Genomic DNA, 143,642 nt, shown 5'->3' on the forward strand with positions numbered 1-143,642 from the left:
AGGGACCAGAAGCTGCTGCAACATGGGATGTGGGGACAGGAGTCAGCACACCGTGGTGCCCCACCCTGCTCTCCTCTCCCAGCTCAGTCTCCTGGCTCCTCCTGCCCAGATCTCCTTCTCACAGGGCTTCCTAAGTGCCAAACTGTCTCCCAGGTGTTCCTAGGCCCTCTTCTCCAGAAACAGCTAGGCTAGAGCCCATTTGGCAAAAGGATAAGCTGGTAGACAGTTCTAGAAATAAAACCTTTGCCATGGAACAGAGAGGACCCTTCTTTGCCTACAAAGTTGGCAAAGTTAACCAGCCACAAACTAGGAAAGGGGGGGTGAGGGGGGAACATGAGCTTCTGGGTTCCAGGAGGCGTGAGAGGGAGGAGACATGGTTCTGAGCATCACTGTATGCTGAGACGAGAGGGAGACAGTGGCAATGGATGAGCGCTGTAGCAATAGCTTAGTGAGCACCACATGGAGTGGGGTGGCATACGCTTGTAATCCAGCACCCAGGAGGCTAAAGGAGGGAGGATCATGACTTCAAGGCCAGCTTGGGCTGTGTAGTGAGACACACACACACACACACACACACACACACTCCCATCTGTGGTGATATATTGTGTACCCACAATAAAGCTTACCTGGGGATCAGAGGACAAAGCCAGCCACTGTATTAAACCTAGAGGTCCGTCAGTGGTGGCACACGCCTGTAATACTAGTGTTCAGGAGGCAGAGATCCATTTGGGTCTCTGTGAGTTCAAGGCCACAGTGGGAACAGAGCCAGGCGTGGTGGCACACACCTTTAATCCCAGCACTAGGAAGGAAGGAAGACGGTAGGGTACAGAAAGGTATATTAGGCGTGAATAAACAGGAAGTCTCTCTCTTGAGGCTGAGGGTTTTGTAGAGGTAAGGACGTGGCTGGCTTGTTCTGTTTCTCTGATTTTTCAGCTCTCACCCCAATATCTGGCTCCAAGTGTTTTTTTTTTTATTAATAAGACCTTTTAAGATTCATGTTACACCCATCTCAATAGAACAAAATGAAAAATAGTAAATAAACAAAATAAAGATTTGGGGTTTAAATTAAAATGAACAATTATTAAAAGATCTTTATATGTGATGTGTATTTAATAATTTATATAATACATGTAAATTTATATGTGACAACATATAGTTTATAAAAGCACATAGCTTATATCATGATTCTTTAAAATATTTAAAGCATATATAAATTTATAAATGAGAATACGGTAACAACAGGAACTGTCTAGGTATGTCGCTGGCTACCTTGGAAAGTCGTGAGCTCCCCATTGTGGGCAGGGCTGCAGGGCTGCTGTAGGAGCAGCTATGAAAAGCAGAGTGTATGTACCAAGGGCGCAGGGCTCTCATACTCTCTGGCTGCCATTGGGATTCACTGGGAGGGAGCCAGCTCAGGCTTCACTTTGCAGGGTGGGTGGGTGGACAGAGGTCAGAGGCAATGTCAAGAGCAGGCCCCCCTTCCTAGTTTTATTCCGGGGTTGTCAGGTGGTCCAGGACACGGTCAGTATGTGGTGCTCAGTGGGGAAAGGAGAGGGCTGAGTGGGGAGCGGGGCTTGGGGAACCAGCCCTGGCAGAAGGGCTCCCCTGGAGTCTCAGCAACGAGGAAGATCTTGCAGACTGTGGGTTCTCCCTCTCTACCACACAACCCCTGAAGTCTGAACCAGAGAGACATGGTTCTAAATCCCAGCACTGGACCCTGGTAGCCATCTGGCCTGTCCTTAATTTCTCCTCTACAGAATGGGCTAACATTAAGTGGCTAGTGATGTGGTTGACCGTGAGAGGAAATGGCATCCCCAGCAGGGCCAGCTCTGAGCCCTGCCCATGTGCCTGGGCAGGCCAGCAGGACTGTTCGAACTCTATAAACGCATGGGTCTTGCTGGCAAAAATGAACCAGGAGACCCTCTGACCCCAGGTCCACCTCTGCCTGCCTCACAAGGTCCCTTCTTTGCTTTTTCTTCTTTGAGAAATGTGGGTCTTTGACCCAAGGCTGACCCAAGACTGTCGCATCAGGACAAGCCTGTGGCAAAGGAGATGTGCTGGGTGTCGGCTCTACATGTGACAGAACCGCAGGGGCCCGTGACAGACAGAGACTAAGGAAGTGCTGCTTAGATGGTGGCTCCAGAATGCCTTCACTTTCATTTGGACAGCAACCCCGGAAGCCGGGAGCCCTGTGCTTATCCCCGAGCTGGGGAAACAGAGGCCGTGTGCACATCGCTCGGGGTAGCAGACTGCCTCATTCTCTGGGCTTTTAAACTCGAAGCACTCCTCACCTCCACTTCTTTTTCCTGGAAAGAGAGAAAGGAAATAATCATAACAAGGCCATGGTTCAGGCAGCTCTCTCCACACTACAGGACACACGGACGGACACACACACACACACACACACACACACACACACACACACACACGGCAGTCTTGTGTTTACATTTTTCCCCTTCTTTCTGAGAATGGCAGAGGACGGAGCCCTGAAGCATTCATGACTCTCTCCCTTGCCCCAGTCAGAGTTGGAAATCTCTAGAAAGAACCAAAGGAAGGAGCTACAATCGGAAGGGACTGGGAGTCAGGGGCTGCAGGTTTAGAAGGGGGGGGTCATCAAATGATGAAGCGGCCCTCTGTTTCTTCCCAAAGTGGTTCCACGTCTAGAAGCCTCTGCCTTGATTCTGACTGGATCTGCATTAGATGTCCTTGGGAGAGAAAGGGGGCTTGTCACATTTCTGCCATGAGAGCATGTTCATGCCCAGAACAAGGTAAGATCCAGCGCTAGTCTTGCCATCACCACAAATGGCAGCTGAGCTGAAGACTCTTTTCCCCTGGGCACGCATTCCCGGTCTCCGACGAAGCGGCTTCTCTCTAGGGAAAAGCAGATCTCCCTGTCAGCACACAGCCTCCCAGCCGGCCCTCTGCCCTGTCTCTGCTGTAGGTTCACAGGGCCCTGTGTCAGGAATGACAGTCTCCTCTCTGAGTGAAGACAGGAGAGCCAGGGCCAACTTCTTACAGAACAGACTTCTTGGAAGGAAGCCGGAGGGGGTGGCAAGGGGGGGTCCAGAGTCAAACCAGGACAGCGGTCCCCAGGAGGAGTCCAGCAAGACTCCCCATGATCTCAATCAGGGAAGGAGACCCAGATGTCAGGGCTCTACCTCCTAACCAGAGCCAGGCACAGCTTCATGTTTACAAAGCATCCTACCTTCCAGGTGTCCTTCATATTCCCTCCCAGGAGCCTCCCCTTCCCCCTGGGAGCCCACCCAACACAGTCTCCAGTACTCACGGCTCTGTTCTCCAAGGCCAGTTATTGCCCAGAACATTCACGCCCGGGTACAGTTCACAGAGTGTCTGTTAGCTCTCCCAGTGTTGAATGAGGGGTAATCAAACGCATAGGCCCTAAGCTACACCTGGGCTGCTGTTCCTGGGGGAACATTTCAAAGAGTTACACAGAAAGTGACGCGGCCCTGTTTGTACTCAGTGGGATCATGTTTCCTACTAGAATTCCCAGCAAGAAATCAAAGAAAGGAATCCTTCCGTCAAGGGGAGGGTTTATACACGTCTGACATGAGACTGCAGACAGCGAGCCTCCATACGGAAGGGCTAGAGCCTGCTGGGGTGTGAGGCAGGGGCTGTAGCCGCACTCCGCCCTGTAGCCTCCATCTGCTTGTGCAACAAGACAAAGATACGAGTCCTTAGTAAGGGCTTCGGGGCACAAAGCTAAGGTGTAGGCACAGACCCAGGCCAGTGGTTCGAGCCACAGCAGCAGGTGCTGACCGGACAGGGCTGGAGCAATCCTCCTAAGCCTCTTTAGCTCCTTAGTAGGGTTGGCCAGCCAGATTTTCTACCCATGTATGTCTGGAGCCAGTAAGGTCTCCATAACCCTGGTTGTGATCCACACCACAGTGAGCAAGGCCAGATGGACAGAGCACCTGGAGAGGCCCACCTGAGCAACCTTTACAACACACCATCATCACGCCTGGTCCACAAACACCTGAATGCTGCTGCGCACAGAACATCCTCGCATAGGCTCAGAGTAGGGAACTCGGGCCGTGTTCTTGGGTCCCGTTTGTCCACCTGTCTTCAAAAGCAGCTTGGCCAAACGGCATCAGAGGATCCCTTCCACCATGAGACCTGAGGGACTCTGTTCTGTAGATTCAGCACCCAGTGGGGTTCCCAGAAACCAGTGAGGTGCAGGGTCAGAGCAGAGCATGAAGAAGATGAAGAGTTCTCCCTGTACCACCAGGCAGAGGGGAGGCCCAGCTCTTCCACCAGGCAGAGGTGAGGCCTGGCTTTCCAGGTAAGCCTGGATGTGGTGCTTCCCCTCTACCACCAGAGACTTTGGCGCTGGGATTCCTCAGACCTGCTTGCCAACCCCTGCCAGTTCCCTTCCATACTGGGGCCTCCCTCTGCAGGGCCACAGCACAGTAGGGTCCCTTCTGCTCTTAACAGAAGTCTTTCAGCAGTGCCTGAAAGATCAAGAAACGTCAGTGGAACCAAAAGGAACCTTGGCATTTAGATCAAGGCCCTTAATCTTAACCCAAGATCTGGGGGTAGGGGGTTGTTAAAAGGGACGAGGGGCCACTTTCCTAGAGGGCATCGATCAAGCTCTCAGACTGTTCCACCCACTGCCCAAGACTAGAGAGGCGAGAGTAAGGGGGAGTTGGAAGTACTTGCTCCTTGGTTAGTTGGCTCATCCCAGAGTGCTAGTGTTGGAGATCCTGGTTGTAGGAAACTCGGGGCAGTGTGCTGGGTATACGGTGGAGACTAAAACCTGTCCTGTGGTGTTTACAGTCAATTATTGTGGGATGTGGAGCTGTCAATTATTAATCAGACAGGTAAACATAAGCCAGCAGTTCTGCCTATTAGGGTGATACAGGTAAAGGTCCCGGGCCCTGAATATGGGCCCATGACCGAATGAAGTCACGTCCAAGAGCCCTGAGTGGCTCTTCACATGTGATTCCAGATAGGTTGGTGTAAAGAGAGGTGTGTGGTCTATGGGAAGGTGAATGACCTATGGAGCCTGGCTGAGTCATTCCACTGAGAAAATGAAAATGAATACTCAGGGTGGTTCCCTCTGTGGTACAGAACCTCCGACTCCCAGGTATCTCCTGGAGGGGTTTTGAAGGGAACCCTCTATAAACCAGAAACCCCAACTTCCCTGAAGACCTGCTTCCTCCTGCCGCCACAGGGAAGTTGTTAGCTCTCGGGTGGAGTTTCATCACCAGAAGGCCAGACACATGGTGGCCCATGGCAGAAGCCAAGATAAAGAGGCTCATGGGCAGCTGCCAAGGTAAAGAGGCCCATTTTGAGGGAGGATGGCTGCAGTCCCATCAAAGTCCCCTACTTACCTGGGGACTGGCAGAAACATGGGAGCCAAGGGGCCAGGCTGTGCTTTTAGCACCAAACATTGTTCTAGAACCATAGCCCATAAACTCGCCCATCAACAGTCCACAGGTAGAGAACTGCAAATCTCAGATGAGTTCCTGTGGCTGCTTCCGGTGGATAGAGCCAGGGCACAGCTCTGAGTTCAGAAACCACCACTCTCATTGGCCACCTGAGTCTGGACCCCTTGGGGGAACATTCCACCAGTTCACTGCTTTTGGCCTGAGAAAGCGAGCATCGGATGACATTGGCCCAGAGTCCCATGTGCAGGGACCGGCTGAGCTCCAGGGATCAGCGAAAGCTGGTGGGTGGTCCAGCCAGCTGGGATCAGGCCCTCCCACCCAAGCAGCTCTCTGCCCCCTCTGCCACTGCGCCCAAGGCTATAAAGGCCTGAGCTCTCACTCACACAGCATGGCCTGCCCACTGCCTGGAATTCCACAGGCATGGCTACATCCACGCCTTGCAGAAGAGAGGCCACACACAGGCTGTCTGGGGAGCATCAGGGCTGCCACAAAGGCCCAGGGATAGGGCTGGACTTGACCTACATAGCAAGTGAGAAAACGCGTAGCAAAGACAACCAACAGGGTATGGCCCGGGGAAGGACAGGAATGGACTGAACACAGATAGGGTATGATGAGAAGGCCAGGGCAGGAAGCTAGAGCTAGACACAGAGGAGGTGTCCATGGCCATGCTGAATCAGGAAGGTCCCCTCTCTAGTCAGTGGCAGGGCTCTGACCAGAGCTATGACAAGGTCACACTAGACTTTGCAAAGGAAAGCAAGGCGGCACGCAGCTGGCCCCCACAGCTCCCCGTCCGCCTGGCGCCAATCAATTCCCAAACCCCTCCCCCTCAGGAAGCAGGCCTAGGCTAGCTTGGAACAATCCCAAATCAATAATACATCTTAATCAAATAGTAGCAAATCTTTAATTGAAACCAATCACGAAATTGCCTTCTCCTCCCTTCCCCAGAGCGTGCTTTTGATTAGGCAGACAGAAAGTGGCATAATTTCCCACCCAGGGGCTCGGGGTCCTACCCAGGCCCCCTTCGCTGCTCACAGCTGGGAAAGATAAGCTCCACAGGGGTGGGGAAGTGGGGGTTGTGGGATCCCAGATAGGCCTGGGTCCGGGGCTGGTCTGCAAGTGTGGGTTTCCTTGTGTGGTCCCCGGAGTGTAGGAACCATTCGGGGACACCCTCTGTGATACCAGAGAAGATTCTAGAGCCTACAGGATAGGCTATTCTCACTGGACCTCTAAGGGCTCCACTTAGTAGAGTCCGAAGGATGGCAGGATTCATGGGTAGCTGAGGAATGGAGGTGCTATGAGTGATTTGCGTGCCAGTGGAGACTGAGGACTCAGACACAGTGCCAGCTGCCAGACCCTGTTTCTGAACTTCCAGGCCACTGTGCAAACGCAGCCAGTCCAGTCGCCTCCTGCCCTGTCACATATACCCAGCTTTGAACACATAATAAACTTCACTTTGTCATCAGGTGAGTGGGCTAGACCTCAGTCCACCGCTCTTAACCAGAGCACATTGAGAGCATCCGTGCCTTTGAGCCTGACTCTGCAGGGTGACCACACCTACGGTCCTGATCCCGTCTGGCTGCGTGCTGTGTTTGCACACCCAGATCCCCCAGGGGCTTCCTCAAGACCTGGCCTTGTGCCTGTCTACACCCCACCACTCTGCCCAGTGTCACGCCCCCGTCATGATCCCTGAATCTTGCCTCTAACCATCAGTGGGGTTCACCCAGGCCTCTGGAGTAGGCAGTGATAGTTGTAAGCTGGCACCATGTGAACCTCACATTCCCTTTCTACCCACTCCTCTGGTTCCTTGGAGGATGTTCCAGCTCCATATGGTACTGGTAAGACAGTCAGATCCTGTCTCCCACCCATCACAGTAGCCAAGCTGTCGATCAGAGTACCCCACCCTAGCCACAGCAGCTTGTCAGAGATGGACAGAGGGGCCAGACAGGGACAGTCAGAGGCTCCTGCTGACATCGAGATGCCAGAATCATCTTACCTTCCAGATGAAGCCAAGCAGAGGCCAATAGGACCATGCGGCGGTTCAAGACGCAACTGCTGTTCCAGAGCATCATCCGAGGCTCCGAGTCCAGCTGACTTGAAGGCTTACTAGAAACAATAAAGTCTCCCTTTCAGCCCAGACCCATTTGAGTTTGATTCTGACACTGTCATCAAATAGTCCCTACCCAGCCTGCCATGTGGGGATACACATGGTGCTGATGGAAATCTCACAAGACCTATGAGCATCCCCGTGTCTGAAGGTCCACTGGCTACAGATGGACAGGCCTCACTGTACTGACAAGGATGTCTGGGATCAGCGGGCCTCAGCCCTGCTCTTTATGATGACCTCAAATCTCACAAGTCCCAGCAAAATGACCCCTGGCCCTCTGGTGTCTGTTGACCGAGAAAATACACAAATCACTAAACTTTGTAAATGAATGTATTGGTTTCTGCAGCAGCAGCATTTGCACAACAGGAAAAGCAAAACGCCCTGGTTTGCTTTCTGTTTTCTGTGATAAACAGCATGAGCAAATCCAACGGGAAGTGTCCTGGCTAGGTTTACCTCAACGTGACACAAGCTAAAGCCATCTGAGAAGAGAGAGCCCCCATAAAGAAAATGCTTCCATAAGGTTGGGCTATATAGGCAGGCAAGCCTACAGGGCACTTGCTTAATCTGTGATTGATGGAGGAGGGGCCAGCCTATTGTAGATGGGGACATCCCTGGGCTGGTGATCCTGGGTGCTGCAAGAAAGCGGGCCAATCAAGCCATGAGGAACAAGCCAGCAAGCAGCAGCCCTCCAAGGCCTCTGTATCAACTCCTGCCTCCAGGTTCCTGCTCTGTTTGAGCTTCTGCTCTGACTGCCTTTGATGATGAACTGTGGTGTGGAAATGTAAGCAGAACAAACCCTTTCCTCCCCAAGTTGCTTTGGGTCATGGTGTTTCATCACAGTAATAGTTGCCCTGACTAGGTAAAGGAGGAAAGCGTTCATTTGGATTACCTGTCCCAGTTACAATCCATCACTGAGGGAAGCCACAGCAGGAACCTGGGGGCAGGAACTGAAGCAGAGGTCATGGAGAATTACTGATTTCTCTCCCCCATTACCTTGCTTAGCTACCTTTCTTATACAGCCCAGAACTTTCTAGGTACCATCACTGCCTAGGTGATGGCACCGCCCACAGTGAGCTGGGCTTTCCCACATCAATCATTAACCATGAAAATGTCCCACAGACATGCCCATAGGCCAATCCAATAGAGGCAATTCCTCCTCTGAGGTTCCCTCTTCCCAGGTGTGCCATGATGACAGTTAAAGCTAACCAAGACACAAAGAGCCCTCCAAACATGCTGAAGAATTAATAATTCAGTCCCCCAAAAAATGTAGGGGAGGGCAGACATTAGAAGAACTCTGGGCAGTACTGGCTAAGGCTTAGCTTTCATCACTGTGACAGAGTACTTGAGGAAAACACTTAGAGGGAGGAGGATTTCTTTGGGCTCAGAGCTTTGAAGGCTTTGGGCATGGTTTCTTGGTCCCATGGCTTCATGGCTTCTGGGCTCATGTGTGGTGGGACAGTGTCTCACCGTCCAGAAATGCAAATAGTCTATCTCCAGCTGGGCTCATCCTCTGAATGGTCCCACCACTTCTTAAAGGCACCATCGTATTAGGTCAGAGCCCTTTGGACCCAATGGCCTCTCAATTCCCAGTGGCTGGGAACCAAACATTCAGTACATGAGCTTGTGTTGTGGGTGGGCTTGGGAAGTCATTTCATATGCCCATAATGATACTTAACAAGGTAGAGTCTTTGTCTCCAAACCTGGAGCGAGGCGGCCACCCTGAAACTCCAGGCCCTGCCCTGAGGAACTACTAGTCACTCCAGCTGCATAGCCAGGAGGCCATTTTTCTCTCATTCTACTTCATTCTCTTTCCAGACCTCTTCATTTTCTCCAAGAGGTCTATGCCGCCCTTGAACCCTGGGTCTGGCCCAACCACCACCAACCAGCCTCAGGGATGCTACCTCCAGTTATAGTAGGGACATGGGTCTGAGACACGCCTTCATGAGTCCTGCCCTCTGTTGGACTGCAGCCTGGCTGCCTTCTTTCACTTGGGGCTGCTGGGGCTTGCACATCAAAGAAAGTGCTACAGTCAAGATGCAAATCTGAGTCTTTGTCTAGCAAGCCAAGGCTTTCCCCCACTGTCCTGGGCTATCCTCAGGAAATGATGTTTATGAAAGTAGAATTTTTGTAATGGGCTCTTGGGCAACAGTCTGACTTTAGATTTTCTTCCTGAAGACGCTATAAACAAGGCGAGGGGTGACTTATTTCTCTCCTTGCTTTGGGGACTAGGAAGCTCGAAGCCGGACTTCTAGCAAGAATAAAAGAATATGTTGTTGTATGAAGGGTTTTTTTTTTTTCCTTTTTCTTCTCTTCTTCCCCTGATGACCTCGCCCAATAGTCTTTCCTCTTACGCTGCCTATAGAATTCCTCTAGAGTTCAAAGAGAAAGAAACATAACCAAACAGTGGCATGAAGACTTCACTGGAACCAGGATTAGAGGCTGCTTCTCCCACCCCAACTTCAGTGCCCTTCCCAGATGCCCCCAGCCCCTCCACAGCCCTCCCTCCAAGGAGCTAAAAGTCTTAGGGATCTTGGTTGGTTGGTTGGTTGGTTGGTTGGTTGGTTGGTTGGTTGGTTGGTTGGTTGGTTGGTTGGTTTGAAACAAGTCTCACTATCTCAGGCTCGCCTTGAACTCAAGGCAATCCCTCTGCCTCAGCCTCCCGTGCGCTAAGATTACAGGCATGAACAGATGTGCCCAGCTGCATACCGCTTTGGAAGATGATCTCACCAGCTTCGTTTTCCCCAGACTTTGGAAACCTCTCCAAGGACCTGACTACATGTTTTCCCAGCATGCAACGAGCACGGATGCTCCAGTCCCCACACTGGCTCTCGGGTGAACAAGCTCAACAGGAGGCAGCAGCAACACACTTGTTACCGTGAAGACAACGGTGCGGGGGTGCAGCTGGGGTAACACAAGGAGGGGACCAGCTGCAGAAGTCACTGCTTCCGATCTATTTGTGTCCCGTTGTAAGTGACAGCATCTCTCATAGATACCCAAATGTTATATAGGATCAAACTGTCCCTCAGGACCGTTCTCTGTCACTTTCCAACTCGGTGATGAACTCTGTGCAGAGGAATTGTCTGTCCTTTGGTACCTTGTATATTTGTATTTCGGTCTTCTCAGTCCCCCCTCCCTCCACAGCAGCTTAGGAGGCCACAGACTCAAGGCCTTATCCAGAGGATTCCCCTACCTTACCCAGCACCCAGCAATGCTAGTATGGGCAGGAAAAGGCTGCTGTTGTTTAACTAGCCCCCACCAGCTACGTCATCTGCCCATGAGGTGCCAACCCAGGAGTATACATGGAAACCCCATTCCCAACGGAACACCGAACACTGGACTCTAGCTATCAAGACCCAGGCCGTGGCTCCCTGGAAGAGCACTGTCCTAACAGATGTGAGCTGCCGGCCACCTCATTTCCATCCTTCCCTGTGCACACCTCCACTTCAGCCACCCACCTACTCCGGCAGGTCCCAGAAGGTGCCACATCTGGGGTCCGCATGCCTCCCCTCCCCTGTCGCTTCTCCTCACACACTCCCACCCCTCCTTCAGGAAGCCGTGCTGCCCTCCACTTGCCTCAGTGTCCCACTTGAACTGTCCTCAGCAGAAATGAAGTGTCTTCCTCTGACCTCCCCCCGGCACGAGAGCAGCTCCAGCCATGGTGGCTCACCCCAAGGCAGCCAAGAGCAGACCCAGTCTCAGAGCTGGGTAGGAGGCCTCTGGATGCAGTGGGGTCAGGTTTGATGTTAGAGCTGGCTAGGAGGCCCCTCTGCAGCCTTCCCATACCAGCACAGCTAGCGCTAAGTCATCTGGAAATGCCACCAATATGCTCTCAGAAAACAAAAGTCCAGGGATATGTCCTATTTTTATACTAGCTGTTTGGATTCCCTGTCCGAGTTTTATTTAACACACACACACACACACACACACACACACACACACACACACACACACACACACACACACACATTTAACATTAGATCTCCGGAGTGGATGGAGTTACAAAGACCTCCCAGGGGAAACCATGGTGTAGGGCAGACAACACAGAGGTGACATTCCCAGCAGGGGGTGAACCTGTGGAAGGACCTCCCTGGCCCATCGGTCCCCTACAGTGGCAGGAGCTCCTGTCCTGCAGCCCCTGACTCTGCCACCCTCCCTCAATCCCAGGAACCAGCCGCACATTCAGGCCTGGAGACAAGGCTGCTCACCACTGCTGCTGGGACACCTCACCGGCCTCCTGTGTTTCCGTTCGTCCTGCCCTTAAACCCTGACCAACCCCCTCCTTTGGAGCTTGTCTTCTGTGCCCAGATCTCTGAGCTATAACCTTGAGGCATCTCCCAGGCCGGGGAGAGAAGAATTCAGGTTTGTAGACCGCTGTCTCCAAGCCAGGTGGCGTGCCCGTGTCCTGACCTTTCACCCATCCTTCGCTGTTTGGGGTTTTGTTGTTGTTCAATTTCTCCATCACGACTGCAGATTTACAGGTGAGATGCTCGCTGCCACTGTTACCCCCTGTCAGCCCACCGAGCCCGCACGGCGTATTAAAACAGGCAAGTGGGCTGAAAGCATTTGTCTTCATCTTGCTCATAAAGCTTGTAAACGAACAATTATACAGGGTGAGAACCTGCTTGCACTCTAGGCCAGGGTCACCTGTCTTCCTAATAAAGGTGCCTCTGAGGCAAACAGCAGAAACTGAGAGGTTTCTATGTCCCGTGGTGGATCCCAAAGAGCCCGATGACATCCAAGTGGGATTCTCCTCTGATCATGGATATACTTAAGACCCACTGCGGGGGGGGGGGGGGGGGGGTCACAGGGGTCAGGGGTCACAGATGCACCTCCTATGCAGGGTCAGAAGTCTACACATTGGTTCAATGGCCAAAGTTTCACAGGTGACTCCATCGGTCCAGCAAAGTGGGCGTGGCTGCAGAAATTAGTGGGGAAGAGCTTTGAAACGATGGCTGGGTAGGTGGGAGAAGGCAATGGCCAGTGAATGAAGCTGACGCTCATGTTGATGAAGCCCGGGATGGCAGGAATGCTGGGGATTGCTCCCAGGTTCCAAGGGCTTCCAGCAGAATTGTGGTCAGAATGTAGCGTGAATTCTAGCATGTATGCTAGAGTGTATGAATGTAGCATGAAGCCGCCTGGACGGTACCAAGTTCATTTTAGGAGTTCTACTAATCAACTGCCTCCAGGGAAGCATATTCAGTGAAATTCACCGATTTCAAGCACACAAGTTAGAAAATTTTGTGACGTGTATTCAATCCTGTAGCCACCATTATATTCACCACAGAGATCATTTTCGTCACCTCCAGAAGCTCCCTAGTGCCCTTTTTAAGTCAGCCCCACCCCATCTATTGGTCTGCTTTCCAGTACTCGGCTTTGCCCTCATCTGAGTTCTACATGAATCCAATAATGTCGTCAGCATCTTTCATGTAACGTCGGTACCACTGAGAGCTATCCATGTTCCTGCATGAGTAAAGGGTCCCTTGCTTTTCATTGCTGGCTAGTATTCCATCCTGTTTATACATTAACTACAGGTGACCATTTGGGATGTTCTCAGGATTGAGGTTCTGTTCTGTATTGTTGGCTATTTTTGAATAAAACTTTATGTTTTTATTACCCTTCAACAAATGCTTAGAAGTGCCATTGCTGGTTCCTATGGTAAGGGTATGCTTAACTTCCTAAGACTCTGCCAAGCCATTTTCTAGAACTCTGCCATTTTGCATTGCCCAACAATCCTTGGGTGTTCCTGTTGCATCCCGCCCTCCTCAGAACCTGTTACTGTCAGTCAGTAATCAGTGGCTAGTGATTTCTCTTTCTTTTCACAATTTGCATTTTGCTAATGCCTCGTGGTAATGAACATCTTTTCATCATATGTTTCATCCATGGAACATCTTTACTATCATGATTTTTCACATCTTTGACCTATTCTTTATACCATTGTCTTTTTATCGTTGAGTGGTCAGGGTTCTTTTTCGTAGACTGCATCTCCCAGCTTGTGCCAGCCTTCCTAGCACAAAGGTACCCAGGTCCACAGATGACATCAGGCTTGTGGAGGCAAGGATGGTTGAGGCTGAGAAGCCACTCTGGCCACACTGCATCTCCAAGGAGCGTGGCTGCTGGGGGATGCTTTGTGAATTCTACTAGAATGATTCTCAGGGTCTGGAGTCACGGCAAACATGACATTGTAATCTCAGTTATGTTTTATTTATGGGGAGTGTTGCTGCAGCCAGGGTGTGTTAACAAACAAAGATGATTGCATCTGAGCCACTCTCCTTCCTGAGGTAATTAACACAAAGTAATGCACCAGTTGTGGGGTGCAAAAGACGGCAGCTTTTTTTTTCTTCCACAAGAAAATGTGATCCTCGGAACCCAGGCCAAAAGGGTGGGGGCAAGGGAAGCGGGGACACGTTTTATCTTTGGGTAAAGGTGCGTCATTAAAAGGCACCGGCATAAATTATTCTTCCTCTTTTTTAAAAAAAATCCATACAACATTAAGAAAACTACAGAGTATAAAATGTCAGGGGCAGAGATGTGTGGATTCGCAGCTGTTAGCAGAGTGGGCCGGGGGCTCCCTGTGTATCTCGAACAGCATAAATTAAAAATATTGACTGCAACCCAAATAGCATTTGCAATCAGCTCAATGTTGCAATGTGTTATACACACCATTTGCTTTTAAAAAAATTAAAATATGAATCAAACCTAGATGACAAAGAAGTTCAGCTTCTGGGGGAAAATCAAATATATCATCCAAAGGCCACAATTCATGGACAAATTGCTGTTAAAATTTATTACTTGTTTGCAAAATGTACTCTTGATCATTGGTAACTGCTAAATGCTTGGGCGCCTCTGACTAAATAAATAAATAAATAGTACACCCTGCATTTGTTATGGGGGAAGCGTATGGGGAAAAAAAAATACCTGGAATGTCTCAGCCCAGGTGGAGGAGGGCAGAACTGAGTGCCGTCAGGCTGGATGCAGCAGAGGCAGAAGGACCAGGGACTCAGAATGAATAAGAAGGAAATAACCGTGGGGTAGGGCAGGATCCTTCCTACCCCTTTGGACAATCCGAGCTTCCAGCACTAGGAAAAGCACCAGCGTCCTAGCAGCATCCTCACTTTAACCAGGAGAGCTGTAAGGCCCCTGGGACAGTCTTGTAGACTGTGCATGTCAGTGGAGTGTCCTGCCTGCCTGTCTAGACCTTATGTGATGAGCCGGGTACTCACACTCATTTGTTTGCAGGTGGGATGGCATACAGGTCTCTGAATTCCCACACCGAGGTCATACCTACTCATCTCATCCCTAGCAGAGTACCACACATGGGGCAAGGCACTGTGGTGTGCAATGTGGTCTGCACCCAGGACTCTTCCAACCCTTTGCACTTGAGCAGCAGGCGTGGACAACTGGTTTGTGGCCTTCTTCCAGCCAAGGGACTGGTTTGGGAATGGCCAATGAGACATGAAAAGAGGTTGTCTGGAAGCTTCAGAAGGTCTCCCCAACTTCTGAGAAGTTTGGGGGAATTCCAGCCACTGGTGCCCCGACATATTCAATATGGAGAGAGGTGGAGCATGGAGGGGTAAAAGTAGGCTGAGTGGAGCTGTGGGGCGGGACTAGGCACACTGAGTCCAGTAGAAAGAACACAGTCCCAAGATGAAGTCCTCTACAGAGTCTCTGAAATGAAGGCCATGCCACTGCCTCCTGGTCAACCAGGCAGGGACAGAAGTGATAGTCATGTCTCCCAGGCCTGGCCCCCCGAGGACTCCTGAAGAACAGCATGTTGTCTTCCACTAGGAATGGCTCAAGGCAGAGGACTCTCAGTCGGTACTATCCGAGAGCTTACTGTGACGTCAGAAGCGCTGCCCATTGACAGTCAGCGGCCATACTGTGGAGCTCTTGACCGGCAGCAGGAGTGGCTGAGGAAGGGGAGGTTTAACTGTATTGACTTTTAACTAATTTAAATACAAATTGTTGCTGATAGCTTCCACACTGGACAAGGTAGAAGGAGCCACTGACCCACCCCAGGAAGGGCTGTCTGTCCCCTAACCACTGGATTGGACTGCGAGTTAGCAAGAGAGAAACCTGTACTGGGCGCAGCGGTGGAGACGTGAGGACGGTCCGTGTCCACAGCCGGCTGGTGTGTCCCCATTTCTACAGACTCAGGAACGCTTGTTGTGTACAACAGGCTCATCGCGTCACCCACCGCGTCTGATTTAGGTACCTCGACAGCCAAAGCAGGCAGGTCCTATTATTAACCACCGGGCGCTGATGAGGGAACTGAGGCACAGAACGCTCACAGAGATTGGGAGGGGCTTCCAACTCAGGTTGCTCTGCCTCTGTGACCCAAGCTCTTGAAGACATCCAGAGTGGAAGCAGTAGGCATTAGGCCCCAGAGTACTGTCCCCTGAGGGCCTCCCAGAGGTGGGTGCCGCAGGAAGGAGCCAGGCACCCAGCACAGGTTCGGGGGCTCTAACTCCTCGCTGTTTCGGACCCTGTGCTGTTTCCCGAGCAGAAAATGTGCTTGTCCAAGTGGTGTCACCCCTCGGGCAGGTGTTCCCACCACTAGGCATAGGAGAGCACCTGAGACATCCAGGCCCTGCAGGGAAAGGTTCCCTGATGGAGAAGCACGACACAGCCTGGGTATGGGGGTCCAGGAGCCAGGGCAAAGCCAGTAACTAGACAACCGGAGCAGGAGGTGCATGGGCATTTCCAGAGGGCGGGGTCAGCGAGGGAAAGCCTGTGGGGTTCCCGGAGCAGCGGGGCTCATCTGAGGAGTGGCTGGTGGCAAATGCAGAGGAGCGGGGTGGAAACCCACCATCGCCTGGGTGGTGATTTAGTACATCATCGTTTTCTAATGTTCGTGTAAAGGCACGGACTCTTCAGCACGTTCCATCATGGGTGATGTCATTGGCCCCACCCACTGTGTTGTGCAGACAGCTTGTGCCCCCTGTGAATTTGAAGAAAAGGGGACAGACTCGCCAAAAGGTGAGTGGACATGTCCAGGTCACTCAGTAGACAGGAGCAACAGAGCTGGGACTCTGTGATGGGCTGGGGATCCCAAGTTCCAAGTTTCATTCACTACATTACAGCTGCCCTTGACCTGAGCCCCAGGTCCACCCAGTGCCTCCCATTCCCTCCAGTCTCTGTCCTCAGAGCCTCAGAGAGAGCTGTAGATAAGAGTGAGGGGATCCATGCTAACCAGGTCATAGGCAAGGACAGGCGGGCCCCAAAGACTGGTGTGTATTAGACTCACACCATGCTTCTTGCTCGTGGCGCTAAAAAAATCCCCTGCCTCAGAACCTTGCTGATTCATGTTTAAGGATACAAATACTTCACCCTGGGCTCTTCCATTCTGAGCAGGGAAACCAGAAGTCTGCATTTCCACAGCCTTCACAGAAGATCCCTCTGGTTCAAATGTGAGAGCTGTAGGGTGAATTCTGTGTCCTGGTCTTGCACATTTAGGACACCTGTGAGCTTTTCCTAGCGGTAACAGGGCCTCTGGACAGGGGCATGACCTGTCCTGAGGTTCTAAAAATGACTGAGGTTGAGATGGAGGGGGGATCAGCCTGCTGCCAGAGAGAAGCTCATGATGGGGTGCAAGAATCTGAGAATCAGCCGGGCAGTGGGGGCACACACCTTTAATCCCAGCACTCAGGAGACAGAGGCAGGTGGATCTCTGTGAGTTTGAGGCCAGCCTGCTCTACAGAGCAAGATCCAGGACAGGTACCAAAGCTACACAGAGAAACCCTGTCTTGAAAAACCAAAAAAAAAAAAAAAAAAGAAAGAAAGAAAAAGAAAGAAAGAAAGGGAGGGAGGAAAGGAGGAAGGAAGGAGGGAAGGAAGGAAGGGAGGGAGGGAGGGAGGGAGGGAGGGAGGGACGGAGGAAAGGAGGAAGGAAGGAGGGAAGGAAGGAAGGAAGGAAGGAAGGAAGGAAGGAAGGAAGGAAGGAAGGAAGGAAGGAAGGAAGGAAGGATCAGAGAATCAGGCAATCCGGAGGGTGGAGGCAGAGAGAATCTGGAAGAGATGGGGCCAGACCTTCAGGAGAGGCCCAGGAAGAGCCAGGGCGACCAGGCCAGAGCAGACTGTGGAGTTCTTGAAGAGACATAACCAGGCTGAGTGGAGTAAAGAGTAAAGGGAGAAAGGGCAGGGAATTTAAGGGAGTCACCTCACGGTGTGGCTCCAAACTCCAGGTCTTCCGACCTTCGGAGACTAGGAACAGGTGGACAGACTAGCAGTGACCTCTAGAGGTGTCCCCTTTGTCCCCTCCCCACATCCCCCCCCCCCCCGGCCTGGCTGCCAGGGATCAGAGAGGCTCCTTGAGGTATACATGGAGGTGGGGCAGAGATGTCTACAGATGGTGTCCTTCAGAAGGACACCCCTGGTCCTCTAAGTGGGCCAGACAGTGTGTGTGTGTGTGTGTGTGTGTGTGTGTGTGTGTGTGTGTGTGTGTGTGTGTGTGTAAGAGAGAGAGAGAGAAACAAGGAGAAAAGAGACTGCCTGGGGGCAACAACAACAAAAAAGAAAAGCCAGTGGAGAGTTTGGGGGCGCTCTCCATGTATTGCCTGCTCTGTCTCTGCTTGTCAGAGAACTCCTCACAGGAGTTCTCTAGGTATCCTTGTTCTCACATTGCACATAGGGAAACAGAGGCAGAGATTCCAGCCCTCAGGCACTTAGCAAGCAGACAAGAAGCAGAGATAAAACTCCTACAAAAGTCAGAGCTGATCTATTCTAAACGCCTTATTCTTGGGGCTGGAGTGACGTCTCAGTGGGTAGCAGCACTTGTCCCACAAGCATGAAGACATGGATCCTAGAGCCAAGAGAAAAAAGTAGGCATGACCCCACACATGCACCTGTAACTCGGCACTGTGGGGAAAGAAGTCTGGAAGGTTGCTGGCCACCAGCCTAGCTCCGGGTTCAGTGAGAGACCCTGCCTTGAGGGGATAAGGTGGAGCATGACAGAGCAGGACACTCAGGTCCTCTGGCCTCTGTGAGCATACATAAACATGCACACCCACATACATGTGTGTGCTTGCAGCACACATAGCCCACATCACACACACACAAAATCAATAAAATCCAGTTCCTTCCCCACAGATGTATCTAATATTTGATATTAATGTTCACACTTGAGAACCACATAATCACGTTACAAAAAGCTTGCAAAAATAAATCTCATAAAATTTTAAGTCAGTTTATGATTTTGTGCTGAGCTGAATTCATAGCTTTCCTCAGCCGCATGTGGCCTATGGACCACAGCGTTCCCCAGCCGCGTGTGGCCTATGGACCTCAGCTTTCCTCAGCCACATGTGGCCTATGGACCTCAGCTTTCCTCAGCCACATGTGCCCTATGGACCACAGTTTGGACATGTCTGCTATCACATTCCTCAGGTCTTCAGAGCACAAAGAACAAAGCACAGAGTTTGGAAGCACCAAATGGAAGTGCCATTTAGCAATATCAGAGCTGTGACCCGCTACAGCCACACAGGTTTAGATGGTAAATGTAGCAGAAGCCTGGAAGGGAGCAGACAGTGTGGACAGCATCCTGGACAGCTCTGTGGGGCACTGGGCATCATCTCTTTATTTATTAATAGTTCTTTATAAGAGCATTTTCAATATTTATGAGGTTGCAATAAAATTACATAAAGAACAATCTTATTGAAAGGCTGCATCAAAAAGAATATAAGAAGGACATTTTTTTTAAAACCTGAAATGAATATTTCTGATCTTTTGATTGAACATTAAATTTAGCACTGAGCTTCCTGACAATGGTGGAAAATGTAAACTGCAGTTAGTTATGTGAATTTGAATACAAAATGAAACATTAAGGTATTAGGGGAGTATTTATTTCCCATTGCTAAATTCTCCTGGTCCCTGATAGAGACTTGCAGAAGGATAAAATATCCCCAGTACTTACTACCCCATCTTACTTATATAAGTGGGCATTTATAAAAAAATATAATGCATATATATGTATGTGGTATATCATACATACATACATACATATAATAATACATCTGTATGCATATATTCAATCCATGAACTCTAGAATCCATGAAAGCCAGATAAATGAAAGCCAGCCTGCTAAGAATTGACTCCACAACTTAAGGGTTTCAGACCCAGAAAGGGGAATAGGGACATTGAGTTCTAATGTCCATGTGTGGCTGTACATATGAAACTCCACGCACATAGCTCGGTTGGCTTTTTTGGAGTTACTCTATCATCAAAACCAGGGCAGGAGAAGTCACCTTCATCAGAAGGCAGTTAAGGAAGTATGTTGCCCCTCAGTCCTATTTGGGAACTAAAGCTTTGGGACCATGAGTGCATGGGGTCCACACAGACAGTTTCTTCCTGGATCTGTTACTCTTTTGTTACTGTGAGTGAAGACTTGGCAAGAAACAGCTTCAGGGAAAAGGTTTTATTTTTGGCCCTTAGGAATACAGCCCATCATAGCTAAGAAGGCGTGGCAGCTGGTTGCATTGCCTTTGCACCCTAGCGACCCACTTCTCCCAGCAAGAGTCACCGCAAGACCCTCCCGGGGGTAAGAAGCAAGTGTTCCAGCCGTGAACCCACTGGGGACATTTCTCATCTAAATCACAATGCTTCGCTACCAGCTGACGTCCCCAGGCAGCCCCAGACACAGCTCAGCAAAGCACTGAAGCTCCAAAGGCTGTTTTCATAGCCAGGACACTGCAGGTACACTTGGGAGGAATCTGAAGAGAGGCGCTCACAGTCTGAGATTACAAACTGAGGAGTCAGACTGATGAGAGTCCTCGGAGGAGAAAACCCTCTGAGGGCATGTAGGTGATGGAAGGAGCTGAGCAAGACTGTAGAACTCCTATGTTCCCTGCGCGGCCAGCAACGTGGTAGGGAGCTCCTGCAAGCTTTCTTCTTGTCCACACAGTCAAAAGAACTGCTGGATGGCGAGAATCCTTCTGGAATGACCTGTCAGCAGCAGATAAAAACCCTAACACTACAGGGAACCTTGTTTTAGATGCTGGTATGGGCAGAGCAAAGATCACACAATCTGGATCCTCCTCGGATCCCTCAGATTGTCATTTCCCTCTTGTACAAATGAGGAGACGGAGGCATAACCAGGTTGCACAATTGGATTCTGAGCCCTGCAAAAAAAAGGGCACAGCTATAAGCTAGGATAGCCAGCTCCCAGCATGCCTCTCGCTCCCAGCATGCCTCTCGCTCCCAGCATTCCTCTCGCTCCCAGCATGCCTCTCGCTCCCAGCATGCCAGTGTTAGCAGCCCCCATGCACTGTTGGTTGGCAGATAGAGGCCCTGAATTCCCCCAAGCAAGACTGGTGAGGATGTTTTTGTCAGCCTTGAACTATGCAGCCTCTCCAGATTCCTGAATCAGAGGGGGCTCTGGATCTCCTTCTCTGACTTCCTGTCATCTCCAGGCTTCTCCTGGGTCTGTGACCAGCTATTTACCCTGCTGCTTCTATCCTTCACTCCCACACTGTCTCAGTTTGCTTCTCTGTTGCTGTGATAGATGCCATGACCAAAAGCAACTTTGGGAGGAAAGGGCTTACTTTCTCTTAGAGCTTCCGGTCCATCATGAAGGGGAGGCAAGGCAGGAACCTGGAGGCAGGAACTGAAGCAGAGGCCATGGAGAAACGCTGCTTATTAGCTTGTTTCTCATGGCTTGCTCAGTCTTTGTCCTAGGGTTTCTACTGCTGCAAAGAGACACCATGACCACAACAATTCTTATAAAGGAAAATATTCCACTGAGTATCTCACAGTTTCAGAGGTTGCCAGGTGGTGGTGGCGCACGCCTTTAATCCCAGCAATCCGGAGGCAGAGCCAGGTGGATCTCTGTGAGTTCAAGGTCAGCCTGGTCTACAAAGCTAGTTCCAGGACAGTCAGGGCTACACAGAGAAACAATCTCAGAGAGAGAGAGAGAGAGAGAGAGAGAGAGAGAGAGAGAGAGAGAGAGAGAGAGAGAGAGAGAGAGGTGGGACATGGCAGCATGCAGGCAGACATGGTAATAAAGAAGCTGAGATTTTTATATATCACAGGCAACAGGAAGTGAACTGAGACATTAGGTGGTATCAAGGTCATACCTACTCCAACAAAGCCATACTTCCTGATAGTGCTGCTCCCTTTGGGGGCTATTTTCTTTCAAACCACCACATTCCACTGCCTGGCCCCCAAAGGCTTGTAGCCATATTGTAATGCAAAAGTGCATTCATTCCAACTTCAAAAGCCCTCATAGTCTATAACAGTCTCAAACGTATTTAAAAGTCTGAAGTTCAAAGTCTCTTCTGAGATTCATGTAATCTCTTAACCATAATCCCCTGTAAAATCAAAATCCAAAAACAGATCACATACTTCCAATATATAATGGCATAGAATATGCATTACCATTCCAAGAATTGAGGAAGGGAGAATAGTAAGGAAATATTGGACCAAAGCAAGACCAAAACCAGCCAGGCAAACTCTAAACTCTGCATCTCCATGTCTAATGTCAAAACACTCTTCCGATTTCCAACTCCTTTCAGCTTTGTTGACTGCAGCACACTTCTTTCCCTTGGGCTGGTTCCACTCCCTGTTAGCAGCTTTCCTCAGCAGGTATCCCATGGCTCTGGCATCTCCAACATCTTGGGGTCTCTAAGGTGATTCAGGCTTCAACTTCATAGCTTCACGAAATGGCCACCCTAGGCCTCCATTGAGGGACATCCCTGACACATGCCTGGCCTCTGGGTCTTCTCTTAGTCACAGAGGCAAACTCTCTAACCCCTTTCTTCTATCCTTAATTTTAAACCCAGAACCACATGACTGAAGCTGCCAAGTTCTGCTGCTTGCTGGGGCTGGAACATGGCCCCCTTGTTCTACTACATCTTCACCAGCTTGCTGTTTTCTGTGGTTTCCTTCACCACCTAAGCTTGGCTGTCCTGGAACTTACTTGCTCTTTAGATCAGGCTGGCCTCAAACTCAGGGATCTGCCAGCCTCTGACTTCCCAGTACTGGCATTAAAGGTGTGTACCATCACACCCAGCTCCAAGGTTTTCTTTAATTCCTTTTCACAAGTTGGAAATTTAGCTGGGTGGGATCTTGCCCTGAGGCCACCACTCCTTTTAGTCCATTCCTTAATCTGTTTATCTCCCTGAACACAGGACTAAGCTCCATTCCACTTCCTTGTAGTCAGAGGTTTTCCTGTCCTGACCACCCACTCCCCATCTGGTGAGCTGTTTCCAAATTACCACACAGAGACAATATTATTTATAAATGCTCAGCCAATAGCTCAGGCTTGTTACTGGCTAACTCTTACATTTAAATTAATCCACATTTCTAGATATGCTTTGCCACACTCCCAACACAGGCAAAGGGCAGGGCTGTGCCCAGTGTGGAAGGTGTTTGCAAGGCATGACACCTGCCTACTACCTCTTGGCTTCCTAGGTTCACTTTGAACCCAACAGTTGGGCATCCTCCTCCATGCTGCACAGAGCATGGAGCAGGCACTTGGCAGAGTCTCGTTGACAGGCGGGAAGAGGCGGGTGGGTGGTGCTGTCCCTAGGCCCAGGTCTCATTTTGGGGTGAGATGCTAGCCAAGCCTTTGGAGACTTCAGTCTCCAGTGCATTTTGAACCAGAAAAAAAAGTCTTCCGTGGTCTGGCCCAAGAGGTACACAACAGCATCCCTTGGGATTTGAACAGATGAATATCCCCCTACTTGTTCTAGACAGGACCCTAGGATCACAACTGTACTGTGTCCTAAACCAGACATTTCCTATTTTAATTTTTTTTAATTATAAGAGATCACAAAAACACAATTACCCTTTCACTGTGGTCTGAAAAATAAACTCTAGTAAAAGGAGACATAGGTATGGGGAACACCTGCTCCAGCTTTCCACTGAAGTCTATCAGTCCCACATGGCATTCCCAGCTAAGAAGTGACTCCATGGCAGGCTGCCTGGCCTGGCCTGGAAGTGTGGGCCACCGGGTGGGAACTCAAGAGAGGGAAAGAAATAAATGAGTAGGTAGATGGACCGGTAGTTGGATGAGTGGATCTATGGACAACCTGTTCTGCCCACTGAAATATAAATTCCTGAAAGACAAGAACTGTATTCACCTCCAGCTTCCACCAGTCAATGTGGCACGGCACGGGTCTTTGATGTTCATGAAGTAAACAAACCCGTGGGTTGGTGGGCGGCTGAGTAGACGTTTGAGTGAGTGAGTGTGTGCGTGAGTGGGGTGGTGGGGAGACAGATGGATGGGTGATTAGATTGGTGAGTGGGCAGCAGATGAATGTTTGGATGGGTGGTTATGTGGATGAATGCATGCATATGTGGATGTATTCATGAATCAATGATTGAACGTGAGGTACTTTGGGGTTTGCGAGGTGGTGGTTCCTATTCCTATGTTAGCTACAAATACACTAAAATGACTTTCCAGGGTGCCAGTCAACTCTAGCTTCTCTATGAACTTGACAGTGCTCTCCCAGCCGCCATGAAGTTTCTCCCTCTGCAGATATACCTTCTCTCCCTCACATGTCTTCCCCTTCCTGAAGAATCCTCGACTGTCCTTGAAGGAACAGCCCAGTTTCCCTCCTGCCACCGGCTCATCTGTCTCTCCCTCTTTTTCGCCCCTTCGTTTGTTGCCCACACTACCTAGTCCTAAAAATTCTCCTTATCCTGCTTCTCTTCTTAAGAGCAAAAGACAAGCCAGAGACCTCCTTGAGCTCCCACTTGTGACATCCAGCTCAGTCCTGGCTTGGGAATTAAATTGGTTTCCGGGTTCAGCCTGTTTTGACGTCTTTTAAGCGTCCTCGATGGTTTGCAATCAGAATCCGATGAAGCCGTTTTGAAGAATATTCAGGGCAGGCAATTAGTGGCTCAGGCTTCACCTGCACAGAGAGTCAGCGTTTTCATCCTCCCTGGCTTGAAAGTTACATGAGATTCATTATGTATTTCCATCACATTAACATAAAAAGTCCCATTCATCTAGTTTTATCTCCAAAGCAGACAAGGAAAATTTCTCATTTTAATTGCTGGACCTTGCAGCTCAGAATGGGGTGACTAGAGGTGTCCAGAAACTTCACAGATGCCCCAAACCACAACGGGATGATTGGAAATTGCAGAGACCCCATGATTTATGTCATGGAGGAAAGTTTCAAATCACAACTAGCAAGTGGGGGTGTTCTGTTCTTGAGGCTTTTTCTCACTCTCAGTGTTTGAAGCCCAGGCAGCCCACATCACCCTTTAGGGGCTTTCTGTCTGAAAACAAAAATGGTTCCTTCCTGTTGTCTTAACCCTTTGTTGTACAGATAAGGAAACAGAGGCCTGGAAAGGGGAAGGGACTGACCCAAGATTGTAAAACCAGTTATCAAGGAAACTGGTAGGAAACGGGTCAAACCTTTCCATTGCTCCCCTTGATCCTCAATTTGCCCCATGGCCCTCAGTCCGTCCATGTAAGTCAGCTATTGGTGAGCATTAGTCCACTTACTCATCTGAGCAATTTCCGTGGCTCAGTCTAACCATTTGTTTCCGTGGCTTAAAGAAGAGGGTGTCTCCTTCCCCAAAAAGAGCTCACTCCGTTGAGTTCTTATCGGAAGACGCTGGGGCATTTCAGCTCTATATCCGCAGAGGTCTCTGGGTAGGAAACACCAAGGCTTGGAGGAAGCCTGTTTCTAAGCCGACTGGCAGAAAGGCTATGGAAAAGGAAAACTTCTTCCCTGAGAATTCTCATCCCTTAAGCTCTAGACCTCACTTTCCATGCCACTTCCAACGCAGCAGTTCAAACTATTCTTCTGGTTCAGTCACGTGACAGGTTTGGGGGAGGCTGTTGACTTGCTTGGGGTGAAGATAGGTGGAGAGAAGCGCACCACCACCCTTGTTCTCTTGTAATCTCCGCAGGTGGGACCCACAGAGCACCTTGGCAATAACGCGCCCCTACTTCCTTTCATTGCCCGCTCCCCATGAACACTATAGCACAGTACTCAGCTCATGATGAGAGCCTGAGGGCTGGCGGGGTGATTTCAGGTGAAAGCCCCTTGTCCCTTTGAGATCAGGAAAGTCAGGAAGAGAACAGGTCAAGAACCCAGGGGACCTTCCTTCTTCCCATGTAGCTCAAGTGGACTCTGGTCCTTGCTTATGGAGAAAATCGTAAGTACACCCATGCAGATATATCTAGACGCCTGCCTTCCTCCATCCAGCTGCTCTTCACTCAACCTGGGAGAGCCAAGCTAAAGGCTCATTCACTGTGCAAGGCTTAACTTTGGTGAACCCCAAAACGAGTTTCTTCCACTGTGTTAACAACTAGCATAAGAGAAGGGAAGGGAATCCTCCTGTGCAACGGTCAGAGAGGGTGTTTGGCCCAGAATCCTCATTCTGCACTTGGAAAGCCAAAAGCACCTGTACAGAGCCGCTGGCAAGGTCCTGTACACTGGTTTCCAGTTCCTGAGAGCACCTGCCTGCCTACCTTCCTCCTTGCCTTCCTTCTCTCTTTCCTTCCTTCTCCTCCTCTCCTCTTTCTCTTTATTTCTCTCTCATACTTGATCTTGCTATGTACCCCAAGCTGGCCTAGAACTCATAGTGGAAACCAGGTTGGCCTCGAACTCGATACCCTGCTGCTGCTTTCAGAATGCTGAGCTTACAAAGCACACCAGCAACGCTGCCATTTGCTTGCTTGTTTGTTTGTTTGTTTTTTCAATCAAAATAACTATAAGTCATTTCATGTGGTTCAACCTGGAACTGGCCTGAGCTCGGGAGTCTGTCTGTGACCGGAAATTCTCCGAATCAAAGCTTCATCTATTAAATCCACCACAGAATGCTTGACCATGCCTGAATAGAGGTTGTGGCATGGGATGTCCGTCAAGATCAACATTATCTTTGGCTGTCTTAAACTACTTTTGATAGTCATTTTTTTTTTCTGTTTTTGTTTTATTACTTGTTTTTTCATTTTGTTTTTTGTTTTTTCATTTCACTTTGTTTTGTTTTTAAAGACAAGGTCTCACTATGTGCACACATAGCACATAGCCCGGGCCAAGAACTTTTCCAAACCTCGCTGCCTCCTGGAGGTATTGTCTCTCCTCCTGGTCACGGGCTTAAGGTGTAGGTCAGAAGGGAAATGGAGAAAGACCTTCAATGCCCCCCGTAGAAATAAGCTGTCCATTCCCCACCTTTGAAAGACACAGAAAAAGACAAGGTTTGGAGATCAAGTTAAATGTCCCAATTTATTTTCATAACTTGAAACCAGAACAAACTTGGTTTTGAACAAGCGTACAAATGAAATGGCAGACACATGCTGAACTCAACATTGTGACATTAAGGGAAAAAAAAAGAGGCCCAATTCCTTGTACAGAGAAGAAAAGAAACAATAAATATTTCACTAAGCCGTATTGAAATGACCTCCTGTCATCTCAACATTTTATCCATAATTAAAAAAAACTAGTGCCTGTTTTTAAAACAGAGCACAAATACCAAGCAATAATAAATAGCTCCAAACTTGTTGTAAGAGACAAACCCTCTAGGCAAACAACAAAAGCTCATACGATAAGTAATAGAAAAGGTAATAAAAATATTTTGCCTCGCCAGTACAAAAGCAAACAGCTGAAGTCAATGTGCCTTTGCTATGCAGGGCCGACACAGAGAGAGCACCAAAGTCACGGATTGGCCTGCGTTCCACAAAACCTCGGACGGAAGGGCCAGGTGGAAGGCTGGTCACCTCGGGGTTCACATTTTGATTAGAGTAATCCAGTCTCCTCTCCCCTCCCCTTCCCATGATGACCCTCCAATGGCAAGTGGCAGGTTCCAATGTGGGGGCAACTTTGGGTCAAGTTGTGGCAGTGTGGAACCCGACCTGAGGTTGGTTGGGTCACCCACGCTAGAGCCCTTTGGCTGGGTCACCTGCTTCGGGGAGGTTGGTTGGTTGGTTGGTTGGTTTTCGCTTTGATAAGCGAAGCAAAAATCTCTTCTCTCTGCAGTGGACAGAGACATACAATCCTTGTGCTTTAGGATGGCTTAGTCCTGGCATTCTGGTGACAGGTGAGCTGGTGAGCGCTGGCTAGCTTTTACGAGCACAGGAGAACCACACAGAGGCTCCCAGATAGCTAACAGGGCAGCGGAGGGACAGGGCAGCAGAAGGGCAGGGCCATCCTGGGCCTTGGGGCAAGGCTGTGGGACACTGAGGCCGAGGCACGTGGCATCCCACTTGGCCCCCATCCTTTAACTGTGCAAAGGCAAGTCAAATGGGAAACAGTGAGGCAGACTCTGCATTTAGTAAGGACCTGCCTGGAAAGATGCACGGCCATGCTTTCATAACCTGAAATGATGATTTCTTACATTTCCTGAAATTAAAAAAAAAATGGCTTCCTGATATAGATATGTGTGAAAAGTGTATTATTCCCTCATCCAATAAACAACCACTTTATTATCTTAAAGCTACTCGGCTTTACAAAAAAAAAAGGGGGGGGTGTTGGGGGAGAGGGGACAAAGAGGGGGTAGGAAATTAAAGATGGGATGAACAGCGAGAGGGTTGGCAGAGACTGGAGGAGGGCGGGGAGGGAACACAGGAGGAGAGAACGATGGAAAGGCACAGAATTCCTTCATCCTAGGCCCCTCACCATTCTGAAACCAATGGAACTGCAGAGGAAAGCAGTGAAGCCGAGAAGGAAAGCGAGCAGACACTGTCCATGGAACAGAAGGATCTGCCTTCAGGGCCCTCCTCAGTCCCGCCTGCACCAGCCTCGGTGGCAGAGGCTCCCCCGGGGCCAGCTGCTCCTTCGAGGAGCTTTGATCCATCCAGGTTTGCTCAAGGAGGAAGGCAGCTGTGGATTCTCTCTCTGCTCGGGAGGGTGGTCAGGGGGCCGAGGGAGCAGCCACAGTAGCCAGAGCAGAGTAAGGAGGTGACCTTGCTCCCTCACCCTACACCTACCATCTTATAGAGGGATGGCTCTTTTCACCACTGACACAAATAAAGCACTTCCCATGGGATCTGCTGTGGCTGCACCCAGGAGGCCTGATACAAAGTTCGGGCCTTCAGTCAAAGCCCAAAGCCAACAGTTCTTTGAGTACGCCAATTCTGACAGACTATATACAACTAAGATGACTTGTGAACCAAAGCATTGGACTCTGTCCTTTTGTGTCTTTTTTTTTTCTTGAAGGTTGTCAAACAACCCTTTTTTTTCTCCTGTACAAGAGGACTTAACATACAAATGTGAGTGAGGTTTTTGTTTGTTTTTTGTTTTGTTTTGTTTGCAATATTTTATCCTGCCAAATTAAAAAAATATATTATGGCAGCCTGTTTGTTTTTGTTTTTTTTTCTTTTTATTTCCAAATTCACTAACAAAAAGGTACATTAAATCCCTTTAAAAGGACAAGCTTACAGTTAAAAAATTACAAGCTCCAGTAAAAATACAGCGAGAGCCTACATCATATGAACCGACCAATATATCCATTCCAGAGGGAGGGGGGGAGAGAAAAATAAGTACAGGTCAGAAATGTGATTTTTTTTTTCTGCAAAGCAGTAACAATATTAAGCACTTTTTTCTACATACTTTTTCTACACGGTGTAGCAATCCCCTTTTAATCCCCAAATACAAGTTTCTATACATTTGTTTTCGAAATAAAAATTCAACACCCAAGGCAGAAAAAAATGTACTAAAACTCCGACTTTACAGTTACTGTGACAGAACAGATTTCATAGACCCACCATTTAAAACTTACTGTAACGGTTTCAAGGAAAAGAAAAAGGACTTTTTTTTTTCTTGTTTTGTAAAATGCCCAGGCATTCTCAATTATTACAAATACTGGTCCACTTTGACAGTAATCAAGAAATTTCAATATATATAATGTATACTAAAACCCCGTCACCAAAAGAAAACAATATACACGTAGCCATTGTGGCATTTCTGTATAACCTATTAAGCAAACTTTGAAAATAAAATAAAATAAAAAAGATCGCTCCAACACACATACACACGATTTATTTTACCCTTGTATGTATCCAATACTGTAAACGTATTTTTAAGACAGAGTGCACTAAATTTAAATTTAGAAAAAAAAATTAGCCATTGTTCCTGAATTATTTTGTTGTTTTTTTTTTTTGTTGTTTTGTTTTGTTCTTTTTTCTCATTCAACGATATCAGCTTGCGTCACTTGAGTTTTAATTCAGCAGTAAATCGCCTCCACTCCACATCTAAGCAGCGTTGTCCCAAAAACAAAAGGGGCTGAAAACAATTCTGCTAATGGGTGTCCAGGGCTGTGCTGGGCTTACTTCTTCATTTGATTGGGTCTTATGGCATTTTCACATCCTCTATCTTCAACCAGGATTTTTTTTTTTTTTAATTTAAAGTAAATGTGGCTTTGTTTTTAAAGAATGTACTTTTCTTGTTTACTTTTTAAAGTCTTTTCATCTCAAAAAAACATAACCAAAAAAAAAAAAAAGAAAAGAGTTTTGCATTTGTCTCAAGAGACTCAAATAGGAAGATCAGTTTTCAAGGCACGCACATCAAATTGAACGGCAGTAGAGAGACTGTCCAATAAATTATTTAACTTTGTTCTTTATAGTGCCAGTATTGTGAATGCCACGCTTAGCAATACTGACACTCAATCTCAACTGTCCCTTACAGTTTAACCCACCTCTGGGCCAAAGATAAGAATATGCTGCAATTTCTTGTTTAGAAGCCATTTAATTTAAATGCAAACAAAAGCTTTAAAGTGCGGGTCAACAGAATTCAAACATCAAATCTGAACAAGTCCAATGTATGGTATGTCCCAACTAATTGGAGGAAGGAAAAACAAAAACAAAAAAAACAAAAACAAAAACAAAAAACAAAAAAACAAACATGGAAGCAGCGTGGGGCACCTTGGATGGTACTCTTCCCAGCTCCTCCAGCAAGAAAGAACAGGCAAGATTCCCCTGCCCTACAGTACTGCCAGCATTAGATGAGAGACCCCGGAGCTAACTTCCCTAGTCCACCGGTCGGGGCCAGCTGTCTGCTTGGGACACAGTCAATTACCAACCGCTGTAGCAATGGACACCCGGGGTTTATCTGTAGGCTGTGGGGGGTGTGAGAGAGAGAAGCATCACATTGAGAGAAGCCTGAAAGAACATTGTTAGTTTCTTCCTCCCTGCCCACCGCTGCCTACCCAGTAGGTACCCTCAGCCAAATCTACAGCGAAGCAAGGACAGAGGCAGCTTCCCAGGACACACCAAGCTCCTCAGAAAAGGACAGTATCTCCTGGGGATGCCCAAGTGCTGAGGCTGTTCCTAGAGTCACCTAGAAACGTTTCTCAGGGTCCCGAATAGGGGAGGAGCTTGCTTGCCACATACCCCTTCCTCCAAGTTTTCCTTCCATGACAGGAAAGTTGAATTCCACACAGAGAAGGTCTCTGGGACCTCAGGACATCAGTGCTATGTCTCCAATCCGATGCTAAAACAAAGTGCTACAATTTTCAAGATTGTAATCCGCTGTACATCCACCTCCCAGGGAAAAAAAAAATGTTTTTGAAAGCCACCTCCCCACCCCCCCCAAAAAAACCCACATGCCACTTTTTTTTTTATTTCAGGACAAAAGTAAATGATGAAAAGGCAAACAACTTTAAAAGTCATTTAAGTGTTGGCTTCTTGACAAGAAATTACACATGCTTAGCTTAAATTTCAAAAAAGCAGCACCCCCCCACACACACACAAAAATTATAATTTAAAAGATAGCTTCCCTCTACATCACTTGCGAGTCATTGCTCAAACTACTACTGGGTTATTAAAAAATGAAGGGATGGATACCCAACAAAATCTTTTAAAGGAATTTAAACAGAAATAATAATAATAATAAGTACCTGCACATACATGCCAAAAAATTACAAAACCCAATAAATACAGAAATTATTGCACAGTTAAAAGGCTCCACAATTTTTTTTTTAAATCTTTACTGCCTTAATCAACCCTCAGGTTTCCATAGGACTTCGCAGACACAGGTTAGGTTGGACTGCCGCCTCCCTTGGGCCCCGGGGACACAGAGGCCAGTCCGGTCACCGGGTCCCGTTGGTGATGGTTGGCGATGGTCACACTGTACAGATGCACGTGCTGCTCCCCGCACACGCGCTTAGCTCCTCTCGGCCTGCTCGATTTTGACATCATTAGTCAGCAAGTGTTCACCGTGCCACTTTTTCATGTGTTTCTCCAGGGTGCTGTAGACGCTGAAGGGCATCTGGCAGATGTCGCAGCGGTACACCTCCTTGCCGATCTGCCCGTGCGTCTTCATGTGGCGCGTGAGCTTGCTGCTCTGCGCACACGCGTAGTTGCACAGCTCGCACTTGTAAGGCCGCTCTCCAGTGTGGCTCCTCCGGTGCACCGTCAGGTTGCTACAGTTCTTGAAGACCTTGCCGCAGTACTCGCATGTGTCGCTGCGGCGGCCTTCCTTGGAGCTTGGCCGCCCAGGACCCGGGCCACCCAGGTGAGGCGTGCTGCCCCCGCTCGCTGTGCCGCTGCGCCCAGACAGCCCACCATCCAGCAGGTCCCCCGGCGGCGTGGAGAAGCGGAGGCTGCCATTCTCAGACGAGTGCTCGGACGACGTGGCGAAAGGCGACTGGCGCGCGTCCGTGAAGCCCAGGAACGGGTCCTTCATGAAGTGGCGTGAAGCAGCATAGCCCACCAGCCACTGCGAGTATACGTTCTCGGACGGGATGAGCGCAGCAGGCGGCAACTCCAGGTCCTTCTCCACCTTGATGCGTTTGGCCGCGTGCAGTGCTGGGCCACCAAGCCCGGGGCTGGGCAGCGGTGCAGGCTTGCGTGGGAAGAGTGCTGGGAAGGGCTCTGTGCCCGGTGCGAAGGCCCCACCACGCCCGTTCACCGCGCCCGGTGCACCTGCATCCCCGCAGCCACCAGCACCGGTGTCACCCGCATCACCTGCACGCTTCAGGAAGGCGCCACGCTTCTCCCCATACTGTGGCATTGGGCCAAGCCCCGCATCCTCCATCACCTTGCCCAGTGTCAGCGCTTTCTCATCTGCCAGCGCCGCGGCTGCAGCACCCGCACCAGCCACACCTGGCACACCGCCTCCATTCTCTCGACCACGACCCAGCTCCGAGTCCATGCTGAAGCTCGACTCAGGCCGGCTCTCATTCTCCAGCAGCAGTTCCTCTTCTTCCTCCTCCTCGTCCTCGTCGTCCTCGGGTTCGGGGCCCAGCGATGGGTCGCTCTCATGGTGTCGGAAGTCACCATCGGCCGCTTTGAGGTCGCCAGGCAGCTCGCTGGTGCCTGGCTCTGGGGAGCTGGCAGCCGACAGCCCGTCATCCGAGCGGCCAGCCAGCGAGCCCGCCTTGTGCATGTGCGTCTTCATGTGGCGCTTGAGCTTGCTCGCCTGCGAGCACGCGTGGTCGCACAGCTGGCACTTGTAGGGCTTCTCGCCCGTGTGGCTGCGCCGGTGCACGATGAGATTGCTCTGGAATTTGAAGGTCTTGCCGCAGAACTCACACGACTTGCTCTTGGCGGGAGGCTGCGGTGGCGGCGTGCCCGCAGGCATGGGTGGCAGCGGTGGCGTGCTGAGAAACGGGGACTTGGGGCTGGGCTGGAAAGGGTTCAGCAGCCGGTGCATAGGGTTGCCACGGCCTGGGGACACGGGCGGCGGCGTGGAGCTGTTGCCAGCCAGTTCTCGCAGCCGCCGCGAGAAGTCCATGGCGGGAGAGTCTATGGCCATGGGGTTCAGGCGCATGACTCGGTCGAAGGCACTGGGGTGCTGGGCCACGAGCCCCATCTCCTCTGCACTGAGGCGGTGTGGGTCCAGGTGATGGCGCGGCGGTGGGCTGAAGAGCGGCGGCGTACCTGGCAGGCGGCCCTCGCCGAAGCCGGGGTGGTCCCGTAGAATGGGGCCCGTCATGCGCAGCAGGTTGAAGGGGTTGCTGTCCCCCAGGAAATTCATGAGTGGGGACTGGGCCACGGCCTCGGGGCCAAGCGGAGGCGGGATGGTGAGCCTGGGCGTGAGCGAGCTGCTGGCTGGCCCGGGCTCCAGGTAGATGCGGAAGCCGTGCGTGTTCTGCGCATGCTGCAGCAGGAACCAAGCGCTGTTGAAGGGCTGCTTGCATGTTGTGCAAATGTAGCTGGAAGGCTCATCTTTACCTGGGGAAACACGAAGGAGAAAGGCAGAGTGTGAGCAGCTGCATGGAGCCGGGGTGGCCACGGGGTGGACAGGCCTCAACTGGGTCTGCCCACAAGGCAGAGGACAAGATCTATGAGCACTCCCTGGGAGTCCTTGGAGTCAACTTGTGCAGCCGAAGGGTAGACAGGCCTCATTGCAACCACCCAGATGGCAGGGAACAATGGTATCTATGAAAAGGCCCCGGGACACCAGAGAGTCGCTTTTGCGGCCTAATAGTGGACAGGCCTCACTGCGTCGACCCGGATGCAGTGGACAACAGGATCTATGAGAAAGCCCCAGGTCACCAGGGAGTAGCTTGCATTCAATGGGCCTGACTTTGCTCCCCCTAAAAGCGTTCTTACTTTAATCATTTTGGGGACCAGAGGAGAGACAGTGACAACGGCTACATTATGTAAAAGAGCCAGGATAATAAGCCTCACCCCCACACCATCTAGACCAGGATTTTTGACTCAGTCACTGTTGACATGTAGACCCCACCCTCATAACTCATTGCTGGGGTGAAAAGGAGGTATAGGGATTCCACATAGTAGATGCCAATATCCCCACCCTCCAGTGGTGCAAACAGAAAGGAATACATGTCATCAAATATCTCCTCTGGGATAAAAATTAGTCCACCTCAGCCTCCCCTTGCGGACTACTAACGCCATTGCTTTACAAACTTAACTTTTTTTTTTTTTTTTTTTTTAAACAGAAATCGCTATGAAGCTCTGCGGTAGAATGCCTGCCCTTACATTCCGTTCCCAGCTGCTAGCGATAGACATCCAGGTACCTTGCCTACATTTGAGATTTTAGCCACAGGAAATTTCTGTTTCACGGGCCAGCATCTGTGCAGAAAATACTGTCCAATAGAAACCCAGATATGTGAAGCAAGACTAACACAGTTCCAAAGTCTGCTGTTCTGTGAAAGCCACCCTCACCTGTGGCCTCCCACACTCCCACAGTGTGGAAATCAGCTCCACAGTCCCCTAGAAGGGCAGGAGGTGGGGGATGGGACTCCAGCCTAAAAGAGTAGTCCGATGTCTTCTGCCAGAAGACAAAGGAATGGAAGGAGACCGCCAAATGTGACAGCAGTCAGGACGAACAGCCACACGTGCTGATTTGTTACCACTGGCTCGGGTGACATCAGTCACAAATGGTTGTGGACACTCGTGGCCCTGAGCCAAAACACCACGTACTTGTCATTCACTAGTGCAGTCTCAAGATGGAGGCTGAACCTTTTGTCTGGAGCTGTTGACCTCAGTGTGAGGCCACATTCTGCCTGCCAGAACCTTCCTAATGCCTTAGATGAGTAAGACAGGCGTGGACAGGCCTGTCTGCCTTCATCGGATGCAGCGGCTCAGAGGGGTAAGAACAGGCCTCTCATTCCAGACCTGGCACAAAGTATGGCAACCTCAGTCTTGAAAAGACCCTCTCCTCTGTTTAAACTTGCCTGTATCAAAAAAGATACTAATGCTGACACTAAGTCAGAAGTTTCAAACTCCCCAGCAAAGCCAAACATGAACAGTTACCATACCTCACAGCAGACAGGCCCTCGTCTTTGCTTACCCCAGCCTGTCCTGGAACATCCATAATCCTGGGTAGACAGCATCTCACTCTCCACCAGCTAATGCCACATCCTAGGAGGCTGCATCCCTCGCTGTGTACGTATGTTCTGAAGTCCGCCTTGGCCTCAGTTTCCAGGGTGCACCTCTCCAAGACAGGCTTGCTAGTGGGCCATGGTCCACAGAAAAGTACTATGCCAAGCCGGGTGTTGGTGGCGCACGCCTTTAATCCCAGCACTCGGGAGGCAGAGCCAGGCGGATCTCTGTGAGTTCGAGGCCAGCCTGGGCTACCAAGTGAGCTCCAGGAAAGGCGCAAAGCTACACAGAGAAACCCTGTGAAAAACCAAAAAAAAAAAAGAAAAAGAAAAAGAAAAAGTACTATGCCATCCTGGGGTAGGATTGAGATTCCTTTGGACCATGGCACCAGCAGGCCCAGGGCAAGCAGCACTGGAATCCGAGACATGCTTTTGCAAGGTAGGGATTATCCCACTATCCCCTGATAGTGTGTCTGTGGGTCTGGTGTGGTAGGTAGTAAAGCAGAGAAATTAAAAAAAAACAAAAACAAAATCCTGAAGTTCGGCCTCATTGCGCTGCACATCTGTATTCCTGTGTGCAGATAGGTAAGCATGTATGCACACACGCAATGTGGGGGCAAGGGGACAACGTCAGGTATCATTCCTTATCAGGGGCCATCTTATCTCTTTTGAGAACTGGGGCTCACAGGTTAGGCTTGAGCCTCCGGCCAGTATGCCCCAGAGATCCTCCTCTGCCCACCTCCCAGCACCGAGACTGTAATGGCTCCACCCCTCGGTTTTTATGTGTATTCTAGAGATTGGGCTTGGGTCCTCACACCTACATGGCATACCTTTACGGAAAGCCATCTCTCCAGGCCTCCCTCCATATTTTTAAACTGCTGCAGGAGCACTGAGGATACAGCTCAATGGTAGAGTGCTTGCCTAGCATACATGAGGTCCTAGGTACAATCTTCAGCACCAGCCCCTCCAGCAAAACGAACAACAAACAGAAAAACGAAAACACCAACCCCGGAGAGCAGAGCCTATTTGCTCTCTCCAGGTGTCCCAGCATGTCTGCATGGGTCTGTACTCTACACAGGACTCCTAACGGGGGTCTTCTGTCTTAGCCTGGTTTCACAAGGCCTGGCCAGCCATGATGCCCACGATCAGGGCCTAACAGAGGAATAGTGCCTCCCGAAGTCCTGACCCCACCCCACTCCCCATCTAGGCTTATTAGCTAATGTGCTTGAAGGACAGGAAGCCTTGCCTCAGACAGTTCACATGGAGCTGGCCAGAAGACAGGTTTAGACTCCTCCTCACATCGTGTGTGTGTGTGTGTGTGTGTGTGTGTGTGTGTGTGTATTTCATAAGAAGGTAAATACAAGTCCCTTTCAGACACTTTGGAGCTACTAACACAAATGAAGTACCATGTCCTAGGAGGTCCCGTATCAAATCAACGGTTGTTTCTGTACCCTTCTCTGGGCCCCATCCACTCTAAGTAATGGATTTATGGCACAAGGCTGCTGAGGCCTGGGGTGTTCTTAAGCTGGGCCCCATCTCTTCTCAGCGTCTCCATTTCCTCAAGTAGCTCTGAAGCACTTCCTGCCTCTTTATCTGGTGACCACACATTTTCTAGATTGTTCTACAGCCAGCAATCAAGAAATTCAGCTAGCCAACAAATACATAAGTCCAAAACTGATTAGGTAGCCAAAATAACTGATTACATTAATTAAAAAAAAAAAAAAAAAAAAGCAAGGCAGTACATGCCCGAAAAACTCGGATACTTCTTGAAGGTGTGTGCGGGTGGATGTCACCTCCATAGTTAACTGTAAGGAGAAGGAGGGCCGCTTACTCCTCAAGTCATACAGATTTCAGGGCCATTTGTCACCCCGGGGTGAGAGCTATCTTTATTGGAGCCCCTAAATGTCCCTCCACAGAACCCCAAGGTTCACTGTAGGCAGCAGCCTCCCCAGCACCCGAAGGAGAAAATAAAAATCTCCCCGCTTGAAGGCCCCCCACTAGACAACCCTCTTTCCAGCCACCCCCTTCTTTTTTAAAATAAAATGTTCATTTCCATATGATGACCTCATGGCTCTCTCTTGCCTCGAAATAGTCCTGAGCATGGGGTTGCTCACTTTTAAGAACTGAACAATGTCAGAGAGTCTTTGACGAGCCACTTGGAACATCTTTCTATTCAAGAACGGAGTGTTTTATAGACGCGGCACACTCACAGATGGCTGGTTTTTCAACATGGCAGGACAGCCTTAGCAGTTGGCTTCTGACTCAGGGCTGGCCTCGGCTCATCCCAAACTTTTCCTCACTGCCACCTCCTCCTCCAGCTCACAGCCACCTCACATAGGTGTCCTGGCAGATGTCCTGCAGGAGGACGTGGCTGTGTTGCTCACGGACCGGAAAGGATCCCCTGGTGCGGCTGCTTGCTAAAGATCCCACCTGCTGGGTCCAGGTTACTTCAGAAGCACCAGCCCTGGCCTACAGACCTAGACATGCCAGCTGCGCTTGTCTCACCGAATCACACGGAGCAACTCAGAACCCAGGGCTCCGCCACGTCTCCGTGCTTCCCGCCTCCTTGCTTTCCTAGATCTCTAGAGCACACACTAAGCTTCTCTGTTCCTGCAGCTACCAAGAGACTGTCTTCGCATTTTCAGATGCAGAATGCTACCCCAGGTCTGTACAAGAGGCCCCCACACAGAGGAGCATCACTTAACACATGTGCTTTGCTCACTCAAGGGTGTAACCAAGCAAGTGGCGTCACTTCTCTGAGCCTTCATTCCCAGTCACTAAAACAGAAAGACTACACCTGCCTCCTGGGGGGGAGGGGGTGGTTGGAGGCAGTGAGGTCCTGCCTGCTTCTGTGAACTGTGCTCTGCTGTGCAGATGTGGCAGTAGACCTGACACCTTCTGGGTTTAGTCACCCATCCTTGTACACAGCTATGGGTGTTTCCGGGATGCCTTTTGGTGTAACTGTTGGTAATAAGGCCAGGATGAATTGTAATGCATCTTGCCAGAAAAACAGCAACTCCAGAGAGCAATCTACAAATGTTGAAGGACACTTCTGTCCAAGCAGGGGAACCAGTCCGGGCCTCCTGGACCCCTCAGCGGGCCACAAAGCACGGCACAGCAGCTGGGCGTCTTCGCTGCCTCAGAACATGCCATCGTCGTTCACCGCGGCCTCTGAGGGAAGCCAGGTGAGGATCCTAATCATGCTAGCATGCAGTTCAGAGAATCAAGTCATAGCCAGGAAGTGGCAGGGCCGCACCCTCACCGTCTTCCCAAGCCCTGTACTGGACCCCAACGGCCCTCCCAGCAACACCTGCCAACCACAGGGTCTGTCACCCTTCCTGAATGTGTAGAGGTCAGTTTCACAATAACAGTGCTCTCTCAGGGAAGGGCACTGATTGTCCTTGAACAGCCTCCACTGGACCTTCACCCTAAGCTGGAACAAGGGAGCCATTTGACAGAGCCAGAGAGCCTACAGCATGTGCTACTTGGAGGACCTATTGAAGGGGCCACATGACACTGAAATGGCTGAACTTTGGACAGGAAGTTTTATCCCTGGATGCCTCTCAGGGATCCTTCTCATCCAGCACCCAAGCTGAAGGCTGGTTTTGCCTCATCACTTACCAACCCCCCCAGCCCCACCACCACCACCCTCCACCCTGGCCAGTCAGCAACTGCTAAGATTCTGTCTCCACAGCTCCCCAGTGGCAATAAGTAGAACTATTACTCAGGTGACATCTAGGTCCCATGTGCACTTAAACATTGCCTCCTGAGCTGGAGGTGTATTCCAATGCTAGAGCACTTGCCTAGCATGCATGGAGCCCTGGATCCAATCCTCAAATCTCCCAGCACCAAAATAAATTTAAAAAAAAACCATTTCCTCTTTCATGACGTCAGAGAGAAAAATGTCAGCTGGGCTCCTGGAGTGTTTATGGTCATCTATAAATCCACAAGCATCCTGCCGGTTCCCAATTCACTCAATCAGACCTCAGCCCCGGGAGGCGGAAAGTCGAGCGGTGGGATGACGGAGGTCACAACAGACAGTAGGAAACCTGTACCATGAGCCAGGGATGAGTTCAGTACACCAGGGGCCTCACGCAACCTTCCCGGGGCTCAGAAAGCACAACCTGCCCAACAGCGCTGTTTCACAGGCGAGGAAACTGAGGGCTGGAAGAGATAAGGCCATCTGCCTGGTGTCCCACAGCGGGCAAGTGGCAGTGCCTATGTGGTACACTGTCAAGATAAAAGCTACTCAAGAGAGAAGGGTCCAGAGCTCATTAACCTAGGGAAAGGGTAGGGAGGGACCTGTGTCTTGATATTTTACCTTCCATTCCAGCTTATGTGCGAACGGAAGTCAAGATGTGTTGCTTTAGGTTATCCTGGTGGTAAATGAATCCGTGCAGATTAGCTCATGAGAATGGAGTAGATCCACAAGTGAGCCACAGAAGGGTGTGACACCGTGGTGGCTGTGGGGGACTATGGATGCTCGCTGGTACTTCGTGATGGCCTCAGTCTAACACACAGGTCCATCTATGCGTTTGCTCTCCCTGCAAACCTTGGAATCCTCTTTGGTCTGTGCTTCAGACAGCCATGGGCAAATACACAGAGCCTGGGCCTCTTCGCTGTCTGTCAGTCCCAGCACACAAGAGCTCAAACAGTGGGAACTGGAATAGACAGGTCAGAATAAACCTGTAAGTTCTTCCTGTCGGCTGAGGACAATCACAGCATAGACTTTTCATTCAGGGACTGGATCCCCTGGATGTGCTTGGTACTCCTCCAGCAGCTAGATGCACACAGCTCACAGTCCAGGGGAGCTGAGGGTAACCTTGTGAAATGTGTGAGTGATGGAACTGGGGAGGCAAGAGCTTGCCTCGAAAGATCTGAGTTCAATTCCCAGAACTCACGTTTGACGAAATATCCAGACATAAGGATGCTCATTAGGAATCCAGCGTGAGGAAGCAGAGTCAGGAGACTCCCAGAAGCCCAGAAGCCCATACACCAGTTAGCCTAGCCTACTTGGCAATTTGCTTGTCGAGAAAAGTTTGAGAAGGAGATAATATCTGAGGTTGTCCTCTGGCCTCTAACACATATGCACACACACACACACACATACACACGCGCACGCAAACAGAAACACAGGGCTGTATGAGCGGTGCTGGGGGAACATTTAGGGTCCTAATAGAAGATCCATGCCCTTGCCCGCATTGGGGGTTAGAACCTGCGTCACACTGGCTCTGTCCCACACGCCCATAAGAACTGCACACGTGACCACGTACAGAAGAAAATAACGACAATGCAGGCACGTGATGACTGGCCTCGGACTGTCTACGTAGACTCCATCTTGTGGCTGGATTCCAAGCTGGGAACACGACACACACACACACACACACACACACACACACACACACACACACACACACACACACGGTGTTTACAGTCCTAATGAGAGCTTTAATGTCTGTGCGCTGTGGTCCTGCCGTTCGCTGCAGCCTGGGACACGTCCTTGGCCTTTGCAAACAGAGCTCCTGTGGCCTTCAGACTTGACACTGCAGTCAAGCTGACGGACATCAAGGAAGCTCGGGGTTCTCGTAAGAAAAGGAGACGCCTTGCGGGGGTTGTTTTTGGTGGTAAACGGCCCAAGACCGGGGGGGGGGGGGGGGGGGGGGGGGGGGGGGAGTCCCTTATCCTGTACTTCCTGGGAACACAGCAGGCAACTCAGGAAACATAGAAAATGCATGCCCTGCACCCATCACCATAGTCTGTGTGTTTTGCCGTGGTCTGTGCCGCAGAGAGTGTCACCACCAGGTTTCACGGAATGTCGGTCCTCCGTTTCCCCAACTGTGTGTTTCCTCGCGTTGTCAGCCCTACTTTATGCTGGTCACTGAGCTGAAGCCTCATTCTTTGACCTCGGCCTGGTTAGCTCTGAGTCATGCGAAGAAGAGTTTGGGCCCAAACCCCTTAGGAAAAAGAAAGCAAATCCTGTCACGGGGCGAGTGGGCCCCGTAGTCTCACAGCCTGTTAACTGGAAAAGTCAGAATTCACACTCAGATCTGCCTGCCCTGGGTTCACTTTGTGTCCTTATTCACAGCTAGCTGCCCCCCCCCCTCACCACAACAGAAGTGCCAGTCCTTCTGTCACCGGCCCGGAAAGGGGCCTGGACCACTCAATGCAGTCAGTCTACCTACGCCAGCGAACACCAGACAGCTGGACAGGCAGGGAAGCCCAGTGGTAAGGGTTCAAGTGCAGAAAAGAGCCAAGAAGAAAGAGGTGGGATGGTGAGAAAATCTTACTCTCTTCCCCCCGCATGGGACCAGTGCAGCAAAGATGACCATGTGGCTTCATCTACCAGGTGTTAACTCACCCCGGGAGGAAAAGCTCTGTACTTACCACCGCCACCACAGTGGCAAACCAACCGCCACACAGTCCTCTCAACAGCCAAGTCTTACTGGAAATGTGAGTGAGTCTTGTTTCCCTCCCCTCCAGGAGGCCACGGGTTGGGGTATGGGCATGATGGTCGGTTAAGTATTAGACCCAGAATATTGTCAGGCTGAGCCAAAGCTGTTAAAGGACTTCAGAGATATGGGAGGGAAGAGGCAGGAAGATGGGGGGGAGGGTGTCTAGGGGTGATATTCAAGCCAGACCTGAGAGAACCAGGGGTGCTGAGATGAGGGAGAGACGGGCCTGCAAGATAAACTTCGTGAGCGCACCTAGGTGTAGGACAGGCAGCCATGATGGAAGACACAGCTCTGCCTGCTGGAGGAGAGGGAAGTGGGAGAAGCCACAGACACCCTCATGGAATCCAGAAGTTTTGCATTCCAAAGCCTGGGATGGAGGGCTGGCCCCACCCACCCACTCAGCCTCCCAAACCAAACCACACTAAATGCTGAATGTTAGGATTAGTCTGTCCCCAGGAGTTCCATCTCCCAGGTCACACTATGTCTGGAAACCCAGAAACTGTAGCTTTATGCAAATGTTGCCAGCAACTCCCAGGCACCCTTTATCCTTGAGTTGGGCCAACCCTCTGGCTCTCTACACCCCACAGAAGTGTAAAGCACTGTGAGCCAGGATCTCTGAGCATCCAGACATGGGGTGAAGGGCTGCCTTCATGGAGCTACAGTCCAGCAAGACGCTGGTGGTTATGGGATTTCCAGCAAGGGTTCAAGCCACTGGTCCCTAATGAAGAGTGAGTCCTGGCAACTTGGGAGCCCTGGGGGAGACCCTCGGAGGACACCCTAACGTTGACTTTAGAAATGAGAGAAAGGACAGGCCAGCGGAGGAAAGTAAGTGCACAAAGCATGGAGATGATACCCTCTATGCAAAGAGAGGAAATACTGGAGGTGGACCTCTAGATGAGGTTTGGAGCCCATCTGAGGAGAGACTGAAAAATGTGTGGAAGAAAAAAAAAAAAAAAAAAAGCCTTAGCCAGAGATAAATTCCAACTTCTAAACATCTCAGTGAAAACGGTCATAGTAAAAACACAAGTGTCTTCAAGCCTATACTCAAGGCCTTTACAAGTCAAGAGCTGTTTTGTCAGGCAAAAATCTCACTACAGCAAAGAACGCAGGCAAAGCCCTTGGACAGTTTCCAACTGGATGCCCCCTCCACCCTCCCAAATGTGGGGACGACAATAAAAATGGAACTTCAGACCAATCTGTGAAGGCCTCTAACGTAGGAGGTGGCTCTCTCTCAGTCTCTCCGGCAGGTCGATTATCCCCAGCAAATGTCTCATTGGAGAGCTGAGAACCAGGAATGCACACCTTCGGGACCAGGGTGGTCTAGGCTAAATGGAACAGGGGCTTCAGCTGCAGGCACCATGCACCCGTCCTGTCCCCACACAGCCTTTATTTCAACCGTTCGAATTTGTGGTCAGACCAGGTGTGCAGTGTCAGGCTCGGGGAAACAGCCACCCAGCTCCAAAACAAAGAGAAATCGCTGACCGAGAGGTATATCCTCCGAGTAGGGTGAAAACACCGGTGTCTGTGACAGACATGAAGAGTGGGGAGGGCAGGATGCAGAAGACGCGGGATGCAGATCCCTTGATATCTGCACATCGTGGGCTTCTCTGAACCATGCCAGCACTTCTCCAGGGGGTTTTTCTTCATGTGTGTGAGGATATGTGCCCGTGTGTGCTTGTGTAGGCCGGTGCAAGGGTGCAGGGAGAGGTGGTCGAAGTGTGTGTGTGCGGAAGCCACCTACGATGCTATTTCTCAGGAGCCATCCCTCTTGGATTTGCTCTGTTTTGTTTTGAGATGAGGTCTCTCACTGGTCTGGAGTTTACTAAACAGGCTGGACTGGCTGGCTGGGTAGAGAGCTCTAGGGAACGGCCTGTTTTGGCCTCCCCGGTCCTGAGATCACAGGCTCACGCCACCATGCTTGGCTTTTTTTCCCACACAGATTCTCGGGATCAAAGGCGGGTCCCCGGGCTTGCAAGCAAGAGCTTCGCCAACTGTGCGATCCTCAGCCCCCTCCTGTGAGACCTGAGGTGCTGATGGACACATTCATCTGAGTGGCTGTGTCACCTCCATGCCACCCCCACTCAGTGTGGGTTTTTCAAGAGCTCTGGAACAGGAGTTGGGTAGAGAATGTGCCAGAAACTGGCAAACCATACTTAGCACTTAATGGCCAAAAGGCAGTGAATTTAGGCAACAAATCGTGAAGGCAGGGAGCCACTGGAGGTGTGTGGGAACGGCCACATGTGCACCTCGTACTCTCTCGTGGCAGCGGGACTGCACCCCAGGGGACTCCCTTCCCTCCTAGGTGACACAGGACCTCATGTGTCATGGCTTCCTTCCCAGGAAACTCTCTATCCGTCCTTCCTTTCCTTAAATCCACAAAAATTTCCACTTTCTACCCCAAGAAGTATGGCCAGGGCAGTAAATCTCGTTTTAATGGACTGTACGTTTAGCTCTGAGGAGATAATTGACGTTATGGAGAGCCTCAACGCCGAGTTATATAGGTTAGCTAATGCAGAGGGGACTCATTACCGACACACTACAAACAAGTCGTAATATATGTATATTGTTCTGAGTGGTGTTATAGCGAAAGTGTGCCGGTCCACGGGGATTGATAAAGCGCGAGAAAACAGCAGATCCGCACTTGTAAATTTGTCTCATTTGTCTCTGAAGTTAAAGGTTATTCCCTTGTTCTGAATTTGTAATAAAAACATGCTAGCCCAGGGTTTGTGGAGAATGTTTGAATATTTAAATTGTGTATAATGATAGGCAATTATAGGGTAAAAACTGGACCTTATGAATGGGGGGAACGCCATGTGGATCACAGAGTGCTTACCCCCGACGACTCCTTTATCTTTAATGCATTTTGTAAGCATCACCACCCCAGCTCTCCCCCCCACCCCCGCTCCTCCCCCAAGGGTTAAGGTACACATTATATTCCACAGCCACTGAGTAGGGACCAGCAAGACTCGGGTTGGTCTGGGCAGGTGCCCCCCCTTTCTCCATTCTGCTTCCTTCGGTATGCAGCGTGTCTCTCTAACCCCAGAGAGAAGCTTGAGGCAAACGGCTCCTCTTGCTCAGAGGTGGTGTCAGTGCTGCTGTGTGGCTAAGGAGATGACAGGCTGGGTGCAGGGGGGTGGGGCTCACACAGGACATGTATGAATTCCCTCTGCCCCTCTTCCTCCATATTCCCACCCCCCCCCCACAGCTGTGCCCACAGCCCGGGGCAGGGACAGGAGTGGTCTTAGGGCTCTTTGCTGCAGCCCAGGTGCCCACCTGGGCCCGGGCGCCAATCTCCCCAGGTTAACCAACTACAGTGTAAGAGTAACTCCAGCCAGCTTGTCACCAAGCACAAAAGTCATCAGCCGGTGACTGCTCTTTTTTGCACCACAATTAAGACGAATCAATACGACGTGCCACAAATGGTATTTTACTCTCAATAAGAACCGGAGCTGAGTTTATTCAGAATATTTTAGCGCTTCCCCGGGGGATTTTGGGCCGACGCAGATGGCAAATAAAGTACTCAGCCTAAGGCTACAGCACATTATGGTAATTCTGATGTCAGATGTACTTTAATATACAGCTCTATTTAATCACCCCATTATTTCACATTTCCATATGAAAAACCTGCGGCTCTTCTGCACAGCTTTCCCTCTGCCACCGTGCCAAGCTTCCTCCAGCCCTCTGCCGGCAGCCGGGCTGTGGTCATCCTCACCAGGCACAGCCCTACAGCACTGGAGTTTCCGGGTGCCCAGATGAACGATTAGAAAATCAGAGGACTCGGACGCAGGCCAACATCGCCACCATGGAAGACAGAAGTTAAGCACATATTCTCACACACACACACACACACACACACACACACACACACACACACACACACAAAAACTGAGGAATATAGGGGTGACAAAACACATATACACAGACACACACACATGGACACAGACATGGGCATAGACACACACACACACACACACACACACACACACACAGGGACACACATACACAGACATGGACACACAGACACTGACAAGGAAAGAAATTATTGCCAGACAGTGGTTACTGCTATACTTGTAACATGCCATCCCCCAAATACTGACAGCCCTAGCAAGGTGGCTGGGTAGCCTAGCATCTAGGTCCAGCCACAGCCTATAACCCATACCAGCTGTACCAACTGGTCCTTCCAGCATCCTATCCACCACCCTAGGACAGGAGGAAGTGTGCACAGGCAGCCAGGAGGGCTAGCCCAGTGGCAACAACGGTGGAGGTCGGAAGGGGTCCGGCTGGGGAACCGCAGCCCAGGACTGTAAGGTCTGGGGCCGGAAGGTTCCTGGGCCTGGACACCATACCAGAGAACCGGAAACTGTAAAGCTCAGACCCCCAGGGAGGTGGGGTCCTGAGAATTCACATATCTGCAGAGCCTTAAGGCTGGCTGGCTGGCCATTTGGCGGAGAGCTGTCCGTGGAAGCCAGAGTTTTGGCTGGGCCCAGGAAACCACTCCTGTGTGGTCACATGGCGTTCCAAAGGAGCTGGGCACAAAACCCACTGACCACCCAACTCTAGATTTCTTGAAGATGAGTCTCCTGAGGGAGGCCATGACACCTGACACCTGGCCCTACAGAGTGTCACAGTGATGAGTTAATTTCAAGCCATAGAACACCATTCTTGGAAATAGTTACAACATGGGTCATTAGAACAGGCATTTGCCTGAGAGCAGCCTGGGTCCTGACTCCTAAGAATGGGGGCAAAAGGGGGGCTCCAAGGAGAGAGGGAAGTGGAGAGGGAAGAGATGAGTAGGGAAGGAGGCGGGGAAGAGAGGAAAGATGTCACCACCAAGCAAGCCCAGAGAACATTCCAGAGTCACCAGGAAATTCCTAGAGACTCCACTCACCAAGACAAGTGTCAGAGCCAGGTATGGTGGCTCCTAACTGTAATCCCAGCACTTGGGAGGCAGGAGAGCCACTGTGAGTTAGAGGCCAGCTTGGGCTACATAGTAAGTTCTGGGGTAGCCTGGGTTAAAGAGACTTTGTCTCAGAATGGGGAAGACTGTAGAGAAAACCAGTTTGATTACTTGAAAGTACAGGTGTCTGGCCCACCTGACCACACAAGTTCTTCGGGGGATGCCTGTGACAGCCAGCTTGCCACCTGAGACCCCTGCTGCCTGCATGGGACACATCAAAGTCACCCTTAAATCCGAGCCAATCATGTAACACTAAAATATGCTTTGGGGTAAAATTTGACAGTGGAATTCAATCTCAATTTCTAGGGCCTTAGATTCCTTCCTGTTGATCTTCTGCAACATAAAAATGGATCTTCACATTCCTGGGCCATTTTCTAGTCTTGGAAAACAGGCTAGACCACTGGGTCTCAATTTCACCCCTCTAGGGGCCTTTGTCTGGAGACATTTTGATTGTCGTGTCTGGCAGGAATAGAGGGGAGCTTCTGGCATCTCTTGGGCAAAGACCTGGGAGGCCATGATGATGAGCAGGCCATTCCTCCCACACTCACAGTGTGACCCGGCCCCAACTGTACAGCCCAGAGGGTGAGCAGTCCCGGGCTGGACTCTTCAGCTTCTATACGGCCCCCTCCCGCCCACCTACCAGAAGAAAATACAGGAGCAAAGTGAGACCAGGGTGAAGAGGAGAGAGAGAAGGGAAGGAGAGGTTAGAAGGGACAGCAGGCAGAAGACAGAGTGGAGGAAACCACATCATCTCCCTCTTGTTGACAAATCTCAGAGCTGGAGGCAGCCTTGAAGCCTCCATGCCTTGGACCAGGGATGGCAGCTTGAAAAGCCAAAGCAGGCAGAGACCCTGCCCCACCCTCGGCACCCCTGCCCCGCAGCCCGCCACCAAGCATCCCCATGTGTGGGTCACACCCCCCTCCAGAGCTCGGCGGCCACGAGGGCAGGGCAGCAGAGGCTGTCCTAGATTAGGCGGCTCAGCTGCGAGCTCTGCAGCCGCTGCTGCATGAGACGAAAACCCAAATACACTTCCTGAAGTCGGAGAGATAAAAATACAATTTCTGCTGCGTAGACCACTCTCGAGTCTCTGTGTTACATATGGGGAGGTGGGGGATGACCGTGCAAACATAAGTGATTTAAAAAAAAAAAATGATCTAGAGAGATTACATAAAAAGCACAATTAAGGGACGCTCACCATCCTGGGGCCTTCCAGAGTGTGCCGCTTCTGGGCTATTTTTAGAACAATCACTGAAGTGATTCTTCTTAGTTGTAAAAACACTCCAAATCAGAAAGTCAATTTTTCCTCTATTTGCAGAAGTGAGCTGGCTCCTCTGGACGGAGCGCGCGTGTTTTGCTTGGCGCCTGTTCATAAGACTGTCTTGGCAGCGTTTCCTTGGAGCGCGCACGGTGAACCTGGCTCGCACACACAGTAGCACTTTCATTTGAAGCGCCCCAGCCACGCTTCCCTAATAACAGCCTGGGAACTGCAGAACGCCCGCCCGTGAGCCCAGCCCTTTAAATGGGGAACAGAGCAGGGCTCTGGGGCCGGCTCACCACAACAGGGACTTAGGCTCAGGCCTTCTGTCCAGAAACAAGGCTCCCATTAAAAGCGGAAAACAAAACAATACCAGCAAACTACTTTCTGGCAACAGCCACACGCTAACTCTCATCTACACACACACACACACACACACACACACACACACACACACACGGGCCCACCCTTGCTGGCTCCTTACAGCATCAGGCTACCCCCGACAGATGCCAGTGTTTCCAGTCACACTGACTGGGTGGACAGACTGACTGTCCAGCTTCCTCGCCGTAGCTGCAACTGAATGAGTGAGCTCTAGTCTCCTCAACCATGATGTGACTAACACCAGTACGAAGACGTAAGAAAGAAGGGCACGGAAGGGGGCTATGTCTGGTCAGTGCTCTGTAGACACAGCGCCCTTACCTGAGTGGTAAGACTACAAGGAGTAAATGAATAAGTGATTTAAGTGAATGAATGAGTGGCTACGTGAATAAGTAGTAAGTCAGTGACTGAGTGAACGACTAAATGGTGAGTAAATAATGAATGAGTGAGTGAACGAATGAATGAATGAATGAATGCAAACCAGCAAGAGGGGGCTACAAGGTCCCATCTCACAACTACTTGTGAGCACATTCCTCTGTTAGTCCCACTTGGCCCTGCAATGGGGTCTGCCACTCAAAGGGGGAGTTGCAGGTACAATTTCCATCCCTCCACAGCATCAAGAAATGTAGCTATTTGGGCCTCTCAGAGCTGGCTCGTCACTACCGGCTCTGTTTCACACATTCCCTTTTCTTTCTCTCTCTGTGTTGTTTACAAAGGTTTCATTATGTTTTCAACTAATCAGAAAGGCCCCGCTAATACACAATTAACATGTGATTATAAAAAAAAAAATTAAAATAGCTTCCAGAAGAAGGAAACGTAATTAAGTAGAGAATGCTTTTCAATAAGAGCTTGCTTTAACCCATTGTCAGAACACAGTCTCCGTTCGTCCACAATGCCTGGAACAGATGCCAAGGGCAGAATGTTAAAAGCAAGTGAAAAAAAAAAGGACATTATTCTGGGGGAATAATAACCACCGCTTGGCACAATGCGCCAGGGAACTCAGATTCCGGCAGCAGAGGGGCAACCTCCCCCAATCCACTTACATGCTGCAAAAACACTTCCCTTCCACAGATGTAAAGCGAATGCCTGTGGCCAAGCCCAGGACAATTGGAACAAGTGTCCAAGGTATAAGGGGCAATAGGGTACACACAGGTCTTCAAAGCCCTCTGCTAGCAGAAATTCTAGTCTTCATTGAGGAATCCCATGCTCATTGCTGGTGATTATTTTCTTTTAAATAATCTGGGTGTGAATTCTAGAAGGCTCTGTCTTCCAAGCCTTAGCTTGGATTTGAACCGGCTGTTCAAGAAGCCTTAGTGGGCAAGTCATGTCACTCTCTTTCCCTACATCACTAGAAATACTTCTTTATGCCCCCCAGATGCAGCCATTTCACTGGTCCTGATGCAGGTTGATGCAGCTTGAGGCACTGGCTTATCTCTGCCCATCAGCATGGCCCAAAAGCAAACTGGAAATCTGACAGTTCCCAAAAGGATGGGGGTTTCATGAGAGCCAAGCACATGCCTGGCCCACGATGCATCTGGGGCTTATGGTGGTACTCCCAAACATAGTGGAAAAGAAGCATGTCCAGGACCTGTCTTCCCTCTACGAATGCTTAGCCTAGGGCTAGATCCAGGCTTGACCATCGAGTTCCCCTGTACTGGTCTAGCAGTGCAGACTGGTGACATTATCACCAGGAAGAGGCCTAGGGTGTGGTCAAGACACCGTCACCCTATTTCTGCGCTTTGAGCCAGTTCATGTGACCTATACTATGCTCAGGCAAAGAATTTAACACCACAGCTAAGTAACTGGGCAAAGCACCTAACTGCTCTCAGTCTGTCCCTGGTTGTGAAATTCCCTGTCTATAAAAGAGCTTTGGAGGAGAGAGAGAGAGAGGGAGAGAGAGAGAGAGACAGAGAGACAGAGAGACAGAGAGACAGAGAGACAGAGAGACAGAGAGACAGAGAGACAGAGATTGTTCCTGGGTGATAGTCCTAGAAGAAGAAGAGGAGGCAGCCAAGTTTGGAGAGTGTGTTCAAGAGCCAGCCTTTAACCAAAGGGCATACTGCCTTCCATGGCAACAGCCCAAGGAGGAGGCTAATAGCCAGACATGAGGATGGGCATCTCATCATGCTCACATGGCAATCCCATCTTACCATGACTCCCAAGGGGGGGCAGCAGCGCCAGAGCACCAGAGTGCAGCTTATTTTCCCACAGAACCGCATTGACAGAGGGAAGGCATTGAGCAGGACAGAGCCCCAGCCTTCCCACTCCAGCTGGCCTTGGCTCAGAGCCTCTGATGTCCAAGATGGCCAATCCAGGTCTCAGCTCTTAGACTACTGTCCCACTAAGGTGAAGGAAGGACCTTTGTCTCCTGAAGCAAATCGAAGTGATGCTCTCTGAAGTGTGCTGAGTGAGCCAGGCTGCGCTCCCTCATCTACGCTTACAAGTCTTGCACAGCAAACCCACCCTAGGCACGCACAGCAGTCCACTCTGACCCACAGCTCAGTTCATATCCAATGGCTCCCCAACATCCCCCTGGCTTCCTCTGTGGTACACTCCATCATACTTCCGCCTCCCTCAGCTGACTAGAGCTCGCTCCAAGGAAGAAGGCACTCCTGGCATCCTAACCTGGTCCCACTCTATCCAAGGACACTTCTCTGGGCGCAACACCCTCAACATTATCATGCCCTCCTGGGGCTTGCTGAGCAGTTCAGAACGCCTTTAGCAATCCCAGGTGAGGTTTGGCCCCTTTGGATTACCGTCTGAGAATCCAAAGCCCCCAAGACATAACAGCAACCTTCCAGAGGCCAGACTATCCCAGGGCTTCTGGCATAGAAGCACTCGAAACATGACACAAATGCCATCCCTTTGTCTACACCCTGAAAAGACTGGTCTCTCATGGGCAGGAGCCTGCCCCCACTCACCCCTGCAATCCTATCACCATATAGCACATAGTAGGTAATCAAGCAATTCCTGCCGGATTCATCTGAGATGCTCTCCTACCCACTACCCAGAAGAGCTGTTAAAATTCTGCAGTCGGCGCCCGCCCTGCGCGCCTGCACCATGCAGCAAGAACTGACAACTCTTCCTAGATAAATATCTGGAAAGAAGTCGAGAAACAATTAAAACTAGAAGCTAATAAATGATGAAGAAACCCAGGAGCCAAGTCCTGGCCCACTTCCCAGTCTTCATTCATGCATCAAAAAAGCCCCAGCGGTCCGAGGCTTTGAGAGGGCAGCTGGGCAGTGGGGCTGTCCAGTGTAATATAAATGGGATGCGATATGATCGAAGGCCCTCATTGATTCCCACAGCAGACACTATCTCCCGGTGCCCCCCACCTCCTGCCACAGCTCCCCAGCCAAGCCCCCTTCTCCGGGAACACGTGACAGATGATCTTGTAACCAGGCAACCAGGGGGAAGAAAGGTTCCCAAGTTCCTCTACATGAGCGAGCAGGGATGGCTGCGTTCTTTGCATGGTGGCTACTGGCTGCAAATATCTTTTCTGGGTCTTAAAGAGCGGGGCAGGGGCAACATTTCAACACCGCAGCCTCCCTGTCCGCACCAGGTGGGCTGACCCGTTCGTTGGGCATGTGGCAGCTCCTTGTCCTCTCCAGACACCGTCACTCAAAGCTGGCTCCCAGCAGTTGGCAGTGACAGGCCCAGGACACTGTCTTCCCAGAGCAGCCCTCGCTCTGCAGCAGCCCCCCACCTTTCCTGACCATGCTGGGCCCCAGCTGTGACAACAGGCGAGTGCCCGCCACCCTCAAGGTAGCTGGAAGGATGATGGCACTGTGAAGAAACGCCTGCCTAGTCAGAGTGTGTGTGGGTGTCTGGGAAGATGGCAGGATATGAAGGGGTCTCGGGGGCCTTACGAGTGAAATGGAGTCCTATGGATGGTCATGGTGTGCACCTGCAACCTCAAAAACCATGATGGTCCTCAGGGTGGAGGAGGCATTCCAGAAGCCCAACACCTTATGTTTACTTTGGTACCTCACCTGCTGGGTGTTTTTTTTTTTGGGGGGGGGGTGTTCAGGTTCCTAACCTCAGAGAAGAAAGCCCACCATACTAACCATGGTGCTATCAAGGCTCAGGCTGGAAGTTGTAGAAAGAAAAAGAACCTACTATGTGCTGGGAACGTCACTCAAATGCTACTCCTATACTTAAGGATTTCCTCTCATACATGGCAGTTTACTCATCATTTTTGTTGTTGTTGTTGTTGTTCACAGTTAGAAGAACTGAGGCCCCACACCAGAGCCAGGACCCACAACGGGCCTACCCTTCTGCATCCCTGGTCCCTGAGTCCTTGGGTGCACAACCCAACCTCTGCTCACAGTCACTTAGCTTTAGAGCACATTCTAGATGGAAGGCTGGTGACACAGAGCCAGAAGCAAGGAGCGGGTATGTGGGAAGAAAAGGGTCCCTGGGCAGAGGACATACAGCATCAGGGACCCGGCAAGTACCACGCACCACCCTGGAGGCTAGAGACCCAGTGGCCTCTCCTGCCAATCAGCAGAAGCTACAATGCAAAGCAGGGTCCTACGCTTTGAATTCACGGCAGAAATGTCATTTTTTTTCTCTCTCTCTCTAATATCCATAGCTCACCTAATAAAGAAAATGAGTGAAGATGAGAAATTGAAAATTGGAAAGAGAATAATTTTTTCTTTATGTGACAAGACTCCAGCCCCTCTGGGTGTCAGGAGGTGTCGAGGGGCATTCAAGAAGGAAATGAAGACCTTGCTGGAGGGGTGGGGAGTGGGGGGGATCACCTGCATATCTAGCGAACCCCTTCTGATAACACAGAGAGGCCCATCCGTTCTGGCCCCCACCCAGCCGCATGCACAGAATAGGCTTATTATGACATCTATCTGAATGTCAGTGACCAAAGCCTAGGGCTGGTGAACAGTTCGGATGGAGGAGGCTTGGAAGCCATCCTTCAATTTACCAGCAGCATGAAGGAACCCATCCCTAGACAGTCATCTCCCACACATCTCTGCCCTGGGATATGGGGCTCTGAGGGTCCCTGGACTCCTGCCTCCCCATTTGGAGCCCCCAGTGGGGTATGGAAATAACACCAATAAGCAGAAGGTACCTCCCAGGACACAAGGGCGTGGAGCGGTGTTGGGAATCGATCAATCACAGCCCGTTGACACTAGCATCTCCAATGCATCCCCATTACATCTAAGGGCGGAATGGTTTTCTGGGAAGAGAAAGGCAGAGCTAATGAAACCACAGGCTTGGCACAGGCTGCTGGCACAGGGTGCCCAGCCAGAAGCTTTCTTCTCCCATCAGCAAAGTCACTGAAACTTTGGGAGTTGAGGTCACTGAGTTCTCTGCTTTTTTTTTCCCCAAAGGTCAAGTTCGTCTTGAAGGAAACGTACAAGATACAGACAAGGATGCGGGAGAGAACGTAAACGCTAGCTTATGTTACACTCTGTTAGACTCAGGAGCTGCCATTCGCTCTGGTGTCAGAAGCTGCAGTTGGAATTTATTCTTGCCCCTCTCGGCATTTCCCCCACCCCTGAAAATGCCTGTGATGTTGCCATTTTTAATTGCTCTGTGATGTTCCTTCCTGTGTCAGCTTTCATGGCTCTCTTCCTATGGGAATCGACTCCCTTCTAGTTTCCCACCTATCACAAGGATGCCACAGGTGTTTGCACACCCCCGATGCACCGCTGTGGTCAGTCTTCGTGGTGTCCGTGGAGTAGCATCCCTAAGACAATGACACTGAGTGCTCTTATCACATGCTTCCAGCTCCCATATGCAGACAGCTCCATCTGGACACCCACCCTCAGGCCCCAAGGATACTGGCCTCCCCTACCAGGGACCAGTACATCAGGAAAAAATTCCCTCTATGCCACGAATTACCATGGGAAAACATTGCTCGTCGAAGGCCAGGAGGAGGTGGCCTCTTGTTGTGCCTGCCAGGCACATCGCCGTCTCCCAGGGTGCACTCCTGAAGCAGGCTAGCCCGGGTGACATGCCTATGTACCTCACTCAGGCTCCCAAGTCACAGAACAATGCTCTGTCCACAAACAATCATGTTTTGAAAAACAAACAGAGAGAGCGTGGCTGGTACTTTCCCAATCCTTTCCACTTCCTGGAAATGTGAGATAATGAATAAAAATGTTCATTACTGAATTATTCACTTTTCCTCCCGATTCACATCCTGGTAATTACCGTGACCAGCCTAATAAAAACTGCTACAAACCGAGGGTCAACTGGCAGTTAGAAGTGTTCATTTTCATTTCAATGTATTCATCTCTGGCTCCTAATGGCCTCATTTTCTCCCATGCTCCTTAATAAATACCACTGAATTACAGGTTAAATAGCTAAATTAAATTATTGCAATTATAGCGTGCAGAGCCCTGAATCCGGGTTTACCTTTCCTAGTTCAATTAGAGGCGAAGTTTCCGCAGCCGCAGAATCCTGATTGCTGTCAATAATCTCAACGCTGAGAGTCTCGCCCAGATATTTGGTGGGGTTTTATTCTCCCTTCTCATGTCTAAGGGGTTGATTGGAGCGCTCTCCAATGCAACCGAATCACACAATCAAAAGTGGTTTTTGGAAATCGACCACAAGACATAATTGGTTCTTTTCTACTGAAAAGAGAGAAGACTTAGCAGGGTTCTGGCTTAGATGCGTGTGTGTGTGTGTGTGTGTGTGTGTGTGTGTGTGTGTGTGTGTGTGTGTGTGTGTGTGTGTACATAAGCCCCATTTTCTGAAGGGAAAAGGACATTTTAACACATACACAGACCCTCTTTCTCATGCCACCAGCCCAGAGCCATTTTCCTGGTCCACACTAAAGAACTTGTTCAATATTTAAATATATTCTTCGAATGCTGGTTACTTTTACCTCTCCACAGGATTAATTATCCAGCATCCCCTATAAGACAGAGTATCTTAATAATACAAAGTGCCTGAGAAGGAAAAGAAAAAAAAAATCTGCCAGTTCTGTTTCCCCAAACTGCAAGCTATGACAGTCTATTTCTTGTGTAACAGCTCCCCCTGACTTCTCCATCCCTCGGCTTCGAAGGCAACGAAGTCTACCACGGACAGGGACTCCTGTGTTTTTTTTAAACAACACTGCTCTTAACACAAAGCACAGGTAGGTGGCAAAACCCCAAGAGCCCACCAAGAGTACATAGAGATCCAGATGTGGTAGGAGTCTGTGGCGGGGAGAAGAGCCCTCGGTCCAGGCACTGAAGGCCAGGTCTGGCTAGTGCTAAAGAGACAAACAGCAGACTCCCTGGCAACCAGAGGAGGGGATCCGGTGGAAGAAGCCCCATGCCCCTACCATTGCTACGTGCCAAAAAACCAGGACCCACTACCCAAGCCAAGGGATGTGAGCAGTCCCCAAGATCCTAAGCACAGATGTAGACAGCTATGTAAGTCTTCATGCTTGCTGAAGGCATGAGCCTATAACCCCCACCCCCAAGCAGAAAAGGATGCCTCCACTTTAGGCCCAGAACAACCAAGGCAAGTTGTCCACGTGTTTACAGTCACAGCCACAGTCCCAGATCTCTGCAAATCTGCTCCAAGACCTAAACTGCAACCCCCTCCACATCCCCAGGGCTATATGTCCCTGGCCTAAGGCAAGGGGCTGGTACAGTTGTTGCTGGCCTACCATAAAGCAGACCAGAAGCTGCCAGTGAGCCTGGAGCTTCCAGAAGGTTAAGTCTGCACCTCAGTGACCTCCAAGCAGGGGCCTCCCAGGCCAGCACAGAGCATACCAGGTCAACAAGCTGGTGGTGAAGCACTGGCTATATAGAAGGCGTGGCTCTCAGGCCTCTCCTGCACCCCACAGGGCTACACAGGGCCATGGGCTCAGCCATCTCCAGCAGGCAGGGAGAAGGCAGAACACTGTGGTAAGGCAGGCCAAAAGGAACACACAACACCCCAGGTTCCCAAAGGGTAAGGCAAGTGGTCTGTGCCAATATGCCTACAAGGAAAGAAGCGATTCTGGCCAGGGATTTCTACCCTAAAGCAAGATCTGGGCTATCTCTGAAGAAGGCCGGGAGATCACACTGGCCAGTAGCTAAAGAGCTGTTACATACAACACATATACTGCTGGAAATGAGGAGGAGAGCATGAAAACACACACACATACACATACACATACACACACACACACACACACCAGGTACACTCACATCTTGATTCAATCCTGGCAACAAGCTGAGGAACGCACCAGCACCAGCACCACTGTCCATCTCATGGTCCATCTGAGATGTTTCTTCCCCATTTAGAGATGAGGAACCTCTAGGGCTCAGAGAAGTGAAGTCCCGAACCTAGGGTCACACAGCTGGAAACCACTGAGTCGTTTCTAAATAGGTTGTTCCCTGAGAAATGAGCAACCCACTCTTGCTCTAGAGCAGTGGTTCTCAACCTTCCTAATGCTGCGACCCTTTAGTACAGTTCCTCATGATGTGGTGTCGTCGTCCCCCCCCCACACACCGTAGAATTATTTCATTGCTACTTCATAACTAATTTTGCTACTGTGATGAACTGTAATGTATAAATGTCTATGTTTTCTGTGAAAAGGTCAGTCAACCCCAAAGAGGTTGAGACCCACTGCCCTTGAGTTACAGTTAGAATCTTCTCATGTCTTAGCTATAACATATTAAGTACTAGATTCAGATTCTTCAGGATAGGACAGCTTTTGGAATAATCTCTGTAACATGCCATTTACCTATGTTCTGGGCATCTCTGGATTTGAGTATGTGTCTCTTGTTGGATGTTGTTCTTGTTGGTTGTAGTTCCGTTTTGTTTGGGTCAGTACCCTTTATTTCTGCTGGACAATATTTGATAGTCATTCCTATTGCATATAGTTTTGTGTTAGGTTAGAACTTTCTTGTTAGACACTCGAGCAATGTGTTTGCCTTCAGACGCTGCCAGCGGCCAGTTCAACCTCCCCTTTGCATTACGTCTTAGGCACTCCAAGGATGAGCGTTGCTGGCTGATTATAGGTCTCAGGAGAGTCTCTCTTCCCTCGAACCCTGTGCTCTGGTATCTCCTCCACCTGCTTGGCAGGGCATGAGATGTCTCTGTCCCCACGAATGTGGGCTCTGACTCTCAGCAGACCTCTTGACATCCAGGCTGTGGCTTGGCACAGCACACTGCTCACTGTTGAGACCCACACCAAGGTCTCCAAACAGATGACAGGGAGAGGTGGCACCTCAACCATGCACACACCACAGCTCCTTGCTTGGCCTTGCCAATTAGACCCTTTTCTTATATGGATAAAGTGCCTGGCACCGAAGTGAATAAAGCAATAAGAGTTCATTTCGGCTCCGTGTCAAAGGAAGTCAGCCACCGCCGCCGCGGTAGAAAGGCATGGTGAGGACACATTCACGGTCAGGAAGCAGAGATGGACGTGACTCTCAGCTCCCTTCCAGAAGCCCAGCCGACAGGACAGTGTTGCCACATTCTAGGTATGTCTTCCCTCCTCACTCAACCCTCTCCGAAAACACTCTGTGGCACACCCTGAGATGCATCTCCCCTAGGCGATTAAAGTCAGTCTGACAGGGATAAACCATCACATCTGGTGATCCTTTTGACCAAGTATGGAGCTCAGGGGGATTCTTACTATAATGTTGCCCTCTGCGGTAAACTCATCCAAGAATGGGGGACGGTGATCTTCTCTTTCTGCCGACCACCTGCTGGAGTTTCCATCAGAGAAGGTGACGAGTGGTGATTTGGTGATCTACCCAAAGCATACCTCAGAGCAGAGAAGAAGACAGCCCAGGCCTGCAGAGGGAAGACCCCAACACAAGAGTTCCCTTCAGGAGGGGACATAAAGGACACCAGAGGAAGGCCAGGGGCTCACGAGACAGAAGACCAAGGGCCAGTCTCACGTAGACACACACAGCTCAAGGGGCCTGAGGAGAAGGAAGAGGTTATCTCTTAGCTACAGGAGCCAAAATCCAACAGCACTTATGGGTACCGGGCGAATGAGCCTCCCTGACCCAGTGTAACTCAAGGATGGAGACGATGAGATGGGTCTAGAGCTGGGCAGAACAAGCCTAAGTCTCTCATAGCTTTGACTCTGGCTCTGGTCGCGGAGAAGGTAGACCAGAAGCCTCTACAGCCCCACCAAGACGGCACCTACCACTCAAGCGCTCCGGGAAAAGGCCAGATGCTGAGAGACCACCTCCATGCAGGGCCAGGTCCACCCTCGGTGGCCAATGCCCACCCCTGTCTGGCAGGATAAATGGCAGCCTTCTCAAGCCCCTCCTATACCAGGGGAAGTACGAGGCTGAGCCCAGTCACGTGGCATCTCAGTGAACCCCAGAAGAGAATACAGAGGCTGGAGATGGGACACAGCTTCCAGCAACGACCAGTCCCCTCTCCCCATAGGCTCTGTTCTTGTCCTCTGTGACCTTAGAGGGCATCGCGAAAGGCAGAAAGGGCACCAGCTCAGCCAGACTAGAGAAACTTCTAGAATGAGATATCCCTGAATCATGGAGGCCTTTCTAGCAGCTGGTAATGTGGGCTCCAGGACGAGAGACTGCAGAATCCACATCTCCTTTCTTAAAGCTTGGGTCATTGAGGTCAATGGAAGAGAGTGTATACACTGGAACCCTAAGGGCCAAGGTGGGGAAGTAGGGTTCTTTGCTGGCCCATTCACTGGACAGGCATTTCCTGTGCACCTACTCTGTGCTGAGCACAGGGGAATCCACAGCGGTTCATTCACTCATTCAGTGCCCATTCGTTATTCGCTCACCACACGGATGGGTCTGCTAAGCGCATCTTTGGGTCAGGCAATATACTGGGGCGTGGAGGGGCATTAGGAAAGGGAAACCCCCCATCCAAGGCACATACAGGATGCTAACATAGGGAAGGATAGAAAGCTGTGGGTCAAGGAAGGAAGCAGGCACAGCTTGCTGTGTAACTAATCCTACTTCAGCATGCCAAGCCCTTGGGTCCATACCTCAGCTGCTGAGCTTCACCAGGCTGTCAGCAGACTCCAGAAATCCTTACTGCCTCCTATCCTTAGCCTCTACAGATGGAAATCCTTCCTTCCTTCCTAGGGGCTCCCAGACACTGCCAGCCCCAAAGCACGGATATTCTTAGACTTCCCTAGTTAGGGACCTACCTGCCTTAGAATGTAAGAGGCTGCCTCTCCTACAATGACTCAGGGTTTGAGCCAAGGGGGCAGAGTCCTAGACCCAGACAGTAGGTGTCCAAGGTGACTAGCCATTCCCAGGAGGTCTGAAGGAAGGCCGGGAGGCAGCAGGGAGGCTGGAAGGCCACCACCGCCTCCGTTGGCTAGCCGCATCTGAGCTCACTGTGTCTGCAGAAGCCAGCAGCTGTGAGTGAGGCGGGCTAGCCAGAGGGAGGAGGCAAGAAGGGGACCTCAGAACCTCACCCCTCCACACAGAATCTGTGCTCCTCAGCCAGTACTCCTGTGACACTCTGCCAGTGTAACACAGTGACTGACCAGCATCCTCCACCGGCTACCTCCTCAACTGCCAGGGCCAGTGCCAGGCAGCCCAGGACGTGACAAGGGTCTAGGAACTTCTCTTTTTCTGCCATACACGGGCAGAGACCAACGAGGAAAGGAACACTTTAGACAGAGCTGAGGCCCAGAGTGCTCTTCATTCTTGGGTCCCTGACGATGGCCAGGAAGGACTGTGGGCATTTCATGTACGAAATACCAAAGCCATAAGGAAAACTCCTGAACCTTGCCGCATAAAGCCACCGGCTTCCTGGTTCAGAGCCCAGATGAAGCCCACTGTGTGTGACCTGTGTGGTGCAATCTGTAGCACTGCCCTTATCAAGGGCATACTTGGACAGGTGTGCTAGGCCCCAGATCACCTGGCCATGGGTCTGGTCACATGACTTCTGCAGGCAGAATATCTTCTGGCTGCTCCCCAGCTACACCTCTCAGGGCAGGGACAGAGAGGGTCCCAGGTGATCTAGAAAGCCGCTAAGGGCCTTGCTGGTGGCCAAGGGAACCCTGAAGCAAGTCACGACAGTGCTTTGATCCTGGGCTATTTCTTCAAAGCAGGGTGTCTAGAGGGTCTGAACCCCTAACAACAAACACCCAGGGATACCCTGACGGAGCTGTCTTCACTCTGGGGATCCCCATGTTCTGGAAGGCACATTCAACCCAAGGCCCTCAAGCAGCATTGAACCAAGGGCAGTTAGTCAGGAATGAGGCCCAACCCAAATTCTAAATTCTAAACTTAAAATAGTATGAAATTTTTTTTAGGACCATGGTGGCACATGCCTTTAATCCCAACACTTAGGAGCCGGAGGCAGACAAATCTCTGAGTTCAAGGCCAGCCTGGTCTATATAGTGAGATCCAGGACAGCTAGGGCTACATAGTGAGATCCTGGAGACAGAGACAGAGACAGAGAGACAGAGAGAAAGAGAAAGAGAGTGCAACTCCCAGGAAAGCTCTTTGCCCACGGGAATCTCATGTTGCAATGGCCAGACGTTGGACAGGTCTGTCCGTTCTGTGCTCCACCCAATGGTTGTACCTCTTCCCCCCTTCTGGTGTCAGTCACACACAGTTGACAGCCAGGCTGGCTACAGCAGCACCTAGGGAGAGGGGACAGTGGCATGAAGGCCCTCCTGCTTGTCTGGCTTGTCCTGGGTCGGCTCCAGGAGCCTCCAGGCTGCCTGGGATGAGCCTCCTGTCCTGAGGAGGGCTGGCTCCCACTCCACAGCGGTACCTCTTCCGGTCGGCAAGTGAGGGCAGGAAGCTTGGGAACTGAGTGAGAACACAGAACCAGCCACTTCCCACCCTCTACCAAAGCAAAGGAAACAGCGGCCCGCATGTCTACTCCCAGAGCAGCTCAGGTCCCCACACCAGATCACACCCCACACACTACTGACAAACCCCACAGCAGCGCTGTGTAGAGAAGGGCCTGGGGGAAGGCAGAGAGGGCCTCCTGGAATTCACCAGAGAGAAGGAGACGCAGGGAAGGGACACGGAGCCAATGGCGCTCGCCTAGTGATGCCCAGGATCAGTTGCCCCGTGGACCACCAGACCCACTCTCTGGGACAGACACGGAAGGAGGGGCCGGGGTGCAGGTCAAGAGAGCTAAGCCCTCTGCTTCAGCTTGTGTCTCAACTACTGTCAAGGTATCACAGTGCTCGTCTCCCTCAGGCTTTGACCTGCTAAGCCTCAGTTTACCCATCGCTAAGATAGAAGTAGCCATCACCTCTGCAGGGCCCAAACAGAAGGAGGAAAAGGAAATGACCAAGCCACCGGTGGTAGGCGGGTGTTCCCACCTCTCTCTCTCTCTCAGCGCACATTCCTAGTGGACCCTAAGACTCCTTGTTGACACGCAGTGTCTGCTGACATCAGCAGAGAATTCTTGGGTGACTGGAGAACAGGCCATGGCCCTGGGGTGGAAACCCACAGAGACCACAGAGGCCATGTGACAGAACAAGGCGCAGCCAGGGGTAGGGCAGTCTGAGGAGAGGCCCTACCCTGGATGTGATTCCAACAGAATCACCCGGGGAACACGTGGGACCCCAAGGGAAAAGTAAGCCATGTGCCAGACCACCATCTCAGCAAGATGCCTGGGCGCCTGGCCCCGGGCTGGGGAGACTCAGCCTCAGTGAGCCAGTGCCTACTTTCCAAGCTGCCAAGAGCCACCTGGAGGGACCCTGGCATCCCTAGCATTGGTGAAATATGAGAGCCCTGGGGTGGTCCTGGTTCATCTGCCATGCTATTTGCCTCTAAGTCTGGATCCTTTGGTCAAAGCCTTCCCTTCTCTGAGCTCTAAAGGCAAAACCAAGAAACTACAATGTATGCAAGTCGGAGGGTCTGACTTTGACACACACCAGCTCTCACCAGGGAAGCTATTATCCATTGTGCCCCTCCCTCCACTCAGGAAAGCTCTGCCAGAACAGAAGTGAAGCTTCAACTCCTGGCCAGCATGATCAATTATTACTGCCTGCCTGCCTATCAGCTTGAGCTATCCAGGTCAGGGAAGGTGGTGATCACCTAGTAATGTCTGCCATGGGGCAGGAGGGATCCACTCAGACACGAATGCCGTGTGCATGCCTGGCCCGAATGCATCCTCAACATCCTGCCCCTTATTTTAGGAAAAATAAAGAGATGAGACCAGGACTTAAAAAAAAAAGAAAAGAAAAGAAAAAGAAAGGCTGTTGAGCTGTTCCCAAAGAATGCCTGAAACCACTGGAAAAGGGAGGGCTGACAAGCTACCCAAACCCCTGGGCTCCAGGAGCCCAGGGCAAGCATGCAGCTTTTAGCCATCTTGTCTGCAAAGATCCTTACTGTCCACGTCTTCTCTGCAGAGAAACCATTTCAAGATCTCACTGTCCAGCTAGCCACCGTCTAGTGCCTTGCCTAGCTTTGTCGGCGTCAAAGAGGCTCCCAAATGACCCCGAGCTTGCACGAGGATGGAGAAGCCCTGCTGCCTGATGTCAGCCATGATGAGGATTCTCCCCGCTCTGGTTTGGACACAGCCTGACAAAACAGAGAAGCAGCTTAGGGAGGGCCTCACCCCGGCTGGATGGGGGGGGGGGGGGGACAGGCCTTCCCACTGGAGCCCAGGGATGTCATTGATGAAAGGGTTTCCAAACCTAGACAAGCCTAGGGTCCCAAGGTGGGGCCCAGCCTTCCCATCATCCCTCAGCTTTGGGGTTGCTGCAGACGCATCGGATTATTACGGACAAGACACTTTCATTCCACATACGTGGGCATTTACCACACAGCGAGGTCAATCACAGCCTGCCTGGCTGGAGCCTACCATGTAGCAGCCTTGCCCTGAGCACTGCACACACATGGACCGGCGTAACACCATTATCTTCTAGGAGCAGGGAAGGAAACTGAGGCTGGAACACGAAGGTGAAGAGTCACCCAGCATATAAAGGGGCAGAGCTGGGTCAGGCCAGGGCCCATCTTGTACCCCACAGGGCGCTGCATGCCACCTCAGGCAGTACCATGAGAGCGTCAAGGGGTACAGACACCCACCCTGAGCCAGCACCTGAACCCCACTGAGCCGGAGCAGGGCTGCGCACTTGGGTGCTGCTTCCACACCCCACTTCTTCCTGCTGCTGTGCATTTATGGCCCCCCTCGAAGTACCACAGCAGCTAGTCACAAGCAGGCCCTCAGAGAGGAACAGAGACATTCCTCATCTGGAGCATATTGTGCATGGATACATATGAAGACGTGTAAACACACAGACCACCTACACTTGCATCTGAATGCACATGAACACACTCTGTGCATGTGTGAACAAGCACATATAAATACACATGTGCATGTGTGCATGTGAGCACATGCGTGCATTTACACCTGTCCACCCATCACCCATGCATCTGCATGTTTCCATACGTGTGCTCATGTGTACATGCTTGCTTGTATGTGTACATACATAAAGGTATGTCTATGCATGTTCACATGTTGCAGAACTACTAGTGTGCATGCTTACATGAATGTATATGTGCACACATGTCCCTCCTGGATCATCGGGCCCACTGTTCTTACATCCTGGGCCAACACATGATCCTGGCCTGCCGGTCCATTTCCCACTCTGAGTTCGTATCAAACTTGTCCCCTCCCACCAGAGCGCCCTGCAGCTGGGCCCTCCATTCCAAATCTTTGTTTATTTTATGGAAAATTTAATGAGTAAACGAACTGCCTTTCCAGACTGCGTCTCTCATCACTTTCTTGGGCTTCTTCTTCTAACTCGTGAAAAGAGGAAACTTCAGCTTAATACAAGTAAATGAAGTTGAACCCCTGCCCACCCCCGCTCCCCACATCCCAAAGAGAAGTGTTATTCCAAACTCAGAAACCACACTCTATATCCCATTCCAAACCCAAAGCCTTTCTCGTTGCAGTCACCGGCTTCCACTCACTGATTCCCCACCCCACCCCCATCACCCGAGGTCCCAGAACCTCTTCCTAGCCAAGGATTCAGCATCAGGTGAGCTGCAGCAACTCTCTGAAGGAAGAGAAATAAAAGCAAAGTGCCCCTCCCAACCTCTGAACTTCAGAGGCTGCCCCCAAAGCTGCAGAGACACAATTCAGGTCCATTTGACAGCTGCACTTCCAGAGACCAGTGTTCTTCAACTGTGCCAACCTGCCCTTGTTCCGGACTAGAGCCAACAGCCGACACCATATGAAACAGGCTCCTGACTGGGCTTCTGCTTTGACCAGGGCTCCAGGAGCCCCCAGAGACAGCCTAGGGCAGCCAGACACTGGGCAAGGCATGCGGGGTCCACAGGCAGATGAAACAGAACACAGTTGGCATCAACAGGGACCCACAACGAAGGGGTAGAGGTGACACCAACCTAGTCCCAGGACCAGTAGGAACTTCCCTATCATGTCTGTAGCAATAGGTGAGCTTGGACCCGAGAAGTCACAGAAAGAGGAACACACAGCGCGGGAAACTTGATATCATGGCCACAGTATTCTCCACTTCCTCACCAGCCTGGCTACTTTTTCCCAAAGCAGGTCCAACCACCACCATCCCAGTGACACTTCTCTGCCTAGGTCTCTTCTCTGATCATCAGGGATGTCTGGGTCCACCCCCCACCTGAGCAGAAAGCCCCCTGGGGGGAGCAAACACCCCCTCCCAGTTCTGAGACAGAGCTGGACTCCCATCTCCTTAGAATTCACATGAGCAGCCAGACATGGTACCTTATCAACCAGACATTAATCATCCACGGCAATTAGATACCCAAGACCACGCACGGGGAATCTGATGAGCCCAGAACAGAGGAAGCCCAACACACCAAACAGAAACCCTGGGTAAGCAGCAGAGGGAGAGGAAGGCACAGAACATCCATGGCGGAGGGCTAGGCTACCAAGCGTCTGGTGGATTACCCCGCAGTGAGGTATAATTGCAAGGATTAGCATGAATGTGATGCTTCCCTTCCAAAAAAAAATTCGAGGAACGTCAAAACTATTCTCATCTGGGCTGGTGTGACTCATGTTTTTAATAGAAGAACTTAATTTTACTCGGGAGGAAAAATTGGGCTCAGGAAAACATTGTCTAAGAAACATTCATTTTCTACTCCGGACAACAGGAAACACCACCACCACCGCCCTGGAAGTAAAAATAAAGAACCTGAGCCAGTCTCCTAGACCTTGTCGTGAGCCATGAGGAGGTTCCCCCAAACGCCGGAACGGAGTGCGGTATTCAAAGGGAAAGTGGGGAGTTAAGTCAGACAGGTCCTAGCTCAGCCCAGTGGCCCCGGGCAAGGCCTGTCCCCTCTCTCTAGGACACATTCGGGTGGTACCTGTGGAAGAAACCTGGCAGTGTCACGCTGGAAACACTCCCCAGAGGAGCAGCCTGGATGACCAAGCACACAGACACACGGCTAAGGTGGATCTTTTTCCCGATCTCCAAGGATAGGATGACACCGCTCCCCACCTCTACAGAAGAGAGACAAGCCGCACACTGTGGCCATCTGGAATTGTTCCAGCTAGGAGGGCAGGGTGAAGCCACAGGGAGGCCGAGCCCAGGATACCGGCCCTTCCTACTCTGCTTCTCAGATTCCAAACATAGCATGGGGAACCTGGGACCGTGGGTCACCACACATTAGCTGCCTCTTCAGCAGAGGCCATGCAACAACCCCGTGTGTTCCCAGCTGGCATCTGCAGAGACCCCACAATGCACACCCTTCTAGTCTACCTCCCTTTGCTGGGGCTTCAATGAGTGACTAGGTTTCCATAAAATCTGAAGCTAGAGTGTGTGGGCAACAAGCTTCCCACAGCCTCTGCCCCTTTTCCTTCCCATTGGACCTTGTTACTCACATAGGCCCAGCAGGTCCCAGTTGGTGCTACCTGTCATCTTGAAGGAGAGAGATCATGGGAGCTGAGGGGACCTGCAGGACCCCAGGCACCCCACCTCCACATGTGAGAGGACTCTGCAGGTGAGTTTCCCGTCCGATGGTGCTGGGAAGGAGGATGCTATCAGATGCCTGTGTCACACATGCTGGGACTGAGGGATGCTGACCAAGGTCTCTGTCCTGCCCCACTGTCTCCAACCCAGTGAGGTTTCCCTCCCAGCCCCCACCCTGCAATTAAGAACAGATATGCAAATGTCCCTCCCCAAATCTTCCCCAGCCCTGCCCCAGCCAAGGGAGAGGCACTAATTTATAAGTTGCAGATAATGTCACCGACCATTCATCCAAATGTGTCACTAACATCCCATTAGACTGTAATTATTTTTTAATTAAAACTAAGAAAACTGGCATGCCTGCGCCGACTTTATGCATCTGTTATGGGTTAAAATAGCTTTTAAAAAATGTTTCAGAGACCACAGTCTATTGTGGCCGCGGCCTCTGCCAAAGAAAACGCAAGCTCGCTTATTTTCTCCATGGGGCGCAACAGTGCCTGTGTGTGCCGGCACAGAATCGGCTGGCCGTGAAAAGAATTCTAAATAAAACACAAACATGGAATTTGGCAACGCCACAGAAGCAAGCTTAAGACTAATTCCAGCATGCGGACGACGCTCACATAGTAAGTCTGGCTCCAGCATAAATGAAACCAGGCTCTGTAAAATACCACGGCAAGTCGGAGCCTCAGCTTAAAGAGACAGGACGCTGACTGCAGGTATCCGAGCTTGTGAAGCCAGCTCGAGCTGCTTCCATAAATCCATAGGTTATTAGCCGTTTGCATCCAGCCAATCCCTTCTTGAAGAGATGTGTATTAAAAAGAGAAAGGAAGGGGAGGTCGGCGAATGAAAACCATCACTTTGCACTTGACTTTCAGTGAGGAGGTTCTGGGGGTGGGGGTGGAGGGGGACTGCGTTCGTTATCTCAATTAGAGCAGAGAGGCTCCGAGACCTCAGACACACAAACTCAAAATGGAAGAGGGGCCAGCACGAAGCGGGTAGATGGAAGATGAGATGCCCAGAAAGGACGAACAAGGCTAGGAGTCGGGGCTGGCTGGAGCGGCACCAGAGGAACATCTCCACCCAGGAAACGGCCGCTGTGATGATCTCGGGGATGATAATTATAGTTATAACCACAATAAAATGTAACAGTGACACCCGGCCAGCTGCTGCTTGAGGCAGTGAGTGTGTCACAGCCGGGGAAGACTCAAAAGGAACGTTTCTGAAGTCCCCACGCCTCAGTTTCCCCATCTGTAAAGTGGGATTGATGGTCACGTCTTCTTCACAGAGGAGGGTGAGGGGTGCTGCCGTGAAGCTTGTGGTAAGCACGTGTGCTGTTGTCGTGGCTGACTGGGACACTCAGTTGGCACCATTCCCATTTTTCAGATGAGGAGACAGGCTCGCTCACCCCCCCCAAATCACAACTTGTCACAGCAGAAGGACCCACCATCCACTTCAGAGCCTTTGGTCTCCCTGCACACGCTCATGCGTAGCCACGCTCTGGACTGGTCACGATGTCTTGGCCCTAGGTACAGTGAACTTCCCAGCAGGCACTGGGAAGAGAAACTGTCTTCAGAGACACATTCACACCAAGGCCACAGCAGGCTGCAATGCTTAGCCATGTCAGCATGCACCGCAACCCAGGAAGAACATGCCTGTTCAGGAGACACTCCAGACAGACAGTACTGTCACATTCACATACAGATTCCCAGGACACCTACAAACAACACCAATATAAACACACATTGATATGCTCACACATATACAAACACACACATACTCACAGCTACACACCTACCTACAGACAGGCACACACACACACACACACACACACACACACACACACACACACAGGGCTTTTTATTACAGAGACTATGCCAGGCCCAATGACCCTGGCAGAGGCAATGGGAAAAATGGGGAGATGACATGAGGCCAAGTTTGGCTCCCAACAAGAAGGCTTAGAACCCTTACCCTCAAGCCCCAGTCTCCCTCAAGAGGCCTGCAGGTGTGCTGAGGTAGCAGGCTGGACTGATCTAACCACAAGCCCACCTTACCCACCCACCCACCCAGAGCTAAGCCAGCCGTCAATTGGTCAATGCAACAGCTACCTGTCCACGTGTGCTACCTGTCCCAGCTGCATCACCCACAGAAGCCACAGTCTGACTCTCCAGAACTATTCCTCCAGCAAACACACACTCAGCAAAGTAGGGCTGAGGACAGGACTCCCGTAACTCCAGACCCTGCTCCCCCAGGGGCTGTCACCCAACTTGTGACATCACTACATTCTGGTGGGCTCTGAGATGTTCTTCCTGAGATGATGCCCAGTGTCCTAGAAGACACAGGCTAAAAATACTCCAAGCTTCTCAGAGCTGGTTCACAAAAATAATTATGTTTTCTTTATAAAAAAAAAAAAAAAAAAAAAAAAAAAAAAAAAAAAAAAGATTATAGGCAAATGTGTGTCCGGCTATTTTAAGCTTCTATTCAACTCCATTAAATTTTTTTCTCATAATCATTACAGGCTTTTTGAACCCCCCCCCCAATTCCAAACACACCCACACTCTCTCTATACTCTTGACATGGGTTGGACTGGTGGGGACAGATGTGGCCACACAGCTTGCCACTGAGCCTGAGAAGAGCTGGCCAGAGGTGCCAGGCAGCTGAGAAGCATGACATTCCGGTGGCCATCTCATCAGGGACCAACTCGAGTTCAGCAGGGAAACATCACACAGTGCATAGAAGTGCCCCCAAAGTAACCAAAGTGGGGTTCCTGACCTGGAAGGGCCTAGAGTCCAACAGCGTGGGGCCATGCAGGGGTTTGGCTAGTGAGACCCAAAATGTCTGTGACTTAATCAGTAGAAGCCATGTGTGACCTTATTTAGAAAAGGGGTCTTTGTGGATAAAATTAAGGATTATGAAAGGAGACCACCCTGGATGGTCTAGGTGTACCCTTAGTTCATTGTCTAAAAGATGCGGCAGACGACCAAGGACACTATGCGGCCACACAGGTAGGGATTAAGGTAATGTGACCAGAGGCCAAGGGACTCCTGGAGTTACCTAAAGGTAGAGGAAGCGAGGAAGCACCCTCAGCCATAGCCTCTAAAGGAAGCCAACGCCTTGGCTTTGAACCTGTAGCTTCCTCAACACCCAGTTTGTGTTCATTTGCCACAGCCTGGCTCGAGACACTCACGAAGGGCATCAGAGAGAAGGCACAGCCCTGAGCAATCATCTTTGCAGACGTCTCATAACTAATGTGCCAGTCTACAAAGGACCCAAGGCCACTCACTGGACACCCTTCCTCCAGTCAAGGGAATGAGGCCAGCAAGAGGATCCCTTGAAACAGAGAAAACCCTGGGGCTCAGAGAAGGCAATGTGTTACCCTTTGCTGTCTGTGAAATCAGACAGTGAAAATCATCTGATTCACCTAAGAGTCTTCCCTGAATCTTCATGCTGGGTGAATGTTTAGCTGCCTGCTTACAACCAGCTAACTGAGAAGACAAAGTTATCATGAGGGGAGTTAAGGGGCTGAGACCCTCACAAAATATTAAAGCAGGTAACTCAAAGCAATGCTAGGCCTGAGTCAGTGGGGCCTGGTTCAAATCATACCCAGGGTGCACTATGTCCCTTCAGCTGGTTCCCATTTCTCCGAAGAACGACTTCCTTGGCTTTAACCCCCAACAACTAGAGCCTTGTGCAGCGTGAGCAGGGAATAGAGAACGGGGCAGCCTCTGTGGAAAAGTCGGGCGACTGCCTTCAAACCAAACACAGAGTCATCTACGATCCAGCTATCCTGCTTCTAGGTGCACACCCGAGAGAACCTGAGGAGCACGTGCGCACCCAGGGTCACAATTGTAGCGTTCACATCAGGCGAGGATGGAGGCTGCCCAGTGCCCATCAATGGGTGAACGCGAGAGCAAATGTAACCCATACACACAAGGGAATGGTACACAGCCCTAGAATGGAAAGAAACTATGACACCTGCTACACCATGGATGAGCCAAGTAAAGACACACACACACACACACACACACACACACACACACACACACACACAGTCCAATTCATGCCACCTTGGAGCTGTGGCTTTCATACAAACCGGAAGTAGAACGGTGGTTGCCAAGATGGAGTTATTGTTTAATGGGAGACTGAATTCTGTTGGAGACAAGACAATTCCAAAGATGGAAGGAGGTGATGGCCACATCGTGGCGATGTACTCAGTACAACTGGAGCGCACACTTAAAAACAGTCAAAAAAAAAATGAGGGTAGGGTTGCCGCTGAGTGGTAGAGCTCGCCTCAGCAAGTCCAAGGCTCTGGATTTAGCCATCAGCAGCGGCAGTGATAGCCACCTACCAAAACTGTAAATCTTATATATATGTCATCCACAATAAAAAATACTTCGGGTGGGATAACTACCCGACGGGAGGCAGGTGGATCTCTGAGTTTGAGGCCAGCCTGGTCTACAGAGCAAGTTCCAGGACAGCCAGGGCTACCCAGAGAACCCATTTTTTCTCAGGGTGGCGTGGGGATATTTCATGGCCCTCCCTACCTTTGAACCATTGTGACACTCAATTCGTCAGGCGCTGAGAAGGTCATTCAGTGGATACGGTGCTTGTCTAACGTGCACAAGACCCGGAGTTTGCTCTCCAGCACCACGGACACTGGGTGTGGTGGCTCACGACTGTAGTGCTGGCACTGAGATAGAGGCAGCAAGTTCAAGGCTAACCTAGACTACATGAGACCCTCTCTCAAACACGAAATAAAACAAAAGTCTGAGGCCACCAATCGAAGGTTTCTTTTATGATTCAATACAGAATAAATGAGCTGGTTAATAAAAACACAAAGAAATTCCGGGTGACAGCACCAAGTCTGAATTTCACCAAGGCCAGGTTAATATCAGCTGGAGTCACAGACACATACACCCACCCGGCAGGGCAGGCCTTACCCCATCAGCCAGTCGCAACCTTATTAAGAAAGGCAATAATTAATGTCCCGCTTTACGAACCGATCCCATCTGCCTGTTTCTGCAGACAGTGACTTCGGTTTCGCATTAACCTCCTCGGAGAAGACCCGAGCCCTCCGACCCCTTCTACAGAAACCATAAAATATAGATGGTCCTATTATCCTGGGCCCCCTAGGAGGGCCATGATTCATGTTTGTGTCTCTTCCTACTTGTACCTGCCAGGTAGAAGCTTGCCGGGAAGCCAGCGGCACCCAGACTCCGAAAAGCCCTCATCCAACACATCGTTCCATACCAGCCATGCTACACCTTAGATGCCAGTGTCTCCTTCACCTGTGCGTTCTGGGAGAGGTCTGAACACAAAACTCAGAGGGCCCCCACCAAGGACCTCGTGTGCACTGGGACTGTGGAGACGACCGTCTGACCGCCACCTGGTGGGCCCGCTGCAAGACCAGTGAGAAGGGGAGGTAAAGGGTGCTGCCTCCACCGCCTGTGACCATATTCCGAGGTGACGTGCCACCTCCTGTCACTTCTTAAATAATGTCCAGAGAGGGGACCACAGAGCTGGCCAGGACACGGGTCCTCTACGTTCTAATAAGGACTGGAAAGCATACGGAGGGACCCCACCCCCACCCCCACCCCCATGGCTTCTTCCCAACACTGGATTGAACTGGCCGGTCTCGACTGTGTTTGGATAAACTGTATTTCATGGTTTCAACTACTCGGAGTTCACGGTAACCCACCGACAGGGGACAGCCTTTCTCCTTCTGCCCCTGCCGCAGATTTGGAAAACATGGGCCATTTTATTCACCTCAGCAAGCTCAAGACTCTGGGTTCAGTCTCTAGCAATAGACGAGGGAGAAAACAAAAGAAGTCAAAACCATAATTCTTATGTGTACTTATAATTACATATTAAAAAAAAACACGATCATGTCCTTGTACCAATGCAATACTTAATGTGTCGTGTCCCCCCCCAAGCCATCTCACAACAGCACACTCAGTTTCTCCCGGAGTGTGGGGTCTGATTCTGCAGAGAACGAAGAAAGCAAGCAATTCTCCCCTCCCCTACCTGACTACGGACCTGCCCTGCAGCTGCTCACCTTTCTGGGGCCCCAGAATGTCCACCGGTGTCCTGTGGCCATGCACATGCAGGACCTGCCACAATCACAGGAGAGGCAGGCCGGATTCCCACCCAGACACCAGAAGCCCAGGCTTAGGGCAATTTGCCAAAACAGTCTGGGGGGGGGGGGCTCCACCTCTCTTCCTCAACACTCTCCTTCCTTCTATCCCTCTAAGTCCAGTCACACATGAGGGGCCAAGTCAAAGCGGCCACTGTCTGAGCAGGATGGAGGGGCAGCCATCCCCACCCCCACCCTCAGGAATCTCTAGCACATTCTGGTTCTCACACACCCAAGGGTCCCATTTCTAGGCCAGGGTCAGACACACATGTGGTCAGCAAAATGGAGAACCCAGGGGACACTCTCAGGGACTACATCCAAGTATCAGCTGGTTTCTTACCAGCATGCTCCATGTATGTTAGGCAGGTCCAGGCAGCTGCCGCGGCCCAACAGAAATGGAGAGGGGATGGACAGAAGCACAGCTTCAAGGCCGAGCAGCCATCGGCCCCCCATCAGCCCGCCCCTCTGCGGGTTTGGTGCTGTGTGATCTCAAATGGGTAGCCTGTGCTCCCTAAGAGCACACTCAAGTGGGATGAAGGGGTACCTCTTCTTGGAGGATGAGGACAAGATGTCAGGCAAGGGCCAGGGCCGATGCACAGTAGGTTTTGTAGGTAACAGCAGCAAGTCCTAAAAGCACTGAGAGTGATAGAGTGGTGGTCCTTGCTCCCCGTTTCATTCACGCTAAGAAACTGGCAGGCAAGGATTGCCAGAGCCAGTAGACCAGCCATCACAGGGTCTCTGTACCCGAGGTCACCCAGCCTGCTAGCCCATGCCCCAGCAACACCCTGACAGAAGTTTCTCAGCGCCCTCCCAAAGCGAGTATTTTTACCCCGTTTGACAAGCGGGGAAGCTGAGGCTCAGAGAAGGGGAGCAGGCAGCCCTAGGGTCCTGCACTCATGCCCATTAGCACCAAGACTGGGACCAAGGATGTCCTAGGTCCGGGGCTTCCTTTGTTAACACATGTGGGTCATGTAAGCTTAATTCAAACAAGTCTACGCTGCAGTTCCCAGAGACTGGACAGCAGCCATAGAGGCCGAACAGAGACATGCATGAGAGTGCCTCACAGCAGAGGCAAAAAAAAAAAAGTCCCAGGACAACATATATGGTTTATTGCTGTCAACATGCTACCTGCTGCCAAGTCCACTGCACAGGGCATCCAGCCTGGCGGCAACACAGAAACTAGTTTTTTAGCATCTCCCTTGGATAACAGGTGTCCTTCACTAGTTCTCAGTGTGAACTCAAGGGGGTTCAGAATGCTGGCTGGGGATGTGGCACCATCAGAAGAGTGCTTGCCTAGCATGCAGGAAGTCCTGGGTTCAGTCCTTAGCACAGTATAAAACAGGGCCTGGTGTTACGGACCTGAAATCCCAGCACTCCAAGTTAAGACAGTAGAATCGAAGGTCAAGGTCATCCTCTGTTTCAAAGTGAACTCAAGGTCAGCCTGGGATACAAGAGCTGCTGTCTCAACATAAAGAGAGAGGCGGTGTGGCCTAGTGGCCAGAGCTCCAGAGACATAGAGCCAAGTCAGCTCTGCCAGTCGTTTGTGTCGCTTACGGCGTCCTCCTCACTGCCTGGCTCGGTTTCCCCATCTAGATATTGAAGGGGGTCAGATGAGATGTCCGATGAGGACCCCAATCCTGCCTCATCAGGGGTTGATCTGAACCCCTCGGGTCATGTGTGGCAAACTCCTTTCGGGATGGGATCCCCTCCACATGGAGGGTGGTGCCCAGCCTCTCCCACCACTGTCAGACCCCCTCTCAAGGAGCCTATGGCTGCCTGAGCTCTGAGGTCTCTGATGTCCACAGCCAGCGCGGGGTCTTCACATCCACTAACTGCTGGAAAGTGCTGCATCCAGCGCTGCATTAAAAATTAATTACACATGCTATTTTATTGCCAGTCCATAATGTAATGAGCACCAGCTGTGCTAAACAGCCAAACTCCTTTTTAAGACAGCTATAAAAAAAAAAAAAAAAAAGGAAGAAAGAAAGAAAAAGAAACTGCTCTTCCAAATGCCTCTCCCGTCAGAGCAGAAAAACAGCAACATCTTGTCCAGATCCGAACAGAATTCTTTGATTTAGCTCTGCCTTCGGAAGGGCCGGCGGAGGGTGGCATGGTGTCTGCAGAGGGCGCAGCGGCGTCTGTACGGCTGGGATGCTGACCCCTTTCATCTGAAGGCAGTCGCCCCAGTGAGTCCGGCCCTGACTGGCCAGCCCTAGGCTCTCCCCTGACCCCACTCCCCAGCTGCTCTGGGCCCCTGTTGGTGCTGAAAGGTGTGATTTGCCGGTGACATGGACAGTGGCCTTTTTCTGGAGTCCCACCAAGTACTTGTCAACCTCGGCTGCCTCCACCAACATGAACACGGGCTTCCCGAACCCCAGGAGTCTTGCAGCTCTCTAATGGCCTCTACTGGAATGCTTCTAGTCAGGGAAGATAGCAGGCAGGTCCTGGGCAGGCACTGGAAGACAGCAGTTACAAGTGGGGCCACCCCAAGATGGCACAGACACCAGTGGGTCCAAGGAACCAGCCCCCCAGGAACTGCCAACCATGCTGTTAATGTCAGTCATCGGGTGAGACCACCAATGTCTTGGTTGTATAGACATTGTGAGGGGACAAATGATTAATTGAATTTTGTTTTTTGAGACAGAGCCTCACATAGGCCAGGCTGACCTATGAAGTTGACGTGTGGCTGAGGTTAGCCTTGAACTTCTAATCTTCTTGCTTTCATTTCCCAAGTGTGAGAATAACGTGCTTGCGCCACATACCTGCTTTACACAACAACGTGGTCCTAGGGAGTCGCATGCATGCTAGGCAAGCACTCTACCACCTGAAGTACATTCCCAGTAGGGCTCTCTACATTTTTAATAATTGCACTGAGCCAGCCCCATTGACACAGGACCTGGTGAGCTCAGAAAGCACCCCTCACCCCAAAAGCATTGGAGCCCACACGTGTGTCTGCTACCTGTCCCCAGAGGTTCATTACGCACCTCCCTCACACTCAGTTCCCTACTACACCCTCATGGCCCTCCTCCTTCTGGTCTCCATGGAGGCTCAAATGCCCCCCCCTCCGCCCAGCACCCAGTACACCACACCCACCAGTGCAGACCAGGGAGAACTGCCAATCTCTGTCCCCTGGGAGAGCGGCTGCCCTGTGAGCCCCTACTGCTAATCAAACCCAGTCCAGAAAGAAACTGCAGCTCCATCTTCATTTTGGTATGAAATGTGCAGCGCGCAGACCATATCATTAACATAAAACTTCCAGAAATAAGGCCACTTTCCAGACAGACTGTATTAATTGCATCAAGCCTCCTCAGCTAGGGTGGTCTGAACCTAAGCATCCCATTGGAGGGCTCCAGTTATAAAAACCAACACAAAACGAACACTGGGATATAATTGAAGGAGGAGAAAACGATAGATTCTACTGTTAAAGCCTACTATTTACTTACAGGTATTCTTTTATCTTTATTGTCCCTTTAACCCATGCCAAGAAACCCCAGACTAGTTAAATAACACAGCAAGCACAATTTCAGTAGAAAAGTAAATTGAATTTAACTTTACAAGATTGCCCTGTGATTTCAGCATATCCTAATGACTGCAACTGACTCCCTCTATTAAATCCAAACACTTCCACTTCCCTGAGCCTGGATGCTGTGTGTTCTTGCATGAGACCTTGAACTTCGCCAAGCACATGCATTAATCACTCTGGCTGATGACCATTTACAGCTTCTAAATATGCAATGAAGTTTCCCAGTTCCCATTCCACCTCCTAACGCTGGTGCATGATGGAGCTAGCCAAGAGGCTAAATGCTTTTAAGCATGGAAACCAGGGATGCGGTTTAAAGGAAGCTCCCACCCGGTGCCAGATACGTAATGCCATCAGGTTGCGAAACCCCTTCTGCTTGCATATGAATCATACCGTCTGTGGGGCTTGTTACATGCAGAGCGTTGTTCTGAATATCTGCCCCAAATGACCTCATGAAAAATCCTCCAAACAAACATAGAGCATGCCCTATACTTATGCCCATTTCACAGATGAGAGAATGGAGGATCAGAGAGGACAGGAAATGACTTGGGTGAGGCCACATGGCTAGCTATATATGTCACTCACTAAGGCAGCCTGATACATTCTGAAGGCCACTTTTTGATCATGATGCCTTCAGAGCAGGAAAGGACTGAGGACAGGATGGAGCCCAGTAACTTTCAGCTGTCACTTGAGTATCCTTGGAGACTCTATTCAGGCCCAGACCCACAAAAGCCCAACCCGCTTTAGTCCACAGATCCACTCATGGAGCATTACTGTTCAATATTACATTCATATATGTGGGGGGGGTGGGTAGCAGGAAAGGGGGTGAGGCTTAAAGAGGACAATGACATGTTCAAGGCCTCTGGTCCTTGGATGGCACGGGGCAGGGCAGTTGACTGTGGCTCTTGATTGCACAGCCTCCTTGATAATTCTGAGAGATGAACTTTCAGTTGCCAAGAGCACCTTGACTCGTAAAGTCGCATAGGATCTCTGCAGAATCCACAGGACAATGGGCCCCTGTGCCCCTTCTCCTGGCTGTGAGCATCTGAGAGAAGCATGGGTGAGGGGTCCCAGCAGGACCTGGGTGCATCTGGGTAGCTCTCTCTCCTATGAAATCACACCCTTCTATAAATAACCCAGAGTGTGTTTGTGGGCATGCAATTAACCTGTGTGAAGCTCAGGCCTCCTGAGTTAATTTGAAGAGAGAGGTTCAAAGCGCCCTGATCAGAAGAGGGACGGAGCGCACTGAGTACCGAAGCGCTCGGTCTTTGTGGCCCCTCCTTCCTCGAGGGTTCCTGGTGACTTTATGCCTCCTCTGCAGCTACTAATTAAACAGGCACTAAAAACACTTCAGCAAGCAGCCCAGTGCCAGGAACAGAACCAAAGGGACAAAATCCACTGGAAGAAGACGCTTGACTGTGTCAAAATGTATCAGAAAACACAGCACAGCGGTACGGCCTGATGCAGGCTAAGTTAACAAGGCAGAACCATGGCTAAGAACAGCACCGGGTATGGGACAAAGAATGGGAAGAAGAAAAAGAGCAGATCCCTCAGGAGCCAGCTCCTAGAGAGGTCCCGGGGCTCAGACCCTCACTGCTGCCCCCGTCCCCAGGACCGCAATCATCACACATGGACAGGGCCCTGAGGTCTACGGTGGCCTCTGTAGGACACATGAAGCAGGTGTCAGATGGGAGCCACTTCCTCTCTATGGTCTTCCCTCCCCTCCCCTCCGTCTCAGGATAGACCTCCATGCCCACACTGTAAGCTGTAAGGTAAGCAAGGGACCCACGTACTTGACTCTGCCTGTGTCTGCACACCGCCTACCAACGACGTGCCTGAGGACCTACAGTGAACTAAGGAATGAGCGGGTTTGAGCTGTGAGACCTCGAGGCTCTGAAGCTCACCTCTATAAAGTGGGAAAGTAAAGCCTCAGCGCACGCACACATGCCTAGCACACGATGGGCAGCTACACTAAGAAAACAAGTGAGGACAGACAGCAGACGCCCCTGGCTGCCAGGACCCTGCAGACTTCGTCTGTCCTCCACTGCGGCTAAGCAGAGGTCATGTGGCCAACTGAGCTAATCCCCAGGACTAAGCCCAATTCTTGAAGGGGCCTCAGCCATGGCCTCCCGGCCCTTGCCCCTCCCGCTCACTTATGAAATGGGGACAGGAATGGCTCCTGCTCTGCACTTGACACAAAGGTACCAGGAGAGCCCTGTCAAATCAAAGGCAACTCAGTCCTCCACTTTGGCAGCTCCTAAGGAGGGCCAGCAGAGGGTTAAGCACACCCCAGTGGCACACGAGACACAGAGATCATGTTTCTACATGCAGAACTTGACCGAGTCTAGCCACAAACACTCAGGCTGAGCTTTGAAAGTGCAGCCCTCCCCCCTAAGTGGGTGCAGGGCTTCAAGGCCGCAGCACGCATTACAGGGATCCAGAGAACAGGTCAGCTGCCCTGACCAGCAGGCACTCCAAGCTTGGTGAGCAGAGTCTCCCACAGATTCCCAAAACAGATCTTCCAAGCTCCATGAATCCTCGGTCGCCTTGGGGATCAGGCTGGCTAGGAAGGGAAGCCTTGGGAAGCAGGCTAGCCAGGAAGGAAGCCTTGTAAGCTCTTTCAACTCTTCCCTGGGGGATTTTTGGCCTCTACTTTATGCACTCAAGACATTAGCCCAGTAAGGAACCAGAACTCCTGGTCCTGGATATCAGAGCCAATGACATAACCACCTGTCATAGCGGGAATATGGGGGGGGGGGGGAGGTACTGAAGGCTGCAGACCAACCAACTGGCAGAGAGGCCAGGGAGGTCTTACCCTGGAGCAGGGGCTACTTGTGGCCGTGTGCAAAGCCAAATCTCCAGTAAGAGAGGTCCCGGAGACAGTGTCAAATGAAAAGCAAAACCTGCCCAATAAGAGATTTTTTTTTCTTTCCCAGCTTGAGTCGAGAGAAAGCTTGCAACGTGCCTGGCAATGAAGCAGGGACAAACTGAATGTGGCCAGCCCAGCGCTGCAGCCACCCTCTCCCTCCCTGGCCCTGGCCACGGAAACCAGGCCACAGCTGCTCGCCACGTGAGTCTGTGTCAGCATCCTGGCTCCCGAAGCCACAGTGTGTTGCAAACCAGGCCCCACCAGGAGGCTGCAGGGAGGGCCTTCTCTCCTCGACCTCGTGGGGACCCCAGGCCACAGACGTCTGTCTGCGTTTGCAGGGAGACAGAGCAAGGGGGCAGCGGAGGTACTGTCAGCACCTGGCTGTGGCTTCCCTTTGTGTACCAGGTGGCTCCACTGGCCTGCAACAGCAGCAGAGGGGACTGGAGCAGGTCTGGGGTCTGCCCGGAGCTACCAACCTTCAGTCTCCACCCCAGACGCTCACAATGGTTCATTGCTACCCATGGCCACAGCTTTTTTTAAAAGGCTCCTCTTTGGGATGATTTTTTTTTCTTCCCTCTAAGTTAATGGGCAACACATTGTCCCAAAGAGAAAGTCAGCATTTTGAACGGCTCCGGCACTGTACACAGACAACCCAGGAATCCTCTCCTACCCTTGAGTGGGGTGGGTGGCAGAGCAGCCGAGGCAAGGGGCAGAAGAAAACCTCCCTCAGATGTTAAGTGTTATCCAATTAAACTTTGGCTAAACAGCCCAAAGAGATGAAACTTGGAGGTTGGGCAGTGCATTCTGGGAGGGAGACTCTCAGAATGTGGGGGTGAGGGGACACACGAAGGTGAGGGCCCCTGAGCCCCTGGGAACCGGCACGAGTTTGCGATTCGGCTGGCACCCTTTGCCACGTCCGCTGCCATCCCCCAAAAGGCGTCAGTGTGTGTGGAGGGGGTGCCTCTCCCCTGGGACCCCACCTTGGGTCCCCAGCTCTGCCCAGGGCACAGCCCGCCATCCCGGGAGCCCGCCTCCCCCACCGCAGCGGCTCTGTTACCTGACAACTGACACTGGCATCCAAAGGGAGCCTCCATCTGACCCTCACCCTGAGTCCCGTCGCCCGAGACGGGGCGTGCGCCACAGCAAGGCAGCGGGAAGCAGGGTGGGAGAGCGCCCAGGGCACGCAGAGGTGAAGTAATCACAGATGTGGGAGGGTGGGAGGAGGAGGCAGCTATGGGGGCCATCGATGGCAGCTGGGCAGGCCTGCACGGCCCTGGAGAAAAAACAATAGAAAAGACTGGTCAGTTGGGCCCTGGACTGTACTAGAGGCTTGGGGCACAGGAGGGGGCCTGGGGCACAGGGCTACAGTACAGCCCCCAGGAGGGTCTGGCCCCCAGGATACTAGCCCTACAAGGATGGCAACTGGGGCCCGAACAAGGGAGAAGGGGTCACCGGTGCACAGAGGACATTAGCAGAGGCTACCCCTGCAGCTGCCACATAGTTTCGGAGGGACCCTGCCTGTAGGGGCCTGTTGCAGGGGGTTAAGGCACAGAAGGCCTGTCAGGGCCCCCACTCCCAGTTAAGAGTCCCTGGGCAGGGTCTTTCGGAACAAACCAGAGAAGGCTTCAGTTGAGGATTTGTTCTCTCAAGCGATGAGCGACCCCTCTTTGTAAGAGGCAGGAAGCTGTACTGTATCAGTACAGGTTCTTTGGACAGGCCTGAGCCACCTCAAGTCTACCTCCAAGGGTCTGGACACTGATGAGCCAGCCTCCTGCCTTAGCTGATCACCTGAGGCCTCTCTCCAGACCCTGGCAAGCAGTACCGAAGCCCCAGCGGCCCACAAAAGGCCCTGACTTCCTCCTCCTTCCCCTACCACAAGAAAACCTAGCATGGCCCAGACGCCTCTTAATGTCTTCACCTTGGCTCAGGAGTCTCCTCTCCCTCCTCGGACAGCCAGTGACAGCCATGAACAGGAGGGAGGGTTGGGGGGCCCGCTGCCTTGCCCCCACCCAGCCCCACGGGGAACCTCCACTGCCAGCAAGACCTGGGTTTGATTTGGCCGTTTATCTTACATGGTTAAGAGACCACCAGGGCAAAACATTTGTGTGAAGGCCTTGCCAAAACCACAAGTGAAGAAGCCCAAATTCCCTGGGTAAATAATTGAGCAGAGAAGCATCAGAGAGACAAGAAAATATCCACAAGATGATGGGCAGCTAAACCTCACCAGCTCTGCAGGGGAGGCCGAAGTCTCACCCCCCCCCCTGGCACCTGCAGACCTGCACAGGTGGGCATCTGCCTACTCCACGGCCACCACGGGGAACTCCCTCCTCCCAGGAGAGCCACAGAACCATGCCAGCCTACTGGGAGGCAGACCCTGTCAATTTTCTCCAATCCAGCTTTCTAACATGCTCCTGGGCACAAGACGGAGGATACCCATTGCACAGGCCCAAACAGCTGCCATAGCCGCAGAAATAGCAAGCCTTCACAGTCGCGGGTCTCCTCAAAACCCCACTGCCCATGTGTAAACAAAGGATGAAGGTACTCAGGGCATTTGAGAAGCACCCCCAGCTTGAAGCTCACTGATGTCCAGCCCAGAAACCAGTGCCAGCGCTGACACTACTCAATCCCACTGAGGTAGTGATATATTCAAATGCTCCGGATGTTTCCGGGTTGGCACATCCCCCCAGAAAGGCGTGGTCAATAAGCCCAAGGATGGTCCCAGTGCCAAATGTAGGGCACAACGCCACACCACAGTTTTCTTATGGGACTCAAGCAAAGACAATGTGAGGCCAGTGCCACCCGGCTCCCCTGGAAGGCCCGTGCTTGCCTCAAAGCTCACTGCATGAGACACTGTACTTCACCCTGTCCACTAATGGCCTTGAATCCCTCCCTGGGTAGGTCCCCCTTCTAGACCACGGAGAGCTCAGGATCACCAGAAGCCATCACAGTGAATTTGCACTAAGTGATAAGACAACCACCATGTGTAACAGGGAGGGCCACCTCTCACTCCCAAACAGAGCCTCAAGAGGAGGGACATGAAAGCAATAGGGTCTCCAAAGCCTGCAGCCGGGGTAGGTAGAGTGAGCAGGGTTCCTTGTATCCTGAAGCCAGGAGCCACATGGGGGTGGAGGAAGACTGAGCCCCCGGGACCTCAGCACATCCATCAGTGAAAGCAGCAGGTTTCTGGGTTCTACAGAGGGCCCTAACTGGGTTCTACAGAGCACCACGTGTCACGGCTGAAGGCCAACAGGAGCTCCTCGGAGTTGACTCTGATGGGAAGAATGGCCAAGGAGCAGAAAGGAGATGTCATGCGGCCTCAGCCTGGAAGGATGTCACCGGAGCTGTTCCAGGGTCTGTCGAGATGAAGTCACAACACCCACACCAGCTGGTAACACTCTGGCTAGACAGGTGGCCACAGGGTCTCATCAGACATGACGACCTCGCTGAAGTCTACCTGCTCCAAGGGCAGGAGGGCGTGGGTCCCCTATGGGACTGTTAGAACAACCTCTTCCCCACAGGAAGTCCCCTCTAGACACAGCTCACCTCAGAGCTTTGCACACAGAGGCACCTCTGACCTCCAGCTCCCACAAAAGCTGAGTGAGAAGCCCCCATCCTATAGTTCTCTGGGGAGCTCCTGGGCAGGCAAACCATGGAGCCCGAGTAGTGATGACCAGGGGCTGGGGGGCAGTGGAGACTGAGGACCAACCGGTTACAGGGTCATTTGGGGGTGTGATAATTAAACCGTAGTAACGGCTGTGCAACACTGTACATAAACCCAAAGCCACAAATGGGACAAATTGAGCAAGTCTCACAATGTGAGAATCTTTCTATCTAAAAGAAAATTACCGGTAAGGACCATGTCTCTGGGCCTGTCCCTGCCCTCTTCCCAGCCTCAGCCTTCTACTGGGAGGAAAGCTGGCCTTGAATCTAGAACACAGACAGCTCCTGAGACCTACTAACAGATTATGCACCTGACATACTCAAGAGGAAGAGACAAAGACAGAAAGACTGACAGGGATTTGGTCAGAAGCAGAAAAATGGGTCCAAATTCCTCCTCAGCCATTTGCTAGCATGTGACCTAAGGTGGTCACTTTTCAGGCAGCATGCAGCCAGAGCCAGCCACCTAATAAACACAGCCACTGCTGTCCTTACCCTGAAACCTCATTTATTTCCAGGCCTGGAGCTTTCTGTTTTCTCTCTCTGCACCCTTCTCCCAGCATCCTGCCTGCTCCAAGCACCCTGGAAGCCTCTCCAGGACACCTTTTCTCCCAAGCTCTCCGGGCTGGGCTTCAGTGTTAACGGTCTCTTAGTATGCGGGAGGTCTTGGGTTCCGTTCCCAGCACTTCTAAAACAGCGAACAGAAGATGTGGGCCAGTGAGATGGTTCAGCAGGTTAGGGTTTTACCCCCCTCCAGAACCCACAGAAAGGCGGGAAGGAGAACTAATCCACGCAATGGTCCTCCAAGCACCACACATGCGCCACACCACACATGCGCCACACCACACATACCCACCCACGTTCATCATGTACACACAGACACAATAATGACATGCACAACACCATTTTTTAATTTTCTTTAAAAGACACTTGCTTTTGCAGCCTAACCCAGTCCAAACAGACCCACGTGCAGCAAGGGATGAGGCCAAGGGGTGCAGCCACTACTTCAGCGTCTAGGAGGCCAGCCCCTTAGTAATGAAACCCTAGCTGGCTCAATTTTTTTTTTTTTATCATAAAAGTATGTTTTAACTAGGAGGAAAGAAATGAAAAATTGATATTTGTATTATGCCGTGGTGTAAAGATTTCCTAGGGGATAGGGATATATTTACTGGCCCCTCTCAAAGACATGGAAACAAGGCTCCAACGTCAAGGTTAGGCAGCCTTCTTGGTATTCATGCCTCCTACGAAAGACTACGCAAAAGTCTCCCCAGAAGGCCTGTGGCGAGTTTGCTAAAACCCAAACAGGGGGCAAGATCACTGTTGATGCCTTCCTGGGGGTGAGGTACTCGGAGCGGGGCCCCGAAGCCCACCTCCCTCGCAAGCAGTCCCTGCAGATGCTGGGCTCCATGCCCTGCACATGCGCACTAACCAGCGACACGCCCACCGCCAGGAGCGTGTAGACACACACACAAAAAAATGCCTGGAACCGCCCAGTCCGGGTTGAGGGGAACCAAGTCTTCCCAGTGCAGCCTTCCTGGGGCGGCATCCTCGAGATGCCACTCTGCCACCGGGAGGTGGCAGATTCCATGTTCCTAGCCCGGGAGCTGGCCTGGCACACACCGTGCGGAGAGGTCTATTTTTCTCCCTACCGGTGCCTTTCAACGGATACATTTTTTTTTTTAAAGGCGAGAACTCCTACTGATGGTGCAGAAATGAGTCAGAGATCAAAGGAGACAGACAGCCACGCCAGCGCGTGTGAGCGAGGGACTCTGGCGAGGGAACCTGACAGTCCCCGCGCCCCTTCCCCCGCCCCCCCCCCTCGTGCCAAGACATTAATTCTCACAAGTCGGAGAAAATTACTATGCATGAATGCAAAAAGCATGATCAGGAGTAATTAACATGGCTTCATATGCAAATTTTATTAATGCAGAAGTACAAAGTCATTATGCAAATGAAACTTACGTCAACTCTCTTGACAAATATTCATCTCTGAGGCTCAAGTTTCTCTTTTTTTATTTATTTATTTAATTCTATCTCTTCCTCACCCCCCCCCCTTTTATTTTCTGTTTTGGGGTAGGGTTTTTTTTTTTGTTGTTGTTGTTGTTGTTGTTTGGTTTTTTGTTGGGGGGGGGGGGCTAGGGTGGGCCAGGAGGACTGGAGAGAGAGAGATGCGGTCCTAGCGTCCAGGGAGGAACCAGCGCACTCCAAGGGCTTTTGACAAGTTTGCTAAGTTGTTTTCAGCCAGAGAAATTTATTCTTGCATTGTTGATTTTTTTTTTTTAAGTTGTTGGCAGGTATAAGACAGCTCATAGGAGAAGGGAAATTTAAAAAAAAAAAAAAAAGCTATGGGCAGCAGGCAGCCAATCAAAACGCCAGAGCCAGTAATGAGGGCGATTGATGGCTGTTTGGCTTTTACTGCAGGGTAATGAACTAGAATCCAGTCTGAGGAGGGGGGAGAATATGAATATTCATGAGACTGTGCTCCTGCGTTTGATGATTAAAGAAATTTTTAATATTCAAATAAGCGCTTGCCAAGTGATTAACAAAGAAGAAGCACGCAGAAATATGGAAATGGGAACCGGGGAAGATTCGAGAGGCGAACATACTGTGCGGCGGGAGAGGCAGCCCCAAATTTCATAAACAAGATAGGCAGATAACCCAATTCGCATGCAGGCAAATAAAAACATTTGTTTCTGATCACTTAAATATTTTGCCAGCTACTTTGTCTTAAGGATGATAAAAATGCTGTGTATTAAGGGGGTAGAGAAAAATAACATGTAACCAAACGCATTGCTCATATTTAAGAATCATTACCCTGACTCTAGCCCGCCTCCCCCCAGCCCGACAGGAAATTAAGATTCTTTTTCCGGTTTAGTAGAGAGAGAAGATGGAGGTGAAGCCAGATTACAGTTGAAAAGCCAGAGCGTGTTCAGAGCCTGATGCTGTGGTGGTACAGAGCCTAGACAGCCACAGGCCGGAATATACGGCTGCTGGGCTGGTCCAGAGGCCCAAGGATTGGGGGACAGTGACGTCTGTGGAGGAAGGGCACTGGAGCCCACAGTCTGGACATCTCAGGGTCCCCTCTCACTGGCTCTGGTCTAAACACAGAAGTACGGAAAGCCAGCAGCCACGGAGGAGAACCTCCAAACCCAACTCCGCTAGATGGCTGCGGAGACTAAGTCCCACGGTGACGGCGCCACCACGGGTTCACAAGGAGGCACATAATAACGGTATTAGCTGGTAAAGTGATCCTGCAGTTAAAATTCATCTAATTAGCAGCCAATGACATCCATTTTGGCAATTTCCTATTTCAAAGGGGTGGCGTGCCACCTTAATGGAGACAGGCCCGGGTAACTCACCAGACGAGGCCTGGGCCTGCCATCGATAGTCTCTCCCCCGCTCCTTTCTTAGTGGGAGGGAGTAACTGAGACGGGAAAACCAGAAATGATTCTGAGGAAGCCTCTCTGTCAGTCACCGTCAGAGCTCCCTAGGTCTGGGCAGCAAAACTCAACAAGTAAATTCTTTTATTCTTTCATCGTAAGAAATAAATCGTAATGATAAAACAAAGCAGGAAAAAAAAAATCTAGGCCTCTAATGAACTCTATCAACTGCCATGAAACCTAGAAGGCCAGGCCAGGCCTCCATGACAAAGCCAGAAAGCAAGTCAGTGAGAGGATGGCTGGGCTCACGGCCCCACAGCAAATGACCAACGGCCATGAAGAGGGTTAGGGCTCCCCAACTCCCCCCATCTCTCTTCTAGATCCTTAGTCCAACTCACATGTCCCTCTTGTCTCAGCAGCGTGTGATGGCCATCACGCCATAGGTCTCCAGTCCCTGGCTGACAGAGATGTGGGGTGTGTATGTTCTTGGCAACATATAAAATGGGGTCTCACCAGGAAATGGGGTCTCACAGCTGTGTTCACAGAGTTCCCATGGGAGACATAAACACAAAATTCAAACCCACCCCTGCCCTGTCTTTGGGCTGCTTTCTCAGGGGTCGGTGACCTTGCAGGTGGCTGGAGGTGACTGAAGGTTGGATGCAGATGAAAGGGCCTACCTCACTTCCCCATCAACCACCTGCTTATGACTGCATTGAGAGAAGGCTGCTGTGGGTACCCACGGCAGGGAAGAAAATGGCTGGCCATGGCCTGAAGGAACACAGGCAATTGCTCATGACTGAGCCTGAAACCACTGTCCCTGCCTTTTCCTGAAATGACCACCCAGGGACACCACTCCCAACCCCATGTGCACAGCTGGACATCTTTCCTACACCCAGCATGAAAAGCTCAGTTACCCTAGGAGAAAACAGCACATCTTTTGGATCCTGAGCCAGGCTGCCTCCCTCCAAGCTCCTCCCTCATCTGGCATCCCTGCAACTGCCAAAAAGCATCACTGTTTTCACTCCCTGACAGGCATTCCAGGGAAGGGTTAAGGGAGGCAGAGAGAGGGTCGCACCCTCCAACAGCCCACCAAAACCTGCTTTCACGCTGCCTGCCAGCCTTGGGAAAGAGATCATCCTCTCAGGCAGCTGCATCTAGCAATCAGAAGCAGGTATACAGCGGCACCACTTCCCAAGGTCCAGAAGCACTATTTTCAATGCTGCCAGTCCCAACTTCCTTCAGACATGGAGCTGCTGAAATCCTCTGAAACAGGCAGATCCTCTTTCCCCATCCAGAGCCAAAGACAGGTGAGGCTACACCACTTGTTCCAGAATCTTCCGACAGCTTCCCCAAAGGCTCTAGAGGCAGAGGGGAGGATAGTATGGGTGCCACTAAGGTATGAAGATGACCCTGAAGCATCCACTGGATCTACCCAGGGTCAAGGGGAAGAGCTGGCCAGTTGTTTGGGCCCCACCATTCCAGCCCCCAGATGGGTACCTTTGAAGTATGCAGTTCTCAGAACTGCTGGAATGCAAGTCAACCACAATCAGCTGCTGACAAAGCCTGAGCCTGGTGGCTTTAGCAACAGCAAACCGGGTCCTCAACTGTGATCTTGGCAGGCAGAGTCCACCAAACTAAGGTCCAGGATTTTGGGAATGACATGGCCTAGGGGCATGACATGGCAGAGGAGCAGGCCATGTGTTTGACTAGTTAGAAAAATGTATGTGGGTGTATCTATGACACAGAGAGGGGCTAAAGATGCAAGCATGCACTACAAGCACACACACACACACACACACACACACACACACGTCAGGAACATGGACAGGCTAAGCCGTCTGTCTGTCTACCTGGAGTCTACAAAGCTGGAGCTCAAAGAGTCTCTAAATTTTACCCACAGAAATAGCCAATGCCTAGCAGAGGAAATCACTGTTTCCCAGCTGAGGCCTTTTAGTCCAAAGCTACGGAGCTGCGTCAACCCTTATCAGATTCTGACCTCCAGTACAAGTCAGTCAATACTTCAGAAATTTTGTCTTGGTTTGCCTCCAGAACAAACGGATTACCACATGTGTCCACGGAATCACAGTCCATGGAGACACCGCTTACAAATGGAAGTCAACAGCTGAGTACATTGTTTGCATTCCAAGAAAGAAAAATTTGAGACCTAGGGGTCAGGACGCTTCAGTCCTTTCGCAGATAAAACTTAGGGCCAGACTCCAACGACAAGCTCAGTCATGCATCCCTCATGTATGTCCCCATGTTTCCTTTCATTTACAGCTCGGGGGTGAGGGGGATCCACAGTGAAAACAAGTCACGTTACAAGAGGGAAATAACCCAGGAAATGAACTGTCAGATGTGGGGCCTCCCGGGAGTTTTAAACTAAGGACTCCTTTATCCTCTCCGACAGCATCCATGGGGCCTGACACCGATAACCTGAAAACACTGACCTTGACCCTTGTCCAAAATCTGATCCTGAAAAAAAAAAAAAAAAAACGAATTTGAAAACTGCTGAGTTCAGGTAATCGTTACAGTGAGAAAGTGCCAGGAGCTCCAACCCAGGATTTTGTGTGAGCCCTCGTGGGGAAAACTCAAGAGAATAAAGAGAAGGGAGAGAGAAGTCTGAACTGCGAGAATCCTGGAGAGGAGGGGAAGAAAACAGCGCAAGCCGATGAAAAGAAAAGGCAGCACCAACCCGGGTGAGCGCGGTGACTCCAGCTCAGGGCAGGGAGCACAGAGAAGGCGCCCGCCCGCCCGCCCGCCCGCCCGCCCGCACCCCCGCCCGCCCGCACGTGGCAAGTCCGCACAGCTGTCCTTCTGCAGAGCGGACCATAAAACTCCACCAGGACAGCAGCGAACTCGCGGCCTCCGGGTCAGCTGGGTCTCTTGTTTCAGGTGGAACAGAAGTAAACTTGGTTAAAGGAAGGTTCAAGAAAAGTCAAATATAAAGAGAGGATCCCTGCTAGCCTTAAACGCAGGGTTTGTTTTTACTGCGTGTGTTAGTTATAAGCAATTGATCGCCCCTATTATAACTTACACACACACACACACACACACACACACACACACACAGCTCTTCTCTAGATTTAGTTGGTGATTATTTCCCCCCTTTTATCTCTTTGTACCTTTTTCGAATGGACATAGAACTCCAGGGTTGAATGCTTTGCCTCACGTAAGGACAGGATCTTTCTGTCTCTTTATGTTCCTAAGCTAAGTCTGAAATGTCACCGACTAAAGGGCTGAACGGGCCTGTGATTACTTTCAAGCAAGTCGTCTCTTTACCTCAGTTTTCTGTATGTAGATGGCATTTAATATACACATTGTGAGCCTGCTTTTCAGCCTAGTAGCATTTGGTGGCAACAGAAAGAAAAGAAAAAGAAAAAGAAAAAGAGCCACCCATTTCCTTTTGAGGGAGACCATGGGGGGTCGACCAAGCACTAACGGTGATGGTCACCTTCTTACTCCCACCCCCGTGAAATCCATTTTCATCTCCCACAACACCAGAGGTGATGTGGGGTGTGTGCACAACAAAATGCGTCAAAATGAACACTTGGTGGGATTAATTGAATAACGATGGTTATCTCACGTTAACACTGGCAACACCGATGCTTACGAGTCACTCTAGCTAGCAGGCTCACGGCGGCAGCCGAACCGGAGCTTTACATTCAACTGAGGCTTATACCGCTATTTAATGTAATTAAAAATGCTGGCAGCGCAGTCCTCAATGGAAATATCATCTCTGCTATGGAGTATTCCCATTAGAAATTGTGGGAAATCATAGCACGCCTACTTTGATTTTATTGTAATTTTTTTTCCCTTGGCCATCTTTGTAACAGGGCTGACATGCTGGACCACGGACAGAATTCCTGAAGGAATCCTTCAGAGAACACAGGTCTCGCCTCCCTCCAGGAGCAACGTGTGTATCTACCATTCACTTGTTTTTGAAATCGTTTCTCTAAATTTTTTTTTTTTTAATCCGAAAGCCTGCACTTAGCTGTAATTACCCAAGAAGTCCTCTGCCTGGCAGAGGGGACCCAACATGAAAGTGACTTTTTCAGATGCCCCCAAAACATGGTGAGTGGAAGGCTGAGGTGGGAAGGCCTGCGTGGCTCATACTGTACGGAAACAATGACCTTGTCAGTAGGGTCCCCACACGTTCCCACCCCACAGCCCGGGCGAGATTCCTGACTGGTACCTCGGAGAAAGAATGTAGCAAGTACTAGTCAGGAGGCCTCCGGAACTAAACAGACCCAAAATCTGAACAGAAGGAAAGAGAAAAAAAATCATTGCACCATATCTCCAAATCTGAGAAAATGAAGTCTTGGGACTGCAACGAAGGAACCTTGACTCAGTTCTCAGGGCCCAGAACAGCCTCTGCACCTCCTACGGCTGCCGGCTGCCCCGGGAGAAGCCACCACCAACAAAAAATCCAGACCTTTCTTCTCTAACCCTGCTTGCTATAAGCCCTGAGCAAAGGTAGCCAGGAAGCTTTTCCCCCCTCTCCTTCTCCACGTGCATTTTTAATACCCCTTATTCCACACCCTAATTTCTTTGAAGGGGGGGGTGGAATCAGTGTCACTAAAAAAACGTCACTCTGTTTTGCAAAATCCAGCAGCTTCCTTGGCAGCAGAAAAGGCTGGCTGGCATTATCCCCTCATTTGACAAAACTACTATTTCTGGGCATGTACTCAAAAACAGGTAGGGAGCAAATGCTGAGAAATAAGGAAGTGGAAACAGCCAACAGCTTTTTCACTACCAAGAACGCCAAGCGTAAACATGATTTATTTAGCTGTGTGTAACACGCCTGTCCTCCACTCAGCTCCAAGCCCACTTGGGTTTAAGGGAAGGGTGGGTAGGAGGAACAGGAAGGGGAAAGCTGCAAAGACAAGAGGAAGAGAGGAGGTCATAGCTCCCCGGGGAGGCTCCTGAGCGGTTCCGGTTGGAGTTTGAGGAGAACAAGAATATTCTCCCCCAAAATATATGCACGTGTCAAAAGAAGGCAGCCCTAATCTGCGGGTTAATTAAGTAACTGCCACTAACAAAAGATGCGAGAGCCTGCCCGCACAAACAGAATATGCACAAGCTTTCTAGGCTCTCTGCTGCTCCTAGGTTTTCCACGCACCGTTTGGGCTCGATGGAGTCGGGAGATTTTGAGATTCCAGGTTCAGCCTTCAGCCGAGAGAGAGCGGGGGGGGGGGGGGGGGGGGGGACCTCGATACCTCCCTTGCCCATCCTTCCATGCCCACATGGAGCTCACTCGGGTCTGTATTCAATTACAGAGTACCGCACACCTGGCTGAGAGCCTACACTATGATACAGCCCCCGTCTATCTGCAGCCCCCACCCCTCTTCAGCTCAGATGCTGGAACAAGGGCCCTGCCAAGGTCCCCAGAGGGAAGAGGAGAGTGCACACAGGCACCCTGCCCCAAACCTAAGCCCAAGCTGGTACATACTCCAAATACACAGCAAGATCAGTAAGCCCGGAAGCCTTTGAGTCCAGCAAGAGGTTATTATCAAAACTCGAATTCAGGTCTCCCAGCATTTGCAGAGAGAAAAGAAACCAAACTTCTTTGAATACAAAATTACAACAACAACAAAAAGGTAAAATGTTGCCCCCCCCCCCCTTGCAGGCCACTGGAGGTCTGAATCTCCCTAGTGAAGGTACCATTTCATAGCCGCCAGCTGTGTACTAGATGGGTACAGATGCCAATTTCTGTGAGCTTTGAGAGGAGGTAGAGGAAGGGCAAGGAGAATTTCCTCACCGGGCTGGCCAGAGTTCCTTCTGCACCTGCACTGAGCAAGACTATGCACTTAAAGGCAGCCTGCTGTACCCACTCCAGTCTACATCCCATTCCCCAACACCCACCCTCCTCACCCACCCTCAACTTGCTCCCCACCCTTCCATGGCCAGAAGCTAGTATCAGGACAGGAAAGGACCTTTTCTGGGGCGTTCAGGTCAAGGGCAACAGTAACATCACTAGGCATGAAGATCATGAATCACATGATGTTCCCCAACAAGGAGGAGCTGGAGGTAGGGGGGTGCTGCAGAGAAGGGCCTCTAATGTGAATGGAGATGGGTGAGGGGCGTTTCCTAGTGGGATGCAGTAAGCCTCTCCCGAAAACCCCCAAAGGCTTCCTCATTGCATTAAAAACAACACCCTATATATACAAGCAGCTGTTGGATTCCGTTCCTTGCAAATTAGCCGCCCCGCCCCCAGGGCCCAAACAATAACAGTCTCGCGGGTACGGTGTCTACGAAACCAGCCATAGCTTTGCTCCAACGCTGGCTTATGCTCCTGCATAGATGGGAACTGGTAAGCAAAAAGAGATACATCCCCATTCTACAGATACAGGCACGGGCTGAGGGGCTCTAGCTGGCCCTGGGCACTTGGAGGACAGGACAGGCTGTGTGCCAAAGGCTCTATCTAATCTTCTTCCCCCCAGCGCCTAAGCCCTGAGGTGGTACCTGACTCTCGAACCGCAACAAATATTTATCAAACGCCTAAGCGGGGTGCAGGTGCCGCCGCCGAAGGAAGAGATGCTGCAGGGAATTAATTCTACAAGAACGTGGAGATTTCTCCAAGCAGCGGAAGTGAAAGTGCTGGGCAGTGGTGCAGTAGCAGGCATCTTCCACGCACCCCCCACACCCCCCTTCAGCTACCAACCCCAATGGTTGAGCTGCCACAGGATCCAGCTGACAGAGGGCTCCATTTCCACGCACACCTCCCACACACACTGCTCCTGAACAAAGCCAAGCAAAGCCACCTGTGCCCTGAGGACACAGCCCAGGGCTCAGAGCCACACAGCCAGGCAGCCCTCTGTCACTCTGGCACCCTTTCCCCCAAAGGATGGCGGGATGGGGTGGAGGGGGTTGAGTGTCAGGCCCTGGAGGAAAGACCTTCCACTACATGGCCCTAACTAAGCCTTAGCTCAAATCTAGAGAGGAAACAAAAATAATGCATAATTTTTAAAATCACTTTCAAGTCGTCAAAGTAAGAAAAAACGCAAATGAAAAACCAGCCTTCTTCTTATGTGGCTATTAAGCCAGACAACCCCAGGACATTTGTCCCAAAAGCAAACCATGAACAGTGACCCATCCTCTCACACACCTAGCCTCCAAACACACTAAAATGTTCATCTCTTTTGACTGCAGAGTTGGGATACACACACACACACACACACAGAGAGAGAGAGAGAGAGAGAGAGAGAGAGAGAGAGAGAGAGAGAGAGAGAGAGGGGAAGAGAGAGGAAGAGAGACGGGGGGAATATTTCATCTTCATTGTTTAAAGGAACTCAGGTACATAAATATTAATCAAACACAGAGCCTGCCTTTTCGTTCCAGTCCATTCTGAGGACAGGGTTGTGATCTTTACCCGTATTTACAGATATCCAAAGGCAGTTTCTATCTTGTTGGAACTGACATAAATGGACGCCTGAGAAACCCAAGAGCAAGTCTGGGCAGAGAGAAACCCTTCCTGTCCAGGACGGGCAGGTTTCCATTCCTGGGGACAACCTGCTGCTCCCCAAGCTTTTCAACAAATGAATTGACAAGTACCTTCAGACGCCACCAGAAAAGCTCCAAGTTCAAATCAGCAAAACCTGTGGGTTTTTTGTTTTGTTTTTTTCCTTTTTCTTTTGAAGACCAACTCTTTCTCAAAATGCCAGGAAGGCGCTGTTGACGCAGGGCCCAGAGAGGTCAGAAGACACGGCCCACCCTGTCAGGCCCAAACCGTAAGTGCACATGGACACACATTTTAAAACCACCTTGCCTGCCCTTCTAAAGCGTTTATTCTATCTAGCTCACACCTTTTTCTAAATAATGGAGAACGGAGAGCTGGGCCCAATCCTAGGCTAGATGTCCCAGCTAAAGCAAATGCCTCCTCTTCCTCAGGCAAGCAACGCTCTTTTTTTTATTTCAGGAGTACCAGCTCCAGAAGAATATTTGGCCCGTTTTCTTATGACTTTATTGGTTGAGCCCGGCATGGTGGGGCACACCTTTGATCCCAGCACAAGAGAGGCAGAAGCGGGGAGGATCTCTGTGAGTTCAAGGCCAGCCTGGTCTACCGAACAAGTTTCAAGACAGCCAGAGCTGTTATTAAAAGAAACCTGTCTCAAAAACAAACAAAAAAAAGTGGAGGGGGGGAGCTTATTGGTTGATTCTGAGATCCACCACTGTTTGTAAGTGCCTCTCGGAGAGCTAACAATGAGGCCAATTTTTAAGACACAGTATGAGTACTGGAATTCTAGCAAGGTGACAATTTGCATACAAATTCTCTCTGGGGGTATGGTTAAAGAAGCGGTGGATGTTGGGGAGGGGGTTTACTCCACTCCTAATCCCATGCTTTCTGCCCCCACACAATTGGGAAAAACTTTTGTGCCCGAGTGTTTCAAAGTCACAAGCCCAAGATTCCCCTCTAAACCAGCAGGTCCCAGCTCTCTCGAACTTTGGGGGAGGCCTGGCTGCCCTGCAGAGACTCAAGTATGCAGGAAGAGTCTTAGACCCCTACCTTCCGGTCTCACCTGGATCCTTAGGCCAAGGTGAGCTTAAGATCCCTTCTGAGCTATATCAGCAAAGGATGGGGGTCCTTGGGTGGCCCCAGGACCCTGAGCAAAAGTCACACAGGCTGGGATGTCTGCCCCTCGCCGTGGCCTCACTGGCAGCTTCCAGGGGGTTCTGAAATGCAGTTCCCCAGGCCAGGGGTCGCTCGACTTGGCGCATGCACTCTGGGCAGAGAGGGGGCGAGCGGCGGAGGAGGGGCGTCCCCGGCACAAAGGGCCCCAAAGCCAGCCGCCTCCCCGCCCTTGACCTTGGGTCCCCGCCTCCATCCCTCTCCTGCAGCCCAGGAAAGAAGCTGGCTCCGGGCCAGGAGCGTGCTTACTGGACTGCGGCTGGGCTGGGGGGCCTCCGAGGTGAGGGGGTGGGGGTGGGGTCGGGGGAAAGGAGCACATAAAAGAATGGAATCTGGGGCTTCGGCCCGCTCCGCAGAATTCCGCACTGCAACTCCTTCCTGCAGGAGCCAGTTCTGGCGGCTGCGACTCGGTGCACAGTCCCCAAAACCCAGAGAAAAAGTTGCATGAGTGGTTGCTCGAAGGACAAATCCACCCCATGAGTGGCCTTTCGGCTGGTCCAGCCCGCCCCCACCCCTTCCTCCAACCCCGGCCGTAGCGGGCGGAGAAGAAAGGAGCACGCCTGCCCCGCGAGGCCAGACGCCGGCAGGGTCAGCTGCGCCTCCGCCCGCTCTACGCCCCGCGCGGGCAGCTGGTCCATTAAGCCCCCGAATTATGCATGGGCCTGGCTCCCCTCGGCCTCCCGCCCTGGGCGCAATCAACGTACATGGCGGGGAGGGCGGGCAGGAGTGGCCAGAGGAGGACCGGGCGCACCCCAAGGCCCGGGAGCGGTGCGGCGGAGGCCCCCAGCAGACCCGGGCGGGCCTAGGGAGGATTACCCGCAGCCAGAGAGGCTCCAGTGCAGTCACCGAGTTGTGGGTATCCATACCGCACCGTGCACCCGGCCCAAAACACTGTGCGGCCGGCACTGGGGAGAAACCATTGTGTTCTCTCTCCTGCTGGGTGGACTGGTGTCAATGGACCCAAACTTCGGAGTGACCTCCAAGCAGGCAGGGTCTGAGGTGCACATCACGTGGACCAGGCCGGAGGAGTGCAGTCCCAGCCCCCTCTCTCGGGAGCCTAGGAGATGGCCAGAGGCTGGGTGGGGGAGGGGCTGCTGTCCTCTAGAGGCGGGAAAGGAGACGAGTCTTTCAAGTAGCACGGTCCGTCCGGGTGCATGGGAAATTGCATTAGTGGTGCCTTGTGCCCAGAGCCTGAGAGGAGGGTCAGTGTCAGAATCGTGAAGATTCTGATGTCCACCCGCCCCCCTCCCAGGTCCCCACCACAGGCCTCAAACACCCTGAAACCTTCGAGTCCACCATCACAAACACGGGCCACTTTCCAGACCCCTGCACTGCAATATACAGACCCCGACCCGAAGCGCAGACCTCCTTTGTGACTCCGAGAGACTCTGTTTACGAAAACGACTCTTTCCCATTTTCCCCCAAAGCAAAGGCCAAGTCGGGGGAAATGGCATGCCTTTGTTTCCCCTTCCAGCGAATAAAGTCGCCTGGTTTTCAGGGAGAGTTTTACAAGCCAATGATGCCGAGAAGACCGCACTGTTTAGGTCTCTTAATTGGTTAGCTTTGAACTAAGGTGGGGGTGGGGGGCAGGCCCAGCTCAGGCTCCAAGAAAGAACTTAGTTCTGGTCTAGGACCCCACAACGGTTTTCCAGCCATTTGCTGGAAATGGGAAAGGGTCAGGGGAGGAGCGTCCTATTTGTCTTTAAGGGAGAAGAACCAGACCCTTGCTGTCACCCTAAACAGGACAGACCCTGCCCTCCATCCTCAAGGGCCCATCCCTAACTCCCACCCTCTCCAGAAATCTGGTGTGTCTTGGAAAAGCTGAAAGGAGGCCACTCAGACAGTTCAAGGGTAACCAGGTTTTACTCTTGCTGAACGCTAATTGGGATTCATTTGTGCCTTCATTGGGGGCATAAGCCAGGCCTCTGGGGCTGCAGCCATTTTACAGGGTTCTGCATTTAGGGGCTGAATCCTACACCCACGGTTGGCCTGCCCCTTTAAGGCTGTGTCCACCCTGACAACCTGAAAGTCTTGGAAACTGCCCTCTGGCTCCAGCCCATGGGCGACAGCTATGATCACACATCTTTAGGTGTGGCTGTTTGGGCCTGGAGGTTTGCCCTGCCTTGGGAGGCACATCCCAAACACTTGCCTGGAGTCTACACCAGAAGTGAGTCCTTCACCCTCTGAGCCAGGTCCGGGGAGCCACAAACAAATGCCACCCCAGACCTGTGGACTACCAGGAGGTCAGCCTTTCCCTCTCAGCAACCTCATCCCCTGCACCCACCCACCCCCAATCAATGTTGTTGTTGTTGTTGTTGTTGTTGTTGTTTTTATTTTCAACAGCCAGTTCTTCAGGAACACTTGCTTCCCAAGCCCCATATGTAAGAGTCAAGTCTGGGTGGCTGGGTAGGAGGGGCTTAGAAGGGAAGCTGAGGAGTTCCCCTAAATACCTCTTCTCACATTTTAGCTTAGAAGACAGGGAACCAGAGAGGGAAGGGGGCCAGGTTCAAGGTCACACAGCAAGAACATAGCTTCCAGGTCTCAGATCCCTGCCTGATTCTGCCTGGACCCAGGAAGCCGCCTGCTGGTTACCATCCTACAGTTAGGACAGCACAGCCCATAGTGGGGGCATAACCACAGCCGTGCACAGAACAGGTGCGGGCACCGTCCTCCCGGCCCCACTTCCTCCCAGAATGGCCCCCAGTAGACAGCAGCACCCAGTGCCCAGCTAGGAGCAGAAAGTCACAGCAAAAGCCCACTGGGTCCCACAGGAGGGGAGGACCCAGGGAAGACTGCTTCCGGGGCACAGGGCAAGAGCCAGGTTCCAGTGAACCACCCACAAGCGTAGGCACTCCCCTGCCTATGACTCAGTTGTCTCTCTTACAAAATGAAAGCAGCAGCTGATTTACAGCGTGCAGAGGGTGGAGATAGCAGATGGAACCAAGAATCAAATATGACCACATCTCTGCTTGTTTCCCTTCCGTAAAGTGGGGTTTAAGTTAACACCTACCGAATACGGCTGTAAGATGATTAAACGGAGGGTCCGTCTTTACAAGGCCCTTGGAAATAGTGGCACATAGCACGCACTAAACTGCAATAAGCGTGGATTAAATTAAAATCCAACAATGAGAACCGCAACCTCCAGTGAAAAGATAACCCCAGGGGAACAGGAGTGAAGGCCAGGCTGTCTTCTTTGCATAGACATGGACACACATCTCCCTAGCTTTGCATGAGACTAACAACACCATCAACAAACCCTATCCTACACACACACACACACACACACACACACACACTAAAAAACTCAAGTCAACTGCTAACCACTGTCAAACAAAAAAACAATAACAGACTGAATGTGGCTAAATTCTCCCTCCGAGCCAAGTTTCTTTCTTCCCTCTCCTCCTTCCTCAAGCTGCTGCTGCAAGAATGGACCAATATGCCATCTAGCAAATAGAGACACACACCTAATGGGTAGTGCAGGGAAGGGGGGTACCCTTCTAGCACAACCAATTTTTTTTTTAATCCAGTAAAATCTTGGACTACAGCTCAGAACTGGGGTGGTGACTGTCATTGGTACCGCTCTGGTCTGTACATCTCGGGAGCCTCTGCTTCCTGCCAGGTAGAAACTCACCCCAGTTGTGGGTGAAGTGGGACCCTCTGGGAGAGATAACTGGCCCCAAGCCTCGGGGCTGGGCAGTGATGCTAACTTCAGACAAGCCACCAAGTCTGTGGTGACATTGCCAGCTCTTCCATGTCACCTCTGAGGCCAGCCTTCCTCTGGGTGGCCCTGTAACAACAGCTCCTGGTCTAAGGGCTGAGTGTACAGTCACACAACATCAAGTAAAATTTACAATAAACCGTCCGTCCTGGAAAGAAACAGACCATCCAGCACTGGCTGAGACTCCCAGAAGTGAACAGCTAGTACTTGTTCAAACCCACAATTCCACAAAATAAAACAAATGATTTGTATTTGTGGGTTACAAACAACTGCAACAACGAATATAAAATAAAACAAGTAAGTCTCAGTGGAAAAGAAAAAAATCTAACCCAGGCCCACGGACATTCACATCTTATAGCTTTCTCAGCTGCCACCTGCGCCTTTCCAAAGCCTTCACACACAAGGGTCAAGTTTTGGGGGCCTGAGGATTCCTGGCTGCATCCGGATTCGAGCATGGGTTTCAAAAATCATGCCAGATGGGGTACAGAGGTGTTTGCCTGCTACCCCCGGATCTGCCAAGCAACTGACAGAATTCCTCTCCCTAAAAGCCTGTGCAAGCTGGCCAGGCCAACCAAGTCTGGCTCCCCTTTGCTATGTGACCATGGGCAAGTTCCTTAACTTCTCCAAGAACCTTCCAAACCCGAATTCAATATAGGATTAGAAATATTTATTTGGAGGTTTAAAATTTAAGTGGGACATCCCAAGAAACCCACCCAGTACGGGAGGAGAAGGGCCCAGTGAAACCTCTATCTGGACCTCCCGGCAGACCATCCTGAGCCCTGATGTCCAAGACTGCCAGCCAGTGTTCACCCAGGGCTGTGGTTCCTCAGACAGAACACGGGCCTGTTCCTCACTGCAGACGGAACTAATAATTAGTTGTCGTGATTCAATAATAAAAAGAGATAATCCATACCACAATATGCATGGATTTAACTAATCTTAATTTTGAGGGAAAATAGCAACTCCAAATAGATGAAATGCAAGTGTTTTGAGGTACCCTGCAAGCGGGGTTATCTCCAGCTCCCAGCACAAGCCTCTTATTTACTTTCTCCTCTCACATCCAGGCTAATGTTGCGGTTTTTCACATTGAATTGTCTACATAGCCTGCAGCGAATATTCTCAGAGCAGCATGGAAATCGTGGGGCTCTCCAGGACCCCTTTCCTCCAGCCGTGGGTTTCTGAAGCCATAAACCAAACCCCCGTCTGTACAAGGGCTCTCCAGGCTCATCCTGCGCCCAGCTCAGGTTTCCAAAGAAGACACATGTAGCAAGCACAGACACCATTGTGATAACCAGCTGTCACCTCCAAGCTAGGGACCTGCCACCTCCCATCACTACTATCCTATATCCTGTATTTCAGAAAACTGACATTTGGGGTTTGGGGGTGTTAGGGCTCAAACCTGGGGCAAATGGCTGAGATGTCTATTAATTCTCCCAGCAACCCTCAGTCCCTACCTGTTACAGGGTCCTCTGCATATCCCGCCCTCCACCCTAAACTATTCCTGCCCAGGGACTGGGCTGGGCTTCCCCTTCCCCAGTTTCTCTGGCCTCTGTATACTCAGCCATTTGGGCTACACCAGTCTCTTGGCCCAAGCGCCCGGCTCAGTCAGCGGGGTCTCTCTTGCTCTCCTTCTTCCTCTCTAAACATGCCCCAGCCCGGTCTGGCCATGTTCACTCTGGACTTCCACAGATGTCACTGTCTCTGTCTGTGTTCTCCCTTGTACCTAAAATAAAAAATCTCTACCCCTTAGGAAGAGTCATGTCCTCCTTTTCTTTCTTTCTTTCTTTTTTTTTTCATTCAGGGGAAAAAAGAAAAAAGAAAGGCCGACAGCAGATTCCTCTCCATCGGGTCCCCTTTTGAGTGTGGACAGGGTGATAACGTGAAGAGCCAAATTTCCTTTGGAGGCCATCTGAGGAGAACGGAGAGGACCAGATCCAAGATTAAGACCAGACCGAGAAAGCAGGTTCCCCATTGCTGCTAAGCCGGGTCCACTCTTTCCTCCGCTGGGCTGTCTACTTCTGACTTGATCTCCGCTCTGTGGTACATCCTAGGCCGCATTTCATTGAGTCTCCTTCTTGACACTAAAAAGTGGGTGCAGGAAGAAACTGAGGCTGGAAAAGCAGAGTGATTCACCCTCAGCCCAGCTGGAGTAAAGGTGTTTGGGTTCAGTCCGGGGGACATCAAGGTCCCCATGCCCTTCCCAGGCGAGGCGCTGCGACAGATATCACAACGTGAAGTTAGTGCGATAAAAGAGAGAGGAGGGGTGGACATCTCACCCCGCCATTGTTTCTGGTGTGTGAGTCTCAGAACCCTGTGGAAGCTTCCACAGCTCTCTCACTGAGCCTTTCCTAAAACACCCAAAAGTGTGTGTGGCTAGGGAGCAGAGTGCCATGATGGAAAATCCTCAGGCATGGGGGGGGGGGCACATATGTGCATTGCACATGTGTGTGATACTTGTGACCTCCCACACACACAGGCTTGAGTCATCATTAGCTGCATGTGCAGATAAGGAAACTGAGTCTGCGAAGGGCTGGGAGCAGGGTGGCCTTGCATTCTGTCTTTCCTACACAGCTTCAGACCCCAAACAACTGAACCCCTTCCTCTCCACCCCTCCCTAGACAACCCCTCAGCAAATCCTGTGTCTCCTCATCCCCCACCCAGGTCAGCCTGGATGCAAGCACCTAGTGCCTGTGCAGAGAGTCAGTCCCTGCTAGAGGCATCAGAGGAAGGCATCACTAGCCGCACCCAGGACCTCCATGGGTGGATATTACCATAGATACCCCTGCACTCTTGACTCTGACCTCCAGCCAAAGGCTTTACTTCTATCCAATCACCACTGTCCCTGAGCGGGCCTTGATACCAGCAGCCAGGGACTTCCTCAGCCACAGGAGGTGAGCATCGAGGAGGACCCAGATCAACAAGCCAACATCAAGGACAGGGCTGCTATTTCCTCACACATTCCCTTTGAGGGACACTTTCTCAAGAGGAAGAGCATAGGTGTTCAGTTATGAATGAATGAATGAATGAATGAGCTTTCCAAATTCCTCTCTGTACCTTCCTAATCCTCTATCATTTAAAACAACAACAAGATCACAAACCACTTAGAGCTATCTCCAGAATGACATTGCCAAAGGAAGGTTTGGGACAGAATCCATGCACACCTTGGTTGGATGACTGGTCAAATCCCAACTCAGTTCTCACCCTGGGGACACAGTTAAGGACAGGAAGAATCTCAACACCTCCATCCATCTCTGGGGCCCTGTTCCTAGAAGTTTCTGGTAAAGAACCAAGAGAAGGCTGCAGGCTGTAGGCTCCAGAACCTGTCACTCTCACAACCACCCCACCATGGACTCAGCCACCCTGACCAGCCAGAAGCAGAGTCCCAAGAATCAACAGCCACCTGCTCACCAGCTACTGGCAGGGACCAGCAAGGCCAATGCAGACAGCACAGGACATGGAGCGGCTGGGAAGAGCCCCTGAAGCCACAGCCAGGAGGCAGGAGCAGGAGGCCACTGAGGCCAGTGTGCCAGGGGCCTGGACAGCAGCTGTAAGGATTTCCGGGAGCCTGGGTAGGGAAGAGTCCGTGATTCCTGGCTCCCCTCTTAAAATATAAAGACTCAATTATCTTTGAGCAGCTTGCTTTACACATGAATTGACACATTTATTTTACAATAAATAACTGAAAGTTATCTGTGTTTCCTTTACTGTTAATCTACACAGAGAAATAATAAACAGGCCTTGTCTACCAGGCTGCAAGGACTGCAGAGTCCTCAGAATTCAATTAAGCTAAAATAATTAATGCTCTCACCATATTAAATTACTTTATACATTTGAGCCACTGATGTTTTATTCTTTAATCTTTCCTTTCTATTAAATGGAGAAAAAAAAAGAAAGAAAAGAAAAAAAGTTGGTACCCAAGTAGGGAGGGGCCAGGAGACCCTGGGGTGGAAAGGAAGGGTGGGGTGGGTGGGTCATAGGAACGAAATGGCCAGTTGTGGCTGACACAGCATGCAGAGTGCTTTACGCCTTTGATGAGAATAACATTTTAAATACTTTCAACAAACATATCTCTAAGGGCTTAGTCTACATATCTCTTCCAGAATGAAGAAATCCATTCCCCACCTTCCTCCTCTTGCCCTGCCACTGAACAGAAAGAAGGGCTGAGGATATCTCCCGTCACACATAAAATAAAAATACTGTGGGTCATTAACAGTATGGGGGGTAGGGAGCAGGGTGTGGAAGGGGGAGCTGGAGGATAAGGACGAAGCGGCTGGGAGATTAACCGCCTTTTGAAAAATCACATTTAGTTGCTTTCTTAAGCAAACTTCCCCACGGTGATCCACAGGCTCTCATTGGAAAAGACTTTTCAACACAAAATGAGGATTTGGAGGCTGGGCTCAGCAGATGAAGGTAAATAGGGACCAGCCACCCCTCAAGGCTACACCAGGTACCCCCCGCCCAACATACTTTTGAAATCTATCCCAAGTGATTTGTCTGACAACACAGACAAGGGCCCAGACACCCTTCATGTCTTAATGGTGGGGTGTCAAGCTGGCCATGTTTGTATGCCTGGTTATGTTGGCATTGTTTTCATACCTGATTCCCACTAGGGGTACCCACCAGAAAGCAAAGTCAAGGTCAAACTCATCCACAGGTCCCCCCCACTGCCCAGCCTGTGTTTTCAGACGTTTGCAGACTGTCTAGTTACTCCCAGTGTACAGACAGATAAACTGAGGCCCAAAGGTATGCAACTGCCATGTGGTGGAGGTGGGCCTGCGGTGACAATGACCGCCTCTGATGGGAGGTCCTGGCCTATGCTTAGTGTCACCTCCTGAGAACATGAAGTGCCCCGGTGTCCTTAGGGGCATGACCCAAACACCGCGGGGACTGTGTTTACATTTCCCCATCTGGCTACCTACTGGCATGATGCAAAGCCAGAGGAAAACCCTGAGAGAGCGCTCTGCTGCCAATGCGCTGGTGGAGTCCATTCTTTCTCCATTCTTATAGCAGGCCTGCTAGGGTTATTCACGCCCTACCAACAAAAGAGGAAATTGAGGTTCAAACTCATGAAGCAGCTAGCCCGAATTCAGAAAGCAGGACTCGAACCCTCATCCACACAAACTCTAAAGCCTGTCTTGCAGTCTCTTGGGGGGAACAAAGTAGAGCAAGGCTCCCACATTCCCTAGAAGCGACAGCTTTGGCTTGCACACTACCCAGAGGCTCCCTGGGAGACTGTAGCATGCCACAGTATGGCCAGGAAGGAAAGATGTACAGCAAAGTCACCCCTGAAGGACACAGGTGGTACTTGGGGCAGAGGCTCCACACTTGTCCTTCAGGTCGGCAGAACAGCTTCTCTAGGTAGAACCAAACTGCATGCCACAAAACAATGTCTATTCTCCCCTTAGGGCATCAGAGCTCAGACAGGTTCCCACAACCTGAGGGTCAGGCAGAACGGGAAGCGGGCTCATGGATCAGATGGCCTACCCCCTCTTTTCACAGCTGGGGAAACTGAGTCCCCAGAGAGGGGGGAAGACAAATGCCACACGTAAGTGCCTAGCAGGTACCTGCCACATTCAGAATCTTCTGAGTACTTCTAACCATCGACACAAGGGAGCTCTCCTGAGCTCCATCTTAGAGATGAGGAAAACACTGTATCCAGGTTGGGAATAACAGAGTCCAAACCAAGCCTGGCTCCAAAGCCAGGGACTGAGCCAAGATCACCAACCAAGAGAGGGCCAAGCCAACCTCCAATTTTCCATCTTGCATTCCAGGTCACTTCTGGATTAGGCACAAGATAGAGTTCCCTCACCAAAAGCAAGGTACCCAACATGCAGCCGTCAGGCCTCCCTTGGCTGTCTTCCCCGGAGGGTCACAGCCCCAGATAATGACCCAGAGACCATCTTGAAAGGCCCTGGACCTCCCCAACGATCAATGCTCCAAGGTCAGGGGGCGGGACCAGCAGGGGAGGTAGTTTCAGCAGCCACCAGGTGAGCAAATGTCATACCTGCAATGTTCTCCTGCTTGGGACAGATGCCTTTCGTGGGTGACAGTAGGTGGTCATCTTCATCAGGGGTGACCTGGATCCCGATCTCCACTGGCTCAGACACTCTCCTGAGCTCAGAGCGAGAGGAGGGTGGAGGACTGCCCTTGTCCAGGACCTTGTCGTAGCAGGCGCCCAGGCCCCCACACTGTTTCTTCTTGTGCTCTATAAAAACCAGGATGTCCCCCAGCGGGAAGTTCATCTGACACTGGCCACAGGTGAGTAGGTCAGGGTCGGGGCCACCCACCATCAGCCCCAGGCTGCTAGGCTCCTCTATCTCCAGACCCTCATCTTCCTCGAGGATGGCAGCCTCCACATGGTCAGCCTCTGCTGGAGACAGAAAGGAGACAGGGGAGGGGCAGAGAAGACAGAGATGGGCTTAGGTGATCACAGGCACCGGCTCCCTCCACCCCTCCCCGCTAAGAAGCAGGCCCCTTTACTGCCAGTTTCTGTGGCTCCCCCAAAACCTCCCAGAACTGGAGTTCACCCTCCCATCCCATCATAGCCCTGGGGTCATCACAGCAGCCCTGACTCTTGGCTCCCTTAGAGCACACCTTGCCAATTTCTCCCACCACGCCAGTGTGCACAAGCACACCACACACACCCCAGCTGCCGGCAGCATCGGCTGGAGGCGAGGCTCTCACACTTCAGGGCATCTGAACATCACTCAGAGGGCTTCTCACTCCAGATCAATGACTCGAAAAGCCAAACATCGGCATTCTGTAAGCTGTCCCGGTTTATTCCAGGGGGGGTGACAAGGCTGAGACGCAAGGCCGTAGCGCCGCAGCCGCGCCCCCAACCCCTCGCTCCGTCTGGAGCCGGGTCCTCTCCCCACCAGCTCTCATTCATGTTCTTAGCCTCCCCATTCATGAGCTTCCTACTCGCATTCTTCTACCTGAGTCCTGGCCAGGCACCAAACTGGAAAACAGAAACCCAGAAACCCAGACAGGCATTGGAAAGCCAGTCCTGCCCAGAGGGGGGGAGGAAAAAAAAAAAAAAGCACAAGTACTCAGGGCGAAGTGTCAGATTCCAGAACACAGAAAAACTGAAGAGAGAGTCGGCTTCCCCTACACACCGTGCTCCTGCTCAGACCTCCACACCCTCAGAAAATCCTCAGTGCTCATCAGCTCACCCCATCCTTTTTTTAAAGGTCGGTTTTCTTTTCATTCCAAGAAAGAAAGAAAAAAAGAAAAAAAAAAGTCTCTTCAGACTCCAAAATCATTTCTGGGCAGATCTCAAACCACACTTTCAATGGGGTGGATGTTTTTACATTTCTTTTAGCAGTCAGGACACTTCCTTTTGTTGTTTTCGTTATTATTTTGGAAGGGGCACGGGACCTAAACATTCTGAAGCTAATAAACGCTTCAAGAATCAGCCACTCCCTCAAGGGATCCTTGGAAAGCTCAGCAGCGAAGTGGCATAATAAATCAAAGGCAGTGGACGAGGAGGTTCCGTGTTCCCCTCGGGGTCTGGGCAACGCTGGCTGGAATTCTTCCGTGACAGCTGGGCAGAAGGCACAAGTGACCAGGTCTTCATAGGATCTGGGAACCGCCACGGGTCTGACACCAAGGAGGAAGGTTAAATTTTAAGCTATACAGCAATTAGGAAAGGGCAATGATTGGCACAGAGGAGCCGGAGGGGTGAAAAGGAGGAAGACACATTCCGTGGCAGTGAGGTTATTAATGGGCCAGAGCCAGAGTGGAAAACTGAAGGGAAAGAGTCTGTGGCATCTCCAATACTACATGTAAGTCGCTGTTCCATGTTTTCTGAGTATACGCTTGCTCGGGGCCTGTGTGAGTCCGTGTGCAAAACTGAAGGCAGCATCAGAGGCTGGTGACATAGAATGTGTCCCTGGAGCCACACAGGGAGAGGAGCAGGTACCGTCAATGGAAATCACACCTTGAGTCTCTGCCCATGGTCACTGGGAGGCACGTAGGGCCCTCTGTAAATTAAATGTAGATAAGCACCCGAAAACCGAAAACGTGGCAGTTCAGAAACACCCCGCAGATGTGTAAATCCTAAATCTGTTGTCTGCAGATTGTTAACAATAACAAACAAACAGAAAAAAAAAAAAAAAAAGACAGGTAAAGGGACAATCCTCACCACACCGCGCAGTAACCATTAATTATACTTGAAAAAGAAATCGGAGTTTACTTTAAAGGGAGCTTGAAGACAATGCGACGTAATTAATTTACCGATTTATCTTATGAAAAGCTGCCGTGCCGTGGTTAAAATGTAATCACAACCTTCAAGCTAAAGTTTCGAGGGAGAGACTGGATTCCTGTAAATCGTTTGTCGGGACGTAAAAGGTAATTATTCGGTGCCTCTTTTCCCTTTAATAATCTAACATTGAGCAATACTGTTTATATTGAAAAGCTTGTACCTTTAATTACCAATTACATATACATAATTTCAGAGCCAAAAGAGAGGGCTGTGCAAACAGTCCTTTAGAAATATAAGGATGTATTGTGCCCCATTTGCAGAAAGGGAACACTAATAAATGGGAGGAGAGTGTCAAAATATTATTTGGCCCCAAAAAAAAGGGGGGCACAAAGGAAATGAGATGAAAAGCAAAAGAAAAAAAGGAGGCAAAATAAAATTGAGAATTCAGACTCAGCAGGTGAGGTGCTATGCCTGGGGTGGTTTTTCAATGCCCACCTTGAGCTGGCCCCACAACAGACCTGGTCCTTACAGCCTTCGATAAAAACAATAAACCCACATCCTCAACCCAATGTCACTCCCCACAGCAAAGGGCTCCATTTCACCTTTTAATTGAGTCTACCATCGATAAAATAATAATAATAACAGCATTATTATTATTATTATCATCATCATTATTATTATTAACATTTTCAGCCATGCCCACCCACCTGGAAAATTCTCTAAAGTTTGAGTTATGTCCTCTCTGCTAGGAGAGGTTTCAGGCCACAAAATTTCAAAATGATTCTCTAACTCCAAAGAAACGCAGACTAATATAAAAATTAGTAAATATCATATATGCCTGTTCATAGTATCCCTCTCCCTCCACACCTTCCTTGACCAAGACTCCAAACGAGCATCTTTTTTTTTTTTTCAGTATCTGGTTGTGTCTGTCCATCTGTCTGTCTTCTCAGTTTTCTCAGGCAGCAAGCCCTGTGAGAAGGTCTCCAACACTGCTTCCTAAGCTGTAGTTCTGAGTTCTGTGTCTCCTCCTTATAGGCAGTCAACCTGGAGAGCCCTACAGGACAGGCTCAACTCAGAACTTAGGAACTGGCTTTAAGACGCAGGGGTTGGGGGGGGGGGGCGCGGCAACCCACTGCCACTACTAAAGGAGCTGGGAGGAGAAGGAACCAGGAAAAAAAAAATAAAAGCTACCTCCCCTCCCACTTCCAACGCTGAAAGTAAAACTCCTGACGGTGACAGCATGCTCACCCTGTCAATGCCAAGGAGCGGGGTTCCCCCTCCCCACCCCCAGGCTGTGTGAACTGAACTCTGAACTCTGGTCTGTTGCTAGTGATTCTCTGTTGAGAAAGATGGCAAGATTGCCCCCCAGCACTCAGGCACCAGAGTCCCACTGAACCCCAACTTCAGTGGGTGGACCAGGCAGCTGACTGAGCCTGAGAGCTCAGGCAGAAGCTCTCAGAGACACCCCCAAAGGCTGTGTGGTTTCATTTCCGTTGGCAAGCGGATATGGGCTGGGCATGTAGCGTGTGTGTGTGTGTGTGTGAGTGTGTGTGTGTGTGTGTGTGTGTGTGTGTGTGTGTGTGTGTGCCCCTTCTAAGAACTGTATCAATAACGGAAGCAAGAAAAGGGGAAAGAGCCTCTTGGCCAAGTCCTGAGAAGAGGGAGGCTGGCCCTCTGGGAACCCTCCTCGGCAGCCCTGTACTGAAAACGTACGTCTGGCCCAGACACTGGCGTATCCCAGATCTGCACGGCCTGGGAGGACCCAGCCTATGCTTCCATAGGCAGAGTCCCGCTTGCCACACAGAGAAGATGAAAAGCAGCCATTCCAACTCCAGACTCAACAAACCAGCCCCTCCCTCAGCCTCATCCCACAAACTCAGGCCTTAACAAGCAAGGCACAGGTAAAGCGTTCCTCTGAAAAGATATGTGCTTCCCTGAAAAGCTCCAAGTGTCAGGCAGCCTGCAAAATATTACTGCTCTCCATACACCATGAGCTGAGCCGAGTAAGAACAGCAGTTGCTAAAATGTTTGACTCATTAGAGAGGGAAAATGAATGGACGGATGCAGCCAGCAACTTGCTTGAATGTAAGATACCACAGGGTTGGAGAGAGTTCTGAAATATTAAATCTAAAGCACGTGAACAAATATATATACACACACACACAGAGAGAGAGGGGGAGAGAGAGAGAGAGAGAGAGAGAGAGAGAGAGAGAGAGAGAGTTAGATTTTCTTTTACAACAAAACCACATTTTATTTACAAGGCTGGGCCTTCTCCCAGCTGGTAAACGCATTTAGAGGCAATGAAATCAGGCTTCACAAATAATAATGAGCATCATTGTTAAGTGGAAGGGGAAACCCTTGATCCTAAGGCAAACTTCCCATGTCTCAGCTCCACTGGGAAGGAATTTGGGACAGAAGACAGAAATAGAGAGGAGCTGTTCACACTAGCCCAGCCAAGAAGCCACCAAACCTCCAGCGGGGCTCGGAAGGCCTTACCTGGCCTGAGAGTCCCCTAAGTGCACACAGAGCCTAGGGCCCTGCCCATCCTGGCCCATCAACAACCGCCCTCCACCCGCCCCCTCAGAGAATTCCAGCCAAGAGATCAGCTACCTGCTGTCCCTAGGCCATGGGGTGTGTACACTACTACTACTACTACTATACACACACACACACACACACACACACACACACACACACACACACTGCTGCAGACACAATACATAGGCTCCTGTTCCCCTCTGTTCGACTCCAAATCTCTCTCCTTAATGGCTAAGCCACAGTAAGTACCGTGTCGACAAGGTAGGTGGAGACAGTAAAGAAGGATGGGGGAGAGGGGGCAGGCTGTTAAAACAGTATGCCGCCAACGTCACAGCCGCCATCACAATGCATATGTATGTTTACAAGAAATGTTCGGCATCCACCGAGCTCTGCCTCCTCTAACTGGAGACTTTATGCCTGCTTCCCAGGAAGCCAGAGCCAGCTAGCCTGTGCTTATCAACAGCCGGCAAAGGGCTCTTCTCATAGTCTTCCGGTGGACACTCGGGAGAGGCCGAGACACCAAGAGACACCGCCACAGTAACACCACCTACACTCGCACCCCACAGAGCACAACACTTTCTGAGCTCCCATCAATTTTTAATTTATTGGATCAGAGGGAAAATAACAACCAGAAGGGAGGGGAGGAGGGGGCCGGGTGGGAGGAAAGCAGGAATCAATTCTTGGGGGAGAAAATGATCTATGACTGGATGACGCAAGGCGCGACCAGAGGCTTTATGAAGTTCTCCAACTGAGGGAATAATGAAGTGCCCAGTGAGGAAGAGACGGAGGCGAAGAGTGGAGCGTGCATGGGGTGGGATGCCTATGCTGGGTCACGAAGGGCTAGGTCCCCGACAGGGATCTGGCAGGTCCCAACTACCAGGGTCCAAAGCAGGAATCCCACACTCTATTCCACTCCCTCTGCCCTGACCACTCTCCCTGGGTGGGTTTAGAAGTCCAGCAGGTCCCAGGTGTCATTTCCCCACATCTCCCCTAAGACTCTCTAAGAGGCTCCGTCCCCAGAAGGACAGGGCCGGAACACACAGCAGCTTTATGCCAGCCCTAGCACGCAACTCAAATTGAAATTTGAAATTTTCACCTTTTCTTTTCTTTCTCCTTTTCTTTTTCTTCTTCTTCTCCTTTTTTTTTCTTTTTTCTTTTTCTTTTTTTTTTTTGTTGTTGTTGCTGGTTTTTGTTTTGTTTTGTTTTGTTTTTTGAGACAGGGTTTCACAGAGTAGCCCTGGCTGTCCTGGAACTAGCTCTGGAGACCAGGCTGGCCTCGAGCTCAGAGATCCACCTGCCTCTGCCTCCCGTGTTAGGATTAAACGCATGCGCCACCGTGCCTGACCTGAAATTTTCACCATTCCTGACGAGTGGGATAAAGACAGAGAAATCCGTCGGCACAGAACAGGAGAGTGGAGTGGGATTTTCCTCCCGGGAAACTGACCAGGATTAGGGGTGATATGACCACCGAGGGACGTGATGGAGCTTAGTCAGTATCCCAGGAAGGTAGGGAGTTTCTGACCCATGAAGACGTCTTGGCTGCAGGAGGACCCTCACTTATACAGCCTTGGTTGACAGGCTCTAGGGAGGGAAATCACATGGTGAGGGCAGGGGACCCCCATCTCCACAGACTGTCCTCTAATAGCCTGGCCTGGGGGAAAGGTGAGTGGATTAAGATCAACCTCTAAACATCTCCTAAAGAGCTTCACAGGCTTAGTCCTAGCCCCTTGCTCCTGCTGCACACGGCTCTCCAGAACCCCAAAAACAGAGTTCAGGAGGCTGGACCCCTCAAAACTAAGAACAGACTAAGGAAGGAATAAGGAAATTTATACTCAGACATTCTCATACCCAAAAGTTAAAGTGAAAAGCTAAGACCATGACAAATGCGCATGAATCGACATATGCTTTAATAAATAAAAGAGCTGCCTTTTAAAAAAGAGGAAGAAAAAAATCTATCCACGACAGAACACCTTCTAAACATATTTGTCCAAGAAACTGCAAGGGCCTTCAATCTTCAGAGTCACTATGGGGCCAGCAATGATCTGATCTAAGAGTATTCTCTGCGGCCAAATGAGGGCATTTCTTTTGTTTAATGTTTGGGTTTTCAAAGACATGGTGGAGGTGGGGGAGGATGTCCATGGGTACAACGCACATCAGGCTGTCTCTAGGGAGATCCAGATCCTCAGAGGCTACAAGAAGCCCACAAGGACAGCAGTTTCTTCCCGTGTCTCCTCTCCAAGGTAGAAATTTAAACATGGCTCCGACCCCATCGTCTTTGGTTTATAGCAGCAATGCCTCCCTCTGAGGCACTTGTTAATCGCAGTCACATTGGCACTCAGCTTTCTTGAGTCTCTCGGCATGCTCTTCTAGAAGGCCCCTTAGAGTGGTTCACAAATGCATTTGTATTTTAGCAGTTCCGTGGAACAAGGTCGTAAAAAGTTATAGCAAAACAGAGGATTTTTTTTTACTCTCTTTTTACTTTGAAGTTACTTAATTTTGTGTGGTCTGGCATTTCATTGCAGTAAATAGCTTGAGCCGGCTAATTCCACACCCAAGCAAATTATCAGCTGCCACAGAGAAAGAGAGGGGAAAAAAAAAAGAATGAAATTCTGGAATTTCAGCAGCTACACAAAAGACTTGCATATGTCAAAACGGCAGCAAGAGTCCCCAGAACACGGCACTGCTCACCATCTAGTGTCGTTCCATCAGTAAACAAGAGATCGCTGCGCCTACCGCTCACCAGCTCCTCAGGAGCACACAAGATGTATGTGCCCCTCACATCCTGCCCCCAGCAATTTTTAGGCACATCCTGGGAAAGCTACGCACTCAAGGGAGGCAGTCCACAAACCAGAGACACGGGGAACAGAATATGCAGATCTCACAGGCCAGTATTTAGCTCCCGAGTACGGGAAAGCAGATTTATGAGGTCGGAGCGCAGAGCACTCAAAACCCCCCAGGCAGGATCTTATGAGTCAACTGAGTGCCGAGATAGGACAAAGCCACCATTGGAACAGCTGTATGACACAGGACCACATCCCCAGCATTCCTACCGACTAAGCAGAAAACAAGTGTGTTACAGCTAATGAAATCTTCATGGATGCTCAGCCGGCATCAGTACCTTGACCATTCGGTGCAGGGTACAGCCCCCCAAAAGAGTTTCTGTTCACCTAGCCTCCCCAGATGTGACATCAGCATTAACCTGGCGACAAAATCCTTGGAGAGTTTTAGCTAAAGAGAAGGCCCAAGCAGGCAGCCAGAGAGCCCTGCCTTCATGAAAGAGAGATTTTCACAGGAAAACATCCAGCCGCCATTTGTACACACACACACACACACACACACACACACACACACACACACCATATATATGTATTTTATCCCCCACAAATTGAATGTCTGTGTTGGTGTGTAGTCACAGCTCGGGAAGACCCCCAAATTCCAAGGCAAATGATTGGGAGTTCCTATGAACTGAATTTGAAAAAAAAAAAAAAAAAATTAAAAAAAAAAAAAAAAAACACAGTTCTCTGCGGGCCAAAAGCCACTGCCCAGACCCAAGGTTGAGAGGTACCACATTCCTCATCTCAGAGTTATCCTCTGTACTTGCCTCCATGGTGTGCTTACAAATGGCCAGATTCAAACACTAAATGAAGTAGAGAAATCATCAGATAAATGGCTGGCCCTCTTCCTCCAGCTGATGACAGCGACGGCTTTTGTCTGACCTAATTTATTTCTCTTTCAGGTTAGAATAAAAGCACTTTCCTGTGTCAGAGCAAGCTCTTCAGCTCGCCCACTGAACTCATGCCCAGGACTCCAGCTCACTGTGCTGTCTGCAGATTCCTTGAACTCTAAAGCGAAGACATTATAGGTCCAGAAACCCCACAAGCAACACTGTGCATATATTCCCCAGCACCGAATCACACATTTGGGGGGTGATGTAGCCTCATGGCATGCCATCCACGAAGGGCACTGTCTGGTGTGAAAGGTAAGGCTGCTGCTGACCCTGGCAAGCTCACACTCCTCGAAAACAAAACTGTCCACATTATTTGAGTTATGTTATGTCTTGAGGGAAAGAGCTTGCTCCCCTTCGTTCCGCGGGCTCACTATGGAATAGACGGCATTGAGAGTGCTATCAAATCACAGCTGAAAGGATTTCCATCCATCAAGCTGTCTTGGGTCCAGGACTCCCTTAAGCAGCAATTCACAGTGACCACCACCACCCCCTCCCCAGGTAACATACACCAAAATGGACCACCTCTAAAATGATGCTCACTGTTCCCAGACTCTCTAAATGGATTCTGAATACCTTACCAACAAAACAAAATGTTCAGAATGTCAAGACCATGGACAGATCAGGGGACATACGCTCATCCAGGAATAACAATTTTAATTGCTTAAAAAGAAAAGGAAATTGAAGGGAAAGAAAATACCTCCCCACCTGCCAGGTAAGGGCTTACAAATCGATGGCCATAGCTTGAAAATAGATTTTTCAAACTTATATTCTCATTTTGTCCTGCCCGAATCTCTGCTGGAAAATCAATATTACAACTTCACGCTTAAGACATTTTGCAGCGACACAAACTGTAGAAGCTGCTGCCGTGGCGATGCTGCTGCTGCGGCTGCTGCTGATGGACGCGGGTTCCCAGGCAGAGCGGCAGAGGCACCGCAGCCATGACACGGGCACCGAGCGCCCCCTAGCTGACGAGAAGCGCTAGGCGAGGCTTGGAGCATCAGGCTTGCCATGAACCAAAAGCCAATTCCCCGAAAGTTTACTTTGGAAAGTACTTTATCACAACAAGCAACAAAGAATGCAGGGCAGTGGAGATAGGAGGTGGAAAATGGATACATAAAAGGGGGGAGGAGCAGGCAGGAGTGAGAGTCTGATTAGGCGCTGAAAACCTGCTCGCTGCTGTAGTCTAGTCTGTAACTAGACTGTTTTACACTCATCCATTTCACCTGAGACATACATAGCTCTAATTATGGTCAAATACACCGAAGGTTGACCTTTCCTCTGGCCAAAGAAGACCCGCTGGGTCCTTCAGTGGTAAGCTGAGAAGTGCATCTAGCCATCTAATCCTGACCCTCCCAAGTCTCTAAGGCCGGGTCCCCAGGAGCAACGGTATTCACCCCAAGACTGAAGAGCCGACTTGTTTTTTCTGTTATGAAGTATCCTGAAGACCAGACAAAATTTGCCGAAGCCCAGGCTCACGTGGATAGCAACCTTCCCCCCTCCAGACAATAAACATGCATATAGACAAAAAAATCTTCAAATAAGAGGGGGCTGGAATGCCCTTTAACAATATTGGGGTGGTTAAAATACGCTCATGGCTGTTTTCTCTCCGGCGTGAATTACAAATGAATAAAACCAACCTGGCATAACACCTTTGACGAACACATTTTTATTCTCCCATGGAATCCAAGCTGCTGACATATCACACTTCTAATGACATGGGGTTCCCTTCTGTGCAAAAGGGGGACAAACATCATTGCCCCTACCCGACTGCCAAAAGAGAGAAAAATAACAGAGGGCCCAGATCCTGTGAAATTTACGGGAGACACAGTTCAGTGAGATAAGTGGGCCATTATAGACACACTGTAGCCTAGGCTTCAGATCACTGTGAGCATGGCCACCTTTAAAACAGACAACAATCACAAAACCCAACTTGAAGCGGCTAGTATGGCATTAATACAGCTAGCCTAACTTCTGCAGCTCATTTTGGGTCCCCGGTTGTTATGCGAAATCATGAGTGCATACAAAAAAAAAAATTACTAGTCTTCCTAGGAAACCTGTTGGTGGGTTATTGAAAAGTTGGCTTAATTTGGGCTGGATAATTGACCACTCCATTTTACCTCCTTTATTTCTTCAGAAAGCCTTGAGCTTTTCCATCGACTGTAAAGTACATTTCCTTCTGCCTGACCCTGCCTGGCATGGCCTTTCCCTCTGCCTGGCCAGCGGCCGCCTCTCTTACCTCCCTTCTACCATTGTCCCCATGTTTTGTGTTTGTTTTTATTAATGGCTGTGTCTGTCCTCCTGTTTGAAAAGCCGCATCCATCTGGGTCAAACATTTTGAAACAAGCCAGAAGCCCAGGTTTTCCTCTCCAGCTGTCTCCCACTCTCTCAGCTCCCTTACTCATCCTCTTACCCGCCCTGGCTGTAAAATGTAACTAACTCATCCCGGAGTCCTTCTCCTACCCCTATCCCCAACACACCAAGACCATGGATGCTATTTTTGTGCTGTTCTGGTTTCCTAGGCCATCAGTGATTCTAAGTTGCATCATCCCCAAAGAACCTGAAGCTGTTGCCCCACAGGCCCAAGACTGCCACATTGTAGATGGTTTCCTTCACATCTGAAATCTCACATGTGGGCGCCTGTAGGGGCCTGGGACAACACCTGCTTTGCTGGCCCTTGCAATCAGGGATCCGGCATCCCAGGTTTTGTGGCTGGTCACTTTCCCCAGGCCACTGTGCATCTCCTGCATCCCTGTCTTGCCACCTCCGGGGTGACACAGCACAGACAGAAAGGCCAGCTGCTTCGGGAAAAGCAGCATTTCCTGAGCACTGGTTGGACCACTCTCCTTGCTTAAACCCCTTACACAATACCCAGGCTCCCAGGGCCCCCGGAAGGCAGGTAGAATCGCTTAGCAGCCTGGTCTCTTGGCCCTCTTTTCTTCCCAATACTCTTTGCCTTCTCTGCCTCTGCTGCAGCGTCAGCTGGCTTTTCCCAGCTGCTCTGAGCAAGGGCGAGACAGTGAACCAATGCAGAATGGAAGGATGTCACACCAAGCACCCCTCACCCCCAGGCCCAGCTGCCACCCGGCCCTCTGGTCAGAGCTTGCTCAGGATGTCCCAGGGATGTCCAGCGAGGGACAGCAAACCTACTTGCCTTTTCCCGAATACTCAACTGCAAATGCTCCTGTGCCGGGACTACCAGTCTCTCTCCCTTCCAATCGACTCTTCCCCTCCTCAAAAACAATCCTTACAATTATACAGGGGCTCCCAGGGGCAAACTGCCTCCCGGACAAATTAGGCTCTGGAAGTACGGATGTTTTAACAACTACCTCACCTAAAGGAGGGACGGGGCTGTAAAATAACCCGTGGCTGCGGCTTACTAAAGGAGGGAAATAAATGTCAAGTGGTCAAACGCATCTTGATGAGACCAGGCTCAAATCTGATTGCAAAACATTTTGTTTTAAATACAACCATCAAGTCTCCTTTGACATTACAACATTGAAAAATATCAAAGAGACTCCTTTTCCCTCCTCCCCTAAAAGGCACCCCTCTCCCAAGAACCTCACTTTAATATATATCTCCCCCCTCAAAATAATAATAATAATAAACGCACAAATTCTTACTAACGTGTCTGCGGTAACAAAGGAGAGATGGGAAGAGCAATAGCTTCGAGCAGATGGCTCCTGTGCTGGGTTGGAGGGGAGGGGAGAGCCCCTTTATATATTTATTTATTTATTTAAATTCTTTAAAATATAACATAAATATTCGGCTCTCGACCGCAGGCCAGCCAGTCCTAGGCGGCGGCCGTGGCTCACAGCCTTCTACAGCTCCAGCGCGGGGAGCCGGGCCCCGGCGCAGCGAGGTGAGCGAAGGATTGCAAGATTACAACCTGCCTGAGGTCTCGATGGCACCCAGAGGAAATTTTATTTCTATTGCAATAAAATATAATAATAAATAAAAAGCAACCGCGACCAAAAGAACGCGGGGAGAGGCTCGAGCAGGCTGCGGCTGAGGCCGGCCCGGAGCTCTGCAAGCCGACCTCGCTGATGCCAGCGCGGGGACCCGGCGGGCTCCCGGAGAACTGCGTACCTGCGCGGCTCGCGCTGGCGTTTTTTCTTTTCTAAATGAACCCAGCTGGGGCGTTGGAAGCTGCTGCGTGTCTGCCCTGCTGCCTGACTTCGCGAGCCCAGCCACTGGCTTGAAATCCCGTGGATTTGCACCGCGACCTGCCTTGTTTATTTAGATGGGGAAGATGAAAGATATTGAGATAGAGAGATGGATAAGAGGTTGATAGGTATTTTTCTCCCCTTCCTTTTTTTTTCCTCTTCATTTTTACTGTTATAAGCGCATCCCTCTTTTCCCACTCCTGACAATCTTTTTTTTTTTTAACTCGTGGTGGGGATCTTTTTTTTTTCACCAACCCAAATCCTCCCCCCCACACCTTTTTTTTTTTTTTTTTTTTTTGGAGTTGGGGGGGAAGAAGACAAGACCGTCCCAGGAGACGGAGGTGGGGAAATGGGGAGGGGGTGCTCCAGCCCAGCAAACAGCTGCGCAGCTGGATTCTTTTGCAAATAGCGAGAGGAGGGGAGGGGACGGCGGCTTCGGAATCCTAGCACCAGCGCGGCCCGCGCCCTGCCTGGCGGGGCGCAGAGACCGGGCACCGGGAGCCCGCGGCCACCCCCTCGCCCTACGGGTCCCCGGGTCCGGGGCGCACTCGGGGCTCGGTCCGCCCGCTCCTCCGAGCGCGGACCCACGCGCTCGCCAACTTTTCCCGGCTCCCCCTCCCCCTCCGCTCCTCGGCCCCCTCCCCCTCCTCTCCAAACCCCGCCACCAGCGCCGCCGCCGCCACACACGCCGCTTGGAGGGCCGAGCGTCCAGCCCGGCTCGGCGCGCATAGCCGCCTGCAAACCCGCGTGCCCCCTCCTCGGCCCGGAGCCCGCAGCGGCTGCCCCCGGCTGCAGAAAAACTTTCCCAGGGCCCCGCGCCCGGCCGCTGCGTCCGGTTTGGTGTCCCCAGCCCCGGGCGACCGAAGCCCCGGCCGCCGGCCCCTCACGCGCGCCGCAAACACTTACGCGTGATGAGCTCCCTCTGGGACAAGTGCTGCGGGTTGCCCTGTTTGCGGCGGGACATTGCCCCGGCATCTATTCTGGCATCGCCCGGAGAGCTGCACAGATGCGGGCCGGGGAGGGGGTCCGAGCCGCCGCCGCCGCCGCCGCGCCTCCTCCTCTGCCCGGGTTGGTGCCTCTGCCCTTCCTCGCTTCCTCCTCCTCCTCCTCTTCTTCTTCTTCGTCTTTATTTTGCTCTTTCTTCTGGGCTGTGTTTTTGTTTTTGTTTTTGAAAAAAGAAAAAGCCAGGAAGATGGCTTGGTCTAAAATAGAAAAGGCAAAAATAAATGATAAAACTGCTGTTGCTCGCCGCGGGTTGGCTGGTTTCTTTAAAAATATATTCTTTTGGAGGAAAAATATCTCTCACACTTCTTCAAAGTGCTTGGCCTCTTAGACTTGTAAATGTCTTCTTGAAGTTACACCGGGTTTTGCACCGGCCTCTGACACTTTTCTTTCGGGGTCTGGTGGTGGAACGCGCACTTCCACCCAAAGGGAGGGGGGAGGAAAATGCAAACAAATTTCAAAAAAGAAGGAAAAAAAAAACAAGCAAAGAAAACTTGGGGACTTGTCTCGTAACCCCTCACCCCGCCCCCTCAAAAGCCCAAAAGCAATGAAAAACTGCCTTGGTTCGGCTCTTTCTGGGTTTTCTGCGCGCTGCCTGCTTTTTTCTTTCTCGGAGGCTGACCCCTCCGAGGCTCTGGGGGACTCCGGGAGCGGCTCCTTCCCGGGTCACCTGGCAGGCTGGCGCCGGCCGGAGGGGCTGCGGGTCCCCGCGCGCGCTCCCCAGCGCTGCCGGGCGCCGCGGGCCCAGGGGGAGCGGGGCTGCGGGGCGGCTCGCCCAGTGTGCCCGGGTCGGTGCGGGCGTGGACGGGAGCTATAGATTGCAACGTGAAGATGGCGGAGTCCAGGTTCTCCGGGAGCTCTCGGTCTCTCTGTGGCTGGGGCTGCCTCTGTACAATGGGATAAAATTCAAGTTCAAGTGCGGACGTGACGTTTAATCTGCTCTAGAGACAAAAAGACCCAGAGAGTCGGAGCACTGGGGGCGACTAGCGGTGGCTTTTTAACATTGTACCCTGTAAGAGAACAAGAAAGCACACACCGAGACACGCGCGCGCGCACTCACACACACTCGCCAGTGCGCACACCCGCAACCCAGGCCGGCCACACGTGCAAACTGCTGTTTTTGTGAGCTTGTCTTAGCCCTGAGCACCGGCTGCGCAAAAGCGGAGGGAGGGGAAGTAAATAAAATAAAGTCTTCCCCCCCCCCACTCTCCCTCCCTCGGGAGCAGGACCCCCTGAGAAAGGGGGGCGGGGTGCTGTTTGAATCACTGAGGTACACTGAGTCCAAAAAGTCCAAACCCACCGACTCAGGAAGTGGAGCTGGAAATGGAGGGGGGTGTGAGTGTACTGGGGAAATATATACCATTGCTTCACTTCCCTGGAAAAGTAGTTACAATAGGCTTTACTTATTGGGGGCCGGGGGGGGGGGGGCGGAGAGACGTTTTGTAGAAACTTCCAAAAAGTGTCTCCATATAAACCGTGGGGATTTGGTCCTCTTAGAGAACAAAATAAAAGATACTAAGAGGGCACAGTGGGGGGCCCATTTTGTTTGAATCCCATTCCAGAAGGGATCTTCGCCTTTTCGGGCCCCATTAACTTCTAGGGGTCAAGCATTGCCCCGCCCCCACACCCTAGTCTCCTTGGGGAGCACGCGCTAGAGGGGCAGGGGTACTCCACGTGGGAGAAGACTCCGACACACAGGTCCAGAAGTGGGCGTGGCCAGCTCTCTGCAGGAGGGTGACTCGGCGAGGCGCCCCCCCCCCCAATTCCCTCTGTAAAATCTCTGCAACCTGGAAGTCGCCCCCCTCCTCCATCGCCCGGGATTGGACTTGAAATTGCTTGTCCGACCGGGAAGGACAGAGCCGCCTTGTCAGCCGTTTGATCTCCAGCCGGCGAGGACAAGGGGAGTTGTGGGGGCCTGCCCGTGGCCCGGGGACAAGGCCAGGCTGCAGTCCCCGAATGCACCGCCCCCTCCTGGCGCTCTCCTCCAGGAGACCAGCTGGGTCTACTGGATAACCTGGCCTCCCGCGCTGGGCGCGCCAGGCGGCTGGACCCCTCTCCCTTCCCCGGCGGCCAGGGCGGGTCGGGGCCTGGCTGGGGCTGGGCTTTGCGGTGAGCCTGGCTGCACCGGCCTCACCCCACCCCAGGCCCGGCGCCCCAGCTTCAGCCCAGGGATTGGCGAGGCTGCAAGGCCTCCAGGCGAGCCGCCTCTCCCGGGGCCTGTTCCTCAGGGGGCACCTGGGCTTTTGTTCATCCTGAAAGCCATGGGTGGGGCCAGGGCACCAACGAAGCACGGAGTGCTAGGAGCAAGGACAGAAGGATCTCTCTTCCCTTCCCACTTCACCCAAAATAATCACTGTACAATGTGCCCCAGCTTGCAGTTTCCAGCACCGTGGGCTGCAGGGTCCACGGACCGACGCGAAGATGAGCCGAGGAGATGCTGGGTGGGGGCGGATTTGCACCTCCTTCGGCGGGCCGCGTGCAGCTGCCCACCACCACACACACATGCACCCCTCCACGTGGTCAAAGTCTGGAAGCGTCTCCTCTCAACCCATCCCGCCCTACCGAAAAAAATATATTTCCAGGAAAGTGGCCAGAGTGAGGGGGGGGCAGTAGCCCACACCCACCCTTTAATAAACCTCCCAAGAAATCCATAAACGGGCCTTACTCGCACACCCGTTTCAAAGTGAAAGATCAATTAGCCTTCTGTTTCGTAGGCCCGCAGATGGGAAGAAAGGCCAGAGAGGGTTAGGACTTTGCCCAAAGGCACACAGCACATCAGGAGCAGGTATGGACTTAAAACACAGCGGCGCGCCAGCTGCAGCCTGCCACCTTGGGCGCGAAATTCAAACATGTGGCCCTCACCTTCTGGGGGAGATGGCTACAAGGAAACCGGACAGAGCCAGAGGCCCAGGACGAGAGAGGAGGAAGAGCTCGCTTAGGAAACAGGGAGCTTAGGGTCCCCGGAGTCAGCTGCCTACTTGAGCACGGATGGGGACCCGGAAAGGGGCAGCGGGCAGCGGCCGAACAGCCGGGACTGACCCCGAGCACGTCCTCCCAGACTGCGCGCTACCCCGACGGCGGGAAGGCGCGCGCCCTGATGGCCGGGTGCAGGGCCCGAGCTGTCGCTGCCGCGCGCTCCACCTCGCGGCCGCCGCCAAGAGGCCTCCCTGCCGGGGCCTGCGCCTCCTCCTCTCCCTGGAGGCGGCCGGGAGCAGGCAGCGAGCGATCCCAGCTGCCACTCCAGTCTCCTCCTTTTCCCTCTGCCCGTCTGGCACGGCATCATTTGCGCTGAAAGCTGTTAATGTCTGGTCTCACAGCTCCCCCTTTAGTCTTCCTGCGTTCCGTGTCTCGCGTTCCCAGCCAGATCAATAGCTGCCTCTCGGCCGACCTTGACCTCTCGCTCGACCCCGCCTTGCTTAGGCCACTGGCTCCAGGGTACACTCTCTCTGTGCTCGGTCAGGTCAGACCCAGCCTTTGCTCAGGAACCCCTGGGTCAGGAAGGTGTATCCAAAACCCCCTCAGACAGAGCTACCCCTCTACAAAACCTTGTTTAGTATAAAGTCACTCCCCTGACTCCCCAACACACACACACACACACACACACACACACACACACACACACACACACACACCACATGCAGCACAAATGACTAACCAGAAGAGAGAAGGTACAAACCTGGGCCTGAACCCCTTGCATAAAAAAAACCTAACATCCTTTCTCCTGTGCTTGCTAGAGGCCTACTATGTGCTTTGCAACCTTGACACAGAACTTAATCCGAAACAAATGAGAAAGAATATAAATATGAATGTCACAACGCTTTTTGAAGTCCCAAATATTTCCCTATTTCTTCCTCGGCTTCACACTCCATTCCCAGAGCGAATCCCCCACAGCCTCCATCCCTTTAAGGAAAGGGGAATCGTTCTTTACAGAGGAATCTTCAGAAATTAAAATTCATTTCGCCGAATCAAAGTGCATTTTTATTAACTTGTGTAGGGTTCTAACCCCCTGTGTGTGCCTTGGGTAACATGCCACAGAGTGGGGGCGGACTGGTCGGACCGCCCCACCCCACCCCCCACCCCACCCAGAAAAAGGCTTTTTGCTTAAAATTCCTTGAAGGATTCTCAATCCTTGGGCACAGACTGGGGCCCGTGGAAGAGTGTGCAATGTTGTCTTTGCCTTCTGAGCTGTTACATTTCATCTTATGTCTTTACGAAAATTTGGAAAGATCTAGATCTAGAAGTGTCAGGGGAAATGGGAAGTCCTGGAGTCCTTGAAGGAAGAAAACTGACATTTCATTTGTTTTTGTTATTTTTCTCCTTAACAGGGATCCTCCCTCTGAGATGTAGACAGATAACTTTGGAGCTGACTGAGGGCCCAACAACACAGCTTACCAAATTACTTTGGGTTTCGCTTCTAGTGCTTAAAAAAAAATAAAATAAAATAAAAAACTCCATGCAAAGAGAAGGCGAGTCTTCTCATTTTCACAAGTGTGGGGCAAACTCCGAAGTAAGCCATGCCTGCTGCTTTCTGTTCCCCCGGGGTTTTAAACCTTATTGACTGTGAAGACTCAAAGAGTCAATAAACGCTCTAAGGAGAGCACCCACACCTTCTTTTTGAGAACTGGCAGCGGAAACCCTAAGCAAGTCCTATACACATTAGGAAGGCTCCCAGGATGGTCTTGATGTCTTTCCTCCTAATTTAGAACCATTTTAAATTATCGTGTAGGAGACGCGTATGTGGTTTGTAGAGTCGGTTCTCTCCTCCCACCTTTATGTGGGGCCCCGTGGGGTCCAAGTCAGGCCCTCAGGCTTCTCCTCAGCCTGAGCGTTCTCTCCAGCACCGGTTTAGACCCTTCAGAGATCACACTCAGACTCCCTGGTGGACAGGAGGGGCTGGGTAAGCCTTCTTGGATACTGCCTAGAATTATCACCTGTCCTTTCTGGGTACAGGGGAGGCTTTGCTGGATCACCGAGGGTCTAGGCCTCGGTACCTAAAGACTAAACAGGACCCAAAACTTGCCTCTCATCCTTCTTGGGTCTGTTCTTTGCACATGTCCAATTTAAGATCCAGGCTTCTGTTAAAATATGAGACACTGCATCTTCTTTTCCTTTTCTTTTCTATGTTTCCTTTTCCTTCGAGTAAGACTTGGGCTCGGTACCATAGTAGATTTTCGACAATCATTCAACTGCTTGAAATAGGTTTAAATAGACACCGGGACACACACACACACACACACACACACACACACACACACACACACACACACACACAGGCATCTTTAAGTCTTCAGCCTAGAAAATTTAAGCCAATTTCACTGCTCCTGATTCATGTTTTATTTTCCTTTAAAAAATATTTTTAATTAAAAAAAAAAAAAACCTTGCCCAGCTCCCAGCTCCCTGTATGTGAAAAAGACTGACACCCACATTGAATGTTCCTAACTCTGCCCCTGTCATCAGAAGTGATATTGAATGGCTCAGTACTAGAGGATCTGGAACTATTTCCACAGCTTTCTCACCTCGTTTGGAATTTTCTTGCCTTGCTAATTTTAATTCCTCAGTTGAGTCATCAATTCACATTGGGTAGGGGAGCCGTCACCCTGTTGGGAGAGACACCACCAAGCCTGTGTCCTCACCTCTGTCACAGACAGGGGTCAGAGCGGTGGGTACCTACATCTCCATGTGTGCCGCATGCAAAGAATCTCTCTGCTCATTGCCTTGGTCTTCCGTGTGTCTGGTGTGACTTAAAATGCAGAGGGGACCGTTTCCCTGAAGATTTCCCATTGCAGACACATTCACACATGGTGCCCACCCAGGAGCCTGAGTTCAGCGGTCTGGTGACCAAGCAACCTGCCCTACTTAGAGCAGAGACAAGGGTGTGGGGAGGCTCAGCAGCGTGGAAATGGTTCCTTTGGGGGAACCACCAGGATTCGGAAGGGAATTTTCAGTTCCGACTCTGGCTGTCAGGCTGCAGAGAGCTGGGGCGACAAGGAGCTGCCTTGGTGATGGGAGATGGGGAGGGCTGGGGATGGAAGCATTTGTAAGAATCACCTTCCCAACAAGGGTTTGATGAGGCTGTGAGGATTAATTAGTTTGTATCCTTAAGCAGTATGAGAAGGAGGAAGTTTCGGGAAATGTTAGGTTGGAGTTGTAGACAAGTTTGATTCAATTGAGAGCTGCCCCCACCCCCAAGGCCCAGGATGTGAAAACTCCTATCTGTGCTGTAATGCACTACAGAGGAAGTGAGGGGGTAGAGGGCTTCGAGAAGAAAGGAGAAGGAACCAGAAGCATGAGTCAGGCTAGCATCCCCTCCCGAAAGGCAGGCGCAAGCCTCAGCTAATGAGAACACTGCAAGGGGGCGCTTATCAAAAAAAAAAAAAAGAAAAAGCCAGCCAACACCTTGCTTCAGTGATGCCTTCCAGAGCTGCAAAAGCAAAAGGGGGCTCATCTGTTGTTTCGTCGTTTTAGAAACAGCCACACACATGCTTTCGAGTGATCTCAGCAAGGATAGCTTGCATCCTAGGAAATGTGTCGCTGGCTTTCCCCCTGTTGAAGAGGCAAAGGTTGGGACTGCAAACCCACTAACAAACAGTTCCTGGGGGTTGGGGGGGGCGGTGGCAGCATCTCTATGATGCATAGAAGTTTTGAGATGTTCCATATTAAACATGCATTGTTGAGAGGTAGAGGCAGGAGGATCAGGTGTTCAAGGTCATCCTCAGGCACATAGCAGGTTTAAGGCCAGCCTGGACTGCCTGAAACTCTGCATCAAAAAAAAAAAAAAAAAGAGAGAGAAAGAAAGTAAATATAAAATAAAGCAAAAATGTACGTTGGCTTGAAGATGCATTTTGGGTACCATTTACAAGGCAGACAATTTACCACAACAAAAGACGATGAATGCCGCCCAAGGGAGAACTAAGACGCTGAGTTGCCGTACATTCTGATATTAGTTTAATCTGGGTCTTTAAAAAAAATGATTTCACTGTGATCTTAAGCCTTCGGGATCTTTGAAACAACAATGGCTTCTAAAATATAGATGTGATGATAATATTCCCCATCTAAACCTGCAACAAAGCCCCCGCCTTGTGCTTGCCGGCTCCCACCAGTCTCTCAGGGAGCACTTAGAGGAGCAGAGGAGCCCATTTCCGGCCTGTGTCCAGCTCACCCTGCCGATTTGGAGTCTAAACAGGGCAGATTTATGGTCAACTGTTAAAAATCTGCATTTGGACCCCCAGATGTAGACGGTGGTTTCGTTGGCTGCTGGGATTCGGCACAGGCATCTGCAGCTTCATTATTTCTATCTGCTTAACAGGGACAATTAGAGAACAGAAGAGTGGGGACGCCGCCTGTTTGGGGACTGGTTCGGTATTGTACCCAGACCACACATTCCGGCTGGGAAGGAAGACAGTAATGTATAAAGCATTAGTGGATTTAACACTGTGCGCCGTGCTTGGGGGATCGAATTGTCAATGTTTCTGGCAAGAACTCACACTCCAATTGAAATCTATCACACACCTTAATTAGCTCCGGGTACCTAAATGCACCCAACCCAGAGGCAAGTTGGAAAGCTGAAGAAGGAGGGCAGGAGCGAGCAGAGAGGCAGTGCGGGACCTGCCCCCCCCCCGGGGGGGGGCTCTGCGGCCCCGGTTTTCAGAATGGCGTGCACCAGCCAAGAGGCTAAGACGACAAATGTGACTCACCACCCCAGCCCCAGAGAACGTTGATGGAAGGCGTTGGGATGGCTCGACCCACGTTGACGAAAGGGATAAGAAGAGGCCACGGTGACACAAAGCTGTTGCCGACAGAAACTGGAGCCTTTTTTTTTTCTTCTGAGCCAACCATCCCACCTGGACCTCGGCACAAATTATTGTTTTCAATTACCACCTGTGTATTCCTTCCCATGCAACTTATTGATGTAAAATTACTGCTACAGCGGTATAAATAAGTTATACCGCAGTTGTAAAATGGAAGAAATTTTGTTGTAGCAATTATGTTCAGCAAGATGACAAAATAAATTTCCAGAGCTGTGCCTGCAGTAACCTGGGGAATTTAAACCTCATAATTTCCATTCATTTCAGATAATTTGGAGTAATTTCTATATGTAATAACTTTGTAATGAAAAACAGCAGTACTGAAGTGATTTCACTCTGTTTTCTCCTCCTATGGTATACATGGCACAAAATGAATGATAAAAATAATATTTCCTTTTTATATGTGTGTGTGTTGAGTAATTCCTTCAGTAAAAATCATAAACTAATACCCAGAGTAAATCTCTGTCCACAAAATGAAAAATAAATTGAGTTAAAGAAGTGAGGGAGAATGGAAGGCTTTGGATGTTTTATTGTGACTTTATTGAGTTGTCTGAATCCCAGGCTCTTCCTGATCTCTGAAGGTTACTGTTCCCAAGCAAGAGATACAGAGAGGTAAGACCCCCAGCTGCCATGGGGGACCTGCAGGGAGACCCCCCAAGACTGAAAGACCTTTCTCAGGTGGCCATTTCTCAGCCCTAGCATGTTCCGATAGTCAATCTCTCCTCCCTCAGGGAGCAGGCTCAGGGGAATGGCTAACTCCCATCAAAGTCCCTTTTAAAAATATTAATAAAAAAAGGTAGATGTATTTATTATTTTGTGCATATGGGTGTTTTGCCTGCACATATGTATGTACACCATGTACAAAGCAGGTGCCCGCAAAGGTCAGAAAAGAGCACTGGATCCCCTAGAACTGGAGTCAGGGATGATTGTGAGCCCCATGTGGGTGCTGGGAACTGAATCTGAGTCCTCTTCAAGAGAAGCAGATCATCTTAAGCACTGAGCCATCTCTCTAGCCCTGCATCAAGTCTTTTAACAGCAATGTTCACTGACACTAGGAAGGACCTGTTAGGTTGGACAGTGGCCGAGGAGGTTCTGACATATTTCCTCTTTTAATTAAAGACTTGGCAAGGTGGCCCTGTGTTCCCCCACTGCTCTGGTGCCCTGCCAGACCTCTGCCAGTGACGCACGCGACTGATGTGCACAGCCTCTGAACGCCACCCGTTATTCATCAGAAGCTCCTACTGAGCTGTTAGAAGGTGACAGGGATTACAGCATCTGCATTAGCTCCAGGCTCCCTGCAATTAGCCTCCACCACCACCACGGCGCCCATCAAGAGCTTCTCCTCAGTGAAAAATGGAGGCTAGGTCTAAAGTTGGACTTGAGAAGTGATGGGCAGACCTGTAGGCACTCCCCTCCTACCAGCCCCAAGGGCTCCTTACTGCCTGGAATGAGAGATGCCTCCTAGCCTGCAAACCCTGCCCTCCCCCTCTACCCCCAGGATGTAGATGGGCAGGCACGGGCTAGGAAAAGGTGCCCCCTTGCTAAGCGATATGGGGAAATACACAATCATCTCTGATTTAGGGTCTCTTTGACCCCCCCCCCCAGCCTCAGCACACCTGTGAGCGGACAGTCCTGGCCTCTGCCACCCAGCAGTCCCATTATAGATAGGTACCCTGCGGCTTCTCCTTGGACAAACTTGAAGAAGCCCTCTGTGACTGAGGCGGCAATTCTGCTTACCAGCTAATACCCAGGTTTCTAGGTCAAACAAACCTAAACTCAGGACATCAGTTCAATGACATCAAACAAAAGACGCTGACAGTTGTCTAGACTGGAACATGGCAGCCCCCCAAAAGTACTTGTGGTGGTGTGTCCCTGTTACCGAGTTCTCCACTGCAGTCCTCTCTGGGCCTCCCCGGTCACAGAGATACTCCATGTAAATATGTTTATCAGGGGCTTTGTATTAGCTCGTTCTAGGAAGAGAGAGACCATCAGGCTCAAGTCAGGCTCCCAGAGACAGAACTCCAGTCCCCTAGGCCTGTCTTCACAAAACTATGACTCTGTCCTCCACCGAGCCCATTCCAACCACCCACCAATGGAGAAGAGGGTACCAGAGACATCACTAGACCTGGGGCTGGAATAGGGAAATGCCAAGAAGTCCACGGTGAATCAGGACAGGAAGGAGGGACAAGGAAAAGTTCAAAGGTAAACCATGAACCGAGCAAGGACACCTGCTTAACGGAAGAGATTGGGCAGGGCTGGTGGGTAGTCAAGTCATGACCACGGCCAGGCAAACAAAGAACAGAGAGGAAGTGGTGAGGAGTGGAAGGTGGAAGTGCCTGAGACATCGTCTCAGACAGCACAGAGCCAAGGAAATAAATGGACTCGGAGTACATGGGGCCCAGGAGAAGGTTCCGGTGGTGAACTCTCAGTCCGGCAATCTCCTGATACTGGAGCAGAGTTTAAAAGCATGTAAAGTTCTTTTTGCCTCTTAGATTGAGTTTGTCCTTCCTGGAATTTTGTGAAGTGTGCAGGGTGGGCACCAACATGGTGCCTACATCCTCACAGACCTAGGTTCAAGTCCATGCTGCATCTGCCATAAACTAGGTGCCCTGGGGGCAAACAGCTGGCCTCCTAAGCATCCAGGTCCTCTTGCGTCAGGCCCCAGCCTCGGTCAGGAGTTCCTCAGGTAACCACACAGAAAGTCCCCAGTACAGGACACAGCACAGTGTAGGCATTTAACAAATTACAGATAATACTATAGAGGTCAATGTCCAATGTTCAGTTTTACAGGAATTCACATTCATTTCAACCCATGGCACATACCTCAACGTTTTCATTCCAAAGGAGAAATTTTCCCCAGACCCTGTGAATATATTCAGGTAATATTAATAAAGTAGCTTGTCATGGTCCATCTGTGTTGCTATAGCAATTTATATAGAATGGAAATGGACTTCTCACAGCTCTCGGGGTAAAAGTCAAAGGTCAAAGGCCAGTAAGGATTTCTAGGATGGTGCTGTGTCTGCCAGAGAAGACCAACATTGCATCTCATACGGTCCAGGGCGAAGAGAAGGGTTCTCCCAGTCTCTTTTTAAGGAACTAACCATTTGTGATGATGGAGCCCCTTGATTCAATCCCCTCCTACCCCTTAATGTCTCATAATAAGAAAGGAGAATCAATATGAATTTTGAAGGGTGCATGTACAAGCCATCCACATCTGCTTAGTGTTATAGGCCAGGCTGAAGGTCAAAAATATGCAGAGAAAATAGGTCTATACCTCCAACCGCCTCATCTGTCACTAGGCTGAGCTTCTTAAAGCCGACTGCTCAGGCTCCGCCTACTCGCCTCTGTCTGTGATTGACATATGCTGGCGCACCAAAGTCTGAGCCATCTAGGTCTTAATATAAAAGACCAAATACATCTGCAGACTAGGAGAACCATAACCACGGACAGTGGCAGGGAAGAATGTCTCTGTGGCTAGTGGGTGTCCTCTCAGAGGGTCAGTCACCATTATTCATTTTCTCTTGGTCACCAAGTTTACAACGGGCTGCATTTGTGGTTTTTATAATTCAGCTCCCAAAATTAAAAATTTAAATTTGCAGCAGCTGAACCATTTGGTTCGGGGGGGCGGGGGGGGGGGGAGAGAAGGAGGAAGAGAAGGAAGAGAAGGAGGAAGAGAAGGAAGAGAAGGAGGAGGAGGAGGAGACGACTACTACTGGAGGGGGGAAAAACTAGGTAGAGGTTTGAAATGACACCCACCCTTTTGCTAGGATCATGGGATAAGAGGAACTTCTGAAACAACTTGATCATCCCGGCCAGCTGAAGTCTTAAGTCTTACATGTTTTCTTTTGTCTTTTGTTTTCTTTCTTTTTAAGACAAGACCTTTCTGTATAGCGTGGGTTGGCCTCAAGTTTCCAATCCTCCTGCCTCAACTTCTCTGGTGTTGGAGTCACAGGCATGTGCCACCGTGTCCAGGCTTCAATGTACATGTCTATAGTCTTATGCAACAGTTCTTCATCCAAGAATCAGGCATGGGTGATTGTTCTTCGAAACAAGGGAATGTGACCTTGAGATCCAGTACGGTTGCTGTCCGTCCCCAAGTGAGACCATCCTGGGACGGAGGGATCTGCAGGACTTGGTTGGATGGGACCTGTCCTAAAAAACAGCCCCTTTCCTGTCCTTGTTCTACACAGGGACTTTTCACCACCCGAGATGGATAAACATTTATTAACACCCAGTAGGGAATGTTCCCAAAGCTGTCCCCAGAGAGTCCAAGCTGGCTGGTTTAGATGCCCTCTGGGGACAGTGGCAGAGCCTGGTGGCCTTGCCCTCTTCCTGCACAGAAAGCAGCCTCGCTGGGCTCACTGCCGGGCAGAGCTCAGGGTAGAGACATGCAGACACACAAAGTGAGGAATGTCCTCCCGGGCCTCCTCCTCCTTCCCACCTTCTGTCATCCGGGGAGATAATTCATTTATGCAGTGCTCACAGAAGACTGACATTTTCAACTTTTTCAGCAGAATAAATTTATAAGGTAAATTAGGGGGTGGGAGCCTGAGTGTCCTAGGCAGATTCAAACTGGTAATTACCGAGGGCCTAATTATGCATTCCCTACAGAGCCTTCTGGAATGGGGAAGGTTACAGGATGGCTCCCGTTCTTCCTGCAGAGGACATTCCCCCTGAACTTCCAGGAAGCTTTTGCTCCCATCTCTGAGCCTTCTCCGGAGGCCCTCATGTCCTCAACTTCCACAAGACCGTAGAGCAAATCCTCACCCTCTTCAGAGGATCCAGAATCCTCACCCCGCAGTGCCCACCAAGAGCCAGAAGCGCAGACATCCCTCGGACCCTGGGTCTCGACTCGAATAAAACAAAAGGCACAATAGCAGGCAGGAAATTTGAGACCGTCCTCTGTCCCATCTTCCCAAGGTCCATCCAGGAGTTCTAGATCCAAATTCGCCGGCTTCTGGGATCAATGCATCCTGTTCACTGACGTATCTACAGGACCCAGAGCACTGTGGAGACAGGATCTATGCTATGGTCTTCTCCATCACCGGAACCTGGCTTGGCCTCAGTACAGCCAATGAACAAGCAAACAGGGAGGGAGGGAGGGAAGGGAGGGGGAAGGAGGAAGGGGAGGGGAGGGAGGGAGGAAGAGAGGGGAGGGGGGGAGGGAGAAGGGGTGTGGAAGGAAGAGGGGTCAGTAAAAGTACCTTGTGACCATCACTGAAGAGCAAACAGGCTGGCCTCAGCAGGGCAGTTGGTTGGCTGCAGGGAAGCCCCGCCCTTCCCACACAGCACAGTGCACACCAGCTTTGGAGGGGATACACGTATTTTGAACATAAAGCCCTCTTTTCTGTTCGCCCCCCATCCATTTCCCACTACGCTCTCTGCTTCCGGGCGTCTTGTCAGTCACCGTGTGTCACACTCTGTCGGGGATTCAGTTGTGCCCTCCCTCCCCCAAATATGCTAGAGTCCTAAAGCCCTTGCATCTGTCCCTCTCGTGATGCTATAGCAAGACACCTGACCTTAAAGAGCTCCCTGTGGTTCAGGGTTTCACGGGCTTCCCTCAGTCCATCATGAAGGAGAAGAGGGCATGCGGTGAGCAGAGACACTCACATCACAGAAGCCTGGAAACAGAGAGCGAGGATTCCTGTGCTTGCTCCTCTTCCTCCTCTTCTGTCCCACCAGGGCCCCAGCCTGGGTCCCCCATTTGTTAAGCCTCTCTGAACACCTTCAAAGGCATTAGACATCTACCTGCTCACCACCCCACACTGTCGTCCTAACATGGGAACTCATCTGCATGGGATTACAGCCTGAGTGAGGCCAGAGGTCTTGGAAAGCAGGCTGACATGAAGAAAGTTTACCTGGTGAGGTGCAGCTGCAAAGAGAACAGTTGATAAGACCCGCCAGATGCCCGAGAGCAATAACAGCTGGACAGAAGACGTCCTGGCTCAAGCCATTCGGACTTATTCTGAAGCCCCATCCAGAACCCTACAACAAACAGCCTCTGGTTCCCACACAATGCCTGCATCTAGTTCAGGCTTCAATTACTGCCACAGGATTTGGTTTAAATAAGAGTTCAGCCCAGGCTGGCCTCGAACTCGTGATCCTCCTGCCTCCGCCTCCTTCAGCAAATCCTACCGGCGTGCGCCGCCACCACCACCACCGGCTGCGCCACCACCACCGGCATATTGTTTTTTTGTTTTTTTGTTTTTTTGTTTTTTCGAGACAGGGCGGTGGTGGCGCACGCCTTTAATCCCAGCACTCGGGAGGCAGAGGCAGGCGGATCTTTGTGAGTTCGAGGCCAGCCTGGGCTACCAAGTGAGTTCCAGGAAAAGGCGCAAAGCTACACAGAGAAACCCTGTCTCGAAAAAAAAAAAAAAAAAAAAGAAAAAGAAAAAAAAAGTAAATAAGAGTTCAACAAACAAACAAACAAAAAAAAAAGTAAAGCCGGGTGGTGGTGGCAGCAGCGGCGGCGGCGGTGGCCTACGCCTTTAATCCCAGCACTCGGGAGGCAGAGCCAGGCGGATCTCTGTGAGTTCGAGGCCAGCCTGGGCTATCAAGTGAGCTCCAGGAAAGGCGCAAAGCTACGCAGAGAAACCCTGTCTCGAAAAACCAAAAAAAAAAAAAAAGAGTTCAGTACAGGAAACACCGGGGCTGAAGGATATTCACTGTGGTCCTCAAATCACACCTTCCCTCTGACCACATAACCAGCATCGCCGTGAAGCTGATCCTAAAGCAAGAGACTCAGCCCTGAACCTTTGCAGCTCCTGAGGTGTCAGCTTGGTGTGTGTGGTCAGGTTTCATTTTCATCGTAGAGAGAGAACAGGGCTTCTCAATCTTCCTGACACTGCAACCCTTTAACACGGTTCCTCATGCTGTGGTGACCCCCCGCCCCAACCATAAAGCTATTTCCATTGCTACTTCATGACTGTAATTTGCTACTGCTATGAATCATAACGCAAATATTTGGTGTGCGACCCCAGAGGGGTCGCGGCCCATAGGTTGAGAACCACTGGTGTCGGGCCTGAAAAGGCTAGGGCTCCAAGGCTGGAAGGGCTCCTTCCCTGCAGCACTGAGTCTGCACACTGGCTTTGGTTAAGACCTGACCTACTTGTGACGGAGAAATGTTTCCATTTAACATTCCTGAACATGGCCCTCCCAACCCAGCTCCTGCAGGGAGAAGGACTGAAGGACACCTCTTGGTCCTGGGCAGCCTCATCCCAGTGCCCACCCAAGGCGGGAGCCATTGCTGGTGGACTCCCTAGCAAACAAATAGAGAATTCACATTTCTGACCCGTGCTGGGTTCACACTCAGCCACCACCTGCTGCCGCTTTGATCAAACACAGCAGGGTGATGTAGCTTAGGGGTCGGACTGTGACCTTCACAAGGCGTGCAGTGCAGGGTACAGGGACTGTGTCCCCCTACAGGGCACTGGGCACTGGCTGCACATGTGACTTCTGCTTCCCCAACATCCCACACTGTCAGTCCAACGGAGTCCCCTACACAAACAGGGGAACCAAGATGGGCAACTTGCCAAGGAAGCACAGCCAGCAGAGGCAGACACTGGTCCTCAGCCTGTCTACCTCGGCTGGTCAGGATGAGCCAGGCGGCGCTGCTGGAACAACCAACCCCTAACCCCAAAACCCCACCCCCACCCCCACCCGCACCCCCATATCCAACGGGCTTACACCAGGGAAATCTGGCTTTCCAGAGCCCTCTGCTCTGCTAGCCACATCTGATGGGCCCCAGGACCACCACACACAGGAAGGAGGCAGGGAAGTCACAGTAGCTCCCAAGCTCAGAAGTGGCACCTTGCTCTTGTGCTCACAGCCTATTGGCCAGAGCTAGTCACATGACCCCATGTAACTGCAAAGGAAGCTGGGAAATGTCTGCAAGCAGGTGGCGTATCAGAGAGCTGTGCCTATGTATCGCCCTAGGAGTATGCTGGGGTTCTCAGAGTGAACAGGAAGGGCAAATGACCTCACGGCTCAACTAGGGACAAGGCCCTGGGTGAAGGAAAGCGAGAAGGGCCAGGCTTCATCGCTAACTATGTTTAAGCTTTTGCCTTCTGGACCATTGTGTTTTCTCAATTTACCAAGTGTGACTGGTTTCTTTACCACACGCTTTTGAGCTGGCCACACCCCACAGGAGAGAGCTGGGGACTTCCCGGCTGCAGAGACATCTTGGTCTAGTAGCTGCTTCCTTTCTGGTTGCTATCCTGCCGCCAGGAACAAGCACACCTGAGAGATTTAAAGGTGACCCGTTAGCGCCTTACGAAAAGTGGCTCACAGACAGACAGGGCCCCGCTAATCCCAAAACTTGCCCATTAGACATGTCAATCAGGAGTCTTGAAAGCTTTGTGAGGTGGGTGTGGAAGATAATGTAACGACACCCAGGTTTCCCTTCAAAGCCCTCGAAACAGTGTTTGATGGATGGATTTGGAACAGAAATTCTAAGCTGGAAAGAGCCAGGAGATAATGCAGTCCACCTACCTCAAGGGGGAGTTGGAGGCCAAGCGGTGGCGGGCTGGCAGAGCCCAGGGCACTGCGTGAGCCTGGAGGCAAGCCTCCGGCCCTGGCTTCCAGGCCTGCGTCAGTGTCTCTACCCCACCCCACCCCAACTTTTCCTTACCCCGTCAAGCAACAATGGGGTACCATGTTTGGGGAAGCACAGAAATCAGTTTCCAGTCGGCCTGACAGAGGCTCAGAGACAGTGGGTCCAGCTTCCCAGGATGACACCGGGTGATGAATGGGTGGGGCCATGTAGAGACTCTTCAGCCACCAAAGAGGGGAAGTGGAGGCACTTACTCCTCACAGTCTGGGGGCAAGGAAGTCCAAGATGAAGAGTCCAGTGCAGTAGTTCTCAACCTGTGGGTCTGCAACCTTATTGAGGGTCGAATGGCCCTCTCACAGGGACCGTGTATCAGATATCCTGCACATCAGATATTTACATTACAATTCATAACCGCAGCAGTTACAGTTATGACGTAGCAAGGAAGTGATTTTTATGGTCACCACAACATGAGGCTCTGTATTGAAGGGCCAAAGCATTAGGAAGAACCGCTGCTCTCGCAGATCCAGGGTGTAGTGAGCACCCACTGTGTGGCTTACCTACTGTCTTCCTGATGAGTCCTCAGCAGTGGAGAGACAGCATGGCAGTACCATCTCCTCTGATAAGGCCACTAATCCATGGGTGGGGCTCCATCCCTTTTTAATCACTCTGTTCTTTGCTATGAGAAAATACTTGACAAAATCCAGCAGGAAGCATTTATTCTGGCTCACGTGGAAGGGTGTCATCTATCACGGTGGAGACGGCATGGCAGCTGGACCTTGAGATAGCTCATCGCAAGTGTCCACCCTCAGGAAACAGAGAGAGGTGAATGGTGGTGTCCAGCTCGTCTTCTCCTTTTTACTCAGTCCAGGGTCTCATCCCAAGGAGTTGTGCTGCCCCCTCTTCAGTTAACCCGATCTAGATCATTCCTCACAGAGATGCAACCTAATCCTGATAATCCTTTATAGGCATGCCATAGGCTTGTCTCCTAGGTGACTCCAGATTCTGTCAAGTTGAATATTAGCCCTCACAACTCCCATGACCCCCTCCAAAGACCCCAGCTCTTGCTTCATACCATCATACTAGGTTTCCAGTATTCAGATGGAAAGGTCACATTACTCCATTAACAACTTCCAAGTTCTCTGCCCCTACTTACCTTCATCATGACCTTGGGGCTCCTGTTCAAGGTCTGAGGGGCCACCCTCACCCCAGACAAAGAATCTTCCTGCTGGAAGGCCATAGCACTCTCATGGAATCCAAGGACTTACTCATAAGAGAATTAGGCATCCAGAGGGCAGAGGACCTGCAGTCTCCCCGATGCTTGGTGGGACCTCAATATGGAGAAAGCCCCATCCAACAACCCTTCCGTGTCAAACATGACATGCTAAGAACTGTCTCAGCTAGTCGACCATGCTCTTGTCCATGCTAAGGCTCCCCCTGATGTCAAGCATCAGAGAAAATGAAAACACCCTAAGGTTTTAGGGCCCCTGCCAGAAGGCAAGAACTGTCTCTAAGGAAGTGTGCTGTCATTGGCAGGATGGACAATGTCCCACTGTGCACAGGAAGCCTGAGAATTCAAGTTTCCCACCTGTCACCAGTGGGGAAATAAAGGCCTTGACACAGATCCTGCAGAGAGAAATGGGAAGAGGTGGGGCAGAACTGGGGGTGCAGCCACCATTGGGGAGAGGGGACCAACTAAAACTCTCTGCATATCCCCTTTGGTTGTGAGGTGAAGAGGATGCGGAGCCACCTTTGAAGCTCAGTGACCAGGGAAGAATGATCATCCAGGCTATAGGCTATGAGGGGCTGGTGACTAGAGTATTGGACACTATACATTAACAGCAGCCATGTGGAGGCCCCTGGGGGTCTTGGAGAGATCTTATGTAGCTCTGAACACAAGTATGGATTGGTCGGACCTCTCAGTCCACACTCCCTCTTTGTACATAGCAGCACCACACACAGCTTCAAGGGCCATCTCCAGTTGTGCCCAATGCCCCACCCCCAGCCTGGCCCCCACATACCCCACCACCTGCCTCTCCTCACTCTGAGCCCGAGACTGAGTTCTAAAAGTCACTGCTGTTCTGGTTGGCTTCTGACAACGTCACACAAACCTAGACTTATTCAGGAAGAGGGAATCTCACTGAGGGATTCCCTCCATGCTATGAGCCTGTAGGCAAGTCTGTAGTGTTGCAGAAGATGTGGAGACGTGCCCTTGCCAAGGTGCCTTCTGATCGGTTTAGTAAAGAGGTGGACAGCCGGTAGCTAGGCAGGAGGTATAGGCAGGACTTCTGGACAGAGAGAGTTCTGGGAAGAAGAAAGGGGCAGTTGCCAGCTGGACACAGAGGAGGCAGAACATGTGGCAGGAGAGGTAAAAGCCACAATCCACATGGCAGCATGTAGACTAATAGAAATGGGTTAAGTTATAAGAGCTAGTTAGAAACAAGCCTAAGCTTAACAAGAAGTCTCCGTGTTGTTATGTGGGAGCTGGCTGCCAGGACAGAAAAAGACTTGCTACACTGCAGAGACATTTTTTTTAAATGGTGGTTGATGTGGGAAGGCCCAAACCACTGTGGGTGATACCACCACTAGGCAGGTAGTCTCGGTGTATAAGAAAGCAGGCTGATGAGCAAATTGTGAGGAGCTAAACAGGAAGCAGCAATCCTCCATGGCTCTGCTTCAGTTCCTGCCTCCACGTTCCTGCTTGAGTTCCTGCCCTGGCTTCTTTTCATGATGAACTGCCATCAGGACATGTAAGTCAAATTAACTCTTTCCTTCCAAGCTACTTTTGATGCCGTTTCACAGCATCAGAAAGCAAGCTAAGGCACTCCCCCAAATCTGCTATTTCTTAACTCAGTAGTCGTTGTTCAAACCAAACCCCGAACACCATCCTGGCCTTTCTCTTGCCCCCTCAGCCAGCATCCAACCCGTCACTGCACCCTATTGACCCTGCATTACAGCAACACAACCAGTTCTTACCACCTTCCTGAACCAAGAGACATCCTGCCTGGTCTTTTTGTTTCTGATCCGGCATCTGTTCTCAAGAGACGTTAAGCCTTTGTGGTATAACACTGTCTTAGTCAGGGTTTCTGTTCCTGGGATGAAACTCCATCACCAAAAAGCAAGTTGGGGGAGGAAAGGGTTTATCTGGCTTACACTTCAGCATTACTGTTCATCACTGAAGGAAGTCAGGACAGGAACTCAAAACAGGGCAGGAACTGGAGGCAGGAACTGATGCAGAGGCCATGGAGGGGAGCTGCTTACTGGCTTGCTCTACATAGCTTGCTCAGCCTGCTTTCTTATAGAACCCAGGACCACCAGCCCAAGAATGGCACCACCCACAATGGGCTGGGCCCTCCCCCACTGATCACTAATTGAGAAAAAATGCCTTAAAGTTGGATCTCATAGAGGCATTTCCTCAATGCAGGATCCTTCCTCTCTGATGACTCTAGCTTGTGTCAAGCTGACACACAACCAGCCGGTACAACTGACCCCCCTGTCAACTTGACACACAAACACATCACTATTAAGCCACAACCCTTCCTTTCTTATCATCCCCAAGATCTCACGTTAAAATCATAATTTTAAAAGTCCCACAGTCTTTACAACCTCAAACACATTAAAATTTTAGTCTTTAAAATATCTAATCTTTTTTTTTTAAGTTCAAGTCTTTCATCTGTGGACTACTTTAAAAATCAAAATTAGATTACTTTCCTCAAGGGGGAAGAACCAGGGCACTGTCCCAATCTGAATCAAGCAAAATCAAACTCTAGTGGTATAAATAACTGAATGTCCTCTCTGGGATTCACTCACAATCTTCTGGGCTCCTCCAAATGGCTTGGGTCATTTCTCCAGCTCTGCCCTCTGCAGCACACACAGCTTGTCTTCTAAGCTTGGGCAGGCTTCACTGCTGCTGCTGTTCTTGGTGATCTTCCCATGGTAGTGGCATCTCCAAAATTCCGGGGTCTTCTGTGGCAACTAGGCTGCACTTTCACCACTGGCCTCTCATAGGCCCTCTTCATGGTGCCAAGCCTCAATTCCTCTGCATGACCCCTTCAGTCCTGGACCTTCAACTACCACTGAGGCTGCACCTTCACCAATGGCCTTTTTTTTGCCTCTCACAGTGCCAAGTTTCAGCTGCTCTCCATGACCCCTTCATGCCTTCAAAACCAGTACCACCTGGATGGCTCTTACATATTACCAAGTCTGGCTGCCAGCATGAGGTACAACCTTGGCCAACTCTGGAACACAGCTTCTCTGTGATCTCAGGAAACATTTCCCAGAAGATTTCATCTCAGCAATACTGGTCTCTTCTTAATCACTGCTAATTTCTTAGCTCAAGCCGAACAACATCAGGTATCCCAGTAAAACAAAGTTCCTCTCTAGTAGTTCTGGTATCTTGTTAATCACAGCTGATTCTTCAGCCCCAGCTAACCAGAACCACAGAATCTTAATTCAAAATAACAAATGGCACTGATAGAATCTTTAAACATCCCTCTGAAATTTCACAAACCAGATCTCCATCTTCTGCGTGGCTCTTAACATTCTTTTTTTTTTTTTTTTTACTTAATTTTTTTTTACATTTTATTTTATAATTTAATTTAATTTTACATATCAGCCACAGATTCCCTTGTTCTTCCCCCTCCTGTCCCCCCACCTTCCCCCCAGCCCACCCCCCATTCCCATCTCCTCCAGGGCAAAGACTCCCCTGGGGACTGAGTTCAACCTGGTAGATTCAGTCCAGGCAGGTCCAGTCCCCTCCTCCCAGGCTGAGCCAAGTGTCCCTGCATAAGTCCCACTCATGCACTGAGCACCGGGCCTGGTACCACTGCCTAGTTGCCTCCCAAACGGTTCAAGCTAATCAACTGTCTCACTTATCCAGAGGGGTCTGATCCAGTTGGGGGCCCCTCAGCTATTGGTTCATAGTTCATGTGTTTCCATTCATTTGGCTATTTGTCCCTGTGCTTTTTCCCATCTTGGTCTCAACAATTCTCACTCATACAAACCCTCCTCTTTCTCGCCAATTGGAATCCTGGAGCTCCACCTGGGGCCTGGCTGTGGATCTCTGCATCCAGATCCCTCAGTCATTGGATGAGATTTCTAGCATGACAGTTAGAGTGTTTGGCCTTCCTATCACCAGAGTAGGTCAGTTCAGGCTTTCTCTCACCCATTGCCAGTAGTCTATTGTGGAGGTATCTTTGTGGATTTCTGTGGACCTCTCTAGCACTTTGCTTCTTCCTATTCTCATTCTTATCTTCCAAGGCCCTAAAGAACTGAGCTTTTAACACTCATTGGTTCTTCTAGCCCAAAGTTCCAAAGTCCTTCCACAATCCTCCCAAAAACATGGTCAGATCTGTCACAGCAATGCCCAACTATGCTGGTACCAATTTGTCTTAGTACAGGTTTATATTCCTGCAATGAAACACCATGACCAAAAAGCAAGTTGGTGGAGGAAAAGGTTTATTTGGCTTACATTTCAGTAATGTTGTCCATCACTGAAGGCAGGAGCTAATGCAGAGGCCACGGAGGGATGCTGCTTACTGAATTGCTCCCAAGGACTTGCTCAGCCTGCTTTCTTATAGAACCCAGGACCACTAGCCCAGGGATGGCCCCACCCACAATGGACTGGACCCTCCCCCCATCAATCACTAATTGAGAAAATGCCTGACAGCTGGATCTCATGGAGGCATTTCCTCAACTGAGGCTCCTTCCTCCCTGATGTCTCTAGCTTGTGTCAAGTTGACACACAAAACCAGCCAATACAAACACAGATCATGACACTGTTCTGGGGGAAACTACATCACTCCAGGTATGAAACAAAGCCCAGACAACAATCTGTGTAGGAGATCTTCCCCCGTCATACCCTGCTGGCTTCACCTGTTTCTCCATCACCACTCTTCAAGGTGTGCCTCAGGGCCTTTGCACCTGCTATACTCTGTCCCTGGTCTCCTTTCTCCCAGATATCTGCACAGCCAGTTCCACGGGCCTCTAGCAAGACCTTTCTGGGTCAGACTGCTCTTCATTGAAATTCCAACCGTTTAGATCATTTATCTAAACTGACACAAGAAGAAACAGAGAAAAGCTAGAGTCATGTCTATTCGAGATTCAGTTCCTGGTTTATGAACTTCCCTCTCTTTCCCTGCCTGACCCCACCCCCCAAAAGCTATTCTCAAATGCTTAACCTGTGAATTCCTTTAAACACTTAAGGAGGAAGTACCAATTTTACATTCATTTCTAGATAATGGGAAAAAAGGAAACAGTACTGCATTCATTTTGTGAGAATTAACTATGATCAAAACCTAGCAAGGGTGCTAGCAGAAAAGAAAATTAAGGAATTTTAACTCTCAGGCACCTAGATGCCAGAGTCCTAAACAAAGAACTAGAAAGTCAAATCCTGTGTTTGATAGTCATGAGTAAGTGGGGTGTGCTGACGGATCACTCAACATGTGATGCCCTTGTGTGGAAAAGCTTCTGGAATATTGTATTAAGTGAAAAGTATAAGAGTATCCATAGAATACTGCATTTAGGGTAAGAGGGAAAGGGAGGAGTGAAAAATAAATATTTAGGCTAAAGAGATGGCTCCATGCTAAAATATACACTGTGAAAGCTTGAGGTCCTGAGTTTGGATCCCTAGATCTAGTAAACCAGGCAGAGTAGCATGCATCTGTAACTTCAGGGGTGAGATGAGGGAGTGGAGACAGGAGAATCTCTAGAAGCTTGTGGTTCAGCTGTCCTGCCGTATACAGCAGTGGTCAAAAAGACATCCTGTCTCAAACAAGATGGAAGGCAAGAAGTGACATCTGAGGGCATTCTCTGCCACAGCTCACTATGGCACACACATGTGAACACACACACACACACACACCACTTACATCTGTGTATTTGAACAAAGAGAAGCAGGAAGATGTAATGGGGACAGAAAGTGAGTCGGTTTCTGGGCTTGTCTACTCCCTCTACCACGAGAGAGAACCACAGATGCAGTGGTCGAACAGACAGTCCCTTCTTACTGTTTTAGTTCAAGGTCAAGGTGTCAGCAGAGCTGGTTACTCTGAGACATTGTCCCTCAGCTTAGACGGCACCTTCTCTTATCCAGATACCCATCATTTGGATGAAGGCTCACCTGCACAACTTCATGTAAGAAAGCCAAATGTGATGATATGTGTCTATAATCTCAGCACTGGGGAAATGGAGACAAGTGAATGCCTGGACCTCATTGGCCAGCCAGCCAGCCTAGCCTAATTAGTGAGCTTCCTGCTAGTGAGAGTCTTTACCACAAAAATAAATAAACAAACAACCAAACAAATAAGATGGACAGCATCCGGGAACAGCAACTCGGGTTGCTCTCTGGCCTGCACACACATGTGCACTCACACCCAAGCTGTGTGTCCAAGTACAGTCACTATCCGTGGTAAAGAGCCTTGCGCTTCAGCACAGGAATTGGAAGAGACTGCGGCATGGTCCCTCGGGCCTTGTGGGAGGTGGAGGAGAGTGAGGCAAGGCTGTGCAATCCATACTCCTTGTTGTCCATTGTGTGATCCTGACCAAGTCCCCATTCTACCTGCCTGAAAAGGAAAAGGAAATCCACAAGAAGCAGGGGGATAACTAAAGTTGTCTGCAATGCAAAGCTAAATTTCAAACAAATGGCGGAGCATACTAAAGGGGAAACCCAGTAACATCTGAACACAGCATTTGGGTTGCACACCCTCAGAGCATGGACCAAAAGCTCTAGAGAAATACTAAACACAAGCTAGCTGGCTCCCTTTTTACAGAGAAAGGGATTAGCAATTCTGAAACTACTGTGTGCATCTAAGATCAGACATACACAGAAACATGCTGTGAGAACAGAAGCCAGTGCTGTCACTGTCGAAAAGGAAGCTGCAAGAGTGAAAAGGAGGGAGGGAGATGTCCATGTGGTGTTTCTGAGGATTGGAGATATCAGTGTAAAATTACATGTTTCAATACAGAGTAGACGGAGAGAGGGAGGGAGAGAGGGAGGGAGGGAGATGAAGGGAGACACTATAAAATGGACAGATCATAGATAGATAGATAGATAGATAGATAGATAGATAGATAGATAGATAGATAGATAGATAGATAGATAGGTAGGTAGGTAGGTAGTAAGTATGGTGGTTTGAACAGGTATGGCCACCATGGACTCATGTGTTTGAATGCTTGGCCTATAGGGGGTGGCACTATTAGGAGGTGTGGCCTTGTTGGAGGAAGTTTCTCACTGTGGGGGCAGACTTTGAGGTCTCCTATGCTCAAACTACGCCCAGTGTCATGGTTCACTTCCTGGTGCCTGCAGTTCAAGACGTAGATCTCTCAGTTCCTTCTCCAGCACTATGTCTCCCTGCATGCTGCCATGTCCCACTATGAGGATAATGGACTAAACCTCTGAAACTGTAAGCTACCCCCAATTAAATGTTTTCCTTTATAAGATTTTACATGGTCATGGTGGCTCTTCACATCAAAAGAAACCCTAAGACTGACAGATAGATGATAGATAGATACACAGATAACATAGATGATAGTTGGATAAATAGATGATAAATAGATAAGTGATAGATGTTTGATAGATTGATAGATTACAGCTATAGAAATAGATAGAAAGATAATAGATAGATGATAGATGACGTCTAGATAAATCAACACATGATTGATGATAGATAGATAGATAGATAGATAGATAGATAGATAGATAGATAGATAGATAGATGGCAGACAGATAATAGGCAAATAGATAATAAACAGATAAATGACAGATGATTGTTACACTGATAAATGATAGATAAGTAGAGAGATAATAGATAATAGAGGATATCTAGATAAACAACCACATGATTGATGATTGAGAGAGAGAGGGAGGGAGAGAAATGGATGGAAGATGGACAAACAGGTAATACATAGGTAGATAGTGGGTAGGTTAAAAAATGGCTATTAGGTTAATAGTTTGGAATGAAGCACCAAGAAGTAACAAATTTGACATAAAAGTAGTTGTCTTGACAGAGAAGCTACTCTCCACAGGGGCGGGGGCATCAGTTACTGCAGAGACTCATAACTGGTCCAAGTGTTGAGAATAACTGACTGTTGGTGCTCAACCCTAAGTGAAATCTCTGTATCAAACCCAAGCCCTGCCCAAGACTCAGGGAGCATCATGGAGGAGGGTACAGGAAGAATGTAAGAGCAGGAGGATGGGGAGGAGTGTTGTGGAAAGTTTTCTTCTGAAACTCCCTGCAGCTATGGTCACCTGCACAAGATCAGGACAAGACCAGTCAACATCCCAGCAGCACTAACTGTCCTCAGTGGGTTACCCGAAAAAAGATGGAGTGGGAAGCAAGGGAGAGGGGGACATGTTGGGGGTGCCTGGGTGAGCGGAAGGGGAGAATTGTGGTGGATGTGATCAAGATACATTGCTTATTATGTATGAAATTGTCAAAGAATAAATGCAAGGGTTTTTTAAATAGGAGTTCTGACCAGGGTGGAAATCTCTAACAAAAGTTTCTAATCTAGTGGCAGATTACACTGTACCAGGGTGGGCTTCTAAAAGGAGGTGTCCCCAAGTACTTATCTATAGTTTATTCAAGACAGTTAAGACCAGCTAAAAGTTGACATGATTTTTCTTAATCCTGTACACCAGCAGTCATAACACCAGTGACATAGCTCACAGCAGTTTTTTCCTGAGTTGGATAGACTTTGGGTCTAG

At 50.7% G+C, this 143,642-nt stretch overlaps 1 protein-coding gene and 1 long non-coding RNA gene across 5 annotated transcripts; one reads left to right on the forward strand and one right to left on the reverse strand.

The window, feature by feature from the left end:
* Positions 1-26,669: 26,669 nt before the first annotated feature.
* Bcl11b (BCL11 transcription factor B) lies at positions 26,670-118,484 on the reverse strand. Of its 4 annotated transcripts, none has more exons than XM_006971698.4 (4): positions 117,494-118,484; positions 103,961-104,323; positions 79,633-79,848; positions 26,670-33,568 (listed from the first exon to the last, which is right to left on the reverse strand). In XM_006971698.4, the coding sequence occupies exons 1-4, from the start codon at positions 117,549-117,551 to the stop codon at positions 31,557-31,559; spliced, it is 2,649 nt and encodes an 882-aa protein (XP_006971760.1). In that variant the 5' UTR covers positions 117,552-118,484; the 3' UTR covers positions 26,670-31,556. The 4 variants fall into 4 exon arrangements, with proteins under 4 accessions (XP_006971760.1, XP_006971759.1, XP_006971762.1 ...); XM_006971697.4 differs by having other exon boundaries at positions 103,961-104,326; positions 117,494-118,483; XM_006971700.4 differs by lacking the exon at positions 79,633-79,848 and having other exon boundaries at positions 117,494-118,483.
* LOC121822479 (uncharacterized) lies at positions 53,109-54,361 on the forward strand. The gene is made up of 2 exons (XR_006063616.2): positions 53,109-53,308; positions 53,575-54,361. It is a non-coding gene; the product is annotated as an uncharacterized LOC121822479 (long non-coding RNA).
* Positions 118,485-143,642: the final 25,158 nt, after the last annotated feature.

This window comes from Peromyscus maniculatus, chromosome 14, assembly GCF_049852395.1.
Source record: "Peromyscus maniculatus bairdii isolate BWxNUB_F1_BW_parent chromosome 14, HU_Pman_BW_mat_3.1, whole genome shotgun sequence".
Classification (NCBI taxonomy): domain Eukaryota; kingdom Metazoa; phylum Chordata; class Mammalia; order Rodentia; family Cricetidae; genus Peromyscus; species Peromyscus maniculatus.

Excerpts from the sequence above, each read along its gene's own strand:
- Bcl11b (XM_006971697.4), bottom strand. The coding sequence starts at position 117,551 with ATGTCCCGCCGCAAACAGGGCAACCCGCAGCACTTGTCCCAGAGGGAG. Across the intron at positions 79,849-103,960 it reads CAAGCAGGAGAACATTGCAG|GGCCGTGCAGGCCTGCCCAG; the intron begins GTATGACATTTG and ends TTTTTTCTCCAG. Across the intron at positions 33,569-79,632 it reads ATGCCAGTGTCAGTTGTCAG|GTAAAGATGAGCCTTCCAGC; the intron begins GTAACAGAGCCG and ends GTGTTTCCCCAG.